We start from the raw sequence: 144,179 nt of genomic DNA, 5'->3' as shown, positions 1-144,179 counted from the left end.
GGGGGGCCTGTGCTGAGGGCTGTGGAGAACCTGTGCTGAGGGCTGTGGGGGGCCTGTGCTGAGGGCTGTGGAGAACCTGTGCTGAGGGCTGTGGGGGGCCTGTGCTGAGGGCTGTGGAGGGCATGTGCTGAGGGCTGTGGGGGGCCTGTGCTGAGGGCTGTGGAGAACCTGTGCTGAGGGCTGTGGGGGGCCTGTGCTGAGGGCTGTGGAGAACCTGTGCAGAGGGTTGTGGGGGGCCTGTGCTGAGGGCTGTGGAGAACCTGTGCTGAGGGCTGTGGGGGGCCTGTGCTGAGGGCTGTGGGGGGCCTGTGTTGAGGGCTGTGGGGGGCCTGTGCTGAGGGCTGTGGGAGGGCCTGTGCTGAGGGCTGTGGGGGCCTGTGCTGAGGGCTGTGGGGGGCCTGTTCTGAGGGCTGTGGAGAACCTGTGCAGAGGGCTGTGGGGGGCCTGTGCTGAGGGCTGTGGGGGGCCTGTGCTGAGGGCTGTGGGGGAGCCTGTGCTGAGGGCTGTGGGGGGCCTGTGCTGAGGGCTGTGGGGTGGCCTGTGCTGAGGGCTGTGGAGGGCATGTGCTGAGGGCTGTGGGGGGGCCTGTGCTGAGTGCTGTGGGGAACCTGTGCTGAGGGCTGTGGGGGGCCTGTGCTGAGGGCTGTGGGGTGGCCTGTGCTGAGGGCTGTGGGGAACCTGTGCTGAGGGCTGTGGGGAACCTGTGCTTAGGGCTGTGGGGGGCCTGTGCTGAGGGCTGTGGGGGACTGCGCTGAGGGCTGTGGGGAACCTGTGCTGAGGGCTGTGGGGGGGCCTGTGCTGAGGGCTGTGGGGGGTCCTGTGCTGAGGGCTGTGGGGGACCTGTGCAGAGGGCTGTGGGGAACCTGTGTGGAGGGCTGTGGGGGACTGCGCTGAGGCCTGTGGAGGGCCTGTGCTGCGGTAGGGGCCATCCCGAAAATGTTGGTGTTGTGGGTTTCAAATAATGGCGCCCTGATTCGGCGCGTGCGCAGACAGTGTCATGATTCATGCACGACTTTGCTGAGCCGGTTCATGGATCCTGCCTTCGGGAGAGGCTGGTTTGTTCTGGCCTCGTTCCGGGGGTCACGCTGCCATATCTTGGCGCCGCTGCATCCAGGACGCCGCCAGTGATATTTCCAGCTCTGCTGTGTGCTCCGTTCCTGTGAGATGTTCTCTGGTTCTTGCCCTGCTACCCGGTACTGTTTGTCCTGACCTCCGCTCCCATTGCCCGACCTGACTTCTATCCCCCTTGCCTTACCTCACCTGACCTCCATTTCCCTGACCTGTCCTTATCTTCGTTCCTCCTACCCGTCCTTTAGTCCATACCCCCCTGTCCTTTGGTCTCCTGTTCTGTGTTCCCCATGTCCTCCCCTGTTCTTACTTGCTCTCCGGGTAGCCGACCTCAGCTCTGTTCTTTGACTTTGGCTTGTTTTGTCCTCGGTACCAACGTGACATCTTAGACCCTGACTGATCGACTATCCCTGCTCTTGTTCGTGAGCTCTACTAAGCTTCTGTCTAAGTACACTGAGGAGATATTTTCCTACCTGAGTCCCTGCGCCCCCTAGTGGTAGCTTGACACAGAGCCCTCGGCTCCAGATCCCATCTGTGCACATGCTGCCTCCGAGCGCCATTTCTGTGAAGTCCACACTGCCGACAGTTTGTGGGTGTTGCCTGCCTCGCAGCAAGGATCTGGGACACCTGTCGCACCATTTGCAGCATCGCCCTACTCCACCACCGCCCCTGCCTCCTGTGACCCCACCACCACTGCCTCCCCCAGTAAGACGCCACTGGATTATAAGATGGACCCAATTTCTTTTTTACCTTTTTTTTCCTCTAAATTTGGGGTGTGTCTTATAATCCAGTGCTTCATATAAACCGAAAAATACAGTAATTTTCTATTTAAATCTGCAGACAAAATATTTCAGTGCCCCATCAGTGAGACGTCTGCCCCTATCCGCAGGTATTTTAGACGACTCTTCCTGAGCAGAAGACTCCTTGTGTCGCAGGTGTGAGGCGTCTTCTCCAGACTGCAGGTCTCAGCTCCTTCCCCAGATTTTCTATAGGATTTTGACCAGGGCTCATTTGCTTTCAGCTACTCTTGGATGTTTTTCGCAGTGTTTTAGGACATTATCCTCTTAGAGGAGCCATGACCTGCGATTCAGACCGAGATTTATGACATTGGGAAGCACATTTGGCTCTGGAATGCCTTCATAGTCTTGAGATTTCATTGCACCCTACACAGATTCAAGACACCCTTTGCCAGTTGCAGCAAAGCAGCCCCAGAACATTACCGAGCCTCCTCCATGTTTCACAGTAGGTGCAATATTCTTTTCCTTGTTGCTTCATTTTTGCGCCTATGAACATAGAGCTGATGTGACACCACAAAGCTCCAGTTTTATTTTATCTGTCTAAAGGACATTCTCCCAGAAGCTTCCTGGCTTCTCAGTTTGCATTTTGGCTAATTCCAGTCTCGCTTTTTTATGATTTGCTTTCAACATTGGTTTACTCCTTAGTCTTCTCTATGAAGTCCACTTTTTCCTAGACAGTGGCAAACGTGTGATGTGATGTTGATAGACCTTGACCTTGAGGTTCACCTCTATCCTCTTTGGAAGTTGCTCTTGGTTAGAATTTCATATTATCAGTCTCTTTGGTTTGACATCAGTGTTCCTCTTGTGGCCTCATCCATTAGAACTGAAAATACTGAATAATATGAGAAACTCTAGTAACAGGAAAGTCAAACTGTTTGGGGATGTTTTATAGCCTTTACCTTTAACATGCTTGTCTATAATTTTCTTTCTAATCTCCTGAGACAAATCTCACCTTAGCTTTCTTTGCTCCATGTTCATTGTGGTACACCATGATACCAAACAGTATGGTGACTACTTTTCACTCTTTCAATAGGTGACTAACTGATTACAAGTTTGTGTCCCTATGTCGGGGCCATTTTCATAAGTTGTTTTTTTTTTTTTTATGAAGCACAATTCAAAAGGAAAGTCTGATTGTCATTACTTCATATTATGTAAATTTAAATTTAAAATTACTTTTGTCAGTTTCAAGTTATTTCAGTGATCATTGTGGGTTCTTTTACTTTACCAGAAGGGTCCCAACAATTTTGTTTCCATGTGTATATATGATATATTCACACAATAAAGAATGGAGGTCCTGTGGACCAGTCCTGTCTGCGTGATCTCCATTAACTTCTATGGGTGTTTGAAAGCTGCCAGGGGCAGAACAATAAAGGTACCAATGGTTCTCTAGGTAAGGTACCATGGTTCAGAAGTAGGCTCAAGTGATGCAGATGGATGGATATGGGATGGATAGATAGATAGACAGCTGATATAAACAATATTCAACCTCCATTGCAAAGTTCTACATCAATAATGTAAACCTCTCAATACAACTAATATAAAAACTTGTTAATCTTCCAAGACGTGTTCTGAAATCAAGGCGTGGTGGATTGTGAGAAGCTGGGGATCATTGTCATGTTAGAAGGTTCAATGATACCCAAACCTCAGCTTCTCATAGATTACATGATGTTTTCTCTGAGGATTTCCTCATACATGATTGAATCCATCTTGGTCTGCACATGTTGCAGGTTTTTAGTGCAAAGAGGAAGCACAGCAGGTCCCAGAGCATAACGGAGTACTCACCATGCTTCATTGTAGGCATCACTAAGCCTCCACCATGCTTCATTGTAGATATTACTCAGCCCCCACCATGCTTCACTGTAGGCATCACCAAGTCTCTTCCATGCTTTACTGTAGGTGTCACTGAGTCTAAACCATGCATCAATATAGGCAACACCAAGCCTCCTCCATGCTTCATTGTAGACATCACTGAGCCTCCACCATGCTTTACTGCAAGTATCACTCAGCCTCAACCATGCTTCATTGTAGGCATCACTCAGCCTCCACCATATTTCACTGTAGGCATCACTCAGTCTCCACTATGATTCACTGTGGGTATCACTCAACCTCCACCATGCTTCACTGTAGACATCATGGAACCTCCACTATGGTTCACTGTAGACATCACTGAGCCTCCTCCTTGCTTCACTGTAGGCATCATAGAGCCACCGCCATGTTTCACTTTAGACATCACCGAGCATCCACCATGCTTCACAGTAGACATCACCGAGCCACTGCCATGCTTTACAGTTTTCATCTTTGATCCATGAGATGCTTCACTGTAGATATCACCAAGCCTCCGCTATACTGCACTGTTGGCATCAATGAGTCACTACCAAACTTCACTGTAGGTATCACTGAGCCTCCACCATGCTTCACTGTACAGTCATATGAAAAAGTTTGGGCACCCCTATTAATGTTAACCTTTTTTCTTTATAACAATTTGGGTTTTTGCAACAGCTATTTCAGTTTCATATATCTAATAACTGATGGACTGAGTAACATTTCTGGATTGAAATGAGGTTTATTGTACTAACAGAAAATGTGCAATCCGCATTTAAACAAAATTTGACCGGTGCAAAAGTATGGGCACCTCCACATAAAAGTGACATTAATATTTTGTAGATCCTCCTTTTGCAAAAATAACAGCCTCTAGTCGCTTCCTGTAGCTTTTAATGAGTTCCTGGATCCTGGATGAAGGTATTTTTGACCATTCCTGTTTACAAAACAATTCCAGTTCAGTTAAGTTTGATGGTCGCCAAGCATGGACAGCCGCTTCAAATCATCCCACAGATGTTCAATGATATTCAGGTCTGGGGACTGGGATGGCCATTCCAGAACATTGTAATTGTTCATCTGCATGAATGCCTGAGTAGATTTGGAGCGGTGTTTTGGATCATTGTCTTGCTGAAATATCCAGCCTTTGCGTAACTTCCACTTCGTCACTGATTCTTGCACATTATTGTCAAGAATCTGCTGGTACTAAGTTGAATCCATGCGACCCTCAACTTTAACAAGATTCCCGATGCCGGCATTGGCAACACAGATCCAAAGCATGATGGAACCTCCACCAAATTTTTCTGTGGGTAGCAAGTGCTTTTCTTGGAATGCCGTGTTTTTTTGCCTCCATGCATAACGCCTTTTTGTATGACCAAACAACTCAATCTTTGTTTCAGCAGTCCACAGGACCTTCTTCCAAAATGTAACTGGCTTGTCCAAATGTGCTTTTGCATACCTCAGGCGACTCTGTTTGTGACGTGCTTGCAGAAACGGCTTCTTTCACATCACTCTCCCATACAGCTTCTCCTTGTGCAACGTGCGCTGTATTGTTGACCGATGCACATTGACACCATCTGCAGCAAGATGATGCTGCAGGTCTTTGGAGGTGGTCTGTGGATTGTCCTTGACTGTTCTCACCATTCTTCTTCTCTGCCTTTCTGATATTTTTCTTGGCCTGCCACTTCTGGGCTTAACAAGAACTGTACCTGTGTTCTTCCATTTCCTTACTATGTTCCTCACAGTGGAAACTGACAGTTTCAATCTCTGAGACAACTTTTTGTATCCTTCCCCTGAACAACTATGTTGAATAATCTTTGTTTTCAGATCATTTGAGAGTTGTTTTGAGGAGCCCATGATGCCACTCTTCACAGGAGATTCAAATAGGAGAACAACTTGCAAGTGGCCACCTTAAATACCTTTTCTCATGATTGGATACACCTGCCTATGAATTTCAAAGCTCAATGAGTTTACAAAACCAATTTAGTGCTTTAGTAAATCAGTAAAAAGTAGTTAGGTGTGTTCAAATAAAAAAAATTAATAAGGGTGACCATACTTTTGCACCGGTCAAAGTTTGTTTAAATGCGGAATGCGCATTTTCTGTTAGTACAATAAACCTCAGTTCAATCCAGAAATATTACTCAGTCCATCAATTATTAGATATATGAAACAGAAATAGCTGCTGCAAAAACCCAAATTGTTATAAAGAAAAAAGGTTAACACTTAAAGGGGTGCCCAAACTTTTTCATATGACTGTAGCTAGTGTGTTCTTTTAGCATTTGCTTCATTCTGATTTCTAGACATACCGCTGATCTGACCAGTTGTTACATTGCAATTTTTATATTATTTTTGTTTCATTGGTTTATTGTAAACTGCAGAAAGTTTGTAAATGTTGCTAATGAATCAAATTTGTAATGGGGGGCATAAATAGTGTGGGCAAGAGGGCAGTGGGTGTGGCCTGAAAAAGAGGGAGTGGTTGTTTAAAAATATTTTCAATGGGGTACTTTGAGCCACCTAATCAATTATAAACAAAAGCTGGCAACTATGTCATGCCACTGATTTCTTTTGATGGGCTATCTGAAGAACAGACTTTAAAAGGTTGAATAGTCCCTAAAAATCATACAATTGTGCTTACAATTAGTCACCTCTAGGGGGAGTTCACTGTATACTGATTTATAAAGCTCTTATTGAATTGAAGCAGTGAGTTCCCCCTAGTGGTGGCTGATTGTGATCAGCATTTTAGGTTTTAACTTGACTCATGGTGCAGTGTCAGGAGGGCAGGTGAGCGGATTACAACTGGGCCCCCTCTCACCATGGGCCCTGTAGCAGCAGCATCATTTTTGTCTATGGTAAGTATACCATTGTACGTTTCACCTTCTGATAACCTGATGACCATACAGCCATGCATACATTTGTTAAAAAGAATAAAGCCTTTTGTTCTCTGGTATCAGCCATTTCAATGTGATCGGTGTCCAGGAATCTCTGCCTCTATCACTACTTTATCTTATGCACATAAGTATTCCAACACGCGTAAAAAGGAAATAAAGCCCATCTCATTGCAGCTGCACCCTACTGATTCCTGTACAGACTAGTATCCCTAGCTGCATAGCCCATAATGGATCCTGCACAGGCTGGAATATCCTTAGAAATCCACAACGCAGACCTGTGTACCTAAAAGGCCGTCGAGCTGTTTCTCGCACCTCAAGAGAAACCAGAGAGGAGGTTGTTAAGCACTGTCAACAAAGATAGGAGAAGTGTGCAGAGATAGGAAGGGACCCAAGGTGAGCAAATAAAACACGTGCACAAGCTGACAAAGGAGAAATAATTAATGCAAACAAGGGTAAACTCCTACCAACCTAAGAGAATACAAATGATAGGTGAAGGAAAGGCGAATGAGAAAACAAGACTAAATTTCCTTAGCGGCAGGGCTGGAATTCCTTAGCAGTAATTGGCATATAAATATAGCCAGCAAAGAAGGCTGGAATCAGGAGAGTATAAATATCCCCACCCGGGATGTGATAGGACACAGACAATGAGCAAGTGAGAACACCTGATAACTGCAAACCAAAGGAAGAGAAGAAAAGGTAAAAGCATCAGCAGCATTTGGACAGGGACTGACCAGGCTGTGGCTTAGCAGGGAAGGAAACCGACCACAGAGCGCGAGGCCACCGGATCGAGTCCTTAACCCGAGACGTAACACTTCATGTCACATATCTGCTGTTCTGTCTTTCTGTGACTTTTTTAAGTCTCACTATCTTAGGGCTGAAGTCACTTATCCTGCAATCTTTGTAGTAAATAATTGATATCTGAACGGCGGCTGAATGCTCCTGAGCGCTGCGTGAACATTACTTAGGCCAGAGATTCCCACTAGGTGGGCACCGAAACCCTGCTGTTCTCAGGATCGTGGTCCGGTAATCCGAAGAGACTGGTGATAAAAACTGTCAATTCATATTAAGGATGAAAGCCTGATCCCACAATGTAAGTGACCAAAATCCCATCCACAGCTCCAGGGTATAATACAATAGTAAAGTAATGCCAGCGAGTGCAGCTCTGGAGTATAAAACAGGGTATAACTCAGGATCACAAAGAAACATCCAACTCCCACAATCCAAATAAAACAATGGAAGGATTTATTGGATAATCCATAAAAAAATATGAACAAGATGCAAAATGTAGAAATGCTGTGTGTTTCAGAGCAATTAGGATCCTTCTTTATCCGAACTCAAGATCAGAACAGGATAAGTAATGTAATGTATGTACACAGTGACTGCTCCAGCAGAATAGTGAGTGCAGCTCTGAGGTAACTCAGGATCAGTAATGTAATGTCTGTACACAGTGACTGCACCAGCAGAATAGTGAGTGCAGCTCTGGAGTATAATACAGGAGGTAACTCAGGATAAGTAATGTAATGTATGTACACAGTGACTGCACCAGCAGAATAGTGAGTGCAGCTCTGGAGTATAATATAGGATGTAACTCAGGATCAGTAATGTAATGTAGGTACACACAGACTGTTCCAGCAGAATAGTGAGTGCAGCTCTGGAGTATAATACAGGAGATAACTCAGGATCAGTAATGTAATGTCTGTACACAGTGACTGCACCAGCAGAATAGTGAGTGCAGCTCTGGAGTATAATGCAGGAGGTAACTCATGATCAGTGCAGTATCAGTAACGTAATGTATGTACACAGTGACTGCACCAGCAGAATAGTGAGTGCAGCTCTGGAGTATAATACAGGAGGTAACTCAGGATCAGTACAGGATAAGTAAAGTAATGTACAGAATATCACAAAATTGAGTACTGACATTTTTGTTAATATTTTATTATATCTTTTCATGGGACAACTCTACATCCTGTATTATACTCCAGAGCTGCACTCACTATTCTGCTGGTGGAGTCACTGTGTACATACATTACTGATCCTGAGTTTCCTCCTGTATTATACTCCAGAGCTGCACTCACTATTCTGCTGGTGCAGTCACTGTGTACATACATTACATTACTGATCCTGAGTTACCTCCTGTATTATACTCCAGAGCTGCACTCACTGTTCTGCTGGTGCAGTCACTATGTACATACATTACATTACTGATCCTAAGTTACATCTTGTATTATACTCCAGAGCTGCCCTCACTATTCTGCTGGTGCAGTCACTGTGTACATACATTACTGATCCTGAGTTACATGCTGTACTATACTCCGGAGCTGCACTCACTATTCTGCTGGTGCAGTCACTGTGTACATACATTACTGATCCTGAGTTACCTCTTGTATTATACTCCAGAGCTGCACTCACTATTCTGCTGGTGCAGTCACTGTGTACATACATTACTGATCCTGAGTTACCTCCTATATTATACTCCAGAGCTGCACTCACTATTCTGCTGGTGCAGTCACTGTGTACATACATTACTGATCCTGAGTTACATGCTGTACTATACTCCAGAGCTGCACTCACTATTCTGCTGGTGCAGTTACTGTGTACATACATTACTGTAAAATTCTGGAGAGGGGCAGTCGTAGGGATGGGTCATGGCAGACCTCAACCCACCCCGGCACAGCAGAGTGGTGTGTGTGGTAGGTGTGGAGGTGGTACCTGCTGACTGCTGTGCTTCTGTATCTTCAGCTGGCTCCCATTCACTTCCATGGGCCCCGCACCCCATGCGCTCAGTAAGCAGACAAATACCAGGTAAAACTTGATCGATTTTACTGAACAGAGGCTTTACATTTACTTTCCATTTTCTTAGGACAGAGACGTCATCATCATTCTTCATATACATTTGTTTCTGCAACCAGCTCCACTCTACAGGGACGGCCATAATGGGGCGACTTATCCTCCCGCTTCGAGCCCACTCCCCCAGCATGATGGTGATTCGTTCAGCTCGGCTCACAGACGGATGGACCCTCTTGCCCTCCCGCTGCAACTGCTTTCCCGCAGGTACCGGCAGATGCCAGCCTAAGGTAGGGGCGCCCCAAATTCTCCTTTTACGTCTCCATGACACACTGGACTTACACTCCGCTGCAGATGAGCCCCTTGAAATATCTTTGCTGCTTTCTTCTTCTCCTTTCTGTCCTGTCTCTGTCCTGCTTCAGCCACCTCCACTCTGTTCACTCCACTCCCCTCTTCTGACCCTTCCGGTCCTTTCTTTCTTGTGCTCTACACACAACAGCATCTCCCTATCTGCCTTGTAACAGGAGGTTCCTTCTCCTATATCTTCTCCTGTGCTGGGGACCCCCCTCCCCTCACTTAGCTCCTGTCGCTCCCTCAACATTCCCTCACCTTAAAGGCCCTAGTGACGCCTAGTGGCAGAGCCGGATACATTACACAGGAGAACTCATGCATCAAATACAATGCAGCAAAACACATCAGAACAATACAGTACACTAATCACAGACATTAACAGTTGCAGTACTCCTGGCCACCACATCAGCCTGGGGGCGGTAGGGTCCTGGTCACCCTATTACATTACATTACTTATCCTGCAGTGATCCTCAGTTATCTCCAGTATTCTCTCACCCACCGCACTATTACATCCAGTTTTATGCCTCCTCATGTTGGATGGAAGGATTCTGCCAGTCATACATCCGGATCTGCTCTTCTGTGCGAGGCTCACAAAAGTCACCATTTGAAGACCCGCTCTTCATAGCCTGTTGTTGACAGCCACGAGCCACACATCGCAGGCCTGGGGGCCGCAGGTTGGAGCCCCCTGGTCTCCAGGAATAGTTAGGAGCGCAGGGAGCTTTCGTGCGGCCTCTTATTCTCAGCAGTGATGGGGATCGGGAGTTTGAGCCTCCTCCAGTTACACTTCTATGGATGATCTACCAGACAGGTAATGTTCACCATGAAGACCAGCCCTGCCCGTGTGTTACTGTGTAATATGGAGGTCATGCAGTACTCCTCCACTTCACACCTCCTAATACTGGAAGGACGTTGATAAGCGGAGCTCTCATGTGGTTTCTGTTCCATGTCTCCCTGTGATAAAGACTAATTCTAGGGGGATTTGTAGCAGAAACTCGGGGGGAAATCAATCTGCTTGTCTGATGGGATGAATCTGATTATTGTTATCAGGAGCCATCAACTCAAAGTCTGAGGGAAGAAAATCATGGCCGACCACAAAACCTGTGATCAGTATATACAATATATTATGTGGCATCTACGGTATATACAGATCTGTGTATGACAGCTGGGAACAAGCGGAGGGTAAATATATACAAGACAGTAACGCTATTACTATACTGCACCCCAAATATCCTGGGGTCACCACCTTCCATACTAAATATACAGTCAGGATGAAGGAGACTCGTACACACGGCCAGTTATATAATAACAGTGATATTTATTCACTCATATAGCGCCATTAATTCCGCAGCGCTTTACATCGTATCAGTAATGTCTTTGGAGTGTGGGAGGAAACCGGAGACCCCGGAGGAAACCCACGCAGACACGGGGAGAACATACAAACTCCTTGCAGATGTTGTCCTTGGTGGGATTTGAACCCAGGACCCCAGCTCTGCAAGACTGCAGTGCTAACCACTGAGCCGCCGTGCCGCCCATGTGCTGGATAATGGCAGCATGTGCCGTAGATGGCGGTGGACGCAGCAGAAGAGTCACTTACTCTGTGATTCCATCTGACTGCGGAAAGTAAAGAGAACAGAGACCGAGCCCGGAATCTGCCTCGTACTGAGGAGCGTCATCAGCTCCTGACATGGCGGCCGCCACATCATTGACTTGTCATAGTCGTCTTCCCCAGCCGTACCCCATCTTCATTGTGGGGGCACAGCGGACCCCCCGCTCTGGAGCAGTGATCTGTAGAAAGAGGAAACAGAACTGGTCATGGAGCAGCCGAATATTACACATCAGAGAGGGGCACACGATTTACCCCCGGTCACTACCACTTATTATATTCTTCTTACCTGGGATATATTTGGGTCCATGGGTCCCGCGTCTTGGGGGTCGTTCTTCTTCTGGTTCACACCCCTGTGTTCAAAATAACAGAAAACACGTTATAATTCTGCATTGATTAATCTCGTAGTATATATTTCGGAGCTGGAGCTCAGTTTTTCTGATACACAGCACCGAATTCTGTGTCACTGGTCATAAATCTGGGTACCACTAGGGGGAGCAGTGGAGCCTGTGCATTGTGGTGAATGGGAGCTCCCCCTAGTGGAGGCTGCAGGCAGATTACTAATGATCACTTCTCCTCTCGTCTTCCAGCAGAATCTTCACTATTCTGTGTCAGCACAATGTGGCGTCATGTCCGCGGTTATTATCAGCTCCTGTCATTAATCACATCACACACTGATGATCTTACCTTTTGTGAGGTTTTGTGGTCGCTCGATGTGACCTGTCTCTGGTCGGGAGTCACCGCTGAGACCAGGAGAGGGTCGGACTCTGCGCCTCGCTTTGTCCATTACAGACTCTGGTGAAACAGAAAACACATAAATATATTATACAAAAAGTGACAGAACATCAGTATACAATGAAGATACAAGGAGACAGACACTCCAACATATCTGACATGAAACCTGTCCTTACACATAGCAACCAATCAGAACACAGCTTTCCTTCTACCAGAGATGTTTAAGGTATGCAAGCTGAGCTCTGATTGGTTGCTATGGACAGTGTTGATAAATGAGGCCTACTGTCTTTTCATGGATGTGACCACAGTCCTCTCATTGTCCCTGATATGTTCCCAGCAATTTGGGACTGATTGAAAATAATGAAGGACTGTAGATCCCAGATTCATGTTGAATTTGGGATCTACTATTTTTCCCCAGTCTTTTTCCCCATTGCTATCATCTAGATCTATTCCTCCTATACTATATATGCTTTTTACATTTCTTTTTCCCAGATGTAGGACTTTGCACTTGTCCCTGGTAAACCCCATTCTGTTCTCCTCGGCCCATCGTTCAAGTGTCTAGATGCTTTTGAATCCGCTCTCTTTTCTCTCTAGTGTTGGCTGCTCCTCCTACTCACATTCCCTACCACTTATTATATTCTTCTTACCTGGAATATATTTGGGTCCATTGTGACACACCGACATTTATTATAGCCGCGTTATTCTCATACTATATGGTCGCATGATGTGACCCGTCTCTGGTCGGGAGTCACTGCTGAGATCAGGTGAGGGTTGGACTCTTTGCCTCGCTTTGTCCATTACACACTCTGGAGAAACAGAAAACACAAATATATTTATACAGAAAATGACAGAACATCAGTATACAATGAGGATACAATGAGACAGATGCTCCAACCTATCTGACAGGAAACCTGGCCAATACACATAGCAACCAATCAGAACGCAGCTTTCATTCTACCAGAGATGTGTAAGGTTTTTTCATGGATGTGACCCAGTGGCGTAACTACAGTTTGATGGACCCTGGTGCAAAATTTGGACCAGGGGCCCCCCATCCCCCCAGCTCTCCTATGCTTCATTATGTATCTTTCCCTCGGCATCTGGTTTTCCTATGCTGTGTTATACATCTTGCCTTTACAACCCAGGTTTCCCATGCTCTGTTATACATCTTTGTTATGAATGTCAGTTATGCTTTAGCTGCTGTGAGGCTCCCTCTTGTGGCCAGGAATGGTTTGGACAGAGACCAGGTGTGTTGGAGCAATGGGCGTTTCCATTGCTAACTCTCTGCCTATTTAAACCTTGGTCTGCTAGCAGACTGAGCCGGTTCTCATTTGTTCTTTAGTTTTCCAGCCTTCTCATCTTGCTCCAGACCACATCTACCCCAGATAAGTGCTTGGTTCTTTCTTATGTTGTTTTGTTCCTTTTTGTTCTTATCTGGGTTTGTCATTTACTGTGGTTGTTTTCAGTTTATTTGCATGCAGGAATCTTCCCTCTCTGTGCTTAGCTGGGAAGCTCCCTGCAGCTATGTTTGGAGTATTGCTCCTATTAGTCCATGTGTTTGTTGCTTCTTGAATTGTAATTGTTCCTGCTTTCTGTTCATTGGTTTGACAAGAGCACCTGATATAGGACGGAGTTCATGAGGGCTTTTTGTACTATCAGGCATTTGGATTTTTGTAGGGTTTTTCTCTGGCCACCATCAGCCCCTTTCCTATCCTTTCCTATTTAGTCAATGGGGCCTCACCTTTGCTAATCCTATCATCCATCTGTGTATTGTGTTTTCCTATATCACCGTTGTCTTTGAATGTGGGGGGCTTGCTATACCTTTGCGGTCTATTTCTGAGGCACAGAGTTATTCATCTTTTCTTCCTTTAGGAAAGCTAGTTCTCCGGCTGGGTCCGCGGTGCATAGGATGTTAGTTCACTCCTCAGCTACTTCTAGTGTTGATGGTTAGTAAGGGGATGGTGGCCAGATTAGTTGCCAATGCTCTTGTCACCTTTTTTGCCAATGATCTATGGTGATCTTCCATGGTTCCGGATCATAACACATCTTTCCCTCAGCACTCAGGTTTTCCATGCTCTGCTATACATCTTTCCCTCAGCACTCAGATTTTCCATGCTCTGCTATACATCTTTCCCTCAGCACCTAGCTTTCCCATGATATCAGAGTATGGGAAAGCTGGGTTCTGAGAGAAAGCTGTATAGCAGAGCATAGAAAGCTGGGTGATTAAGGAAAGACCCTCTTTCCCTCAGCAATCAGCTTTCCCATCCCATGCTTGTATCTTTGTCCCCCATCTTCGTATATGTGTTCACATCCTGTTATTACATTGCCCCCATCCTGGTATTGCATGGCCCCCATCCTGGTATTGCATGGCCCCCATCCTGGTATTGCATGGCCCCCATCCTGGTATTGCATGGCCCCATTCCTGATATTACATGGCCTCCCTCCTGGTATTACTTGGCCCCATCCTGGTATTATATGCCCCCCCCCAACCTAGTATTACGTGTCCCTATCCAGTTGTTTCATGGCCCCCATCCTGTTATTTCATGGCTCACATCCTGGTATTACATGGCCCCCATCCTGGTATTATATGGCCCCCATCCTGGTATTACATGGCCTCCATCCTGGTGTTATATAGTTCTGCCCCTGATGTGACCCCTCTCCTCTTATTGTCCCTGATATGTTCCCAGCAAAGGAATCTGGGCATGATTGTAAATAATGAAGGTAAAATCCCCTTTTACTGGAAAGTTATATATAATGAGAAGATATGAGACTACAAATTATTCATCCTGTAAGAAGGAACTTACGTGATTTAGGGTTTGCTGAGGGCGTCCATTGTGTTCCATATCTGGGCCTCCATGAAGGCGAATTTACTCGCGTTGTGCTCTTTTTCTAATAAAAAGTAAAAACAATAACGATCACACCCCCCAATAATGGCAGCACCCCTCCCCCCCAGCCACCATATTTCTACATTCACTATATTGAGGCATAATGGAAATTCCATGATTACTTACCTGTGCAGACTTGTCTCTAGGCCCAGGGTTGTGCCCGGTTGAAGGTCGGGGCGGTCTTTTGGACCGTCATAGACTCTACATGTCGTTTATAGACATGGAGTCACTTCTGATAGACTCTACATGTCGTTTATAGACATGGAGTCACTTCTGATAGACTCTACATGTCGTTTATAGACATGGAGTCATTTCCTGACCATTTTGGGAAATTCTCTGATCCTGCCGTTCTGCAGGCAGGATAGTAGATGAGCTCTCATCTTTTCATGCTGGAACCGAGCTGTGGGGTCACCGCCATCTGCCAAAAACTCGTAGGCAAACGCTGTAGCAAACACCCCACAGTCATAGCAGTTTTTCTGCTGGTCCACATTGAGAAAGCTCAGATGTTTCAGGGGCTCGTCGACCACAACACCGTACATGTTGATAATCTGCTGACGAATGGATGGAGACAGTTTTCTTCTATTGATACTGTCGGCCACCAAGATTTTGCCATCTTTGAAGCAGGTAGTCAGCCAGTGCACCCTTTCCTCATCATAGTGGATCTGTACGGCATTCTGCAGTACGCAGTACCCTGGCACTAAAAGAACCGCCGGGGGCTGCAGGCCATCAAAACCCTCAAACTGATGCTGCAGCAGCTCCTGGGCCATGCCAATGATGTCATCATCCAGCATGCCCTCCTCGCCTGTGCTCCTCAGGATGGATAAGTGCTCTGGAGACAGGTTGTCCCCATGACTCCAGAAATCAGGCATCTCCACTGGAGGGGTCTCCACTGGTGGGATATGCACTGGTGGGGTCTCCATTGGTGGGGTCTCCATTGTTGGGATCTCCATTGTTGGGGTCTCCACTGGTGGGGTCTCCATTGGTGGAGTCTCCACTGGTGGGGTGTCCAACTCTTGGGATCCTTTTCTACGTAGAACCGAAATGTTTTCTGTAGCGGCTCTTTTGGCCGGTGGCAGCATCTTGGACTGAATGTCCTCGGTGGTTGATGCTTTTCTCTTCAGACTGTCCCGGGGTCTTTCTTCTGGCAGTCTCTCGTGTGTATCTCCAGCACATTCTGGATGTGCAGGATTCGCTCCACTTTTTGCAATGCTGGAAGTGGATCCAGTATCACCTACTATGTAGGTTGGGCTCTTCTCACCTCGGTCTTGGCTGATGACGTCGTCTTGACGTCTTTTTCTTGCAACCAACCTGAAGCTCCTGATCGCTGGAACGGTGGCGGATTTCATGGCCAGGAAGACATTTCCCATCAGTGTTGTCCTCTTGCGATAGGATTTGTTAAGTCGGGTCACAATTTTGGAGCCAATTGACAAGCAGGATGAGAGAGCCTTGACCAGCAGCCGCTGGCCATAATGTGGACGCCTATGCATCCTCATGATCGCGTTGAAATCGCGTTGAAATTGCTTTGAAATCGCGCTGAAATAGCGTTGATTTATTTCTCCTTCGTATTCCTGTAGCTGTATGCAACCAACAACAGGGAGTCACGAAAAACAGCTCTGGCCTGCGCTCAGGCTTTACATAGAGCAACCCCATTGTGATGTCATAGAGCGGAAGGTGACATCAGAGTTCCATTAGATTGTGATATCACAGCCCCAGCCCCCGCTGCTAATGGCTGATGTATGTATGATGGTGAAGAGACCTCACATTTTTATTTTGTTAAACAATCCAAATCATTTTTCGAAACTGCGGCTTATAACAAGAAAATATATGGAAATGTTATGAAATATACAAAAATGACAATAATTATATTTTTTTATCGATTTCTACAACTTCCAATAAAATATGTATTTTTAGATAAACCTCTGGGAAAACTCCAGCTTTTTATTTGATTGGTACAATATCCTAATACATGTGTTTTTTGGATAGAATTTAATGATTGGATAGATTAAGTGGTTTAATTGTATGAAATTACATGAACAGTCTTCTTAAAGGGATAGCGACCTCAATATGCCACAATATGCGACTTTCCCTTTGCACAGATCTTATGCACTTAATATATTGAATATCTATTTTTTTGCGCATATTGCACTTTTAAAGGGAAAGTGACCCAAATCCTTTTTCCTTTTTAAACAGAATTTATTCATTAAATATTACTAAATAGTTTATGTAAGATTGCACTAATGGCCCTTATAAAGGGATAGCTACCCCAATAGAAAAATGTTGGCAGCTAATCTATAATTTTGACATATTTAACAGTTATAGGTTAAATTCCCTAAAACATTCAGTAATGTGAAAGGGATTGCTACCTGTGAGATATATTCAATATATTTAAACGATAAAGAGAATATATATATATATATATATATGTATATATATATATATATTTATTTATTTTTATATATATATATATATATATATATATATTAGTATTATTAAATTACTGATAAAATAAAAGAGACTATATATATATATTTATTATATATATTTATTATATATATATATATATATATATATATATATATATATATATATTGATATACACATACATACATACATATATATATATACACACACACACACATATATATATATATAATTAAGAAGTGACACTGTTAGAAAGTTTTTTAAAAACAACTCTTTATTAGTATTCAATTTAAAATTCATAAATAGACAGCAAGAAAAGGTGTTTTCACAGTGTTTTAGGACATTATCCTCTTAGAGGAGCCATGACCTGCGATACAGACCGAGATTCCTGATATTGGCTCTGGAATGCCTTCATAGTCTTGAGATTTCATTGCACCCTACACAGATTCAAGACACTCTGTAGCAGATACAGGAAAGCAGCCCCAGAACATTACTGAGCCTCCTCCATGTTTCACAGTAGGTGCAATATTCTTTTCCTTTTTGCTTCATTTTTGCGCCTATGAACATAGAGCTGATGTGACACCACAAACCTCCAGTTTTATTTCATCTGTCCAAAGGACATTCTCCCAGAAGCTTCCTGGCTTCTCAGTTTGCATTTTGGCTAATTCCAGTCTCGCTTTTTTATGATTTGCTTTCAACATTGGTTTACTTTTTAGTCTTCTCTATGAAGTCCACTTTTTCCTAGACAGTGGCAAACGTGTGATGTGACGTTCATAGACCTTGACCTTGAGATTCACCTCTAACCTCTTTGGAAGTTGTTCTTGGCAGTTTCTTTGGTTTGACATCAGTGTTCCTCTTGCGGCCTCATCCATTAGAACTGAAAATACTGAATAATATGAGAAACTGTAGTAACAGGAAAATCAAGCTGGTTAGGGATGTTTTATGGCCTTTACCATGTTTGTCTATAACTTTCAACTCTCTCTTTATATTTCTTTGCTCCTTGTTCAGTTACACCATGATACCAAACAGCACAGTGACTACTTTTCACTCCTTAAATAGGTGACTGACAGATTACAAGTTTGTGTCCACTCGTGATGCTAATTACAGGACACACATTACTTTCACATGTCCCTATGTCCAGGCTATTTTCGTAAGTTGTTTTTTTTTGTTTGTTTTTTTAAGCAAAATTCAAAACTAAAGTTTGATTGTCATTAGTTCATTTTCTGTAAATTTAAAATTACTTTTGTCAGTTTCAAGTTATTTCAGTGATCATTGTGGATCCTTTTACTTCACCAGAAGGGTCCCAACAATTTTGTTCCCATGTGTATATACAGTATGATATAGTCACACAATAAAGAATGGAGGGCCCGTGGACCCGTCCTGTCTGCGTGATCTCCATTAACTTCTATGGGTGTTTGAAAGCAGCCAAGGGCAGAACAATAAAGGTACCAATGGTTGTCTAGGTAAGGTACCATGGTTCAGAATTAGGCTCAAGTGATGCAGATGGATGGATATAAGATAGACAGATAAATAGATATCGCAATAAAAATTATTCAACCTCCATTGCAAAGTTCTGTATCAATAATGTAAACCTCTCAATACAACTAATATAAAAACTTGTTAATCTTCCAAGGCATGTTCTGAAATCAAGGCGTGGTTGATTGTGAGATGCTGGGGATCATTGTCGTGTTTGAAGGTTCAATGATGCCCAAACCTCATCTTCTCATAGATGACATGATGTTTTCTCTGAGGATTTCCTCATACATGATTGAATCCATCTTGGCCTGCACATGCTGTAGGTTTTTAGTGCAAAGAGGAAGCACAGCAGGTCCCAGAGCATAACGGAATGCTCACCATGCTTCGTTGTAGGCATCACTAAGCCTCCACCATGCATTATTGTAGATATCACCAAACCTCCTCCATGCTTCATTGTAGACATCACTGAGCCTCGACCATGCTTTTATGCAGGTATCACTCAGCCTCAACCATGCTTCATTGTAGGCATCACTCAGCCTCCACCATGCTTCACTGTAGGCATCACACAGTCGTCACCATGATTCACTGTGGGTATGAACTCAACCTGCATCATGCTTCACTGTAGACATCACTGAGCCTCCACCGTGCTTCACTATAGGCATCACTGAGACTCAACCTTGCTTCACTGTAGGCATCATAGAGCCATCGCCATGTTTCACTTCAGGCATCACCGAGCATCCACCATGCTTCACAGTAGACATCACCGAGCCACCGCCATGCTTCACAGTAGGCATCTTTGAGCTATGAGATGATTCACTGTAGATATCACCAAGCCTCCGCTATGCTTCATTGTAGGCATCAATACATCAATGTAAAATTTGCTTCATTCTGATTTCCAGACATACCGCTGATCTGACCACTTGTTACATTGCAATTTTTGTTTCATTGGTTTATTGTAAACTGCAGAAAGTTTGTAATGTTGCTAATTAACCGAATTTGTAATGGGAGGCATAAATAGTGTGGGCAGGAAGGAAGTGGGTGTGGCCTGAAAAAGAGGGCGTGGTTATTTAAAAATATTTTCAATGGGGTACTTTGAGCCACCCAATCATTTGTAAACAAAAGCTGCAACTATGTCAGACCTCCACTGATCTCTTTTGATGGGCTATCTGAAGAGAAGACTAAAAGGTTGAATAGTCCCTAAAAATCATACAATTGTTCTTACAATTAGTCACCTCTAGGGGGAGTTCACTGCATACTGATTTATAAAGATCTTATTGAATTGAAGCAGTGAGCTCCCCCTAGTGGTGGCTGATTGTGATCAGCATTTTAGGTTTTAACTCCACTCATGGTGCAGTGTCAGGAGGGCAGGTGAGCGGATTACAACTGGGCCCCCTCTCACCATGGGCCCTGTAGCAGCAGCATCGTTTTTGTCTATGGTAAGTATGGCATTGTACGTTTCACCTTCTGATATACCATACAGCCATGCATACATTTGCTAAAAAGAATAAAGTCTTTTGTTCTCTGGTATCAGCCATTTCAATGTGATCAGTGTCCAGGAATCTCTGCCTCTATCACTACTTTGTCTTATGCATATAAGTATTCCAACATGGGTAAAAGGGAAATAAAGCCCATCTCATTGCAGCTGCGCCCTACTGATTCCTGTACAGACTAGTATCCCTAGCTGCATAGCCCATAATGGATCCTGCACAGGCTGGAATATCCTTAGAAATACACAACGCAGACCTGTCTACCTAAAAGGCCGTCGAGCTGTTTCTCGCACCTCAAGAGGAACCAGAGAGGAGGTTGTTAAGCACTATCAACAAAGATAGGAGAAGTGCGCAGAGATAGGAAGGGACCCAAGGTGAGCAAATAAAACACGTGCACAAGCTGACAAAGGAGAAATAATTAATGCAAACAAGGGTAAACTCCTACCAACCTAAGAGAATACAAATGATAGGTGAAGGAAAGGCGAATGAGAAAACAAGACTAAATTTCCTTAGCGGCAGGGCTGGAATTCCTTAGCAGTAATTGGCATATAAATATAGCCAGCAAAGAAGTCTGGAATCAGGAGAGTATAAATATCCCCACCCGGGATGTGATAGGACACAGACAATGAGCAAGTGAGAACACCTGATAACTGCAAACCAAAGGAAGAGAAGAAAAGGTAAAAGCATCAGCAGCATTTGGACAGGGACTGACCAAGCTGTGGCTTAGCAGGGAAGGAAACCGACCACAGAGCGCAAGGCCACCGGATCGAGTCCTTAACCCGAGACATAACACTTCATGTCACATATCTGCACACATATCCGCTGTTCTGTCTTTCTGTGGCTTTTTTAAGTCTCACTATCTTAGGGCTGAAGTCACTTATCCTGCAATCATTGTAGTAAATAATTGATATCTGAACGGCGGCTGAATGCTCCTGAGCGCTGCGTGAACACTACTTAGGCCAGAGATTCACAATAGGTGGGCACCGAAACCCTGCTGTTCTCAGGATCGTGGTCCGGTAATCCGAAGAGACTGGTGATAAAAACTGTCCATTCATATTAAGGAAGAAAACCTGATCCCACAATGTAAGTGACCAAAATCCCATCCACAGCTCCAGGGTATAATACAATAGTAATGTAATGCCAGCGAGTGCAGCTCTGGAGTATAAAACAGGGTATGACTCAGGATCACAAAGAAACATCCAACTACCACAATCCAAATAAAACAATGGAAGGATTTATTGTATAATCCATAAAAAAAATATGAACAAGTCGCAAACTGTAGAAATGCTGTGTGTTTCAGAGCAATTAGGATCCTTCTTTATCCGATCTCAAGATCAGAACAGGATCAGTAATGTAATGTATATACACAGTGACTGCTCCAGCAGAATAGTGAGTGCAGCTCTGGAGTATAATACAGGAGGTAACTCAGGATCAGTAATGTAATGTATGTACATAGTGACTGCACCAGCAGAATAGTGAGTGCAGCTCTGGAGTATAATACAGGAGGTAACTCAGGATCAGTAATGTATGTACACAGTGACTGCCCCAGCAGAATAGTGAGTGCAGCTCTGGAGTATAATACAGGAGGTAACTCAGGATCAGTAATGTATGTACACAGTGACTGCTCCAGCAGAATAGTGAGTGCAGCTCTGGAGTATAATACAGGAGGTAACTCAGGATCAGTAATGTATGTACACAGTGACTGCACCAGCAGAATAGTGAGTGCAGCTCTGGAGTATAATACAGGAGGTAACTCAGGACCAGTAATGTATGTGCACAGTGACTGCACCAGCAGAATAGTGAGTGCAGCTCTGGAGTATAATACAGGAGGTAGCTCAGGATAAGTAATGTAATGTATGTACACAGTGACTGCACCAGCAGAATAGTGAGTGCAGCTCTGGAGTATAATACAGGATGTAACTCAGGATCAGTAATGTATGTACACAGTGACTGCACCAGCAGAATAGTGAGTGCAGCTCTGGAGTATAATACAGGAGGTAACTCAGGAACAGTAATGTATGTACACAGTGACTGCACCAGCAGAATAGTGAGTGCAGCTCTGGAGTATAATACAGGAGGTAACTCAGGATAAGTAATGTAATGTATGTACACAGTGACTGCACCAGCAGAATAGTGAGTGCAGCTCTGGAGTATAATATAGCATGTAACTCAGGATCAGTAATGTATGTACACAGTGACTGCACCAGCAGAATAGTGAGTGCAGCTCTGCAGTATAATACAGGAGGTAACTCAAGATCAGTACAGGATAAGTAAAGTTATGTACAGAATATCACAAAATTGAGTACACCCCTAACATTTTTGTAAATATATTATTATATGTTTTCATGGGACAACCCTACATCCTGTATTAAACTCCAGAGCTGCACTCACTATTCTGCTGGTGCAGTCACTGTGTACATACAGTACTGTAAAGTTCCGGAAAGGGGCAGTCGTAGGCATGGGTCATGGCAGACCTCAGCCCACCCCGGCACAGTACAGACAGGGGGGGGGGGGGCAGAGTGGTGTGTGTGGTGCGTCTCTGTATCTTCAGCTGGCTCCCATTCACTTCCATGGGCCCCGCACCCCATGCGCTCAGTAAGCAGACAAATACCGGGTAAAACTTGATCGATTTTACTGAACAGAGGCTTTACATTTACTTTCCATTTTCTTAGGACAGAGACGTCATCATCATCATTCTTCATATACATTTGTTTCTGCAACCAGCTCCACTCTACAGGGACGGCCATAATGGGGCGACTTATCCTCCCGCTTCGAGCCCACTCCCCCAGCATGTAAGTGATTTGTTCAGCTCGGCTCACAGACGGATGGACCCAGTTGCCCTCCCGCTGCAACTGCTTTCCCGCAGGTACCGGCAGATGCCAGCCTAAGGTAGGGGCGCCCCAAATTCTCCTGTTACGTCTCCATGACACACTGGACTTACACTTTGCTGCAGATGAGCCCCTTGAAATATCTTTGCTGCTTTCTTCTCCTTTTCCTTTCTGTCCTGTCTCTGTCCTGCTTCAGCCACCTCCACTCTGTTCACTCCACTCTCCTCTTCTGACCCTTCCGGTCCTTTCTTTCTTGTGCTCTACACACTACAACAGCATCTCCCTATCTGCCTTGTAACAGGAGGTTCCTTCTCCTATATCGTCTCCTGTGCTGGGGACCCCCCTCCCCTCACTTAGCTCCTGTCGCTCCCTCAACATTCCCTCACCTTAAAGGCCCTAGTGACGCCTAGTGGCAGAGCCGGATACATTACACAGGAGAACTCATGCATCAAATACAATGCAGCAAAACACATCAGAACAATACAGTACATTAATCACAAACTGTCATGATTGACTCCTGGCTCAGCTGGAGCTGAGCCTTTTTTTTAGTTTCACTTCTGATGCAGGTCACGTTAGGGGTTAATCCTTTCTGCCTCGTTCTGGAGGTCAGGCTGCTTTATTAGGGCACTGTTTCTCTTGGACTTCGCCAGTGATATTTCTGACTCTGCTGTGTTCTGCTCTTGAGTGACCTGTTGTCTGCCCTGCCCCCTCCTGACCTCCGTGTTCACCTGACCTGTTAACCTCCTCTGTTGTCTGTTTCCATCAGTGTCTCTCCCGCTGTCTCCCTGTTCGTTCCTTATCTGTTTACCTTAATTCTGTCTTGTCTTCCCACTCCCCCTCGCTTCTAGGCTCTGATTTCCCAGCTACTGACTATTTGCTTTCCTCTGACTACGTTTAGACTAAGGCCCCACTCACACTTGCGCTATTTTGCCGCAAACGGAATCCGTCAGTAATGTAGTACAGTTCATTTATTTACAGTGGAAGCGCGACATCGTGTGGACACAAGCGGGTACTGCATGACACACACGCGGCATATTAACGCGCTTCCACTGTAAATAAATGAACTGTACTACATTACTGATGGATTCCGTTTGCGTCAAAATAGCGCAAGTGTGAAACTAGCCTTAGCCCTTGTGTATTTACAAGACCTCATGTTGTGACACGGCTTTCTGACGATTCTACTGCCATCTGGTGGGCTTGACTAGTATTACCTCTGCTAGGGAATTCCCTGCTCATACGTTTCCTCCACTTTTACGCCCCCTAGTGGTTTACCAGCTAACTACCTTCTCAGATAGTTTCAGGAATCCTCTCAGTCCCACATTACTGCGCTGTACTGCTATTGTACATCTTAGAGTACAGCGTGACATTATCACTGGCCCTTTATATTTTTACCCCTATGGATCCGTTACGTATCCTTACGGATCAGATGTCTAATTTGACTCAAATGATCCAGGACTTATCCATTGAGCATAGAGCCCTAGCCTCTTCCCATACTCAACTCCAGGGGGAGCTTGCTGCTGCAGTAAAGGCTTTCCAGGGTTCCATGACTCAATCACAGCCCGGTCCCGTAGATGTATCATTCCATTCTCCAGAACCCACGGTCATGCTCCCGGATAAGTTTTCCAGAGAGAAGGAGAGGTTTCACACGTTTCGGGAGAGCTGTAAATTACTTTTTTCTCTTAGACCCCGTTCCTCTGGGGATGATAGTCAGCGGGTGGGGATAATAATTTCCTTGCTTAGGGAGGGACCTCAGACTTGGGCCTTTTCTTTACCTCCGACAGCCCCTGAGCGTATGTCTGTGGATAGGTTTTTTGACGCCCTATGACTTATTTATGATGAACCGGACCGGGTCATGGTAGCAGAGGACAGGATCATGGGTCTCTCTCAGGGTAGACGCACTGCAGAGTGGTATTGTTCTGAGTTCAGGCAGTGGTCTACGACAGTTTCCTGGAATGATTCTGCTCTGAGATGCCAGTTTAGGAGAGGACTCTCTGATCATCTCATGGACGCTCTGGCCCTTCATCCTCCACCCAGTTCTTTGGAGGAGGCCATGACCCAGGCAGTACGGATGGATCGGAGGTTGCGGGAGAGAGAAGTGACCCTGCGGGAAACCTCATTATGCCCGGTCAAAGCTGAGCTTGTTCCACTTGCAGAGCCCATGGAGGTCAGTGCCACAGATTCCAAGGAGAAGGAGAGGAGACGACGACGGGAGTGGAAATTGTGTTTCTACTGTGGAAGTCCGGGACATTGGAGGAAGGACTGTCCTACCTGTCCTCCTGCTACTAAACCGTCGGGAAACGCTTAGGTCTGGGTGATGTTCGTGGAGGTCACCCAGACCCTCAGGTATCCTTTTCCTCTTTCCAAAAAATTTTGCTTGAGGTGGAACTTGTAATAGGAGACTGTTGTATTCCAGCCTCTGCTTTCGTGGACTGTGGTTCCTCCATGAACTTCATTGACTCCAGTCTGGTTTCCAAAGCTAAGATAGGGACAGTTAGGCTAGAGACTCCGGTTCACATTTTTGCTATTGATAGGACACCATTGTCACGAAATGTGGTTGAATTTGTCTGTGAGGAATTTTTGCTTAAAGTGGGGTCCCTTCATCAGGAACTTATTTCATGTTATATCATGGATAATCTCCCTGCGGGACTGGTGCTGGGATTCCCCTGGTTGCACATGCATAATCCTGTAATTGACTGGGACTCTCGCGATATTGTTAAATGGGGTCCTAAATGTTCTAATGGTTGTCTTAAATAACCGCGCCAGAGATCCCAGATGTAAGCTTGATCAATGTACACTTTATTTCGGCAGACCTATGCCGAAATAAAGTGTACATTGATCAAGCTTACATCTGGGATCTCTGGCGCGGTTATTTAAAACCCATCTCCGCTATCTTTCTCTGTTATCTGCCAATCGGGTGACTGCTGCCGTTGATCCATACATGCGGTTACAGGAGTTGTGCCTTTCACAACTCTAATTGGTGAGTAGGATTACTCTTTAATACACTCCCTGTTTGTCAGGGTAAGACCCTATGCGCTTGTTTTCCACAGGTTTCTGCTTACTAATGGTTGTCTTATCACTGTTCAGGGGTCTTCAACTAATCTGGAGGGTATTCCGGAGTACCTGAAGGATTTTGGAGACGTGTTCTCTGAAAAAGAGGCTGAGGTCCTGCCACCACACCGTCCTTACGATTGTGCTATTAACCTGGTTCCAGGTGCCAAATTACCCAAGGCCCGTTTGTATAATCTTTCTGGCCCGGAACACACTGCCATGAAAAATTACATATCCGATGTGGAGACACGGGGCTCAGTGGGTGCTCTCGTGCACTAAAACCCGCCGCCTTTAGAAAGACAGCGTGGCTCAGGGCTCATCCCAACTGAACGCCGGCCTCCTTAACCATGGGCGTAACACTACTCAGACAACACAGGGTGAGGGAACCACAATAATTAGATTTTATTGGATCCCCAAACAATTAACGGCACATAACACATAACCAGCAAAACACACAAATGTAACAGGCAACAGAGTCTCACCCTTCCGCTGGCTCACCAGGGATTTAGAATGTCCATGCCTCAGAGGTTCCAGGGCCACTTACTCCAGTCCATCAGCACCCCGCTTTTGGCGGGCACCCACCGAGAAAGGAATAACGCCAGATTTAGGAAGCTGTGTGAGGTCTGCAAAGTCTGTAACAGGTGACTGAACTGTCCCAACCTGAGTGTCCTCCTTAGGTAGTCCTGGCATGATGTTACAATCCTGGCAGCCGGAGTTGAAATCCCTAGGCTGTGGATATGGTCTCCAACTGGATCTGGAGTCCCTAGATTGAAGCCATAAGATATCCTGATCCTCTAGTCAGCTCCAAAGAGCTTAGACTGGATCCATCAGCATCCATCAACTTTCATCAACCCTGGTGGCTTAAAGAAGTCCCTTTTAAAGCCATAACCTTCCCTTAGGATACACTGCGTCCTCATCGATTGGTTGGACAAGATTGCTTCTCCCATTGGATGAATTTCAAGCTGCATGGATAATGTTCATTTAAATGATGTGCATAGAAAGACACAGTATATCTACATGGAGTCGGCAAGTCACCGACTAGACAATGGCTACTAAGGTAATTACATTATCAATACACAACTACAATACAATGATTACTGAAAAAGTCTGGAGAACAATACGTCTGGCTTTCAGTGGCCAGCACAATTACATTGAGTCAACAAGAGTCTTGTAAAAACAATGAGGGACTTCTCCCCCGTCTATAGACAATCTATCATGCTGTCTGGCTGGATTTTAAGAAACTTTAACCCATGAGAGTCCATGTCGTCACATTCCTCCCCCTTCTTAATATTAGCCAGACATGATAGGCTTTCGATCATCCTTCTCCTCTTGACGGCATTGTCCTTTTTAATGGTGAGGTCAGCAACAGAGGCTCGCATCTATACACCTCCCCCTGATTACCTCCCCCAAGTTGAGCAGCCATACTGCAGACAAGCACTAAGGTGGGGTCCATGAGTTGGGCCTGCACAAATCTCCCACTATCAATCCTCCCCCAGTCAACAGCCACAGTGTGGTTAGGCTTACTCACGGTTCTTGGCTCAGAAGTGGATGATGGAGACCGGGAATGCAAACCATCTCTGGAAAAGATGTTAGAAAGATCCACATCAGGGTCCTGCTTGGCTTGGAGGTGGGTGACGGCTGCTTCAAACTGACTAGATAGTCCTTGTCCTAGGTCATTCTCCAAAATGACTGGTGTGAGCAGGTAATTCACAAGCCCCACTTTCCCTTCCCTTTGAGTGGTATCTAAAACAACAGGCTTGGTGGGGCCATCTATGATCCCCACTTCAACTTCCTCCTGGCTAGTCCCCGAAACAACAGGTGTGGGGAGGCTGTCCATAAACTCCATATGGACCTCTTCCTGGTCAGACCCCAAAGTAACTGGTGTGGGGACGGTGTCCATAAGCTCCACATCAGCCTTGCTCTGATTAGTCTCCACAATGACAGGTGTGGGGAGGCTGTTCACAAGTCTCACATCAACCTCTCCCTGGTCCTTTCCCGAAATAACTGGTGTGGGGACGGTGTCCATATGCTCCACATCAGCCTTGCTCCGGTTAGTCTCCACAATGACAGGTGTGGGGAGGCTGTTCACAAGTCTCACATCAACCTCTCCCTGGTCCTTTCCCGAAATAACTGGTGTGGGGACGGTGTCCATAAGCTCCACATCAGCCTTGCTCTGGTCAGTCTCCACAATGACAGGTATGGGGAGGCTGTTCACAATCCCCACATCGATCACTTCCTGGTTGGTCCCCAAAATACCAGGTGTGGGGAGGCTGTCCACAAGCTCCACCTCGACCTCTCCCTGGTCAGTCCTTAGGTCCAACTGCACACATGCCAGAGGAATGTCTGAGCGCTGGCCCTCAGCCAGGGAGATGGATAATTGGGAATCCGGTACAGGGTCTTCCGGGGAAACAATAACTGGGCTTACCAGAGTGATGGAAGATCCAATGTCTCGAAGTCCCTGAGCCTGTATATCACCGACCTTGACCGTCTGGATGTGGGGATGGAGGTTGGCTGGTGTACGTTGTCCGACCTCCCGTAGGGTGTGGACTGGATAAACCACTTCCTCAGCTATTGGTGTTTCTTGGGAGTAGCATTCCTCAGGTCTCGGTTCATCTCGGCATATGTTGACTGGTTGGACTGGCAGATGGGCTCCAAGCATGCGGCCTCTTTGTTTTGGTGCAGCTTCTGCTGGGTAGCGGAACCATCCTTCTCGACCGGCTGGTGCTAGCAGTACGGCAGCTGGAATCCCATAAACATATTCCATAACCCAAGCCCTCTCTTGAGGATCTAGGCCCCAATGCATCCAACAACGCTGTGGCTTGGGCCATTTTGGACAAAGTTGATTTCCGATTGTCACTAGATCCATGATGTGGCACATAGTTTAAATCCTCTGGGTCAATATCGACAGGATTCTCATCGTCCTCTGCATCATTCTGGGCATCCCAACGGACTAATTTCTGGATCAAGACTGACCGAGTCTCAGCGTTCCAGTAGATAATCTTTCGCCTCTGGCACAGATCCTGTAGCATCCATTTACTGCAGCGGTCGTAACTCCTCTCTTGTCCTTGTCCCATGGCTGAGCTGGTGGGGTTGGACATGGCAGCGTCCGAAACCTGAATGCCTCCCCTATGGCCTGCTGGGTATGCTTATGTGCCTCCCTGGTTGTTGAGCCCTGGACGGTGTCCGAAAACACCAGTCCGCTGCAGCTCCCCTGGGTAAACCAGGCTGAGTAGTATCCCACTGCTGCCACCAATTGTGGAGACACGGGGCTCAGTGGGTGCTCTCGTCCACTAAAATCCGCCGCCTTTAGAAAGACAGCGTGGCTCAGGGCTCATCCCAACTGAACGCTGGCCTCCTTAACCGTGGGCGTAACACTACTCAGGCAACACAGGGTGAGGGAACCACAATAATTAGACTTTATTGGATCCCCAAACAATTAACGGCACATAACACATAACCAGCAAAACACAAATGTAACAGGCAACAGAGTCTCACCCTTCCGCTGGCTCACCAGGGATTTAGAATGTCCATGCCTCAGAGGTTCCAGGGCCGCTTACTCCAGTCCAGCAGCACCCCGCTTTTGGCGGGCACCCACCGAGAAAGGAATAACGCCAGATTTAGGAAGCTGTGTGAGGTCTGCAAAGTCTGTAACAGGTGACTGAACTGTCCCAACCTGAGTGTCCTCCTTAGGTAGTCCTGGTATGATGTTACAATCCTGGCAGCCGGAGTCGAAATCCCTAGGCTGTGGATATGGTCTCCAACCGGATCCGGAGTCCCTAGATTGAAGCCAAAAGATATCCTGATCCTCTAGTCAGCTCCAAAGAGCTTAGACTGGATCCATCAGCATCCATCAACTTTCATCAACACTGGTGGCTTAAAGAAGTCCCTTTTATAGCCATAACCTTCCCTTAGGATACACTGCGTCCTCATCGATTGGTTGGACAAGATTGCTTCTCCCATTGGATGAATTTCAAGCTGCATGGATAATGTTCATTTAAATGATGTGCATAGAAAGACTCAGTATATCTACATGGAGTCGGCAAGTCACCGACTAGACAATGGCTACTAAGGTAATTACATTATCAATACACAACTACAATACAATGATTACTGAAAAAGTCTGGAGAACAATACGTCTGGCTTTCAGTGGCCAACACAATTACATTGAGTCAACAAGAGTCTTGTAAAAACAATGAGGGACTTCTCCCCCGTCTATAGACAATCTATCATGCTGTCTGGCTGGATTTTAAGAAACTTTAACCCATGAGAGTCCATGTCGTCACATCCGATAGTTTATGTAAGGGACACATCCGTCCTTCTGTCTCGCCTGTTGCTGCTGGGTTCTTTTTCGTTAAGAAGAAGGATGGTGGCCTACGCCCTTGCCTCGATTTTCGGGAACTTAATAAGATCACGGTGAGAAATACCTATCCACTTCCACTCATCCCGGACCTCTATAATCAGTTATCTGGAGCTAAATGGTTCTCCAAGCTTGATCTCAGGGGAGCCTATAACCTCATTCGCATTCAGGAAGGGGATGAGTGGAATACGGCATTCCTTACCTCAGAGGGCCTTTTTGAAAACTTGGTCATGCCTTTCGGCCTTACTAATGCTCCTGCAGTGTTTCAGAATTTTATGAACGATATTTTCTCTGAATTTATTGGCCGTTTTATGGTTGTGTACCTAGATGATATTCTTGTCTTCTCGTCCAACAAAGAGTCTCATATTGATCATGTACGTACAATACTTCATAGGTTACGGGAGAATTCCCTATTTGCTAAACCTGAAAAATGTACTTTTTGTGTCCAAGAAATTACCTTTCTAGGTTTTATTCTGTCTGCTGATGGTTTTCGGATGGATCCCAGAAAAGTACAAGCCATTTATAATTGGGTGCAACCCAGAGACCTCAAGGGTCTGCAGCGTTTTCTGGGTTTTGCCAATTATTACAGGAAATTTATTAAAGGGTTTTCTCAAGTGGTCAAACCACTCACGGATCTCACCCGCAAGGGGGCTGATCTTAGGGAGTGGTCACCGCAGGCAATAGAAGCATTTCTGAGGTTAAAGGAATGTTTTATAACTGCTCCTGTACTTGTTCAACCTGACCTCTCTCAGCCGTTTATTGTGGAGGTTGATGCTTCAGAGGTGAGTGTGGGGGCGGTGCTCTCCCAAGGACCCGCTACTTTAACTAATTTAAGACCGTGTGCCTTCTTCTCCAAAAAATTTTCTTCTGCTGAGAAGAATTATGATGTGGGGAATCGAGAGTTGTTGGCCATAAAGTTGGCCTTCGAAGAATGGAGGCATTTTTTGGAGGGGGCTGTTCATCGGATCACTGTTATTACGGACCATAAAAACCTGTCTAAAGGGGGCTTTACACGCTGCGACATCGCTAATGCGGAGTCGTTGGGGTCACGGAATTTGTGACGCACATCCGGCCGCATTAGCGATGCCGTTGCGTGTGACACTGATAAGCGATTTTGCATCGTTGCAAAAACGTGCAAAATCGCTAATCGGCGACATGGGGGTCCATTCTTAAAAATCGTTACTGCAGCAGTAACGAAGTTGTTCCTCATTCCTGCGGCAGCACACATCGCTGCGTGTGACACCGCAGGAACGAGGAAGCTCCCCTTACCTGCCTCCCGGCTGCTATGAGGAAGGAAGGAGGTGGGCGGGATGTTACGTCCCGCTCATCTCCGCCCCTCCGCTGTTATTGGGCGGCGGTTCAGTGACGCTTCAGTGACGTCGCTGTGACGCCGCACGGACCGCCCCCTTAGAAAGGAGGCGGTTCGCCCGTCACAGCGACGTCGCCGGACAGGTAAGTATGTGTGACGGCTGTTGTGCGGCACGGGCAGCGATTTGCCCGTGTCGCGCAACAGATGGGGGCGGGTACCCACACTAGCGATATCGGGACCGATATCGCAGTGTGTAAAGTAGCCTTAACATCGAGTCTGCTAAACGGTTGACTCCTAGACAGGCTAGGTGGTCGCTTTTTTTTTCCCGTTTTCACTTTCCCATTACTTTTCGGCCCGGTTCTAAGAATGTTAAGGTGGATACGTTATCTCGCAGTTTGGATCCGTTTTCGCCTCCCGAACCTCCTTACTCCATTCTTCCTCATGGGGTAGTCGTTGCTGTTTTATCCTCCGGATTGGAGGCTGAGATTCGTGTTGCACAGGCATTGGCCCCTCCTTCATTGCTAGATGCCAAATTGTTTGTTCCTGTCCAGTTTCGATTACGGGTTCTCCAGGAATTTCATGACTCTGTGCTTGGTGGTCATCCGGGGGTCTCAGCTACTCGTAAGGCTATTGCCAGGTTGTTTTGGTGGCCCTCTATGTACTCCGATGTCGCCGTGTTTGTGTCTGCTTGTGATGCGTGTGCACGTGCTAAAGTTCCCCATAACCGGCCGGCCGGGGAATTAGTGCCCTTACCAATTCCGGATAGGCCCTGGACTCATTTGTCCATGGATTTTATCACTAATTTACCTGTTTCCGCTGGCAAGACTGTTGTTTGGGTGGTGGTGGACAGATTCAGCAAACAGGCGCATTTTGTTCCCTTGTCGGGATTACCTAATGCTGAGACTCTGTCCAAATTGTTTATTGAACAGGTAGTTAGATTGCATGGCATCCCTATTAACATTGTGTCCGACAGGGGGGTTGAGTTCGTTTCCAAATTTTGGAGGGCATTTTGTAGACGGCTGGGTATTGAGTTGTCCTTTTCTTCATCTTACCATCCCGAGACCAATGGGCAGACTGAGAGAACTAATCAGTCATTGGAACAAATTCTGCGGTGTCTGGCTACATCTCAGCAGGACGATTGGTGTTCCTCACTGCCTATGGCTGAGTTTGCTTTCAATAACCGGGTCCATCAGTCCACGGGTACTACTCCATTTTTTTGTAACTATGGATACCATCCCCATTTCGGTGAATTTTCCAGACTTGATTCTGGGTGTCCTGGGGCTGATTCTGCAGTTCAGCAGTTGGAGGAGGTTTGGAGGGAGGTCCGGCATAATGTTGAGGTGGCTTTAGGGCGGCAAAAGCGCTCTGCTGACAAGAGACGATCGGTAGGATTTAATTTTCAGGTGGGGAATAAAGTTTGGTTGTCTACCAAAAACATTCGTCTGAGAATTCCTTCCACTACGTTGGGTCCAAAATGTATTGGTCCGTATGAGATCATCGAGATTGTCAACCCAGTGGCTTTTCGTCTGCGGTTACCGCAGTCCTTTCGCATTTCTAATGTGTTTCACAAATCTCTGCTCAAGCCTTTTGTTCCTTCTGTTTCCGAGTGTCCTCATCCCCCTCCTCCCGTTTTGGTGGATGGTCAGATGGAACACGAGATTGAGTGCATCATCGATTCTCGGCGGGTCCGTAGTTCGCTTCAGTACTTAGTACATTGGAGGGGTTACGGACCGGAGGAGCGATCCTGGGTTCCGGCACGATCTGTCCATGCTGACCGACTTACTCGTGCCTTTCATAGAAGGTTTCCTGGGAAACCTGGAGGTCCGGTGGCCCCACCTTGAGCAGGGGGTACGGTCATGATTGACTCCTGGCTCAGCTGGAGCTGAGCCTTTTTTTAGTTTCCCTTCTGATGCAGGTCACGTTAGGGGTTAATCCTTTCTGCCTCGTTCTGGAGGTCAGGCTGCTTTATTAGGGCACTGTTTCTCTTGGACTTCGCCAGTGATATTTCTGGCTCTGCTGTGTTCTGCTCTTGAGTGACCTGTTGTGTGCCCTGCCCCTCCTGACCTCTGTGTTCACCTGACCTGTTAACCTCCTCTGTTGTCTGTTTCCATCAGTGTCTCTCCCGCTGTCTCCCTGTTCGTTCCTTATCTGTTTACCTTAATTCTGTCTTGTCTTCCCCCTCGCTTCTAGGCTCTGATTTCCCGGCTACTGACTATTTGCTTCCCTCTGACCACGTTTAGACTTTGCCCTTGTGTATTTACAAGACCTCATGTTGTGACACGGCTTTCTGACGATTCTACTGCCATCTGGTGGGCTTGACTAGTATTAGCTCTGCTAGGGAATTCCCTGCTCATACGTTTCCTCCACTTTTACGCCCCCTAGTGGTTTATCAGCTAACTACCTTCTCAGATAGTTTCAGGAATCCTCTCAGTCCCACATTACTGCGCTGTACTGCTATTGTACATCTTAGAGTACAGCGTGACACAAATATTAACAGTTGCAGTACTCTTGGTCACCACATCAGCCTGGGGGCGGTAGGGTCCTGGTTACCCTATTACATTACATTACTTATCCTGCAGTGATCCTCAGTTTTCTCCAGTATTCTCTCACCCACCGCACTATTACATCCAGTTTTATGCCTCCTCATGTTGGATGGAAGGATTCTGCCAGTCATACATCCGGATCTGCTCTTCTGTGTGAGGCTGCTCACAAAAGTCACCATTTGAAGACCCGCTCTTCATAGCCTGTTGTTGACAGCCACGAGCCACACATCGCAGGCCTGGGGCCGCAGGTTGGAGCCCCCTGGTCTCCAGGAATAGTTAGGAGCGCAGGGAGCTTTCGTGCGGCCTCTTATTCTCAGCAGTGATGGGGATCGGGAATTTGAGCCTCCACCAGTTACACTTCTATGGATGATCTACCAGACAGGTAATGTTCACCATGAAGACCAGCCCTGCCCGTGTGTTACTGTGTAATATGGAGGTCATGCAGTACTCCACTTCACACCTCCTAATACTGGAAGGACGTTGATAAGCGGAGCTCTCATGTGGTTTCTGGCCATTTCTCCCTGTGATAAAGACTAATTCTAGGGGGATTTGTAGCAGAAACTCGGGGTGACATCAATCTGCTTGTCTGATGGGATGAATCTGATTATTGTTATCAGGAGCCATCAACTCAAAGTCTGAGGGAAGAAAATCATGGCCGACCACAAAACCTGTGATCAGTATATACAATATATTATGTGGCATCTACGGTATATACAGATCTGTGTATGACAGCTGGGAACAAGCAGAGGGTAAATATATACAAGACAGTAACACTATTACTATACTGCACCCCAAATATCCTGGGGTCACCACCTTCCATACTAAATATACAGTCAGGATGAAGGAGACTCGTACACACGGCCAGTAATATAATAACAGTGATATTTATTCACTCATATAGCGCCATTAACTCCGCAGCGCTTTACATCCTATCAGTAATGTCTTTGGAGTGTGGGAGGAAACCGGAGACCCCGGAGGAAACCCACGCAGACACGGGGAGAACATACAAACTCCTTGCAGATGTTGTCCTTGGTGGGATTTGAACCCAGGACCCCAGCTCTGTAAGACTGCAGTGCTAACCACTGAGCCGCCGTGCCGCCCATGTGCTGGATAATGGCAGCATGTGCCGTAGATGGCGGTGGACGCAGCAGAAGAGTCACTTACTCTGTGATTCCATCTGACTGCGGAAAGTAAAGAGAACAGAGACCGGAATCTGCCTCGTACTGAGGAGCGTCATCTGCTCCTGACATGGCGGCCGCCACATCATTGACTTGTCATAGTCGTCTTCCCCAGCCGTACCCCATCTTCATTGTGGGGGCGCAGCGGACCCCCCGCTCTGGAGCAGTGATCTGTAGAAAGAGGAAACAGAACTGGTCATGGAGCAGCCGAATATTACACATCAGAGAGGGGCACACGATTTACCCCCGGTCACTACCACTTATTATATTCTTCTTACCTGGGATATATTTGGGTCCATGGGTCCTGCGTCTTGGGGGTTGTGCTTGTTCTTGTTCACACCCCTGTGTTCAAAATAACAGAAAACACGTTATAATTCTGCATTGATTAATCTCGTAGTATATATTTCGGAGCTGGAGCTCAGTTTTTCTGATACACAGCACCGAATTCTGTGTCACTGGTCATAAATCTGGGTACCACTAGGGGGAGCAGTGGAGCCTGTGCATTGTGGTGAATGGGAGCTCCCCCTAGTGGAGGCTGCAGGCAGATTACTAATGATCACTTCTCCTCTCGTCTTCCAGCAGAATCTTCACTATTCTGTGTCAGCACAATGTGGCGTCATGGCCGCTGTTATTATCAGCTCCTGTCATTAATCACATCACTGCACTCTCTTCAGCATGAGGTAATAGTAAAAGAAACCCCTAACAGCTTCCTGTGCACCTGGGACGTAAGCAGTCTATATACTTCAATTTCCCATCACAAAGGCATTAGGGCAACCAAAATCGCGCTCAATAAGACTAATCTGAGCCAGGACTCGATTGACTTCACTATAGGCCTCCTCGAGATAGTCCTCAATGAAAATTATTTCCTTTTTAAGGACGATTTTTATATCCAGAAACACGGGACCGCGATGGGCTCGAATGTAGCCCCGGCGTATGCAAATTTGTTTATGGACTATTTTGAGGGGCGCTTTGTGTATTCATACCCAGCCTTTGATGAACTGGCGTTTCTATGGGCTCGCTACATAGATGATATATTCTGCATCTGGCAGGGAGATTTGGAAAGCCTGCTTTTATTTGATGACCATATTAATAAAGTGTGGCCTGAGCTCAAGTTTACGCTAAATCATCATCAGGAAGAAATTAGTTTCTTGGACACGTACATCAAAAAAGACACAATGGGCAATCTATCCTCAGACCTATTCCGTAAACCGACCGATCGGAATTGTATGCTCCTATACAGTAGCTGTCATCCTAAATCGACTAAGAATAGTCTACCTAGATCTCAATTTGCAAGAGTTACAAGGATAGTATCGGATGAGAACACAAGAGAGCAGAGACTTGAAGAAATGTCCAATCGGTTCATAGAACGTAATTACCCAATAACATTGCTTAAGACAGAAAGAGAAAGACTATCTTTCACCACCCCCTCAGGGATAGACACAGCAACAGTGGAAAGGATACCATTTGTTCATACGTATCACCCGTCTATGCCTAAGATTTACAATATTATCAATCGCCACTGGCCGCTTCTAAAAAAAGCATATCCAGAGATAGGGCCGTTTATACTTCCACCTATCATGTGTAAGAAAAGACCCCAAAACATAAAAGATTCCCTGGTCAAAGCGGATATTGGCAGCGACAAGAAAAATGTACAAACCTTGTTAGCACCAAAACGTACGGGTACCTTCCCTTGCTTGAATTGTCCATCGTGTTCGAACGTGATCAAAGGAGACCACTTTACGCACCCCAGATCTGGCAAAAGCTTCCCAATAAAAGAATACTTTACCTGCTTGAGCAATTTTGTGGTGTACATCATCAAATGCCCCTGTGGACTATTGTATGTCGGCGAAACAATCCAACATGTCGGTGACCGCATTGCAAGCCATAAATCCACCATTAGGTGTGGAAAATTATGGCTACCCATTCCACACCATTTTCACGAAGCTAAGCATAATGTAGCGCAGTTACGGTTCCAGGTTATTGATAAAGTATATAGGCCCAGGCGCGGAGGAAATCATATTGAGCTTCTCAAAAAAAGAGAGAGCTTTTGGATCCATAAGTTACAAACTCTAGCACCTAAAGGTCTTAATAGAGAGATAGATTGGCTAATATAATGATGGTACTATACCTTTGTATTTGCCCTAAACCGCACTAACTATGTTATGGTACATTTTTTACAGAAAACTTGAGAAATACCATCCTCACCTTTCCTTCTTCCATCGTACACTCACTATTAGACGGTAATGTATAAAATCAGCACTCTCTATTTTAGTCATGTATAGATGGTAATGCTAGTTCACTCTATTAGTATATTGGGACCCTTCCTTTGTTTATGTTTTTTTTCCTAGGTCATACCTTAAAATGATTGGATGTAAACTAATCACTATTGATCTTTGACAAAATGAGGAATTTATTATGTATATGCCTGTGTATTACATTGCAGTTGCCTTTATGTCCCCATACTTCCAAATGCTTCATACACTACTGCCTTATACATTGACTAGATAGATAATACCCCCTCTGGTATCATCAGTCGTTCACTACCAATAGACTGACATGTGCAGTATGTGCAGTGTCCCCCCCTATCCCTGCATTGATCTCGAACGACACACTGAGGATAAACATCCTCCCACGTCTATGTACGAGTTTAGCCCTACTGCACATGTGCGGGCACCTCTATTCAAGACTTAACGGTACCACCAATACACTAATAGCAGCGCAGGTCACCAATACGCAGGTGCCGGCGTCTCCGTGCACTTCCGGGTTCAGGAGTTAAATAGCTCCCAAACCTGTTAACTCACTGCTCTAAGCCACAGTCTGGGAAGACGGCTGCAAAGGTATGCGATAATCTTATCTGTCCCTAATCCTTTCAACCTCCAATCTGTTAACTCCATACTCCCCCTTCTGCTTTTCAGAGGACTCCATTACCCACTGCTACATTCCTATCCTAAAGCCTGCAGGTAATATGTGTCACTTCATTAACTTCCAAGTACAGCTGTATTTTCCTCTCACATGTAATGTTGTTACTAAGACTTATCCCTCGTGATTACAGATGCAAGTAAGCCCCCTATGCTTCTAGACAAAAGTGCATTATACGTGACCTTATCCACTTACTGTAAACCTAAGGTAATGGTATACAGGGGATCCACTACATGGGGGTGCTATATATCATGTGTTACCTGCTGACCACATACGTTCTCATCCTTCAGGGACCACGAGTTATTGAACTCTCCCAACTTAAAAGGACAAATTCCAATAGTTATTCATTTGCTAGCACGAGCAAGGTAATCAGTTATCCCCCCTCCCCCATAGTGCTACTCCCCTTATAGAAATACTACCCTTTCATAATCATGCCTTTATCTGCAGGGCTTGCGTTTTGCTACTACCACAATCCTTCTATCCTGGGTGGAGTGCCTCACCATTTCTATACCAAAAAACCCCCTAAAAAGGAGAGAGAAAAAAATTCCCTCTGTGATATTAGTTCATCTATGATTGGAGGTATGCAAATTTTTCATGTATTGTCAAATCTTGCCTTTCATCTTATTGTCATTGCACATATTGGCTGTGACGACTGGAGAGTTACTTCAACTGCTGATATGCTATTACTGTGCCTTTTACACCAACTAGGACATGATTTTCCATGTAATTATGTATATATGTATATGATCTGTTGATATTCTTGTGATATATGTAAATAGTTATTTCTTTTTCTTTACCCTTCCCCAGTGTGACTTGGTATGAAGAAGGCCCAGCTTGGGCCGAAACGTCCCTTAGTCCCTCCCACTAACTTTGTTCATAAATAAAGACACTTGGTTTGCACGATAAAAACGAATCTGTTGACTTTCTTTTACTATTACCTCATGCTGAAGAGAGTGCAGTGTTTTGAATTTACATTCTATAGTCCGGACCTTGGTCCTCTCACTAGCACCTCTATACCACCCTTAATAGAGCAGTGTTCACACCATATATACCTTTACTATAGCTTTTCTTGGTGATTGAACCTGCCCACTCATGTCATCCGATACTTTTGCTTACGATGACACTACCAGTAATAGCATTTTAGCACAAGTGACTAACTCTACTGAGTTTTTGAAAACTCCCATTAGAGAGGTTAGGACCAGGGACTGGGAGAAGGAGAACCGGACATTTATTTCCCTGGATCTCCACTGTACTACCCTAGCTGAATATTATCGGCAGAGCCGCATTCCAAGGGGCCTCAGGTGTAATTTAAGACCCACTCTCTTTTCGGGCAACGAGGAGTACTGTAAAAGATTTCAACAGATTCTGAATAAGTGCTCCCTGGATTTGATCGTACTCACAGTTGAACATCTACAAACAGCGATAAGGGAATCGAAAGAGAAAATTCTAACCATAGAAACACAACTGGCAGATGCGTTGACCCCTGCGGACTTAGCTGCCTATAAGAAAAAAGCTGAAGATTCTTTAAAAGAATTTAAAAGGAACTTGGAGGAGAAGAAAAGACAGAAGTTCCAGAGGGACACAGAGGACTATCTGTCAAACCGAGTGTACAGATGGAACGATTGGCAAACCAGCAATACAAGACAATGGAGAAGACCACCTACTCACAATCAATCCGCTTCCTCAGGAAGCGAGTCCAGTGGCAGCCATTCAACCTCTTTTTTAGGACCAATAAAAAGAAGAACAAACCAACGAGGAGGTCGAGGAGGAGGAGGAGACTGGGGGATGACGTTGCGCTCACAGGTAAGGGTCCCAATTTAGTTGTCAACATCTCTGACTATACTTTGTCACCTAATGAACTGTCCTTACTCAACAAAGGCTTGACCTTTTGCCCTACACCTAAATGGGATTCCTTTACCCTTGAAAATGACATGCAACGGTTCTATAGGTCAGTTAGGCTCAAAACTCACTTTGGTTCTACTACACTCCATAACATAGATCAACAACCAGTCCTTAAAGAAACCAACATTAAGACGTTGGGTCTTCACAATCCCAGTCACTTTATGCCACCTAAAACTCATCATGCTGTAGAAACATTTATAGCTTTAGTGGACCGTGACATTAAAGACAATATGCATGAACATGAATTGGGCTTTTACCCGACACGAAGTAATATTAATACTTCAGAAAAATTAGCTATATCTTCTTTAAGGGACAACAAGGCCATAACTATAAAACCCGCTGACAAAGGTGGAGCGATCGTGGTCCAAAATACACAGGACTACATCAATGAAATTAAGCGCCAACTTAATGATACTATGACATATCAGAAAATATCTTCAGACCCGATATTCAAAATTCAACAGAAAATCCAAAGCTTTCTATCTATTCACTTCGACAAAGGTACTATTGATCAAACCACCCGCACCTTTCTCACTAAACTACATCCCATAACACCGGTATTCTACTCATTACCTAAAATCCATAAATCTCTCATTAATCCTCCTGGCCGGCCCATAGTAGCATCGACAGAGTCCGTTCTTTCCCCTCTATCAATTTATCTAGAGAAAGTCCTTACCCCCTTGGCTAAAAATACCAAATCTTTTATCTTAGATACCAACAACTTTTTACAAAAGGTCAGAGATCTAAAACAGGTCCCCCCTAACAGCTTCCTGTGCACCTGGGACGTAAGCAGTCTATATACTTCAATTTCCCATCACAAAGGCATTAGGGCAACCAAAATCGCGCTCAATAAGACTAATCTGAGCCAGGACTCGATTGACTTCACTATAGGCCTCCTCGAGATAGTCCTCAATGAAAATTATTTCCTTTTTAAGGACGATTTTTATATCCAGAAACACGGGACCGCGATGGGCTCGAATGTAGCCCCGGCGTATGCAAATTTGTTTATGGACTATTTTGAGGGGCGCTTTGTGTATTCATACCCAGCCTTTGATGAACTGGCGTTTCTATGGGCTCGCTACATAGATGATATATTCTGCATCTGGCAGGGAGATTTGGAAAGCCTGCTTTTATTTGATGACCATATTAATAAAGTGTGGCCTGAGCTCAAGTTTACGCTAAATCATCATCAGGAAGAAATTAGTTTCTTGGACACGTACATCAAAAAAGACACAATGGGCAATCTATCCTCAGACCTATTCCGTAAACCGACCGATCGGAATTGTATGCTCCTATACAGTAGCTGTCATCCTAAATCGACTAAGAATAGTCTACCTAGATCTCAATTTGCAAGAGTTACAAGGATAGTATCGGATGAGAACACAAGAGAGCAGAGACTTGAAGAAATGTCCAATCGGTTCATAGAACGTAATTACCCAATAACATTGCTTAAGACAGAAAGAGAAAGACTATCTTTCACCACCCCCTCAGGGATAGACACAGCAACAGTGGAAAGGATACCATTTGTTCATACGTATCACCCGTCTATGCCTAAGATTTACAATATTATCAATCGCCACTGGCCGCTTCTAAAAAAAGCATATCCAGAGATAGGGCCGTTTATACTTCCACCTATCATGTGTAAGAAAAGACCCCAAAACATAAAAGATTCCCTGGTCAAAGCGGATATTGGCAGCGACAAGAAAAATGTACAAACCTTGTTAGCACCAAAACGTACGGGTACCTTCCCTTGCTTGAATTGTCCATCGTGTTCGAACGTGATCAAAGGAGACCACTTTACGCACCCCAGATCTGGCAAAAGCTTCCCAATAAAAGAATACTTTACCTGCTTGAGCAATTTTGTGGTGTACATCATCAAATGCCCCTGTGGACTATTGTATGTCGGCGAAACAATCCAACATGTTGGTGACCGCATTGCAAGCCATAAATCCACCATTAGGTGTGGAAAATTATGGCTACCCATTCCACACCATTTTCACGAAGCTAAGCATAATGTAGCGCAGTTACGGTTCCAGGTTATTGATAAAGTATATAGGCCCAGGCGCGGAGGAAATCATATTGAGCTTCTCAAAAAAAGAGAGAGCTTTTGGATCCATAAGTTACAAACTCTAGCACCTAAAGGTCTTAATAGAGAGATAGATTGGCTAATATAATGATGGTACTATACCTTTGTATTTGCCCTAAACCGCACTAACTATGTTATGGTACATTTTTTACAGAAAACTTGAGAAATACCATCCTCACCTTTCCTTCTTCCATCGTACACTCACTATTAGACGGTAATGTATAAAATCAGCACTCTCTATTTTAGTCATGTATAGATGGTAATGCTAGTTCACTCTATTAGTATATTGGGACCCTTCCTTTGTTTATGTTTTTTTTCCTAGGTCATACCTTAAAATGATTGGATGTAAACTAATCACTATTGATCTTTGACAAAATGAGGAATTTATTATGTATATGCCTGTGTATTACATTGCAGTTGCCTTTATGTCCCCATACTTCCAAATGCTTCATACACTACTGCCTTATACATTGACTAGATAGATAATACCCCCTCTGGTATCATCAGTCGTTCACTACCAATAGACTGACATGTGCAGTATGTGCAGTGTCCCCCCCTATCCCTGCATTGATCTCGAACGACACACTGAGGATAAACATCCTCCCACGTCTATGTACGAGTTTAGCCCTACTGCACATGTGCGGGCACCTCTATTCAAGACTTAACGGTACCACCAATACACTAATAGCAGCGCAGGTCACCAATACGCAGGTGCCGGCGTCTCCGTGCACTTCCGGGTTCAGGAGTTAAATAGCTCCCAAACCTGTTATCTCACTGCTCTAAGCCACAGTCTGGGAAGACGGCTGCAAAGGTATGCGATAATCTTATCTGTCCCTAATCCTTTCAACCTCCAATCTGTTAACTCCATACTCCCCCTTCTGCTTTTCAGAGGACTCCATTACCCACTGCTACATTCCTATCCTAAAGCCTGCAGGTAATATGTGTCACTTCATTAACTTCCAAGTACAGCTGTATTTTCCTCTCACATGTAATGTTGTTACTAAGACTTATCCCTCGTGATTACAGATGCAAGTAAGCCCCCTATGCTTCTAGACAAAAGTGCATTATACGTGACCTTATCCACTTACTGTAAACCTAAGGTAATGGTATACAGGGGATCCACTACATGGGGGTGCTATATATCATGTGTTACCTGCTGACCACATACGTTCTCATCCTTCAGGGACCACGAGTTATTGAACTCTCCCAACTTAAAAGGACAAATTCCAATAGTTATTCATTTGCTAGCACGAGCAAGGTAATCAGTTATCCCCCCTCCCCCATAGTGCTACTCCCCTTATAGAAATACTACCCTTTCATAATCATGCCTTTATCTGCAGGGCTTGCGTTTTGCTACTACCACAATCCTTCTATCCTGGGTGGAGTGCCTCACCATTTCTATACCAAAAAACCCCCTAAAAAGGAGAGAGAAAAAAATTCCCTCTGTGATATTAGTTCATCTATGATTGGAGGTATGCAAATTTTTCATGTATTGTCAAATCTTGCCTTTCATCTTATTGTCATTGCACATATTGGCTGTGACGACTGGAGAGTTACTTCAACTGCTGATATGCTATTACTGTGCCTTTTACACCAACTAGGACATGATTTTCCATGTAATTATGTATATATGTATATGATCTGTTGATATTCTTGTGATATATGTAAATAGTTATTTCTTTTTCTTTACCCTTCCCCAGTGTGACTTGGTATGAAGAAGGCCCAGCTTGGGCCGAAACGTCCCTTAGTCCCTCCCACTAACTTTGTTCATAAATAAAGACACTTGGTTTGCACGATAAAAACGAATCTGTTGACTTTCTTTTACTATTACCTCATGCTGAAGAGAGTGCAGTGTTTTGAATTTACATTCTATAGTCCGGACCTTGGTCCTCTCACTAGCACCTCTATACCACCCTTAATAGAGCAGTGTTCACACCATATATACCTTTATTAATCACATCACACACTGATGATCTTACCTTTTGTGAGGTTTTGTGGTCGCTCGATGTGACCTGTCTCTGGTCGGGAGTCACCGCTGAGACCAGGAGAGGGTCGGACTCTGCGCCTCGCTTTGTCCATTACAGACTCTGGTGAAACAGAAAACACATAAATATATTATACAAAAAGTGACAGAACATCAGTATACAATGAAGATACAAGGAGACAGACACTCCAACATATCTGACATGAAACCTGTCCTTACACATAGCAACCAATCAGAACACAGTTTTCCTTCTACCAGAGATGTTTAAGGTATGCAAGCTGAGCTCTGATTGGTTGCTATGGACAGTGTTGATAAATGAGGCCTACTGTCTTTTCATGGATGTGACCACAGTCCTCTCATTGTCCCTGATATGTTCCCAGCAATTTGGGACTGATTGAAAATAATGAAGGATTGTAGATCCCAGATTCATGTTGAATTTGGGATCTACTATTTTTCCCCAGTCTTTTTCCCCATTGCTATCATCTAGATCTATTCCTCCTATACTATATATGCTTTTTACATTTCTTTTTCCCAGATGTAGGACTTTGCACTTGTCCCTGGTAAACCCCATTCTGTTCTCCTCGGCCCATCGTTCAAGTGTCTAGATGCTTTTGAATCCGCTCTCTTTTCTCTCTAGTGTTGGCTGCTCCTCCTACTCACATTCCCTACCACTTATTATATTCTTCTTACCTGGAATATATTTGGGTCCATTGTGACACACCGACATTTATTATAGCCGCGTTATTCTCATACTATATGGTCGCATGATGTGACCCGTCTCTGGTCGGGAGTCACTGCTGAGATCAGGTGAGGGTTGGACTCTTTGCCTCGCTTTGTCCATTACACACTCTGGAGAAACAGAAAACACAAATATATTTATACAGAAAATGACAGAACATCAGTATACAATGAGGATACAATGAGACAGATGCTCCAACCTATCTGACAGGAAACCTGGCCAATACACATAGCAACCAATCAGAACGCAGCTTTCATTCTACCAGAGATGTGTAAGGTTTTTTCATGGATGTGACCCAGTGGCGTAACTACAGTTTGATGGACCCTGGTGCAAAATTTGGACCAGGGGCCCCCCATCCCCCCAGCTCTCCTATGCTTCATTATGTATCTTTCCCTCGGCATCTGGTTTTCCTATGCTGTGTTATACATCTTGCCTTTACAACCCAGGTTTCCCATGCTCTGTTATACATCTTTGTTATGAATGTCAGTTATGCTTTAGCTGCTGTGAGGCTCCCTCTTGTGGCCAGGAATGGTTTGGACAGAGACCAGGTGTGTTGGAGCAATGGGCGTTTCCATTGCTAACTCTCTGCCTATTTAAACCTTGGTCTGCTAGCAGACTGAGCCGGTTCTCATTTGTTCTTTAGTTTTCCAGCCTTCTCATCTTGCTCCAGACCACATCTACCCCAGATAAGTGCTTGGTTCTTTCTTATGTTGTTTTGTTCCTTTTTGTTCTTATCTGGGTTTGTCATTTACTGTGGTTGTTTTCAGTTTATTTGCATGCAGGAATCTTCCCTCTCTGTGCTTAGCTGGGAAGCTCCCTGCAGCTATGTTTGGAGTATTGCTCCTATTAGTCCATGTGTTTGTTGCTTCTTGAATTGTAATTGTTCCTGCTTTCTGTTCATTGGTTTGACAAGAGCACCTGATATAGGACGGAGTTCATGAGGGCTTTTTGTACTATCAGGCATTTGGATTTTTGTAGGGTTTTTCTCTGGCCACCATCAGCCCCTTTCCTATCCTTTCCTATTTAGTCAATGGGGCCTCACCTTTGCTAATCCTATCATCCATCTGTGTATTGTGTTTTCCTATATCACCGTTGTCTTTGAATGTGGGGGGCTTGCTATACCTTTGCGGTCTATTTCTGAGGCAGAGAGTTATTCATCTTTTCTTCCTTTAGGATAGCTAGTTCTCCGGCTGGGTCCGCGGTGCATAGGATGTTAGTTCACTCCTCAGCTACTTCTAGTGTTGATGGTTAGTAAGGGGATGGTGGCCAGATTAGTTGCCAATGCTCTTGTCACCTTTTTTGCCAATGATCTATGGTGATCTTCCATGGTTCCGGATCATAACACATCTTTCCCTCAGCACTCAGGTTTTCCATGCTCTGCTATACATCTTTCCCTCAGCACTCAGCTTTTCCATGCTCTGCTATACATCTTTCCCTCAGCACCTAGCTTTCCCATGATATCAGAGTATGGGAAAGCTGGGTTCTGAGAGAAAGCTGTATAGCAGAGCATAGAAAGCTGGGTGATTAAGGAAAGACCCTCTTTCCCTCAGCAATCAGCTTTCCCATCCCATGCTTGTATCTTTGTCCCCCATCTTCGTATATGTGTTCACATCCTGTTATTACATTGCCCCCATCCTGGTATTGCATGGCCCCCATCCTGGTATTGCATGGCCCCCATCCTGGTATTGCATGGCCCCCATCCTGGTATTGCATGGCCCCATTCCTGATATTACATGGCCTCCCTCCTGGTATTACTTGGCCCCATCCTGGTATTATATGCCCCCCCCCAACCTAGTATTACGTGTCCCTATCCAGTTGTTTCATGGCCCCCATCCTGTTATTTCATGGCTCACATCCTGGTATTACATGGCCCCCATCCTGGTATTATATGGCCCCCATCCTGGTATTACATGGCCTCCATCCTGGTGTTATATAGTTCTGCCCCTGATGTGACCCCTCTCCTCTTATTGTCCCTGATATGTTCCCAGCAAAGGAATCTGGGCATGATTGTAAATAATGAAGGTAAAATCCCCTTTTACTGGAAAGTTATATATAATGAGAAGATATGAGACTACAAATTATTCATCCTGTAAGAAGGAACTTACGTGATTTAGGGTTTGCTGAGGGCGTCCATTGTGTTCCATATCTGGGCCTCCATGAAGGCGAATTTACTCGCGTTGTGCTCTTTTTCTAATAAAAAGTAAAAACAATAACGATCACACCCCCCAATAATGGCAGCACCCCTCCCCCCCAGCCACCATATTTCTACATTCACTATATTGAGGCATAATGGAAATTCCATGATTACTTACCTGTGCAGACTTGTCTCTAGGCCCAGGGTTGTGCCCGGTTGAAGGTCGGGGCGGTCTTTTGGACCGTCATAGACTCTACATGTCGTTTATAGACATGGAGTCACTTCTGATAGACTCTACATGTCGTCTATAGACATGGAGTCACTTCTGATAGACTCTACATGTCGTTTATAGACATGGAGTCATTTCCTGACCATTTTGGGAAATTCTCTGATCCTGCCGTTCTGCAGGCAGGATAGTAGATGAGCTCTCATCTTTTCATGCTGGAACCGAGCTGTGGGGTCACCGCCATCTGCCAAAAACTCGTAGGCAAACGCTGTAGCAAACACCCCACAGTCATAGCAGTTTTTCTGCTGGTCCACATTGAGAAAGCTCAGATGTTTCAGGGGCTCGTCGACCACAACACCGTACATGTTGATAATCTGCTGACGAATGGATGGAGACAGTTTTCTTCTATTGATACTGTCGGCCACCAAGATTTTGCCATCTTTGAAGCAGGTAGTCAGCCAGTGCACCCTTTCCTCATCATAGTGGATCTGTACGGCATTCTGCAGTACGCAGTACCCTGGCACTAAAAGAACCGCCGGAGGCTGCAGGCCATCAAAACCCTCAAACTGATGCTGCAGCAGCTCCTGGGCCATGCCAATGATGTCATCATCCAGCATGCCCTCCTCGCCTGTGCTCCTCAGGATGGATAAGTGCTCTGGAGACAGGTTGTCCCCATGACTCCAGAAATCAGGCATCTCCACTGGAGGGGTCTCCACTGGTGGGATATGCACTGGTGGGGTCTCCATTGGTGGGGTCTCCATTGTTGGGATCTCCATTGTTGGGGTCTCCACTGGTGGGGTCTCCACTGGTGGGGTCTCCATTGGTGGAGTCTCCACTGGTGGGGTGTCCAACTCTTGGGATCCTTTTCTACGTAGAACCGAAATGTTTTCTGTAGCGGCTCTTTTGGCCGGTGGCAGCATCTTGGACTGAATGTCCTCGGTGGTTGATGCTTTTCTTTTCAGACTGTCCCGGGGTCTTTCTTCTGGCAGTCTCTCGTGTGTATCTCCAGCACATTCTGGATGTGCAGGATTCGCTCCACTTTTTGCAATGCTGGAAGTGGATCCAGTATCACCTACTATGTAGGTTGGGCTCTTCTCACCTCGGTCTTGGCTGATGACGTCGTCTTGACGTCTTTTTCTTGCAACCAACCTGAAGCTCCTGATCGCTGGAACGGTGGCGGATTTCATGGCCAGGAAGACATTTCCCATCAGTGTTGTCCTCTTGCGATAGGATTTGTTAAGTCGGGTCACAATTTTGGAGCCAATTGACAAGCAGGATGAGAGAGCCTTGACCAGCAGCCGCTGGCCATAATGTGGACGCCTATGCATCCTCATGATCGCGTTGAAATCGCGTTGAAATTGCTTTGAAATCGCGCTGAAATAGCGTTGATTTATTTCTCCTTCGTATTCCTGTAGCTGTATGCAACCAACAACAGGGAGTCACGAAAAACAGCTCTGGCCTGCGCTCAGGCTTTACATAGAGCAACCCCATTGTGATGTCATAGAGCGGAAGGTGACATCAGAGTTCCATTAGATTGTGACATCACAGCCCCAGCCCCCGCTGCTAATGGCTGATGTATGTATGATGGTGAAGAGACCTCACATTTTTATTTTGTTAAACAATCCAAATCATTTTTCGAAACTGCGGCTTATAACAAGAAAATATATGGAAATGTTATGAAATATACAAAAATGACAATAATTATATTTTTTTATCGATTTCTACAACTTCCAATAAAATATGTATTTTTAGATAAACCTTTGGGAAAACTCCAGCTTTTTATTTGATTGGTACAATATCCTAATACATGTGTTTTTTGGATAGAATTTAATGATTGGATAGATTAAGTGGTTTAATTGTATGAAATTACATGAACAGTCTTCTTAAAGGGATAGCGACCTCAATATGCCACAATATGCGACTTTCCCTTTGCACAGATCTTATGCACTTAATATATTGAATATCTATTTTTTTGCGCATATTGCACTTTTAAAGGGAAAGTGACCCAAATCCTTTTTCCTTTTTAAACAGAATTTATTCATTAAATATTACTAAATAGTTTATGTAAGATTGCACTAATGGCCCTTATAAAGGGATAGCTACCCCAATAGAAAAATGTTGGCAGCTAATCTATAATTTTGACATATTTAACAGTTATAGGTTAAATTCCCTAAAACATTCAGTAATGTGAAAGGGATTGCTACCTGTGAGATATATTCAATATATTTAAGCGATAAAGAGAATATATATATATATATATATATATGTATATATATATATATATATATATTTATTTATTTTCTTCGGCGCTCTATTGGGAGACCCAGACGATTGGGTGTATAGCTACTGCCTCCGGAGGCCACACAAAGCATTACACTAAAAAGTGTAAGGCCCCTCCCCTTCTGGCTATACACCCCCCGTGGGAACACGGGATGCTCAGTTTTCAAGCTTTGTGTGCGAAGGAGGTCATACATCCACGCATAGCTCCACTGTTTGTAGTCAGCAGTAGCTGCTGACTATATCGGATGGAAGAAAAGAGGGCCCATATAGGGCCCCCAGCATGCTCCCTTCTCACCCGTGGTGGTGCTTGTAAGGTTGAGGTACCTATTGCTGGTACAGAGGCTGGAGCCCACATGCTGTTTTCCTTCCACATCCCCTGGAGGGCTCTGTGGAAGTGGGATCTTGCCGGCCTTCAAGCCCTGAGGCCGGGCTCCATCCACAGACCCAGAGAACCTGCTGGATGCGGAGCACGAGTACAGTCAGGGACATGGCCCTGCATCTTTCAGGTACTCGGTGTCCCCGGCACGCACGGACACACTCAGGACTTGCTGAGTGTTGTAGTGCGCCGGGGACAGTAGCACTGTGCGCTGGGGTTAGGTCACTGCAGCTTTGCTGAGTGACGTTTTCATGGTGGGAACTACTGCGCCGACCGCTCCTGGAGCGGCGGCGCAGCTGCGACCTGTAGTGCGCCGGGGATTTCGCGCCGACCGCGCTTTTACGGCGGCGGCGCTTCTAACTATAGTCCCCGGCTTCTGCGGCCTAGCGCCGTTTCGTTCCCGCCCCCACCCTGTCAATCAGGGTAGGGGAGAGACGCTGCTCAATAGGCAGCGCCGAGGGCTGGAGCCTTATTTACATGCTCCAGCCCTCTCACTAGGCACAGGGGAACGCAGGCTTCCCGCTCTTTGTCTGTGCACGCCCAGGGCCCGCCCCCCTCCCTTCACAGAACGCCGGCAGCCATTACACGTGCGGTCTGGCTGGGGAAAGGCAGCAGGCTCTGGGAGACCCAGACTGGAGGGATTTCTGGCGACCACACACCCGCTCTTAAGCGGGCGGTAAGCAGCGCTTCAGCGCTGGCCCCACTAGTGCCTCAGTGATATATTAGTGTACTTGGTACCATATATATATATATATATATATATAATTATTATATAGTTGCACTGTAAGGTCGCTTCTTGGCTGGACACCCTGTATTGCTCTGAGGAGACAGCAACATGTCATCCACAAAACGCAAGGGTGCCAAGACACGGGCTGTGTACACTACTTGTACTGCATGTGGGGTTGATCTACCGGCAGGCTCCAACGACTCCCATTGTGTGCAATGTTCAGTCCCAGTGGCACTTCGTCAGCCAGAGCCTATGGTGGTAGTTGCCCAGGCAGAGCCGCCTGTGAACCCTGCCCCGTTGACAGGGACAGTCTTTGCAGTTTTTGCTGATAAGATGTCTGTGACTATGACAAAAATCCTGGAGACCTTGCAGTCCAGGCCAGTTATACAAGCCATAGACACTGCTATGCCCTTGCTCCCAGGTCCCCCTCAGTTGGAACTAATCCGTACTTCAAGGGGGTCCCAGGCATCACAGGCTGAAATCTCTGACTCAGATGACAGCCCCAGTCACCCTAAGCGAGCTCGCTGGGAAAGACCCTCGACGTCATCACACTGCTCAGGGTCTCAGCGAGGAGAGTCTCTCTGTGAGGAGTCTGAGGACGGGGATCAGGATTCTAACCCTGAAACCCCTCTCAATCTGGATGCCCCTGATGGGGACGCCATGGTTAATGACCTTATATCGGCCATCAATAGACTGTTGGATATTTCTCCCCCAGCTCCTTCAGCAGAGGAGGCAGCTGCCCAGCAGGAGAAATTCCATTTCCTATATCCCAAGCGTAAATTAAGTGCTTTTTTGGACCACTCTGACTTCAGAGAATCAATCCAGAAACACGACGCTCATCCAGACAAGCGTTTCTCTAAATGTTCTAAGGATACCCGTTATCCTTTTCCCCCTGACGTGGCCAAACGCTGGACCCACTGTCCAAAGGTGGATCCACCAATTTCCAAGCTGGCGGCTAGATCCATAGTCGCAGTAGAGGATGGCGCTTCACTTAAAGATGCCAACGACAGACAGATGGACCTTTGGTTGAAATCTGTCTATGAAGCTATTGGCGCGTCGTTTGCTCCAGCATTCGCGGCCGTGTGGGCACTCCAAGCTATTTCAGCTGGTTTAGCACAGGTGGATGCTATCATGCATCCAGCAGTGCCGCAAGTGGCGTCCCTAACTTCGCAAATGTCTGCGTTTGCAACCTATGCTATCAATGCTGTCCTTGAGTCTACAAGCCGTACCTCTATGGCGTCCGCCAACTCTGTGGTTTTGCGCAGAGCCTTGTGGTTAAAGGACTGGAAAGCAGATGCTGGTTCCAAAAAATGCTTAACCAGCTTGCCATTATCTAGAGATAGACTGTTTGGTGAGCCATTGGCTGAAATCATTAAACAGTCCAAGGGTAAGGACTCTTCCTTACCACAGTCCAGACCAAGCAAGCCACAGCAGAAAAGGTGGCAGTCGAGGTTTCGGTCCTTTCGGGGTTCCGGCAAGGCCCAATTCTCCTCTTCCAAAGGGACTCAGAAGGAACACAGGAACTCAGATTCCTGGCGGCCTCACGCACGCCCCAGAAAACCAAATGGAGGAACCGCTTCCAAAGCGGCTACCTCATGACTTTCAGCCTCCGCCCTCCGCATCCTCGGTCGGTGGCAGGCTCTCCCGCTTTTGCGACATTTGGCTGTCACAGGTCAAAGACCGATGGGTAACAGACATTTTGTCTCGCGGGTACAGAATCGAGTTCAACTCTCGGCCTCCACCTCGGTTCTTCAGAACCTCCCCACACCCCGACCGAGCAGATGCCCTACTGCAGGCGGTGGACTCTCTGAGAGCAGAAGGAGTGGTGATCCCGGTCCCCCCTCAGGAACGAGGGCAAGGATTTTACTCCCATCTGTTTGTGGTTCCAAAAAAGGACGGCTCTTTCCGTCCTGTTCTGGACCTAAAACTGCTCAACAAGCACGTGAACGCAAGGCGGTTCCGGATGGAATCCCTCCGCTCCGTCATTGCCTCAATGTCTCGAGGAGACTTCCTTGCCTCAATAGACATCAAAGATGCCTATCTTCACGTGCCGATTGCTACGGACCACCAACGTTTTCTACGTTTTGTGATAGGGGACGACCATCTTCAGTTCGTAGCTCTGCCATTCGGTCTGGCGACAGCCCCACGGGTTTTCACCAAGGTCATGGGTAGCGGTCTTGCACTCTCAGGGACACTCGGTGATCCCTTATCTAGACGATCTACTTGTCAAGGCACCCTCTCTCGAGGCATGCCAACTCAGCCTGAATATTACGCTGGAGACTCTCCAGACTTTCGGGTGGATCATCAATTTTGCCAAGTCAAATCTGTCACCGACCCAATCACTAACATTCCTTGGCATGGAGTTTCATACTCTATCAGCGATAGTGAAGCTTCCGCTGAACAAGCAGCGTTCCCTACAGACAGGGGTGCAGTCTCTCCTTCAAGGCCAGTCGCACTCCTTAAGGCGCCTCATGCATTTCCTAGGGAAGATGGTGGCAGCCATGGAAGCAGTTCCCTTTGCGCAGTTTCATCTGCGTCCACTTCAATGGGACATTCTCCGCCAATGGGACGGGAAGTCATCGTCACTAGACAGGAAAGTCTCCCTTTCCCAGACGGCCAGGGACTCTCTGCAATGGTGGCTTCTTCCCACCTCGTTGTCTCAGGGAAGATCCTTCCTACCCCCATCCTGGGCAGTAGTCACGACAGATGCGAGTCTATCAGGGTGGGGAGCAGTTTTTCTCCACCACAGGGCTCAGGGGACATGGTCTCAGCAGGAGTCCTCCCTTCAGATCAATGTCCTGGAACTCAGGGCAGTGTATCTTGCCCTCCTAGCCTTTCAGCAGTTGCTGGAAGGACGGCAAATCCGAGTCCAGTCGGACAACTCCACAGCGGTGGCTTACATCAACCACCAAGGAGGGACGCGCAGTCGGCAAGCCTTCCAGGAAGTCAGGCGGATTCTCACGTGGGTGGAGGACACAGCATCCACCATATCCGCGGTTCACATCCCAGGCGTAGAAAATTGGGAAGCGGACTTCCTCAGTCGCCAGGGTATGGACGCAGGAGAATGGTCCCTTCACCCGGAAGTGTTTCAGGAAATCTGTCGCCGCTGGGGGGTGCCGGACGTCGACCTAATGGCGTCCCGCCACAACAACAAGGTCACGGCATTCATAGCGCGGTCGCGCGATCAAAAAGCTCTGGCGGCAGACGCCTTAGTCCAAGATTGGTCGCGGTTCAGGCTCCCGTATGTATTCCCGCCTCTGGCACTCTTGCCCAGAGTTTTACGCAAGATCAGAGCCGATTGCAGCCGCGCCATACTCGTCGCCCCAGATTGGCCGAGGAGATCGTGGTACCCGGATCTGTGGCATCTCACGGTCGGCCGACCGTGGTCTCTCCCAGACCGGCCAGACTTACTGTCCCAAGGGCCGTTTTTCCATCGGAATTCTGCGGCCCTGAACCTGACTGTGTGGCCATTGAGTCCTGGATCCTAGCGTCTTCAGGATTATCCCAAGGAGTCGTTGCCACCATGAAACAGGCTAGGAAGCCCACCTCTGTTAAGATCTACCACAGAACGTGGAGGATTTTCTTATCCTGGTGCTCTGCACAAGGAGTATCCCCCTGGCCATTTGCATTGCCCACTTTTCTTTCTTTCCTGCAATCGGGGTTAGAAAAGGGCTTGTCGCTTGGCTCCCTTAAAGGGCAAGTCTCGGCGCTATCCGTGTTTTTTCAAAAGCGTCTGGCACGCCTTTCTAAGGTGCGCACGTTCCTGCAGGGGGTCTGTCATATCGTGCCCCCGTACAAGCGGCCGTTAGATCCATGGGATCTGAACAGAGTACTAGTTGCTCTCCAGAAGCCGCCTTTTGAGCCTCTGAAAGAGGTTTCCCTTTCTCGCCTGTCACAGAAAGTGGCCTTTCTGGTAGCGATCACGTCTCTTCGGAGAGTGTCTGAGCTGGCAGCGCTGTCATCCAAGGTTCCTTTCCTGGTGTTCCACCAGGACAAGGTAGTGTTGCGCCCCATTCAGGAGTTTCTCCCTAAGGTAGTATCCTCGTTTCATCTTAATCAGGATATCTCCTTACCTTCTTTTTGTCGTCATCCGGTTCACCGGTATGAAAAGGATTTACATTTGTTAGATCTGGTGAGAGCACTCAGAATCTACATTTCCCGCACGGCTCCACTGCGCCGTTCTGATGCACTCTTTGTCCTTGTCGCTGGTAAGCGCAAGGGGTCGCAGGCTTCTAAAGCCACCCTGGCTCGATGGATCAAAGAACCAATTCTGGAAGCCTACCGTTCTGCGGGGCTTCCGGTTCCTTCTGGGCTGAAAGCCCATTCAACCAGAGCTGTCGGTGCGTCTTGGGCATTACGACACCAGGCTACGGCTCAGCAAGTGTGCCAGGCAGCTACCTGGTCGAGCTTGCACACTTTCACCAAACATTATCAGGTGCATACCTATGCTTCGGCGGACGCCAGCCTAGGTAGAAGAGTCCTGCAGGCGGCAGTCACACCCCCGTAGGGGAGGGCTGTCTTGCAGCTCTAATATGAGGTATTTCTTTACCCACCCAGGGACTGCTTTTGGACGTCCCAATCGTCTGGGTCTCCCAATAGAGCGCCGAAGAAGAAGGGAATTTTGTTACTTACCGTAAATTCCTTTTCTTCTAGCTCTTATTGGGAGACCCAGCACCCGCCCTGTTGTCCTTCGGGATTTTTGGTTTGTTTGCGGGTACACATGTTGTTCATGTTAAACGGTTTTCAGTTCTCCGATGTTATTCGGAGTTAATTTGTTTAAACCAGTTATTGGCTTTCCTCCTTCTTGCTTTAGCACTAAAACTGAGCATCCCGTGTTCCCACGGGGGGTGTATAGCCAGAAGGGGAGGGGCCTTACACTTTTTAGTGTAATGCTTTGTGTGGCCTCCGGAGGCAGTAGCTATACACCCAATCGTCTGGGTCTCCCAATAAGAGCTAGAAGAAAAGGAATTTACGGTAAGTAACAAAATTCCCTTCTTTATATATATATATATATATATATATATATATATATATATATATATATATATATATATATATATTAGTATTATTAAATTACTGATAAAATAAAAGAGACTATATATATATATATTTATTATATATATTTATTATATATATATATATATATATATATATTGATATACACATACATACATACATATATATATATACACACACACACATATATATATATATATATATATATATATATATATATATATATATATATATATATATACATACATACATACATACATACATACATACATACATACATACATACATACATACATACATACATGCATGCATGCATGCATGCATGCATGCATGCATGCATACATATTATATATATATAATTTGCAACATATTGTCCAAAAAATAACATAACCGCACTTCAATGCAATATTTCAAACAACATTGAGCATGTGTACATGATCAATTAAGAAGTGACACTGTTAGAAAGTTTTTTAAAAACAACTCTTTATTAGTATTCAATTTAAAATTCATAAATAGACAGCAAGAAAAGGTGTTTTCACAGTGTTTTAGGACATTATCCTCTTAGAGGAGCCATGACCTGCGATACAGACCGAGATTCCTGATATTGGCTCTGGAATGCCTTCATAGTCTTGAGATTTCATTGCACCCTACACAGATTCAAGACACTCTGTAGCAGATACAGGAAAGCAGCCCCAGAACATTACTGAGCCTCCTCCATGTTTCACAGTAGGTGCAATATTCTTTTCCTTTTTGCTTCATTTTTGCGCCTATGAACATAGAGCTGATGTGACACCACAAACCTCCAGTTTTATTTCATCTGTCCAAAGGACATTCTCCCAGAAGCTTCCTGGCTTCTCAGTTTGCATTTTGGCTAATTCCAGTCTCGCTTTTTTATGATTTGCTTTCAACATTGGTTTACTTTTTAGTCTTCTCTATGAAGTCCACTTTTTCCTAGACAGTGGCAAACGTGTGATGTGACGTTCATAGACCTTGACCTTGAGATTCACCTCTAACCTCTTTGGAAGTTGTTCTTGGCAGTTTCTTTGGTTTGACATCAGTGTTCCTCTTGCGGCCTCATCCATTAGAACTGAAAATACTGAATAATATGAGAAACTGTAGTAACAGGAAAATCAAGCTGGTTAGGGATGTTTTATGGCCTTTACCATGTTTGTCTATAACTTTCAACTCTCTCTCTTTATATTTCTTTGCTCCTTGTTCAGTTACACCATGATACCAAACAGCACAGTGACTACTTTTCACTCCTTAAATAGGTGACTGACAGATTACAAGTTTGTGTCCACTCGTGATGCTAATTACAGGACACACATTACTTTCACATGTCCCTATGTCCAGGCTATTTTCGTAAGTTGTTTTTTTTTGTTTGTTTTTTTAAGCAAAATTCAAAACTAAAGTTTGATTGTCATTAGTTCATTTTCTGTAAATTTAAAATTACTTTTGTCAGTTTCAAGTTATTTCAGTGATCATTGTGGATCCTTTTACTTCACCAGAAGGGTCCCAACAATTTTGTTCCCATGTGTATATACAGTATGATATAGTCACACAATAAAGAATGGAGGGCCCGTGGACCCGTCCTGTCTGCGTGATCTCCATTAACTTCTATGGGTGTTTGAAAGCAGCCAAGGGCAGAACAATAAAGGTACCAATGGTTGTCTAGGTAAGGTACCATGGTTCAGAATTAGGCTCAAGTGATGCAGATGGATGGATATAAGATAGACAGATAAATAGATATCGCAATAAAAATTATTCAACCTCCATTGCAAAGTTCTGTATCAATAATGTAAACCTCTCAATACAACTAATATAAAAACTTGTTAATCTTCCAAGGCATGTTCTGAAATCAAGGCGTGGTTGATTGTGAGATGCTGGGGATCATTGTCGTGTTTGAAGGTTCAATGATGCCCAAACCTCATCTTCTCATAGATGACATGATGTTTTCTCTGAGGATTTCCTCATACATGATTGAATCCATCTTGGCCTGCACATGCTGTAGGTTTTTAGTGCAAAGAGGAAGCACAGCAGGTCCCAGAGCATAACGGAATGCTCACCATGCTTCGTTGTAGGCATCACTAAGCCTCCACCATGCATTATTGTAGATATCACCAAACCTCCTCCATGCTTCATTGTAGACATCACTGAGCCTCGACCATGCTTTTATGCAGGTATCACTCAGCCTCAACCATGCTTCATTGTAGGCATCACTCAGCCTCCACCATGCTTCACTGTAGGCATCACACAGTCGTCACCATGATTCACTGTGGGTATGAACTCAACCTGCATCATGCTTCACTGTAGACATCACTGAGCCTCCACCGTGCTTCACTATAGGCATCACTGAGACTCAACCTTGCTTCACTGTAGGCATCATAGAGCCATCGCCATGTTTCACTTCAGGCATCACCGAGCATCCACCATGCTTCACAGTAGACATCACCGAGCCACCGCCATGCTTCACAGTAGGCATCTTTGAGCTATGAGATGATTCACTGTAGATATCACCAAGCCTCCGCTATGCTTCATTGTAGGCATCAATACATCAATGTAAAATTTGCTTAATTCTGATTTCCAGACATACCGCTGATCTGACCACTTGTTACATTGCAATTTTTGTTTCATTGGTTTATTGTAAACTGCAGAAAGTTTGTAATGTTGCTAATTAACCGAATTTGTAATGGGAGGCATAAATAGTGTGGGCAGGAAGGAAGTGGGTGTGGCCTGAAAAAGAGGGCGTGGTTATTTAAAAATATTTTCAATGGGGTACTTTGAGCCACCCAATCATTTGTAAACAAAAGCTGCAACTATGTCAGACCTCCACTGATCTCTTTTGATGGGCTATCTGAAGAGAAGACTAAAAGGTTGAATAGTCCCTAAAAATCATACAATTGTTCTTACAATTAGTCACCTCTAGGGGGAGTTCACTGCATACTGATTTATAAAGATCTTATTGAATTGAAGCAGTGAGCTCCCCCTAGTGGTGGCTGATTGTGATCAGCATTTTAGGTTTTAACTCCACTCATGGTGCAGTGTCAGGAGGGCAGGTGAGCGGATTACAACTGGGCCCCCTCTCACCATGGGCCCTGTAGCAGCAGCATCGTTTTTGTCTATGGTAAGTATGCCATTGTACGTTTCACCTTCTGATATACCATACAGCCATGCATACATTTGCTAAAAAGAATAAAGTCTTTTGTTCTCTGGTATCAGCCATTTCAATGTGATCAGTGTCCAGGAATCTCTGCCTCTATCACTACTTTGTCTTATGCATATAAGTATTCCAACATGGGTAAAAGGGAAATAAAGCCCATCTCATTGCAGCTGCGCCCTACTGATTCCTGTACAGACTAGTATCCCTAGCTGCATAGCCCATAATGGATCCTGCACAGGCTGGAATATCCTTAGAAATACACAACGCAGACCTGTCTACCTAAAAGGCCGTCGAGCTGTTTCTCGCACCTCAAGAGGAACCAGAGAGGAGGTTGTTAAGCACTATCAACAAAGATAGGAGAAGTGCGCAGAGATAGGAAGGGACCCAAGGTGAGCAAATAAAACACGTGCACAAGCTGACAAAGGAGAAATAATTAATGCAAACAAGGGTAAACTCCTACCAACCTAAGAGAATACAAATGATAGGTGAAGGAAAGGCGAATGAGAAAACAAGACTAAATTTCCTTAGCGGCAGGGCTGGAATTCCTTAGCAGTAATTGGCATATAAATATAGCCAGCAAAGAAGTCTGGAATCAGGAGAGTATAAATATCCCCACCCGGGATGTGATAGGACACAGACAATGAGCAAGTGAGAACACCTGATAACTGCAAACCAAAGGAAGAGAAGAAAAGGTAAAAGCATCAGCAGCATTTGGACAGGGACTGACCAAGCTGTGGCTTAGCAGGGAAGGAAACCGACCACAGAGCGCAAGGCCACCGGATCGAGTCCTTAACCCGAGACGTAACACTTCATGTCACATATCTGCACACATATCTGCTGTTCTGTCTTTCTGTGACTTTTTTAAGTCTCACTGTCTTAGGGCTGAAGTCACTTATCCTGCAATCATTGTAGTAAATAATTGATATCTGAACGGCGGCTGAATGCTCCTGAGCGCTGCGTGAACACTACTTAGGCCAGAGATTCACAATAGGTGGGCACCGAAACCCTGCTGTTCTCAGGATCGTGGTCCGGTAATCCGAAGAGACTGGTGATAAAAACTGTCCATTCATATTAAGGAAGAAAACCTGATCCCACAATGTAAGTGACCAAAATCCCATCCACAGCTCCAGGGTATAATACAATAGTAATGTAATGCCAGCGAGTGCAGCTCTGGAGTATAAAACAGGGTATGACTCAGGATCACAAAGAAACATCCAACTACCACAATCCAAATAAAACAATGGAAGGATTTATTGTATAATCCATAAAAAAAATATGAACAAGTCGCAAACTGTAGAAATGCTGTGTGTTTCAGAGCAATTAGGATCCTTCTTTATCCGATCTCAAGATCAGAACAGGATCAGTAATGTAATGTATGTACACAGTGACTGCACCAGCAGAATAGTGAGTGCAGCTCTGGAGTATAATACAGGAGGTAACTCAGGACCAGTAATGTATGTGCACAGTGACTGCACCAGCAGAATAGTGAGTGCAGCTCTGGAGTATAATACAGGAGGTAGCTCAGGATAAGTAATGTAATGTATGTACACAGTGACTGCACCAGCAGAATAGTGAGTGCAGCTCTGGAGTATAATACAGGATGTAACTCAGGATCAGTAATGTATGTACACAGTGACTGCACCAGCAGAATAGTGAGTGCAGCTCTGGAGTATAATACAGGAGGTAACTCAGGAACAGTAATGTATGTACACAGTGACTGCACCAGCAGAATAGTGAGTGCAGCTCTGGAGTATAATACAGGAGGTAACTCAGGATCAGTAATGTATGTACACAGTGACTGCACCAGCAGAATAGTGAGTGCAGCTCTGGAGTATAATACAGGAGGTAACTCAGGATAAGTAATGTAATGTATGTACACAGTGACTGCACCAGCAGAATAGTGAGTGCAGCTCTGGAGTATAATATAGCATGTAACTCAGGATCAGTAATGTATGTACACAGTGACTGCACCAGCAGAATAGTGAGTGCAGCTCTGCAGTATAATACAGGAGGTAACTCAAGATCAGTACAGGATAAGTAAAGTGATGTACAGAATATCACAAAATTGAGTACACCCCTAACATTTTTGTAAATATATTATTATATGTTTTCATGGGACAACCCTACATCCTGTATTAAACTCCAGAGCTGCACTCACTATTCTGCTGGTGCAGTCACTGTGTACATACAGTACTGTAAAGTTCCGGAAAGGGGCAGTCGTAGGCATGGGTCATGGCAGACCTCAGCCCACCCCGGCACAGTACAGACAGGGGGGGGGGCAGAGTGGTGTGTGTGGTGCGTCTCTGTATCTTCAGCTGGCTCCCATTCACTTCCATGGGCCCCGCACCCCATGCGCTCAGTAAGCAGACAAATACCGGGTAAAACTTGATCGATTTTACTGAACAGAGGCTTTACATTTACTTTCCATTTTCTTAGGACAGAGACGTCATCATCATCATTCTTCATATACATTTGTTTCTGCAACCAGCTCCACTCTACAGGGACGGCCATAATGGGGCGACTTATCCTCCCGCTTCGAGCCCACTCCCCCAGCATGTAAGTGATTTGTTCAGCTCGGCTCACAGACGGATGGACCCAGTTGCCCTCCCGCTGCAACTGCTTTCCCGCAGGTACCGGCAGATGCCAGCCTAAGGTAGGGGCGCCCCAAATTCTCCTTTTATGTCTCCATGACACACTGGACTTACACTTTGCTGCAGATGAGCCCCTTGAAATATCTTTGCTGCTTTCTTCTCCTTTTCCTTTCTGTCCTGTCTCTGTCCTGCTTCAGCCACCTCCACCCTGTTCACTCCACTCTCCTCTTCTGACCCTTCCGGTCCTTTCTTTCTTGTGCTCTACACACAACAGCATCTCCCTATCTGCCTTGTAACAGGAGGTTCCTTCTCCTATATCTTTTCCTGTGCTGGGGACCCCCCTCCCCTCACTTAGCTCCTGTCGCTCCCTCAACATTCCCTCACCTTAAAGGCCCTAGTGACACCTAGTGGCAGAGCCGGATACATTACACAGGAGAACTCATGCATCAAATACAATGCAGCAAAACACAGAACAATACAGTACATTAATCACAAACTGTCATGATTGACTCCTGGCTCAGCTGGAGCTGAGCCTTTTTTTTAGTTTCACTTCTGATGCAGGTCACGTTAGGGGTTAATCCTTTCTGCCTCGTTCTGGAGGTCAGGCTGCTTTATTAGGGCACTGTTTCTCTTGGACTTCGCCAGTGATACTTCTGGCTCTGCTGTGTTCTGCTCTTGAGTGACCTGTTGTCTGCCCTGCCCCCTCCTGACCTCCGTGTTCACCTGACCTGTTAACCTCCTCTGTTGTCTGTTTCCATCAGTGTCTCTCCCGCTGTCTCCCTGTTCGTTCCTTATCTGTTTACCTTAATTCTGTCTTGTCTTCCCACTCCCCCTCGCTTCTAGGCTCTGATTTCCCGGCTACTGACTATTTGCTTTCCTCTGACTACGTTTAGACTAAGGCCCCACTCACACTTGCGCTATTTTGCCGCAAACGGAATCCGTCAGTAATGTAGTACAGTTCATTTATTTACAGTGGAAGCGCGACATCGTGTGGACACAAGCGGGTACTGCATGACACACACGCGGCATATTAACGCGCTTCCACTGTAAATAAATGAACTGTACTACATTACTGATGGATTCCGTTTGCGTCAAAATAGCGCAAGTGTGAAACTAGCCTTAGCCCTTGTGTATTTACAAGACCTCATGTTGTGACACGGCTTTCTGACGATTCTACTGCCATCTGGTGGGCTTGACTAGTATTACCTCTGCTAGGGAATTCCCTGCTCATACGTTTCCTCCACTTTTACGCCCCCTAGTGGTTTACCAGCTAACTACCTTCTCAGATAGTTTCAGGAATCCTCTCAGTCCCACATTACTGCGCTGTACTGCTATTGTACATCTTAGAGTACAGCGTGACATTATCACTGGCCCTTTATATTTTTACCCCTATGGATCCGTTACGTATCCTTACGGATCAGATGTCTAATTTGACTCAAATGATCCAGGACTTATCCATTGAGCATAGAGCCCTAGCCTCTTCCCATACTCAACTCCAGGGGGAGCTTGCTGCTGCAGTAAAGGCTTTCCAGGGTTCCATGACTCAATCACAGCCCGGTCCCGTAGATGTATCATTCCATTCTCCAGAACCCACGGTCATGCTCCCGGATAAGTTTTCCAGAGAGAAGGAGAGGTTTCACACGTTTCGGGAGAGCTGTAAATTACTTTTTTCTCTTAGACCCCGTTCCTCTGGGGATGATAGTCAGCGGGTGGGGATAATAATTTCCTTGCTTAGGGAGGGACCTCAGACTTGGGCCTTTTCTTTACCTCCGACAGCCCCTGAGCGTATGTCTGTGGATAGGGTTTTTGACGCCCTATGACTTATTTATGATGAACCGGACCGGGTCATGGTAGCAGAGGACAGGATCATGGGTCTCTCTCAGGGTAGACGCACTGCAGAGTGGTATTGTTCTGAGTTCAGGCAGTGGTCTACGACAGTTTCCTGGAATGATTCTGCTCTGAGATGCCAGTTTAGGAGAGGACTCTCTGATCATCTCATGGACGCTCTGGCCCTTCATCCTCCACCCAGTTCTTTGGAGGAGGCCATGACCCAGGCAGTACGGATGGATCGGAGGTTGCGGGAGAGAGAAGTGACCCTGCGGGAAACCTCATTATGCCCGGTCAAAGCTGAGCTTGTTCCACTTGTAGAGCCCATGGAGGTCAGTGCCACAGATTCCAAGGAGAAGGAGAGGAGACGACGACGGGAGTGGAAATTGTGTTTCTACTGTGGAAGTCCGGGACATTGGAGGAAGGACTGTCCTACCTGTCCTCCTGCTACTAAACCGTCGGGAAACGCTTAGGTCTGGGTGATGTTCGTGGAGGTCACCCAGACCCTCAGGTATCCTTTTCCTCTTTCCAAAAAATTTTGCTTGAGGTGGAACTTGTAATAGGAGACTGTTGTATTCCAGCCTCTGCTTTCGTGGACTGTGGTTCCTCCATGAACTTCATTGACTCCAGTCTGGTTTCCAAAGCTAAGATAGGGACAGTTAGGCTAGAGACTCCGGTTCACATTTTTGCTATTGATAGGACACCATTGTCACGAAATGTGGTTGAATTTGTCTGTGAGGAATTTTTGCTTAAAGTGGGGTCCCTTCATCAGGAACTTATTTCATGTTATATCATGGATAATCTCCCTGCGGGACTGGTGCTGGGATTCCCCTGGTTGCACATGCATAATCCTGTAATTGACTGGGACTCTCGCGATATTGTTAAATGGGGTCCTAAATGTTCTAATGGTTGTCTTAAATAACCGCGCCAGAGATCCCAGATGTAAGCTTGATCAATGTACACTTTATTTCGGCAGACCTATGCCGAAATAAAGTGTACATTGATCAAGCTTACATCTGGGATCTCTGGCGCGGTTATTTAAAACCCATCTCCGCTATCTTTCTCTGTTATCTGCCAATCGGGTGACTGCTGCCGTTGATCCATACATGCGGTTACAGGAGTTGTGCCTTTCACAACTCTAATTGGTGAGTAGGATTACTCTTTAATACACTCCCTGTTTGTCAGGGTAAGACCCTATGCGCTTGTTTTCCACAGGTTTCTGCTTACTAATGGTTGTCTTATCACTGTTCAGGGGTCTTCAACTAATCTGGAGGGTATTCCGGAGTACCTGAAGGATTTTGGAGACGTGTTCTCTGAAAAAGAGGCTGAGGTCCTGCCACCACACCGTCCTTACGATTGTGCTATTAACCTGGTTCCAGGTGCCAAATTACCCAAGGCCCGTTTGTATAATCTTTCTGGCCCGGAACACACTGCCATGAAAAATTACATATCCGATGTGGAGACACGGGGCTCAGTGGGTGCTCTCGTCCACTAAAACCCGCCGCCTTTAGAAAGACAGCGTGGCTCAGGGCTCATCCCAACTGAACGCCGGCCTCCTTAACCGTGGGCGTAACACTACTCAGACAACACAGGGTGAGGGAACCACAATAATTAGATTTTATTGGATCCCCAAACAATTAACGGCACATAACACATAACCAGCAAAACACACAAATGTAACAGGCAACAGAGTCTCACCCTTCCGCTGGCTCACCAGGGATTTAGAATGTCCATGCCTCAGAGGTTCCAGGGCCACTTACTCCAGTCCATCAGCACCCCGCTTTTGGCGGGCACCCACCGAGAAAGGAATAACGCCAGATTTAGGAAGCTGTGTGAGGTCTGCAAAGTCTGTAACAGGTGACTGAACTGTCCCAACCTGAGTGTCCTCCTTAGGTAGTCCTGGCATGATGTTACAATCCTGGCAGCCGGAGTTGAAATCCCTAGGCTGTGGATATGGTCTCCAACTGGATCTGGAGTCCCTAGATTGAAGCCATAAGATATCCTGATCCTCTAGTCAGCTCCAAAGAGCTTAGACTGGATCCATCAGCATCCATCAACTTTCATCAACCCTGGTGGCTTAAAGAAGTCCCTTTTAAAGCCATAACCTTCCCTTAGGATACACTGCGTCCTCATCGATTGGTTGGACAAGATTGCTTCTCCCATTGGATGAATTTCAAGCTGCATGGATAATGTTCATTTAAATGATGTGCATAGAAAGACACAGTATATCTACATGGAGTCGGCAAGTCACCGACTAGACAATGGCTACTAAGGTAATTACATTATCAATACACAACTACAATACAATGATTACTGAAAAAGTCTGGAGAACAATACGTCTGGCTTTCAGTGGCCAGCACAATTACATTGAGTCAACAAGAGTCTTGTAAAAACAATGAGGGACTTCTCCCCCGTCTATAGACAATCTATCATGCTGTCTGGCTGGATTTTAAGAAACTTTAACCCATGAGAGTCCATGTCGTCACATTCCTCCCCCTTCTTAATATTAGCCAGACATGATAGGCTTTCGATCATCCTTCTCCTCTTGACGGCATTGTCCTTTTTAATGGTGAGGTCAGCAACAGAGGCTCGCATCTATACACCTCCCCCTGATTACCTCCCCCAAGTTGAGCAGCCATATTGCAGACAAGCACTAAGGTGGGGTCCATGAGTTGGGCCTGCACAAATCTCCCACTATCAATCCTCCCCCAGTCAACAGCCACAGTGTGGTTAGGCTTACTCACGGTTCTTGGCTCAGAAGTGGATGATGGAGACCGGGAATGCAAACCATCTCTGGAAAAGATGTTAGAAAGATCCACATCAGGGTCCTGCTTGGCTTGGAGGTGGGTGACGGCTGCTTCAAACTGACTAGATAGTCCTTGTCCTAGGTCATTCTCCAAAATGACTGGTGTGAGCAGGTAATTCACAAGCCCCACTTTCCCTTCCCTTTGAGTGGTATCTAAAACAACAGGCTTGGTGGGGCCATCTATGATCCCCACTTCAACTTCCTCCTGGCTAGTCCCCGAAACAACAGGTGTGGGGAGGCTGTCCATAAACTCCATATGGACCTCTTCCTGGTCAGACCCCAAAGTAACTGGTGTGGGGACGGTGTCCATAAGCTCCACATCAGCCTTGCTCTGATTAGTCTCCACAATGACAGGTGTGGGGAGGCTGTTCACAAGTCTCACATCAACCTCTCCCTGGTCCTTTCCCGAAATAACTGGTGTGGGGACGGTGTCCATATGCTCCACATCAGCCTTGCTCCGGTTAGTCTCCACAATGACAGGTGTGGGGAGGCTGTTCACAAGTCTCACATCAACCTCTCCCTGGTCCTTTCCCGAAATAACTGGTGTGGGGACGGTGTCCATAAGCTCCACATCAGCCTTGCTCTGGTCAGTCTCCACAATGACAGGTATGGGGAGGCTGTTCACAATCCCCACATCGATCACTTCCTGGTTGGTCCCCAAAATACCAGGTGTGGGGAGGCTGTCCACAAGCTCCACCTCGACCTCTCCCTGGTCAGTCCTTAGGTCCAACTGCACACATGCCAGAGGAATGTCTGAGCGCTGGCCCTCAGCCAGGGAGATGGATAATTGGGAATCCGGTACAGGGTCTTCCGGGGAAACAATAACTGGGCTTACCAGAGTGATGGAAGATCCAATGTCTCGAAGTCCCTGAGCCTGTATATCACCGACCTTGACCGTCTGGATGTGGGGATGGAGGTTGGCTGGTGTACGTTGTCCGACCTCCCGTAGGGTGTGGACTGGATAAACCACTTCCTCAGCTATTGGTGTTTCTTGGGAGTAGCATTCCTCAGGTCTCGGTTCATCTCGGCATATGTTGACTGGTTGGACTGGCAGATGGGCTCCAAGCATGCGGCCTCTTTGTTTTGGTGCAGCTTCTGCTGGGTAGCGGAACCATCCTTCTCGACCGGCTGGTGCTAGCAGTACGGCAGCTGGAATCCCATAAACATATTCCATAACCCAAGCCCTCTCTTGAGGATCTAGGCCCCAATGCATCCAACAACGCTGTGGCTTGGGCCATTTTGGACAAAGTTGATTTCCGATTGTCACTAGATCCATGATGTGGCACATAGTTTAAATCCTCTGGGTCAATATCGACAGGATCCTCATCGTCCTCTGCATCATTCTGGGCATCCCAACGGACTAATTTCTGGATCAAGACTGACCGAGTCTCAGCGTTCCAGTAGATAATCTTTCGCCTCTGGCACAGATCCTGTAGCATCCATTTACTGCAGCGGTCGTAACTCCTCTCTTGTCCTTGTCCCATGGCTGAGCTGGTGGGGTTGGACATGGCAGCGTCCGAAACCTGAATGCCTCCCCTATGGCCTGCTGGGTATGCTTATGTGCCTCCCTGGTTGTTGAGCCCTGGACGGTGTCCGAAAACACCAGTCCGCTGCAGCTCCCCTGGGTAAACCAGGCTGAGTAGTATCCCACTGCTGCCACCAATTGTGGAGACACGGGGCTCAGTGGGTGCTCTCGTCCACTAAAATCCGCCGCCTTTAGAAAGACAGCGTGGCTCAGGGCTCATCCCAACTGAACGCTGGCCTCCTTAACCGTGGGCGTAACACTACTCAGGCAACACAGGGTGAGGGAACCACAATAATTAGACTTTATTGGATCCCCAAACAATTAACGGCACATAACACATAACCAGCAAAACACAAATGTAACAGGCAACAGAGTCTCACCCTTCCGCTGGCTCACCAGGGATTTAGAATGTCCATGCCTCAGAGGTTCCAGGGCCGCTTACTCCAGTCCAGCAGCACCCCGCTTTTGGCGGGCACCCACCGAGAAAGGAATAACGCCAGATTTAGGAAGCTGTGTGAGGTCTGCAAAGTCTGTAACAGGTGACTGAACTGTCCCAACCTGAGTGTCCTCCTTAGGTAGTCCTGGTATGATGTTACAATCCTGGCAGCCGGAGTCGAAATCCCTAGGCTGTGGATATGGTCTCCAACCGGATCCGGAGTCCCTAGATTGAAGCCAAAAGATATCCTGATCCTCTAGTCAGCTCCAAAGAGCTTAGACTGGATCCATCAGCATCCATCAACTTTCATCAACACTGGTGGCTTAAAGAAGTCCCTTTTATAGCCATAACCTTCCCTTAGGATACACTGCGTCCTCATCGATTGGTTGGACAAGATTGCTTCTCCCATTGGATGAATTTCAAGCTGCATGGATAATGTTCATTTAAATGATGTGCATAGAAAGACTCAGTATATCTACATGGAGTCGGCAAGTCACCGACTAGACAATGGCTACTAAGGTAATTACATTATCAATACACAACTACAATACAATGATTACTGAAAAAGTCTGGAGAACAATACGTCTGGCTTTCAGTGGCCAACACAATTACATTGAGTCAACAAGAGTCTTGTAAAAACAATGAGGGACTTCTCCCCCCGTCTATAGACAATCTATCATGCTGTCTGGCTGGATTTTAAGAAACTTTAACCCATGAGAGTCCATGTCGTCACATCCGATAGTTTATGTAAGGGACACATCCGTCCTTCTGTCTCGCCTGTTGCTGCTGGGTTCTTTTTCGTTAAGAAGAAGGATGGTGGCCTACGCCCTTGCCTCGATTTTCGGGAACTTAATAAGATCACGGTGAGAAATACCTATCCACTTCCACTCATCCCGGACCTCTATAATCAGTTATCTGGAGCTAAATGGTTCTCCAAGCTTGATCTCAGGGGAGCCTATAACCTCATTCGCATTCAGGAAGGGGATGAGTGGAATACGGCATTCCTTACCTCAGAGGGCCTTTTTGAAAACTTGGTCATGCCTTTCGGCCTTACTAATGCTCCTGCAGTGTTTCAGAATTTTATGAACGATATTTTCTCTGAATTTATTGGCCGTTTTATGGTTGTGTACCTAGATGATATTCTTGTCTTCTCGTCCAACAAAGAGTCTCATATTGATCATGTACGTACAATACTTCATAGGTTACGGGAGAATTCCCTATTTGCTAAACCTGAAAAATGTACTTTTTGTGTCCAAGAAATTACCTTTCTAGGTTTTATTCTGTCTGCTGATGGTTTTCGGATGGATCCCAGAAAAGTACAAGCCATTTATAATTGGGTGCAACCCAGAGACCTCAAGGGTCTGCAGCGTTTTCTGGGTTTTGCCAATTATTACAGGAAATTTATTAAAGGGTTTTCTCAAGTGGTCAAACCACTCACGGATCTCACCCGCAAGGGGGCTGATCTTAGGGAGTGGTCACCGCAGGCAATAGAAGCATTTCTGAGGTTAAAGGAATGTTTTATAACTGCTCCTGTACTTGTTCAACCTGACCTCTCTCAGCCGTTTATTGTGGAGGTTGATGCTTCAGAGGTGAGTGTGGGGGCGGTGCTCTCCCAAGGACCCGCTACTTTAACTAATTTAAGACCGTGTGCCTTCTTCTCCAAAAAATTTTCTTCTGCTGAGAAGAATTATGATGTGGGGAATCGAGAGTTGTTGGCCATAAAGTTGGCCTTCGAAGAATGGAGGCATTTTTTGGAGGGGGCTGTTCATCGGATCACTGTTATTACGGACCATAAAAACCTGTCTAAAGGGGGCTTTACACGCTGCGACATCGCTAATGCGGAGTCGTTGGGGTCACGGAATTTGTGACGCACATCCGGCCGCATTAGCGATGCCGTTGCGTGTGACACTGATAAGCGATTTTGCATCGTTGCAAAAACGTGCAAAATCGCTAATCGGCGACATGGGGGTCCATTCTTAAAAATCGTTACTGCAGCAGTAACGAAGTTGTTCCTCATTCCTGCGGCAGCACACATCGCTGAGTGTGACACCGCAGGAACGAGGAAGCTCCCCTTACCTGCCTCCCGGCCGCTATGAGGAAGGAAGGAGGTGAGCGGGATGTTACGTCCCGCTCATCTCCGCCCCTCCGCTGTTATTGGGCGGCGGTTCAGTGACGCTTCAGTGACGTCGCTGTGACGCCGCACGGACCGCCCCCTTAGAAAGGAGGCGGTTCGCCCGTCACAGCGACGTCGCCGGACAGGTAAGTATGTGTGACGGCTGTTGTGCGGCACGGGCAGCGATTTGCCCGTGTCGCGCAACAGATGGGGGCGGGTACCCACACTAGCGATATCGGGACCGATATCGCAGTGTGTAAAGTAGCCTTAACATCGAGTCTGCTAAACGGTTGACTCCTAGACAGGCTAGGTGGTCGCTTTTTTTTTCCCGTTTTCACTTTCCCATTACTTTTCGGCCCGGTTCTAAGAATGTTAAGGTGGATACGTTATCTCGCAGTTTGGATCCGTTTTCGCCTCCCGAACCTCCTTACTCCATTCTTCCTCATGGGGTAGTCGTTGCTGTTTTATCCTCCGGATTGGAGGCTGAGATTCGTGTTGCACAGGCATTGGCCCCTCCTTCATTGCTAGATGCCAAATTGTTTGTTCCTGTCCAGTTTCGATTACGGGTTCTCCAGGAATTTCATGACTCTGTGCTTGGTGGTCATCCGGGGGTCTCAGCTACTCGTAAGGCTATTGCCAGGTTGTTTTGGTGGCCCTCTATGTACTCCGATGTCGCCGTGTTTGTGTCTGCTTGTGATGCGTGTGCACGTGCTAAAGTTCCCCATAACCGGCCGGCCGGGGAATTAGTGCCCTTACCAATTCCGGATAGGCCCTGGACTCATTTGTCCATGGATTTTATCACTAATTTACCTGTTTCCGCTGTCAAGACTGTTGTTTGGGTGGTGGTGGACAGATTCAGCAAACAGGCGCATTTTGTTCCCTTGTCGGGATTACCTAATGCTGAGACTCTGTCCAAATTGTTTATTGAACAGGTAGTTAGATTGCATGGCATCCCTATTAACATTGTGTCCGACAGGGGGGTTGAGTTCGTTTCCAAATTTTGGAGGGCATTTTGTAGACGGCTGGGTATTGAGTTGTCCTTTTCTTCATCTTACCATCCCGAGACCAATGGGCAGACTGAGAGAACTAATCAGTCATTGGAACAAATTCTGCGGTGTCTGGCTACATCTCAGCAGGACGATTGGTGTTCCTCACTGCCTATGGCTGAGTTTGCTTTCAATAACCGGGTCCATCAGTCCACGGGTACTACTCCATTTTTTTGTAACTATGGATACCATCCCCATTTCGGTGAATTTTCCAGACTTGATTCTGGGTGTCCTGGGGCTGATTCTGCAGTTCAGCAGTTGGAGGAGGTTTGGAGGGAGGTCCGGCATAATGTTGAGGTGGCTTTAGGGCGGCAAAAGCGCTCTGCTGACAAGAGACGATCGGTAGGATTTAATTTTCAGGTGGGGAATAAAGTTTGGTTGTCTACCAAAAACATTCGTCTGAGAATTCCTTCCACTACGTTGGGTCCAAAATGTATTGGTCCGTATGAGATCATCGAGATTGTCAACCCAGTGGCTTTTCGTCTGCGGTTACCGCAGTCCTTTCGCATTTCTAATGTGTTTCACAAATCTCTGCTCAAGCCTTTTGTTCCTTCTGTTTCCGAGAGTCCTCATCCCCCTCCTCCCGTTTTGGTGGATGGTCAGATGGAACACAAGATTGAGTGCATCATCGATTCTCGGCGGGTCCGTAGTTCGCTTCAGTACTTAGTACATTGGAGGGGTTACGGACCGGAGGAGCGATCCTGGGTTCCGGCACGATCTGTCCATGCTGACCGACTTACTCGTGCCTTTCATAGAAGGTTTCCTGGGAAACCTGGAGGTCCGGTGGCCCCACCTTGAGCAGGGGGTACGGTCATGATTGACTCCTGGCTCAGCTGGAGCTGAGCCTTTTTTTAGTTTCCCTTCTGATGCAGGTCACGTTAGGGGTTAATCCTTTCTGCCTCGTTCTGGAGGTCAGGCTGCTTTATTAGGGCACTGTTTCTCTTGGACTTCGCCAGTGATATTTCTGGCTCTGCTGTGTTCTGCTCTTGAGTGACCTGTTGTGTGCCCTGCCCCTCCTGACCTCTGTGTTCACCTGACCTGTTAACCTCCTCTGTTGTCTGTTTCCATCAGTGTCTCTCCCGCTGTCTCCCTGTTCGTTCCTTATCTGTTTACCTTAATTCTGTCTTGTCTTCCCCCTCGCTTCTAGGCTCTGATTTCCCGGCTACTGACTATTTGCTTCCCTCTGACCACGTTTAGACTTTGCCCTTGTGTATTTACAAGACCTCATGTTGTGACACGGCTTTCTGACGATTCTACTGCCATCTGGTGGGCTTGACTAGTATTAGCTCTGCTAGGGAATTCCCTGCTCATACGTTTCCTCCACTTTTACGCCCCCTAGTGGTTTATCAGCTAACTACCTTCTCAGATAGTTTCAGGAATCCTCTCAGTCCCACATTACTGCGCTGTACTGCTATTGTACATCTTAGAGTACAGCGTGACACAAACATTAACAGTTGCAGTACTCTTGGTCACCACATCAGCCTGGGGGCTGTTGTTGACAGCCACGAGCCACACATCGCAGGCCTGGGGCCGCAGGTTGGAGCCCCCTGGTCTACAGGAATAGTTAGGAGCGCAGGGAGCTTTCGTGCGGCCTCTTATTCTCAGCAGTGATGGGGATCGGGAATTTGAGCCTCCACCAGTTACACTTCTATGGATGATCTACCAGACAGGTAATGTTCACCATGAAGACCAGCCCTGCCCGTGTGTTACTGTGTAATATGGAGGTCATGCAGTACTCCTCCACTTCACACCTCCTAATACTGGAAGGACGTTGATAAGCGGAGCTCTCATGTGGTTTCTGTTCCATGTCTCCCTGTGATAAAGACTAATTCTAGGGGGATTTGTAGCAGAAACTCGGGGTGAAATCAATCTGCTTATCTGATGGGATGAATCTGATTATTGTTATCAGGAGCCATCAACTCAAAGTCTGAGGGAAGAAAATCATGGCCGACCACAAAACCTGTGATCAGTATATACAATATATTATGTGGCATCTACGGTATATACAGATCTGTGTATGACAGCTGGGAACAAGCGGAGGGTAAATATATAAGACAGTAACACTAATACTATACTGCACCCCAAATATCCTGGGGTCACCACCTTCCATACTAAATATACAGTCAGGATGAAGGAGACTCGTACACACGGCCAGTTATATAATAACAATGATATTTATTCACTCATATAGCGCCATTAATTCCGCAGCGCTTTACATCCTATCTGTAATGTCTTTGGAGTGTGGGAGGAAACCGGAGACCCCGGAGGAAACCCACGCAGACACGGGGAGAACATACAAACTCCTTGCAGATGTTGTCCTTGGTGGGATTTGAACCCAGGACCCCAGCTCTGTAAGACTGCAGTGCTAACCACTGAGCCGCCGTGCCGCCCATGTGCTGGATAATGGCAGCATGTGCCGTAGATGGCGGTGGACGCAGCAGAAGAGTCACTTACTCTGTGATTCCATCTGACTGCGGAAAGTAAAGAGAACAGAGACCGGAATCTGCCTCGTACTGAGGAGCGTCATCTGCTCCTGACATGGCGGCCGCCACATCATTGACTTGTCATAGTCGTCTTCCCCAGCCGTACCCCATCTTCATTGTGGGGGCGCAGCGGACCCCCCGCTCTGGAGCAGTGATCTGTAGAAAGAGGAAACAGAACTGGTCATGGAGCAGCCGAATATTACACATCAGAGAGGGGCACACGATTTACCCCCGGTCACTACCACTTATTATATTCTTCTTACCTGGGATATATTTGGGTCCATGGGTCCCGCGTCTTGGGGGTTGTGCTTGTTCTTGTTCACACCCCTGTGTTCAAAATAACAGAAAACACGTTATAATTCTGCATTGATTAATCTCGTAGTATATATTTCGGAGCTGGAGCTCAGTTTTTCTGATACACAGCACCGAATTCTGTGTCACTGGTCATAAATCTGGGTACCACTAGGGGGAGCAGTGGAGCCTGTGCATTGTGGTGAATGGGAGCTCCCCCTAGTGGAGGCTGCAGGCAGATTACTAATGATCACTTCTCCTCTCGTCTTCCAGCAGAATCTTCACTATTCTGTGTCAGCACAATGTGGCGTCATGGCCGCTGTTATTATCAGCTCCTGTCATTAATCACATCACACACTGATGATCTTACCTTTTGTGAGGTTTTGTGGTCGCTCGATGTGACCTGTCTCTGGTCGGGAGTCACCGCTGAGACCAGGAGAGGGTCGGACTCTGCGCCTCGCTTTGTCCATTACAGACTCTGGTGAAACAGAAAACACATAAATATATTATACAAAAAGTGACAGAACATCAGTATACAATGAAGATACAAGGAGACAGACACTCCAACATATCTGACATGAAACCTGTCCTTACACATAGCAACCAATCAGAACACAGCTTTCCTTCTACCAGAGATGTTTAAGGTATGCAAGCTGAGCTCTGATTGGTTGCTATGGACAGTGTTGATAAATGAGGCCTACTGTCTTTTCATGGATGTGACCACAGTCCTCTCATTGTCCCTGATATGTTCCCAGCAATTTGGGACTGATTGAAAATAATGAAGGACTGTAGATCCCAGATTCATGTTGAATTTGGGATCTACTATTTTTCCCCAGTCCTTTTCCCTATTGCTATCATCTAGATCTATTCCTCCTATACTATATGTGCTTTTTACATTTCTTTTTCCCAGATGTAGGACTTTGCACTTGTCCCTGGTAAACCCCATTCTGTTCTCCTCGGCCCATCGTTCAAGTGTCTAGATGCTTTTGAATCCGCTCTCTTTTCTCTCTAGTGTTGGCTGCTCCTCCTACTCACATTCCCTACCACTTATTATATTCTTCTTACCTGGAATATATTTGGGTCCATTGTGACACACCGACATTTATTATAGCCGCGTTATTCTCATACTATATGGTCGCATGATGTGACCCGTCTCTGGTCGGGAGTCACTGCTGAGATCAGGTGAGGGTTGGACTCTTTGCCTCGCTTTGTCCATTACACACTCTGGAGAAACAGAAAACACAAATATATTTATACAGAAAATGACAGAACATCAGTATACAATGAGGATACAATGAGACAGATGCTCCAACCTATCTGACAGGAAACCTGGCCAATACACATAGCAACCAATCAGAACGCAGCTTTCATTCTACCAGAGATGTGTAAGGTTTTTTCATGGATGTGACCCAGTGGCGTAACTACAGTTTGATGGACCCTGGTGCAAAATTTGGACCAGGGGCCCCCCATCCCCCCAGCTCTCCTATGCTTCATTATGTATCTTTCCCTCGGCATCTGGTTTTCCTATGCTGTGTTATACATCTTGCCTTTACAACCCAGGTTTCCCATGCTCTGTTATACATCTTTGTTATGAATGTCAGTTATGCTTTAGCTGCTGTGAGGCTCCCTCTTGTGGCCAGGAATGGTTTGGACAGAGACCAGGTGTGTTGGAGCAATGGGCGTTTCCATTGCTAACTCTCTGCCTATTTAAACCTTGGTCTGCTAGCAGACTGAGCCGGTTCTCATTTGTTCTTTAGTTTTCCAGCCTTCTCATCTTGCTCCAGACCACATCTACCCCAGATAAGTGCTTGGTTCTTTCTTATGTTGTTTTGTTCCTTTTTGTTCTTATCTGGGTTTGTCATTTACTGTGGTTGTTTTCAGTTTATTTGCATGCAGGAATCTTCCCTCTCTGTGCTTAGCTGGGAAGCTCCCTGCAGCTATGTTTGGAGTATTGCTCCTATTAGTCCATGTGTTTGTTGCTTCTTGAATTGTAATTGTTCCTGCTTTCTGTTCATTGGTTTGACAAGAGCACCTGATATAGGACGGAGTTCATGAGGGCTTTTTGTACTATCAGGCATTTGGATTTTTGTAGGGTTTTTCTCTGGCCACCATCAGCCCCTTTCCTATCCTTTCCTATTTAGTCAATGGGGCCTCACCTTTGCTAATCCTATCATCCATCTGTGTATTGTGTTTTCCTATATCACCGTTGTCTTTGAATGTGGGGGGCTTGCTATACCTTTGCGGTCTATTTCTGAGGCAGAGAGTTATTCATCTTTTCTTCCTTTAGGATAGCTAGTTCTCCGGCTGGGTCCGCGGTGCATAGGATGTTAGTTCACTCCTCAGCTACTTCTAGTGTTGATGGTTAGTAAGGGGATGGTGGCCAGATTAGTTGCCAATTCTCTTGTCACCTTTTTTGCCAATGATCTATGGTGATCTTCCATGGTTCCGGATCATAACACATCTTTCCCTCAGCACTCAGGTTTTCCATGCTCTGCTATACATCTTTCCCTCAGCACTCAGCTTTTCCATGCTCTGCTATACATCTTTCCCTCAGCACCTAGCTTTCCCATGATATCAGAGTATGGGAAAGCTGGGTTCTGAGAGAAAGCTGTATAGCAGAGCATAGAAAGCTGGGTGATTAAGGAAAGACCCTCTTTCCCTCAGCAATCAGCTTTCCCATCCCATGCTTGTATCTTTGTCCCCCATCTTCGTATATGTGTTCACATCCTGTTATTACATTGCCCCCATCCTGGTATTGCATGGCCCCCATCCTGGTATTGCATGGCCCCCATCCTGGTATTGCGTGGCCCCATTCCTGATATTACATGGCCTCCCTCCTGGTATTACTTGGCCCCATCCTGGTATTATATGCCCCCCCCAACCTAGTATTACGTGTCCCTATCCAGTTGTTTCATGGCCCCCATCCTGTTATTTCATGGCTCACATCCTGGTATTACATGGCCCCCATCCTGGTATTATATGGCCCCCATCCTGGTATTACATGGCCTCCATCCTGGTGTTATATAGTTCTGCCCCTGATGTGACCCCTCTCCTCTTATTGTCCCTGATATGTTCCCAGCAAAGGAATCTGGGCATGATTGTAAATAATGAAGGTAAAATCCCCTTTTACTGGAAAGTTATATATAATGAGAAGATATGAGACTACAAATTATTCATCCTGTAAGAAGGAACTTACGTGATTTAGGGTTTGCTGAGGGCGTCCATTGTGTTCCATATCTGGGCCTCCATGAAGGCGAATTTACTCGCGTTGTGCTCTTTTTCTAATAAAAAGTAAAAACAATAACGATCACACCCCCCAATAATGGCAGCACCCCTCCCCCCCAGCCACCATATTTCTACATTCACTATATTGAGGCATAATGGAAATTCCATGATTACTTACCTGTGCAGACTTGTCTCTAGGCCCAGGGTTGTGCCCGGTTGAAGGTCGGGGCGGTCTTTTGGACCGTCATAGACTCTACATGTCGTTTATAGACATGGAGTCACTTCTGATAGACTCTACATGTCGTTTATAGACATGGAGTCATTTCCTGACCATTTTGGGAAATTCTCTGATCCTGCCGTTCTGCAGGCAGGATAGTAGATGAGCTCTCATCTTTTCATGCTGGAACCGAGCTGTGGGGTCACCGCCATCTGCCAAAAACTCGTAGGCAAACGCTGTAGCAAACACCCCACAGTCATAGCAGTTTTTCTGCTGGTCCACATTGAGAAAGCTCAGATGTTTCAGGGGCTCGTCGACCACAACACCGTACATGTTGATAATCTGCTGACGAATGGATGGAGACAGTTTTCTTCTATTGATACTGTCGGCCACCAAGATTTTGCCATCTTTGAAGCAGGTAGTCAGCCAGTGCACCCTTTCCTCATCATAGTGGATCTGTACGGCATTCTGCAGTACGCAGTACCCTGGCACTAAAAGAACCGCCGGAGGCTGCAGGCCATCAAAACCCTCAAACTGATGCTGCAGCAGCTCCTGGGCCATGCCAATGATGTCATCATCCAGCATGCCCTCCTCGCCTGTGCTCCTCAGGATGGATAAGTGCTCTGGAGACAGGTTGTCCCCATGACTCCAGAAATCAGGCATCTCCACTGGTGGGATCTCCACTGGTGGGATATGCACTGGTGGGGTCTCCATTGGTGGGGTCTCCATTGTTGGGATCTCCATTGTTGGGGTCTCCACTGGTGGGGTCTCCACTGGTGGGGTCTCCATTGGTGGAGTCTCCACTGGTGGGGTGTCCAACTCTTGGGATCCTTTTCTACGTAGAACCGAAACGTTTTCTGTAGCGGCTCTTTTGGCCGGTGGCAGCATCTTGGACTGAATGTCCTCGGTGGTTGATGCTTTTCTCTTCAGACTGTCCCGGGGTCTTTCTTCTGGCAGTCTCTCGTGTGTATCTCCAGCACATTCTGGATGTGCAGGATTCGCTCCACTTTTTGCAATGCTGGAAGTGGATCCAGTATCACCTACTATGTAGGTTGGGCTCTTCTCACCTCGGTCTTGGCTGATGACGTCGTCTTGACGTCTTTTTCTTGCAACCAACCTGAAGCTCCTGATCGCTGGAACGGTGGCGGATTTCATGGCCAGGAAGACATTTCCCATCAGTGTTGTCCTCTTGCGATAGGATTTGTTAAGTCGGGTCACAATTTTGGAGCCAATTGACAAGCAGGATGAGAGAGCCTTGACCAGCAGCCGCTGGCCATAATGTGGACGCCTATGCATCCTCATGATCGCGTTGAAATCGCGTTGAAATTGCTTTGAAATCGCGCTGAAATAGCGTTGATTTATTTCTCCTTCGTATTCCTGTAGCTGTATGCAACCAACAACAGGGAGTCACGAAAAACAGCTCTGGCCTGCGCTCAGGCTTTACATAGAGCAACCCCATTGTGATGTCATAGAGCGGAAGGTGACATCAGAGTTCCATTAGATTGTGACATCACAGCCCCAGCCCCGGCTGCTAATGGCTGATGTATGTATGATGGGGAAGAGACCTCACATTTTTATTTTGTTAAACAATCCAAATCATTTTTCGAAACTGCGGCTTATAACAAGAAAATATATGGAAATGTTATGAAATATACAAAAATGACAATAATTATATTTTTTTATCGATTTCTACAACTCCCAATAAAATATGTATTTTTAGATAAACCTCTGGGAAAACTCCAGCTTTTTATTTGATTGGTACAATATCCTAATACATGTGTTTTTTGGATAGAATTTAATGATTGGATAGATTAAGTGGTTTAATTGTATGAAATTACATGAACAGTCTTCTTAAAGGGATAGCGACCTCAATATGCCACAATATGCGACTTTCCCTTTGCACAGATCTTATGCACTTAATATACTGAATATCTATTTTTTTTGTGCATATTGCACTTTTAAAGGGAAAGTGACCCAAATCCTTTTTCCTTTTTAAACAGAATTTATTAATTAAATATTACTAAATAGTTTATGTAAGATTGCACTAATGGCCCTTATAAAGGGATAGCTACCCCAATAGAAAAATTTTGGCAGCTAATCTATAATTTTGACATATTTAACAGTTATAGGTTAAATTCCCTAAAACATTCAGTAATGTGAAAGGGATTGCTACCTGTGAGATATATTCAATATATTTAAGCGATAGACTATATATATATATATATATATATATATATATATATATATACGGTATATATATATATATATATTTTTTATATATATATATATATATATATATATATATATATATATATATTAGTATTATTAAATTACTGATAAAATAAAAGAGACTATACATATATATTTATTATATATATTTATTATATATATATTCATTTTATATATATATACATATATATATATATATATTGATATACACGTACATACATACATATATATATATACATATATATATATATATATATATATATATATATATATATATATATATATACACACACACACATATACCGTATATATTCAATTTAAAATTCATAAATAGACAGCAAGAAAAGGTGCTAAGTGATAGGTATAACGTACAGGGTCACAAACAGAATAGCGTTTTATACAGTCCCCCTGTACCAATTTTATGGGGACTAGAGTAATTACCACCCAGATCTATATTTTTTTTGTGCCAAAGTAAACCAAAAGCCTCATAAGTAATTGCTATAGTGGCAATGCCGCTTTGTCTCAAGTGCTGGAATCCATAGATTTTCAAAGATATATAAATACTAAAAGTATATAAGGTAATTAAACAATAAATATCTCAAGTTTAAAATCCTTCCTCAAAATAAATAGACTATACGACATTTAAATAATTCATAGAATTTCCGGATTCAGCCCCAATGGGCAAGTCGGCATGGCACATAATCATAAGCATATATAAGAGGCAGGATAAACATATAGCACGTGATTATTAGCTAGTATATTTACCAATATTCAGGGTGGTAGGAAAACTGTCCGTGGCCCCTCACTCCGACACGTGTTTCGCTCTGTTGCTTTCTCAAGGAGCGTAGATATTTTTACGTATCACCTTGTAACCCCTGTGTATTTCTTGTCGCTAATAAAACTTTTTTTATATGCATGAAATATGATTTGGACTCTATTTATTATGGTATGTGGCACTCTAAGTAACTTTTTTCTTAAGCTTTCATACCCCCATCCTGGTATAGCCCCCATCCTGCTATATACCCCCATCCTGGTATAGCCCCCATCCTGCTATATACCCCCATCCTGGTATAGCCCCCATCCTGGTATATACCCCCATCCTGGTATAGCCCCCATCCTGCTTTATACCCCCATCCTGGTGTATGGCATGCATCTTGTGGCACACAAAAAAAATTAAACGTTTATACTCACCTTTTCTCACTCCAGGCAGCATTGCTCGTCCTTCTGTCTGTATCAGTAGCAGCGCCGCTGACCTGTGTGGAGCTGGTCACCGTTCCTTGCAGCATCACGATTGACGCACCCCAGGGCTATGGGATGCTCGGTCCTGGGTCTTGGTGGCAAAAATTTATGTAAAGGAAAACTGAGCTTTTTTGTTGCAGAAATTTTTCTAATAAATCTGTAACAATTGTAAATATAAAATGTTCATGTTTCTCTTCCACTTTCAGTTGATTTTGGTAGAATTATTTTATGTTTAATAACATTTTGTATTTTTTAGGAATTTATATTTTTTATTACCAGTCTATCGGTGATCTCGCTTCTCCTGAACCTATGGAGGTTCTTGGATTTCCACCTCCTGCACTGAGTACACAACATGATTGACAACACACAGCCATTAATGTCTAAACTCATGGCCACAAAAGTGAGTACACCCCTAAGTGAAAATGGCCAAATTGTGCCCATTTTTCCTCTCCGATGTCATGTGACTCATTAGTGTTACAAGGTTCCAGGTGTGAATGGGGGGGCAGGGGTGTTACATTCGGTGTTATCTCTCACACACTCTCTCATACTGGTCACTGGAGGACAACATGGCTCCTCATGGCAAAGAAATCTCTGAGGATCTGAAAATAAGAATTGCTGCTCTACATAAAGATGGCCGAGGCTATAAGAAGATGTCACCACCCTGACACCGAGCTGCAGCACGGTGGCCAAGACCATACAGCGGTATAACAAGACAGGCCTCGTCATGGTCGACCACAGAAGTTGAGTGACGCACCCCAGGGCAATGGGATACTCTGTCTCGGGCCTTGGTTCACAGGGAGAAGTCACGGTTAATGGCCGATGCCCAGTTCCGTGACCCTGGGTGTCACTTAAAAAGGGATATTTACAGGGAAAATATAAATAAAATGTTTTTAAGAGATGCCAAGTTGTGGGTTGCGGCTAGATAGGGAAGCCACCGCTGCAAAGTCTCTCGCTGCTGGGGCTGATAGTATGGAGCAGCTTTGATGTTATGGCCCTCCGCAAGTAGGGCTAGGCCCCAGTGGGTAAATGATGGTGGTTGTAGTAGGATGAGAGTCTGTGGTGCAGGGGTGCAGGAAGAATTCAGACGACACAGGGGCTGCGGTTTAACTGGTACTTTACTTGCTGGTTCCGCAAAGCTGTAACCCGGTTGGTGCTGGTTTCTACCAATCTGGACCTCAGGTAATCCGGTATTCCTTTTTCCCAGTGCCGGTGTTGTAACCTGGTGAACTTTATTTCCATGCACCCGTCTGTAGTTGGTGGATTTCCGTAGCCTGAAGCGTTATGGGGTCCCTTTCTGTTGTCACAGTCCTCTCCTCTCCTGGGTAGGACCACTGTCCCTGTTCCCGGGCTCTCTATTTGCTGCTGTGCTCCGGACTCTAACGTGGTGAGGAACCTTGATGATTCCCTCACCGGGCAGAATTATCAGGTGAGCTTGAAGCGTTTTCCTGAACTAGGGATCTGCACCCCGCCGGTGCTCGGTCCCGTGAGTACTCACACCGTACTCTCCAGGGCAACCGTCCACCTATAGCCCCACAGGTCACTTCACACTGTCTGTCCGTCGACTTAATTGTCTTCCAAGATGTAACCAACTGACTGGCCCCTCCCCTTCCCAGGTTTCTGACTAGTGGATTGGATGAGCCCCAACCAATAGGTGGCCATCCATCAGGTTCATCCTTAGCCTGTTACCCAGTCTGGGGGAAAGGGGAATTGTGTGTGTGTGTGTTTATTTGGTGTTTTACGGGCACTGGTCTTCCAGGAATCCGAGGTTAGCACTGCATCTATTACTGGATACAATACCCTGTGGCACCGGAAGCTTCAGGGGTGCCACACTGAGTGCATGTGCTCAGCGATATAGCAAGAGGTCGTCTTTTCAGAAAAGACGTATGAGTGCTGCCAGCATTGCTGCAGAGGTTACAGGGGTGGGGTTCTGCCTGTCAGTGCTCAGACCATATGCTGCATACTGCAGAGGTTACAGGGGTGGGGGGTCCGCCTGTCAGCGCACAGACCATACACCGCACACTGCAGAGGTTACAGAGGTTATAAGGAGGCCCCACAACTGCTCTATAGGTTTTAGATCTGGAGACAGTCGGCCGGTCCAGCACCTTTACCCTCAGTTTCTTTAGTGAGGCAGTGGTCGTCTTGGAGGTGTTTGGGGTCGTTATTATGATGGAATATGAAGGGAGGGGATCATGCTCTGCTTCAGTATGTCACAGGACATGTTGGCATTCATGGCTCCCTCAATGATCTGTCTCCCCCCACAGCCGGCAGCACTCGTGCAGCCCCAAACCATGACACTTCTCCACCATACCTGACTGTAGGCAGGAGACACTTGTCTTTGCAGGGGTGGATGTGTCATTGGGGCAGCATGTGTGGCCTCACTGGGTCTCAAGAGGAAAGGGGGCCAATTTCTACCTCCATAGCATGTGGAATTGTCCATTATAATGAGCTCTTGCACTGCTAAGGGCCCATATATTGTTCTGGCACAGGTGCACTTTTCTGTCTGTGTTCACAAATGTGTTTTTGTGCTCCTCACCTGGTTGCCGCCACACATACATGACACCATCTGAACCAAATAAGTTTATTTTGGTTTCATCAGACCACAGGACAGTTCCAGTAATCCATCTCCTTAGTCTGCTTGTCTTCAGTAAACTGTAGCTTTCTTGTACATCATATTTAGAAGAAGCTTCCTTCTGGGACAACAGCCATGCAGAGCAATGTGATGCAGTGTGTGGGGCATGGTATGAGCACTGACAGGCGGACCCCACACCCCTGTAACCTCTGCAGTGTGCGGTGTATGGTATGAGCACTGACAGGCGGACCCCCCCAACCCTGTAACCTCTGCAGTGTGCGGTGTATGGTCTGAGCACTGACAGGCGAACCCTTCACCCATGTAACCTCTGCAGTGTACAGCATATGGTCTGAGCACTGACAGGCGGACCCCCCACCCCTGCAACCTCTGCAGAGGCGCATTGCTGGCAGCACTCATACGTCTATTCTGAACAGACAACCTCTAGATATGACGCTGAGCTTGTGCACTCAGCTTCTGTGGTCGACCATGACGAGGCCTTTTCTGAGTGAACCCTGTCTTGTTATCCGCTGTATGGTCTTGAACACCGTCTGCAGCTCAGTATCAGGGTGGGGGCAATCTTCTTATAGCCTCGGCCATCTTTATGTAGAGCAACAATTCTTATTTTCAGATCCTCAGAGAATTCTTTACCATGAGGATCCATGTTGTCCTCCAGTGACCAGTATGAGAGAGTGTGTGAGGGATAACACCAAATATAACACCCCTGCCCCTCCCATTCACACCTGACACCTTGTAACACTAATGAGTCACTTGACATCGGGGAGGAAAAATGGCTAATTGGGAACAACTTGGCCATTTTCACTTAGGGGTGTACTCACTTTTGTGGCCAGCAGTTTAGACATTAATGGCTGTGTGTTGTCAGTCATGCTGTGTTCTCAGTGCAGGAGGTGGAAATCCAACAACCTACATAGGTTCAGGAGAAGCGAGATCACCGATAGGCTGGTAATAAAAATCTATAAATTCCTAAAAAATACAAAATGTTATTAAACATAAAATAATTCTACCAAAATCAACTGAAAGTGGAAGAAAAACATGAACATTTTATATTTACAATTGTTACAGATTTATTAGAAAAATTCTGCAACAAAAAAGCTCAGTTTTCCTTTACGAAAATTCTTACCATCTGTCTCGTGTCTTCTCTCCATCAATATCGTTCTTTGCTGCTGGAAATAAAACTTCCATGTGAAGCAAAGAAAAGAGTGAAAACCGTCAGGAGGATGGCGCCTTACCGTATTTTTCGGACTATAAGACGCACTTTTTTCCCCCCAAATGTTGGGGGAAAGTGGGGGGTACGTCTTATAGTCTGAATGTAGAGCATGGCTGCAGGGAATGAAGGTGCTGTGGTGCAGGGCGTCATCGGTAGCATGAGCAGGCTGTAGCAGTGCCTACCATGACCACGTGGGCCCGCTCATTTCATATGCACGCCCATCATCCCACGGGGGTGCGCACATACTAAACAGCCGGCCCGCGGGATCATCCCTGGCAACTACAGCCTGGAGTGATCAGCACGGGACGCAGTGAATAAGTATCCTCACCGGTCACTGATCCCTGCAGCATCGCGATGTCCTCCTGTCTGCCGGCCCGCTAATGTGTGTGGAGAGCGGTGTGCACAGCGATGACGTCATCACTGTGTGCACAGCTCCACACACATCAGCGGGCAGGCAGACAGGAGGACATACCAGGATGGTGGAATATAGCAGGATGGGGGCTATACAAGGATGGCGGTATATAGAAGGATGGGAGCACATACTAGGATGGCGGTATATAGCAGGATGGGAGCACATACCAGGATGGCGGTATATAGCAGGATGGGGGCTATACCAGGATGGCGGTATATAGAAGGATGGGAGCACATACCAGGATGGCGGTATATAGCAGGATGAGGAACATATATATATAAGGATCGGGATCATATAAAAGGCAGGAGGATCATTACTACGATGGGGTGCCTTAATAGAGAATTTGGGGACATTACCCCCATAACAGTGTCAGCAGCAGATCCTCGCCCCATAACTATGTGTCATGACCACATTTTTTGCTTAAAATTTTATTTTCCTATTTTCCTCCTGTAACACCAGGGTGTGTCTTATGGTCCGAAAAATACGGTATATTGTCAGATAGATCCTATAATCTGCCTTTAGGCTGCGTTCCCGCAATGAGTTTTGCTCTGTTTTTGATGTTGCAGATTTTCTGCACCTTTTAGCTAAATTAGGCGACTTGTGTTTTTTCATTGCATTTTTTTTAGTGTATTTTTATTATCTTTTTTTGGTGTTTTTGCTGTTGCGGTTTGTTTTTTTTTATCTCTTTTCCGTCTGTCATATTCTAAGTATAATTGCTTTGGTTTTTTTTTTTATTATTCCTCGCATTTGACACTAACAAAATGTTATTAACAGAGTCCCGTACAAAATCTATTCATTTTTTGTACTTTTCAGCAGTGGAAACTCAGTAAAAAACACATCTGTGGGTTTTTTCCCTGCGGATTGTCTGCATTTTATGCAATTCTATGGCGGAAAATCTGCAGATAAAACTCAGTGTATACACATGAGATCTCCCATCAATAGTTATATATGGTATTTCAATTAATACCACAAATTTCTCACAAGACTATATTATACCGGTGAAAAAAAATATTTTTACCAAATAAATAATTAAAAGAAATATATTTTGTTCAAAAAGCATATAGTGACATATTTACAGGCTAATGCAATTGCAGGGAGGTCCTCACCGCTACATTACATTAACTACATGTGCCAACGCTTAATGGGAATATTTATAATATTATTATATATTTTTATAATGATATTGACCATTCTTATCAATAATTTAATAATACTAATATATATATATATATATATATATATATATATATATATATATATATATATATATATATATACATACAGTACAGACCAAAGGTTTGGACACACCTTCTCATTCAAAGAGTTTTCTTTATTTTCATGAGATTATATATATATACATACATATATATTGTCTCTTTATAGCTTAAATGTATTGAATATATCTCATAGGTATCAATCCCTTTCACAATACTGAATGTTTTAGGGAATTTATGCTATAACTGTTAAATATGTCAAAATTATCAATTAGCTGCAAAAAAAGGGCCATTAGTGCAATCTTACACAAGATATTTAGTAATATTTAATGAATAAATTCTGTGCAAAGAGAAAAAAGGATTTGGGTCACTTTCCCTTTAAAAGTGCAAATCTGCACAAAAAAATAAATATTCCATATATTAAGTGCATAAGATCTGTGCAAAGGGAAAGTCGCATATTGTGGCATATTGAGGTCGCTATCCCTTTAAGAAGACTGTTCATGTAATTTCATACAATTAAACCACTTAATCTAACCAATAATTAAATTATATCCAAAAAAAACACATGTATTAGGATATTGTACCAATCAAATAAAAAGCTGGAATTTTCCCAGAGGTTTATCTAAAAATACATATTTTATTGGGAGTTGTAGAAATTGATAAAAAAAATATAATTATTGTCATTTTTGTATATTTCATAACATTTCCATATATTTTCTTGTTATAAGCCGCAGTTTCGAAAAATGATTTGGATTGTTTAACAAAATAAAAATGTGAGGTCTCTTCCCCATCATACATACATCAGCCATTAGCAGCCGGGGCTGGGGCTGTGATGTCACAATCTAATGGAACTCTGATGTCACCTTCCGCTCTATGACATCACAATGGGGTTGCTCTATGTAAAGCCTGAGCGCAGGCCAGAGCTGTTTTTCGTGACTCCCTGTTGTTGGTTGCACACAGCTACAGGAATACGAAGGAGAAATAAATCAACGCTATTTCAGCGCGATTTCAAAGCGATTTCAACGCGATTTCAACGCGATCATGAGGATGCATAGGCGTCCACATTATGGCCAGCGGCTGCTGGTCAAGGCTCTCTCATCCTGCTTGTCAATTGGCTCCAAAATTGTGACCCGACTTAAGAAATCCTATCGCAAGAGGACAACACTGATGGGAAATGTCTTCCTGGCCATGAAATCCGCCACCGTTCCAGCGATCAGGAGCTTCAGGCTGGTTGCAAGAAAAAGACGTGAAGACGACGTCATCAGCCAAGACCGAGGTGAGAAGAGCCCAACCTACATAGTAGGTGATACTGGATCCACTTCCAGCATTGCAAAAAGTGGAGCGAATCCTGCACATCCAGAATGTGCTGGAGATACACACGAGAGACTGCCAGAAGAAAGACCCCGGGACAGTCTGAAGAGAAAAGCATCAACCACCGAGGACATTCAGTCCAAGATGCTGCCACCGGCCAAAAGAGCCGCTACAGAAAACTTTTCGGATCTATGTAGAGGAGGATCCCCGGAACGGGAGACTCCACCAGTCGAGATGACTGATTTCAGGAGTCAGGAGGACAACCTGTCTCCAGAGCAATTATCCATCCTGAGGAGCAAAGGCCCGGCGGGCATGCTGGACGACGAAATCATCAGCATGGCCCAGGAGCTGCTGCAGAATCAGTTTGAGGGTTTTGATGGCCTGCAGCCCCCGGCGGTTCTTTTAGTGCCAGGGTACTGCGTACTGAAGAATGCCGTACAAATCCACTACGATGAGGAAAGGGTGCACTGGCTGACTACCTGCTTCAAAGATGGCAAAATCTTGGTGGCCGACAGTATCAATAGAAGAAAACTGTCTCCATCCATCCGTCAGCAGATTATCAACTTGTACAATGAAGTGGTTGACGAGCCCCTGAAACATCTGAGCTTTCTCAATGTGGATCAGCAGAAAAACGGCTATGACTGTGGGGTGTTTGCTACAGCGTTTGCCTACGAGTTTTTGGCAGATGGCGGTGACCCCACAGCTCGGTTCCAGCATGAGAAGATGAGAGCTCATCTACTATCCTGCCTGCAGAACGGCAGGATCAGAGAATTTCCCAAAATGGTCAGGAAATGACTCCATGTCTATAAACGACATGTAGAGTCTATCAGAAGTGACTCCATGTCTATAAACGACATGTAGAGTCTATGACGGTCCAAAAGACCGCCCCGACCTTCAACCGGGCACAACCCTGGGCCTAGAGACAAGTCTGCACCGGTAAGTAACCATGGAATTTCCATTATGCCTCAATATAGTGAATGTAGAAATATGGTGGCTGGGGGGGGGTGCTGCCATTATTGGGGGTGTGATCGTTATTGTTTTTACTTTTTATTAGAATAAGAGCACAAAGCGAGTAAATTCGCCATCTTGGAGGCCCAGAGCTGGATCACAATGGACGCCCTCAGCAAACCCTAAATCACGTAAGTTCCTTCTTACAGGATTAATCATTTATATAACTTTCCATTCAAAAGGGATTTTTCCTTCATTATTTACAATCATTCCCAGATTCCTTTGCTGGGAACATATCAGGGACAATCAGAGGGCAGGGGTCACATCAGGGGCAGAACTATATAACACTAGGATGGGGGCTATGCAATACCAGGATGGGGGCCACATAATACCAGGATGGGGGCCATGTAATACCAGGATGCGGGCCATGTAATACCAGGATGGGGGCCATATAATACCAGGATGGGGACCATGTAATAGCAGGATGGGGGCCATGTCATAGCAGGATGGGGGCCATGTCATAGCAGGATGGGGGCCATGTCATACCAGGATGGGGGCCATGTCATACCAGGATGGGAGCCATGAAAAATTAGGATGGGGGCCTTGAAACAACCGAATAGGGCCACGTAATACTAGGATGGAGGGGCCATATAATACCAACATGGGGGCCATATCATACTAGGATGTGGCCAAGTAATACCAGGAGGGAAGCCATGTAATATCAGGATTCGGGCCATACAATACCAGGATGGGGGCTATGCAATACCAGGATGGGGGCCATGTAATAATAGGATGTGGACACATATACGAAAATGAGGGATATAGATACAAGCATTGGATGGGAAAGCTGATTGCTGAGGGAAAGAGGGTCTTTCCTTCCTCACCCAGCTTTCTATGCTCTGCTATACTTCTTTCTCTCAGAACCCAGCTTTCCCATACTCTGATATCATGGGAAAGCTGGGTGCTGAGGGAAAAATGCATAGCAGAGCATGGAAAAGCTGGCTGATGAGGTAAAGATGTATAGCAGAGCATGGGAAAGCTGGGTTGTGAGTGTACGATGTATAACAGCATAGGAAAACCAGGTGCTGAGGGAAAGATGCATAGTGGAACACAGGTAAGCTGGAGGGGGGGGGGCGCCCAGGTCCAAATTTTGCATCAGGGTCCATCAAACTCTCGTTACGCCACTGGGTCACATCCATGAAAAGACCTTAAACATCTCTGGTAGAATGAAAGCTGCATTCTGATTGGTTGCTATGTGTATGGCCAGGTTTCCTGACAGATATGTTGGAGCGTTTGTCTCATTGTATCCTCATTGTATACTGATGTTCTGTCACTTTCTGTATAAATATATTTGTGTTTTCTGTTTCACCAGAGTGTGTAATGAACAAAGCGAGGCGCAGAGTCCGACCCTCACCTAATCTCAACAGTGACTCCCGACCAGAGACGGGTCACATCGTTCGACCACAAAACCTTATATAAGGTAAGATCATCAGTGCGCAATATAATTAATGACAGGAGCTGATAATAACAGCGACCATGACGCCACATTGTGCTGACACAGAAGAGTGAAGATTCTCCTGGAAGACGAGAGAAGTGATCATTAGTGTCCATTAATAACCTGCCTGCAGCCACCACTAGGGGGAGCTCCCATTCACCACAATGCACAGGCTCCACTGCTCCCCCTAGTTGCACTCAGATTTATGACCAGTGACAGAGAGCAGAGAATTCGGAGCTGTATATCAGAAAAACTGAGCTCCAGTTCCGAAAAATATAGCATGAGATTAATCAATGCAGAATTATAAAGTGATGTCTTTTATTTTGTAGACAGGGGTGTGAACAAGAACAACCCCCAGGACACGGCTATAATAAATGTCGGTGTGTCGCCATGGACCCAAATATATTCCAGGTAAGAAGAATATAATAACTGGTAGAGAATGGGAGCAGGAGGAGCAGCCAACACTGTCCATAGCAACCAATCAGAGATCAGCTTGCAGACCTTAAACATCTCTGGTAGAATGAAAGCTGCGTTTTGATTGGTTGCTATGTGATAGGGGTACTTTGCACGTTGCGACATCGCTAGCCGATGCTAGCGATGTCCAGCGCGATAGCCTACGCCCACGTTGCACATGCGATATGTGGTGAATGCTGCCGTAGCGAACATTATCGCTATGGCAGCTTCACATGCACATACCTGCTCGGCGACGTCGCTGTGACTGCCGAACTATCCCTCCTTCAAAGGGGAGGTGCGTTCGGCGTCACAGTGACGTCACCGCAACGTCACTAATCGGCCGGCCAATAGAAGCGGAGGGGCGCAGATGAGCGGGACATAACATCCCGCGCACCTTCTTCTTTCCGCATTGCCGGTGGACGCAGGTAAGGAGATGTTTGTCGCTCCTTCAGCTTCACACACAGCGATGTGTGGAGCTGCAGGAGCGACAAACAACATCGTACCGGCAGGTGTAACGACATTATGGAAATGAACGACGTGACATAGATCAGCGAGATTGTACGCTTCTATGCTCGTTCATTGTTCCACCTAGGATTTACATGTTGCGATGTCGCTACCGGCGCCGTTACTAACGACGTGACCCCGACGATATAGTGGTAGCGATGTTGCAACGTGCAAAGTACCCCTAAGGACAGGTTTCCTGTCAGATATGTTGGAGTGTCTGTCTCCTTGTATCCTCATTGTATACTGAGGTTCTGTCACTTTCTGTATAATATATTTATGTGTTTTCTGTTTCACCAGAGTGTGTAATGGAGAAAGCGAGGCGCAGAGTCCGACCCTCTCCTGGTTTCAGCGGTGACTCCCGACCAGAGACGGGTCACATCGAGCGACCACAAAACCTCACATAAGGTAAGATCATCAGTGTGTGATGTGATTAATGACAGGAGCTGATAATAACAGCGGCCATGACGCCACATTGTGCTGACACAGAAGAGTTAAGATTCTCCTGGAATATGAGAGAAGTGATCATTAGTGTCCATTAATAACCTGCCTGCAGCCACCACTAGGGGGAGCTCCCATTCACTGCAATGCACAGGCTCCACTACTCCCTCTAGTGGCACCCAGATTTATAACCAGTGACAGAGAGCAGAGAATTCAGAGCTGTATATGAGAAAAACGGAGCTCCAGCTCCGAAAAATATAGTATGAGATTGATCAATGCAGAATTATAAAGCGTATTCTGTTATTTTGAACACAGGGGCGTGAACAAGAACAAGCACAACCCCCAAGACGCGGGACCCATGGACCCAAATATATCCCAGGTAAGAAGAATATAATAAGTGGTAGTGACCGGGGGTAAATCGTGTGCCCCTCTCTGATGTGTAATATTCGGCTGCTCCATGACCAGTTCTGTTTCCTCTTTCTACAGATCACTGCTCCAGAGCGGGGGGTCCGCTGTGCCCCCACAATGAAGACGGGGTACGGCTGGGGAAGACGACTATGACAAGTCAATGATGTGGCGGCCGCCATGTCAGGAGCAGATGACGCTCCTCAGTACGAGGCAGATTCCGGGCTCGGTCTCTGTTCTCTTTACTTTCCGCAGTCAGATGCAATCACAGAGTAAGTGACTCTTCTGCTGCGTCCACCGCCATCTACGGCACATGCTGCCATTATCCAGCACATGGGCGGCACGGCGGCTCAGTGGTTAGCACTGCAGTCTTGCAGAGCTGGGGTTCTGGGTTCAAATCCCACCAAGGACAACATCTGCAAGGAGTTTGTATGTTCTCCCCGTGTCTGCGTGGGTTTCCTCCGGGGTCTCCGGTTTCCTCCCACACTCCAAAGACATTACTGATAGGATGTAAAGCGCTGCGGAATTAATGGCGCTATATGAGTGAATAAATATCACTGTTATTATATAACTGGCCGTGTGTACGAGTCTCCTTCATCCTGACTGTATATTTAGTATGGAAGGTGGTGACCCCAGGATATTTGGGGTGCAGTATAGTAATAGTGTTACTGTCTTGTATATATTTACCCTCCGCTTGTTCCCAGCTGTCATACACAGATCTGTATATACCGTAGATGCCACATAATATATTGTATATACTGATCACAGGTTTTGTGGTCGGCCATGATTTTCTTCCCTCAGACTTTGAGTTGATGGCTCCTGATAACAATAATCAGATTCATCCCATCAGACAAGCAGATTGATGTCACCCCCAGTTTCTGCTACAAATCCCCCTAGAATTAGTCTTTATCACAGGCAGAAATGGCCAGAAACCATATAACAGCTCCGCTTATCAATGTCCTTCCAGTATTAGGAGGTGTGAAGTGGAGGAGTACTGCATGACCTCCATATTACACAGTAACACACGGGCAGGGCTGGTCTTCATGGTGAACATTACCTGTCTGGTAGATCATCCATAGAAGTGTAACTGGTGGAGGCTCAAACTCCCGATCCCCATCACTGCTGAGAATAAGAGGCCGCACGAAAGCTCCCTGCGCTCCTAACTATTCCTGTAGACCAGGGGTCTCCAACCTGCGGCCCCCAGGCCTGCGATGTGTGGCTCGTGGCTGTCAACAACAGGCTATGAAGAGCGGGTCTTCAAATGGTGACCTTTGTGAGCAGCGTCGCACAGAAGAGCAGATCCGGATGTATAACTGGCAGAATCCTTCCATCCAACATGAGGAGGCATAAAACTGGATGTAATAGTGCGGTGGGTGAGAGAACACTGGAGATAACTGAGGATCACTGCAGGATAAGTAATGTAATGTAATAGGGTGACCAGGACCCTACCGCCCCCAGGCTGATGTGGTGGCCAGGAGTACTGCAACTGTCTGTGATTAGTGTACTGTATTGTTCTGTGTTTTGCTGCATTGTATTTGATGCATGAGTTCTCCTGTGTAATGTATCCGGCTCTGCCACTAGGTGCCACTAGGGCCTTTAAGGTGAGGGAATGTTGAGGGAGCGACAGGAGCTAAGTGAGGGGAGGAGGGTCCCCAGCACAGGAAAAGATATAGGAGAAGGAACGTCCTGTTACAAGGCAGATAGGGAGATGCTGTTGTGTGTAGAGCACAAGAAAGAAAGGACCGGAAGGGTCAGAAGAGGAGAGTGGAGTGAACAGAGTGGAGGTGGCTGAAGCAGGACAGAGACAGGACAGAAAGGAGAAGGAGAAGAAAGTCTGGCGCCCCTGACCTGGTCAGGCGCCACTGAGTACTGCACCCATGCTGGGTCACTACTTTCAGGTAATCCAAAGGCTGGAATAGGGCGTGTACGCACAGACACATAGCAACCAGGTCTCCCACACCTTAGAGGGGACCCTTGGGCAGACCCAAGATGGGGTGTTCCTCCACATCTCATCTAAGGGTGTAGGGGAGGGGCTGGAAGCTAGGTTGCAGCGGCTGTAAGGAAAGTAGGAGGAGTTCTGTAAGGAAAGTAGGAGGAGTTAGCCAGTCTCATAGTAGAGAAGCGAAAAAGGTGGCAAGAGAGAGGGACGTGCGCGGACACGCTAGTCAGACCCTGCACATGTAGTAGCCGTTAGCGGGGGAGAACGGTCACCAGCAAGTCAGTCAGAAAGACGCTGAGGAAGTCAGCTGGTCGAGTACGGGGACTCCTGGTAACTAGGCACGCACGGGGAACAGGTCCCTAGAGTAGACGTCCATTTAATGATCTGCTAAACCTGCCGGTGAAGGGAACCACAAGTCCCTCACCAACCAACTAGAGTCCGAGCCTCAGCAGCAACGAGGGGACCCATAAGGGGGATTGAGCCTGAAGCTATCCACCTTGGTCCACGCTGCCAGCAAACGGACCAAAAAGGGGAGAAAAGGCAGTAGCGACTTCCCACGGAATTTCAAGTCAGGGGTTATCTGAAACAAGAAGTGCTAGGAAGGCGAGTTAACGGTTACCCTTAGACCAGCCTAGAGGATACCTGGTTCCACCTGGTTTATCTCAGCATCGCCCGGGTTACCTCACAAAAACATCTGAAAGTGAGTAAACAAGTTGAAAGACATTTTGGACTGTGACTGAGTTATTCTGGGACCTGTTGTTTCACACACCTGAGCCCCTGGGGCGCGCCTCACTCACAGGAGGCCACAACATCCAGCTGCTGACCCCATCAGCCCCAGAAGCTCGTTAAACCAGCAGCGGTGGCCATCTATAACCCTGACCGCAAACCGTGAGCGGCGTCACGACTCCTACGTAAATAAACCTGACTTACCCGTCACCAGAAGTATCAAAAAGTGGAGACCCCGCAGGTGGAAGCCGACACAAAAGCAGCAAAAATATTTCAAGGGGCTCATCTGCAGCGGAGTGTAAGTCCAGTGTGTCATGGAGACGTAACAGGAGAATTTGGGGCGCCCCTACCTTAGGCTGGCATCTGCCGGTACCTGCGGGAAAGCAGTTGCAGCGGGAGGGCAAGTGGGTCCATCCGTCTGTGAGCCGAGCTGAATGAATCACCTTCATGCTGGGGGAGGGGGCTCGAAGCGGGAGGATAAGTCGCCCCATTATGGCCGTCCCTGTAGAGTGGAGCTGGTTGCAGAAACAAATGTATATGAAGAATGATGATGACGTCTCTGTCCTAAGAAAATGAAAGTAAATGTAAAGCCTCTGTTCAGTAAAATCGATCAAGTTTTACCTGGTATTTGTCTGCTTACTGAGCGCATGGGGTGCGGGGCCCATGGAAGTGAATGGGAGCCAGCTGAAGATACAGAAGCACAGCAGTCAGCAGGTACCACCTCCACACCTACCACACACACCACTCTGCCATGACCCATCCCTACGAATGCCCTTCTCCGGAACTTTACAGTAATGTATGTACACAGTGACTGCACCAGCAGAATAGTGAGTGCAGCTCTGGAGTATAATACAGGATGTAACTCAGGATTAGTATAGGATCAGTAATGTAATGTATGGACACAGTGACTGCACCAGCAGAATAGTGAGTGCAGCTCTGGAGTATAATACAGCATGTAACTCTAGATTAGTATAGGATCAGTAATGTAATGTATGGACACAGTGACTGCACCAGCAGAATAGTGAGTGCAGCTCTGGAGTATAATACAGCATGTAACTCAGGATTAGTATAGGATCAGTAATGTAATGTATGGACACAGTGACTGCACCAGCAGAATAGTGAGTGCAGCTCTGGAGTATAATACAGCATGTAACTCAGGATTAGTATAGGATCAATAATGTAATGTATGGACACAGTGACTGCACCAGCAGAATAGTGAGTGCAGCTCTGGAGTATAATACAGCATGTAACTCAGGATTAGTATAGGATCAGTAATGTAATGTATGTACACAGTGACTGCACCAGCAGAATAGTGAGTGCAGCTCTGGAGTATAATACAGCATGTAACTCAGGATTAGTATAGGATCAGTAATGTAATGTATGGACACAGTGACTGCACCAGCAGAATAGTGAGTGCAGCTCTGGAGTATAATACAGCATGTAACTCAGGATTAGTATAGGATCAGTAATGTAATGTATGTACACAGTGACTGCACCAGCAGAATAGTGAGTGCAGCTCTGGAGTATAATACAGCATGTAACTCAGGATTAGTATAGGATCAGTAATGTAATGTATGTACACAGTGACTGCACCAGCAGAATAGTGAGTGCAGCTCTGGAGTATAATACAGCATGTAACTCAGGATTAGTATAGGATCAGTAATGTAATGTATGTACACAGTGACTGCACCAGCAGAATAGTGAGTGCAGGTCTGGAGTATAATATAGCATGTAACTCAGGATCAGTATAGGATCAGTAATGTAATAAAGCCAAAAGAAAAAGGAAAAACCAGCTCACCTGCAAGACATGCACGGATAAAAAAAAAGAAAAAAAAGCTCAAAAGAGAACAAACAAAAAGGGAAAGGATCCAGCACTGAAAATTAACTTCTTTAATGCGTATTAAAAATACAAATTTGAACATGGAGGAGACAGACAAAAAACACCTAAATCTGGTTTACAAGTTTCGAGGAACAACCTATTAATCATAACCAATGATTAGGTTATGATTAAGAGGTTGTGCTGGATCCTTTCCCTTTTGATCAGTAATGTAATGTATGTATACAGTGACTGCAACAGCAGAATAGTGAGTGCAGCTCTGGAGTATAATACAGGAGGTAACTCAGGATCTGTAATGTAATGTATGTACACAGTGACTGCAACAGCAGAATAGTGAGTGCAGCTCTGGAGTATAATACAGGAGGTAACTCAGGATCAGTACAGGATCAGTAATGTAATGTATGTACACAGTGACTGCACGAGCAGAATAGTGAGTGCAGCTCTGGAGTATAATACAGGAGGTAACTCAGGATCAGTAATGTAATGTATGTACACAGTGACTGCACCAGCAGAATAGTGAGTGCAGCTCTGGGGTATAATACAGGAGGTAACTCAGGATCAGTAATGTAATGTAATGTATGTACACAGTGACTACAGCATCAGAATAGTGAGTGCAGCTCTGGAGTATAATACAGGAGGTAGCTCAGGATCAGTACAGGATCAGTAATGTAATGTATGTACACATTGACTGCACCAGCAGAATAGTGAGTGCAGCTCTGGGGTATAATACAGGAGGTAACTCAGGATCAGTAATGTAATGTATATACACAGTCACTGCAGCAGCAGAATAGTGAGTGCAGCTCTGGAGTATAATACAGGAGGTAACTCAGGATTAGTACAGGATCAGTAATGTAATGTATATACACAGTGACTGCAGCAGCAGAATAGTGAGTGCAGCTCTGGAGTATAATACAGGAGGTAACTCAGGATCAGTACAGGATCAGTAATGTATGTACACAGTGACTGCACCAGCAGAATAGTGAGTGCAGCTCTGGGGTATAATACAGGAGGTAACTCAGGATCAGTACAGGATCAGTAATGTAATGTATGTACACAGTGACTGCACCAGCAGAATTGTGAGTGCAGCTCCGGGGTATAATACAGGAGGTAACTCAGGATCAGTACAGGATCAGTAATGTATGTACACAGTGACTGCACCAGCAGAATTGTGAGTGCAGCTCCGGGGTATAATACAGGAGGTAACTCAGGATCAGTACAGGATCAGTAATGTATGTACACAGTGACTGCACCAGCAGAATAGTGAGTGCAGCTCTGGGGTATAATACAGGAGGTAACTCCCATCCTATTTTTCTCTTAATTCTTGCTCATTCCTTAATATACCACAGTCACTGGTAGCAGCAACAATTTAGTGGTTTGACAGAGTGAGGTTTTATGGAGTAATTCCTGCTTGATATCTTGGTATTACAGAATAAAGCTAACATGTTATTTATAAAACCTAATTCAGGGCATAGAAATCTTCCATTATTGCCTCTGCTGCACAGTTATGTTTAATAAGTATTTACCCCAAGTGCCTCTAAAATGAAATATAATTATCTCAGAAGATGTAGAGTGTGCGGATATTTTGGGGTAATGACCCGGGCAGGAGCGCAGGGTACAACGGGGCTCAGATCCCCTCATAGAGCCTACATTGGGGTCCCTTCTCTCCAGGAAGCCCAAGACTCTGCTGCCATCTAGTGATGGTTTGTTATAATGCAGCAGACTGCTTCATTGCATTAAAATATTATGTGGTTTAGTTTTGTCCATTTATATTTACCATCTGTACAGGGGGTCTGCATGTGACTAAGGCTACTTTCACACATCAGTTTTCTGTATTCAGGCACAGTCCTTTTTTTTCCTGATCCAACGGATCCTGAAAAAAAAGTGAAAACCGTATCCATCGGATCCGTTTTTTAACGGATCCGTTATGCCGGATCCGTTAAAAAACGGATCCGGTGGATACGGTTTGCATCCGTTTTTGCATCCTTTTCGTCCGTTTTTTGGCTGGATCCGTTTTGTTAATTACATTGGAGCATGCTCAGTTTAGAAAAACGGATCCGGCGGCCGCATCCGTTTTTTACCGCATTACGCCGGATCCGGCGTCCATAGGCTTCTATTGTAAAACACGCCGTATCGCGCCGGATCCGGCGCGATGCGTTTTTTTTGCCGGACAAAAAAACGTTGCAAGCTACGTTGCCTCCGGCCGCCGCATTAACTAATTTTGCCGCATCCGGAAAAAAACGGATGCAACGCAAAGCCATCCGGTACAATCCGGTAACAATGCAAGTCTATGGGGAAAAAACGGATGCGGTACCGGATCCGTTTTACCCGTTTTTTTCCGGATTGAACCTGATGGCAAAAAACTGATGTGTGAAAGTAGCCTAAGGGTCTGTATTTATTTAAAGGGTCCTGGCTGAGGTTTGGATTTATTTAAGGGGTATAATCTGGGGGTATTCCCTCCAAAGCCGGGGGCGTATTGTGAATTATGAGGAGCTATTAGAATGAAAGGGCCCATATATAATTCATGGCCAGGGAACCTCTTTGGTCTTGGTCCGCCCCTGGCTGGTCACAGCGCACGACACTGACACTTCTCAGAGAGGAGGCTGTTCTCCTTCACAGTAAATCACAAGTATAAGAAGCGCCACAAGTTCTCAGTAGGGTTTAGGTCCGGTAAGAAAGGAGCCGGGTCATTATTCTTTCATCCTTAAGGCCTTTTCTCGCACCGAACTTTGGAGACTTTGATGCTGCGATGGATCCTTGTTGTGCCGGAAAACCAGGGTTTTCTTGAGAAACGGAGACTTTCTGCACCGCTGCTGGAAGAAAGTGTCTTCTAACACTGGCAGTAGGCTTGAGAGTTGATTTTGAGTCCATCTTCAACCCAAAAAGGTCCAATGATCTCATCTTTACTAATCCCAGCCCATAGCTGGACTCCACCGCCACCTCACTGGTATCTAACGGAAACAGGAGGTCTGTGCTGGTTACTGATCCAGCCACGGGACCATCCATCTGCGCCATCAGGATTCAATCTAATCTGATCAGTCTATAAAGCCTGGGAAGTTGGTCTTCATATATTTTTTCGCACCGTCTTGATACTTCTACTTTTGTGCCTTGCTCAGTGGTGGTTGGGTTCAGCCACTTCACCTCGGTCATGTGTCTGAGCACTGAACACATTGTACTCCTGTATCTTGCTCAGTGGTGATTGGGTTCATTCTCCTCACCTCGGCCGTGTCTCTGAGCACTGAATACCTTGAACTTCTGTGTCTTGCTCAGTGCTAATCGGGTTCAGCCTTCTCACCTTGGTCATGTCTCTAAGCACTGATCACCTTGTACTCCTGTGTCTTGCTCAGTGGTGGACGGGTTCAGCCTCATCACCTTTGCCATGTCTCTGAGCACTGAACACATTGTACTTCTATGTCTTGCTCAGTGGTGGTCAGGTTCACCCATCTCACTTCAGACATGTCTCTGAGCACTGAATATCTCGTACTTCTGTGTCTTGCTCAGTGGTGGTCAGGTTCAGCCTCCTCACCTCGGTCATGTCTCTGAGCACTGATCACCTTGTACTTCTGTGTCTTGCTCAGTGGTGGTCGGGTTCAGCCTCATCACCTCGGCCATGTCTCTGAGCACTGAACACCTTGTACTTCCATGTCTTGCTCAGTGGTGGTCAGGTTCACCCATCTCACATCAGCCATGTCTCTGAGCACTGAACACCATGTACTTCTGGGTGTTGCTCAGTGGTGGTCAGGTTCACCCATCTCACATCAGCCATGTCTCTGAGCACTGAACACCATGTACTTCTGGGTGTTGCTCAGTGGTGGTCAGGTTCACCCATCTCACATCAGCCATGTCTCTGAGCACTGATCGCCTTGTACTCCTGTGTCTTGCTCAGTGGTGGACGGGTTCAGCCTTCTCACCTTGGTCATGTCTCTAAGCACTGATCACCTTGTACTCCTGTCTCTTGCTCAGTGGTGGACGGGTTCAGCCTCATCACCTTTGCCATGTCTCTGAGCACTGAACACATTGTACTTCTATGTCTTGCTCAGTGGTGGTCAAGTTCACCCATCTCACTTCAGACATGTCTCTGAGCACTGAATATCTCGTACTTCTGTGTCTTGCTCAGTGGTGATTGGGTTCATTCTCCTCACCTTGGCCGTGTCTCTGAGCACTGAACACCTTGTACTTCTGTGTCTTGCTCAGTGGTGGTCGGGTTCAGCCTCATCACCTCGGCCATGTCTCTGAGCACTGAACACCTTGTACTTCTGTGTCTTGCTCAGTGGTGGCAAGTTCACCCATCTCACATCAGCCATGTCTCTGAGCACTGAACACCATGTACTTCTGGGTGTTGCTCAGTGGTGGTCAGGTTCACCCATCTCACATCAGCCATGTCTCTGAGCACTGAACACCATGTACTTCTGGGTGTTGCTCAGTGGTGGTCAGGTTCACCCATCTCACATCAGCCATGTCTCTGAGCCCTGAACACCATGTACTTCTGGGTCTTGCTCAGTGGTGGTCAGGTTCACCCATCTCACATCAGCCATGTCTCTGAGCACTGGTCGCCTTGTAATTCTGTGTCTTGCTCAGTGGTGGTCGGTCCAGTTTGGAATTTACAATTCCTTAGGCCAGTTTCACACATCCAGCATTTCTCCGGATCCGGAACACTCCAGAACAGTGTAATACAGTACAATGGAATCGCGGCAGGCTCTGGTCACATGCTGTCATGTGACCGGAGCATGTGACCCGGAAGTTGCCGTGCTGCCATTGTACTGTATCACACTGTACTGGAATGTGCCAGATCCAGCGAAATGCCGAATGTGTGAAACTAGCCTTAGAGGTCTAAGGTCTGTATCCTCTAGATTTCTGGTCTGGGGTCTTTTCTTTGGTCTGTATTTATCTAGGGGGTCTGGGATTTTTAATAAATTTGGAATAAACTTATTGGATTTTTATACCTTTGTATGCTGGATACTCTCCTTTTTCTTGATTTCCTATTGGATTTCACACAAGAATCTTCTGGAACATCCTCCGCAGTGAAGAGTGGTGAGCCGACCTTCCTTTTTAGTTTTGTTCCTTACACACGTGCTTTGTCCTCCCCAACCCAGGAAATGTGGCATGATCAGACCATGTTCCTGTACTGTCAGACACGTCCATTACACAGTACACAGCAGGGACACATACAGTGTGTCCACCCATATCCTCTCCACCGCCATTTACTTGAGAACGGTGGCAGCTATAGGCATAGAAGTGGTGTCTAGGTATAGTAAAGTAGCCATGCGCTACGCAATTAAACCACCTATAGCGCCACCTGGTGGAAAACAACGGAGTTAGCATTTTTATCTCAAAAACGGAACGAGAAAGAGAAAAAAAAGTGAATTACAAAGTTGTAGGGCATCATCAATTCAGTATGAATCCACACCTTGCATACAGAAATGCTCTGATTAGAACGTGTAAAACTCACAAGGCTGCAGACGTGAAGCGATTCCTCACGGAGACCTTCCTACAAGTCATTGGGTATGGTGGCTGTGTGGAGTGGCCTCCGCTCACCTGACCTGACCCCATTGGACTTCTTTCTGTGAGGTCACATCAAACAGCAGGTGTATGCGACCCCTCCACCAACATTGCAGGACCTACGACCACGTATCACAGATGCTTGTGCCAACGTGTCACCTACCATATTGCACAACGTGCAGCAAGATACAGTATGCTGTGCAGAGCCCAGATGTGCATTGCAGCTGACGGGGGCCACTAGTTAAATGAGCGCCATATGCGTGACCAGCATTCAATGGTTTTGGGGGGGGGGGGGGGTCATGGGTTTCATATAGTATTTCTGTATGCAAGGTGTCGATTCGTATTGAATTGATGATGCAATACAACTTTGTAATTCACTTTTTTTCTCTATCTCGTTCCGTTTTCGAGATAAAAATGCTAACTCCGTTGTTTTCCACCAGGTGGCGCTATAGGTGGTTTCATTGCGTAGCGCATGGCTATTTTACTATACCTAGACACCACTTCTATGTCTATAGCTGCCGCCGTTCTCAATTTACTGGCGGTGGACAGGATATGGGTGAACATACGGAATATAAGATTATCTCAGCACAGGAGCGGTGGTATGATCAGACCGTGTTCCTGTACGGTCAGACACGGCCATTACACAGTACACAGCAGGGACACATATATAAGATTATCTCAGCACAGAAACATTTTGATAAACGCATCCAATTGTGGAAATTATTAATTTTTCCATGAGCTACTGATTAAAATTAACTTTGTTCATGGAAAAATCCTTTTAAAGGTGTAATTTAGTATTGGATATTAGTTATTAGTAGTCAAAGCTGACATGATTAATATGGAGTTCCCCTTTCCCATGTTGGTGATCCAGCCAGTGTAATTATTGAAATATTACTTATCGTTGAAGCACACATCAAAAATTAATATTGGAGTTAACTCCCTTTAGCAACAAACAACCCCGAGCTGCTACAAAGACGTATTCCTCCTCTTGTAGACTTAATCTGACCAAGTATTACATGGCTGCCCGGCATTTGAACAGATGAAAGCAATACTGTGTATCCCACCATGCAACAGTACTACAAAAAGGTCCATTTAAAAGGGGTCCCCTTTTAGATAAATCTTTTTTGATGGAGGGGATCCATGTAAATCAGCCCCTGGTGTTTTTCTGCTACTGGGAACACCCAATGATCCGCTACAACCTGTGTTGGGAATCTGTCAGCAAGTGTTTAATTTTCCTACAGTGCCCCTACAGGAGAAGAAAAGTATTACATCTCATGTAGTGCAGTAAAATCATCGGTCAATCCATGTACACAGGGCCATGCCAAGCCCTCAAGACACAGACAAGAGCCAGCAGGATTTCGAGAGACCGAAAGATCCAGAGGCTTTGTCATTTCTCGGGCTACGTAACGGACCGACCCCTAAATTCTCAAAGTCCTCTGTTTTTTTTTTTTTAAAAGATTTTTTTTATTTTCCAAATCCATAAATAAGTCAATGACTTGTCCAAGTAAAGCAAAAAGCAAAAAAAAAAAGATGGCACTCACTGGCTGCCGTATCCAAGAAATCCAGTTTAGTATAACACAAGGTGGTACATAAAAATAGCAAGAGCACAGCACAGCAGACGACGCCCGTTTCGTGCAAAAGTGCTTTTGCATGAAACGGCCGTCGTCTGTTGTGCTGTGTATTCCCAACTCCCTCTTGCTATTTTTATGTACCACCTTGTGTTGAAATAAGCTGGATTTCTTGGATACGGCAGTAAGTGAGTGCCCTCCTTTGCTCTTTTTTTGCTTTCCTTGGATGGGACTTTTGGCTGGAAGGAGCCCCACTGTTATTTCTATTAGCCGCATCTCTGCCAGTGAAAGTTGTACCGGACCTTGTATGGTAATACGCCCTTGCTGAAAAGCTGGTCGTCAGCCGATTTGTGGCCGGTGTTTTGCTCTTTCTGAATTCCCGAAGTCAATGACTTGTCCCCCAAATAAGAAATCTCGGACACAAGCGTCTGAATTTTACCAGTTTTTATTATGAATACGAAAAAGAAATCTAAAAAGATATTCGCAAAAAAATTATTTCAGAATACACAAAATCAGCAAACGTATAATAGTGATTATAAGGCATTCTGTCACCGGAAAATGTAGGAGTTCTGGAAAAAAAAACAAAATATTTTTTTTATACCGTTTCAATGAAATGGAATGTGAGAGGGGAAGGCGACACTTCATGGAAACTCATTTCCAATATCACAAAGATCTGGGATTAATGTAGCATTTCTACTGCCATCGTCTAATACGTGGGAAAGTAGAAGAAACTTAGTAGTCGGCGCTCTGCAGTGTAGGATTGGTCCACAGGGAGCTGCAATACCACAGAGTACGAGGAATGTCCATACGTTCCCTGAAGAAGCTGACTTCATATTGTCGCGAAACGTGCGTTGGAGGATTTTTATTTTCCTTGCAAGGGATTTGAATATTACCTTGATCTATGGGTAAGCTTTTGGGCGGGGAAAAAAAAACAACTTATCGTTTGACTACTTTGATCCCTTAGTGTTAGATTGATTGAGCCATTAAAGGGGGATCATATACATCCAGAGCACTGGCTTATGGCCTCATGTGGGTTCTTTAATATTTTTTTCCCTACTATAGCTATATTTACTAATCTATAGGGCTACACATTGTTATTTTGAGGGATACTGTGCCCACTTAGACATCCTATACTTAACCTTCAATTTTTCCTTTGCAAGTGTATACGTGGTCATCATGTTTTTGTCATCTAGCACTTTTTTCACTATTTCTATGTATGAGGATGTGAATTTTTTAATCCCTTTTTTTGATTAATAAAGAAATATTTTCATATTTTGCCTTTAATGCTCCCATTTATTCTCCTTATATGCAGAGTACGACCAATGTGTTGTAATTATCGAAAGTCACCAGTAGAGGGCGCACACTCCTCTATAGAATGTGATGCAGGATCAGACTCGTCTGACTTTAATGAATGGACACAATGTCAGTAACGGGAAACTAAATATTTGGAAACAGAGGCAGCATAACCCCCAACATGGCTTGAAATCCTCTAAAAGCTTCCGTTGGGGGTTATAGTCTGATGCTCCTTGCACGTGTACTAGGTAGGGGTGTGTCTGTCTGTCTGTCTGTCTGTCTGTCGCCACATGCCCCATCATACCAACTTTCAACCACATCACATACCTGCCCCAGCAGACGATGCATGCCTCTTGCCACAGTGCAGATTTATGTATACACACACGTAAAATTGCACAGTGTACGGCGGACATCGTAGCGGAAGGGGCAAATATATAAAATGCATCATGTGTATGTAGAGGCTAGAAGTTGATATGGTATCGTATTTGGTTTGCCCTATATTGAAGTGCACAGGGTGGCATCCTGCTGGCAATTTGTAAGGCAGGGCATGTAATGTAATCTGTCTGCAAAATCACCACCTCCGAATTTCCAGACTCTGCATGTGCAGATAAGCAGGCCATTTTCAAGACTTCTTTTCCAGGATCATTAAAACAATTACTCAAAAATAATCAAAATACATTTTCTATAAATTTCTACAAAGCACAGACTTCTCTATGTGCTATAAAGGAACAAGCTGAGAGTTATGATCTGTGCCTGATGCACAGCTGAGGGTTATGATCTGTGCTTGATGCACAGCTGAGGGTTATGATCTGTGCCTGATGCACAGCTGAGGGTTATGATCTGTGCCTGATGCACAGCTGAGGGTTATGATCTGTGCCTGATGCACAGCTGAGGGTTATGATCTGTGCCTGATGCACAGCTGAGGGTTATGATCTGTGCCTGATGCACAGCTGAGGGTTATGATCTGTGCCTGATGCACAGCTGAGGGTTATGATCTGTGCCTGATGCACAGCTGAGGGTTATGATTGTGCCTGATGCACAGCTGAGGGTTATGATCTGTGCCTGATGCACAGCTGAGGGTTATGATCTGTGCCTGATGCACAGCTGAGGGTTATGATCTGTGCCTGATGCACAGCTGAGGGTTATGATCTGTGCCTGATGCACAGCTGAGGGTTATGATCTGTGCCTGATGCACAGCTGAGGGTTATGATCTGCGCCTGATGCACAGCTGAGGGTTATGATCTGCGCCTGATGCACAGCTGAGGGTTATGATCTGCGCCTGATGCACAGCTGAGGGTTATGATCTGCGCTTGATGCACAGCTGAGGGTTATGATCTGCGCTTGATGCACAGCTGAGGGTTATGATCTGCGCTTGATGCACAGCTGAGGGTTATGATCTGCGCTTGATGCACAGCTGAGGGTTATGATCTGCGCTTGATGCACAGCTGAGGGTTATGATCTGCGCTTGATGCACAGCTGAGGGTTATGATCTGCACTTGATGCACAGCTGAGGGTTATGATCTGCGCTTGATGCACAGCTGAGGGTTATGATCTGCGCTTGATGCACAGCTGAGGGTTATGATCTGCGCCTGATGCACAGCTGAGGGTTATGATCTGTGCCTGATGCACAGCTGAGGGTTATGATCTGTGCCTGATGCACAGCTGAGGGTTATGATCTGTGCCTGATGCACAGCTGAGGGTTATGATCTGTGCCTGATGCACAGCTGAGGGTTATGATCTGTGCCTGATGCACAGCTGAGGGTTATGATCTGTGCCTGATGCACAGCTGAGGGTTATGATCTGTGCTTGATGCACAGCTGAGGGTTATGATCTGTGCTTGATGCACAGCTGAGGGTTATGATCTGCGCTTGATGCACAGCAGACGATAGCAGTAACTGTGCAGACACTCAGTCTCCGCCATCGGTCACCGAGGACGCAGTTACTTCTGTTCCACTTTCCCTACAAACTGCTGTATGTCTTTAGCCAGAATCTCCGGCTCCTCAAAGGCTCCGAAATGTCCCCCACGGGGCATGTAACTGAAGGAGACGATGTCCAGGTATTTCTGCTTAGCCCAGAGGAGGGGACAATGCACCAGCTCATTGGGGAAAGAAGCAATTCCAGTTGGTACCTTGACGGGTAACCTGGAAGATATTAAAAGGGAGATGGTCAATACAGTGGACAGGAGAGTGGATAGAGATTTTAGTAAACAAAATTAACAATTTCAGGCAAAATTCACTCCCTTGTAATCTGGACATGAAGCTAAAGAGGAGATGAGAAGGATGGTGGCCGGAAGGTGCCCCTGGTTCAGGGTCTAGAGGAGCGAACTGCCGACAATAAAAAAATCTACCCGATTACTAAACAAAATCCATCAATGAATGGAAAACAGGGAGGAGAGGTGAGGTAGGGGGGAGAGGAGGGGGATGCAGCAGCAGTCTCTAATTCAGGAAATAAGACCTTCTGGATAATGTACGCAGTGAGGACACAGGGGGTACATACTTGTCATGTTTGGCATTGCCCATTCCTTTGCCTACGTTTTCCTTGTAAAACCTCATGGAGGAGACAATGGAGCCGCTCAGCCAGTAGATCATGATGTTGGTTAGAAGATCATCCAAGGTGAATTTTCTGGAAGAGACCAAGAATTTAGCGTTACTGATGCCTCAAAAGACAACAATATAATGTACAAAATATGGAAGCAGACAGCAAGAATAAAAAGTGGGACTGCTGCTATTTCCGGAGCTACTATCCCAGTCCACCCAGTTCCTTAACGCTGATTTTTTCATTCCAAAGTTTGCTTTGTGTTGTCATTAATCTTTTTTTTTTTTTGCGCACCGAGTGGTCCGCTTTATTAGTAGCAGTTTGTGGCACATGCGATCTGTTGATCACTTCTTTTTACATTTTTAGGGCGATGCGGTGAGAATTCATCCTGGGTTTTATTGGCCTTGGCAGCAGCCGCCTGACGCTGGTCACTAAGTTTATGCTTCGCTAGTTTATTATTTCACTGTGTGATGAGTTCATCTGTCCCCTCGTGTTTCTAGCACCGCGCCACATTGCCCTGCCCCCTCCCCACACAGGGACAATCGCTACCCTACAGAAAACGCTCCCCGTACCTCTCCAGGCCTCCATCCTCGTAATCACGGAAGTCAGGGTCGGTCCATGTGGAAAACTTCTCCATGATATAAGCGCAAAGTCCCACAGGAGAGTTGTTTAAGCCACAACCTGCAAGATGGGGACGAGTTGAAAGAGTTAACTCCGGTATCTCAGTATAGTGTGTGTAAATGTGTTATTGGTTGTGGGGTATGAAAGGGTTAAAGTACATTGATAATCTGACTCTAAAGGGCAATTAACTCCTCTATATCCCAAAGGTCTCAACAGTAATAAAATAAAAAAAAAAAAAAAAAAGGATGAGGATGCAGCTTCTCTGTGTTAGTGAATCAGCATATTGAGGGAGGAGGGGGATGCAGCTGCAGCTTCTCTGTGTGTTATGCCTGTTCCACACGTCAGTGAAAAACACAGGTGTTCTTCACTGACGTGTAAAACGCTCACATGTTCCTGTGTTCCGTGATTCACGGCACACGTGGGTTGTCCATGTGCAATCCGTGATATGTGATCCGTACTCCATGATTGCATATGGACGTATGCTCACCTGTCCCATTCCTGCTGTCCATGGTGCTGAACTCCTCGGCTCTGCAGCGTCCGGCCACCGCTCTCTGCAGCTACTTCAGGGTCGGCTCTGGCTGCATTCATGAATATTCATGAGCCGGCCCGGAAGCTGCAGAGAGCGGGGGCTGCACAGAGCGTCGCTGGAAAGGTGAGTTGAAAATGTTTATTATTTTAAATGTCCGTGTTTTTCTGGTATGTGTTTCACTGATCAGACCATAGTGTGGTCCGTGGGACATCAGTGATGCCAGAAAAAAATGGACATGTCTCCGTGAGGCAATCATGGACACGCGTGTACACCGCCTGGAGACACTGTCAGTGAAAAATCACCGATGTGTGTGCAGACCCATTGATAATGGGCCTGCGTATGTCCGTGATTCTAATACGTATATTACAAAAAAAAAAAAAAAAAAAAAAAAAAAAAGAAGAAGAAGCACATACACACCAGAATCACTGACGTGTGAATCAGCATGGTGAGGGAGGAGGGGGATGCTGCTGCAGCTTCTCTGTGTGTTAGTGAATCAGTGTAGTGAGGGAGGAGGGGGATGCAGCTGCAGCTTCTATGTGTGTTAGTGAATCAGTGTAGTGAGGTAGGAGGGGGATGCAGCTGCAGCTTCTATGTGTGTTAGTGAATCAGTGTAGTGAGGTAGGAGGGGGATGCAGCTGCACCTTCTTTGTTACTGAAGCAGTATGGTGAGGGAGGAGGTGGCTGCAGCTGCTTGGTGTCTTAGGCTATGTGCCCATGTTGCGCATTTGCATGCAGTTACGCTGCGTATTGCACTGCAGTGTAACTGCATGCCTCCTGCGTCCCCAGGACAATCTATTAGATGAGCATAATCCATGCGCACGTTGCGTTTTAGAACGCAGCGATTTGCATGCTGCCAAAACGCTGCGTTCTAAAAAGCAACATGTCACTCATTCCGTGCGCTTTGGATGCAGCCCCCGCTCTGTCTATGGGACAGGCTGCATCCAGAGCGCATGAAATTGGCTTTTTCACTGCATTCATTATGCAGTGTTTCTGCAGCGATTTGAAGCGCACATGTGCTGTCAAATCGCTGCAGAAATTTCTGCAGGGACACAACGCAATGTGGGCACATAGCCTTCCACAGCATGCTGAGAGGGGTATGTGAATCAACATGATGGGGGGAGAGGGAAGGGGGAAAAAAAAAAGGGAAGGGGGATGCAGCTGCAGCTTCTCTCTCTGATTGTGACTCAGCATTATGAGAGAGGAGGGAGCTGCATCTTCTCTCTACCTCCGAGTCTGTTCTGTCTGAATCAGCAGTGAGGGGGAGGAGGGGGATGCAGCTGCAGGTTGTGATGGTTAGTCAGCATTCCGAGAGCGTTTCAGAAGGCGATGCATGTGCGGTTCCTGTAGGTCTGTGACACAGCGTGTTGTGAGAGGGCTGGGAGGGAGATACTGCTGCAGCTTGCAAGCGAGTTAAGCAAGCTGGAAGGAGTGGAGTAGGGGTGTGAAGCTGCAGTTTCTCTGAGTCAGCAAGTGGGAGAGGGTGACCGGGGTGCACAGACATTTCATTAGTTTGCAGTACACCAGGAAGTGCCCCCCAATAGGCTGTGGTGGGGGGGGATGAAGAATGACCCCCTATGGGAATACAGTCAGCCATTGTATGATCGGTGGAGGTCTCATGGAGAACACGTCGTCATCTTTGCGGTGATTTGTGCGCAGATTATGGATAGGCACGCGCAGCACATTAAGGCTGCAGATACACGGGCGGCGGTGGGCAGTGAGGGACTTGGCTCCGCGCCCGGTTATTTCATTAATAATTGCCTTTAAAACAGAAGCAGATGCCGTTTGAGAAACAGATCAAAGTCTCATCCAGCGACAGATCTGCAATTAGGTGAAAGAGCCGCGGCTGAGATCCCAGATCAATGGCCTTCATTCATGAAAGTGACAACCGGAGACGTGACTGGGTATGTACGGCGCCGGCGTCACTGTGCGAGAGGGTCTGCTGCCGGCCATGGAGGGGGAAACAAGCAAAACAGCCACTGCTTAACGTGAACCCGTCACTGACTGTCTGCAGCGCTGTGGTCACCATTACATGTCTCTCCAGTCATCGCAGAACAACAACTCCCAGCAAATCCTGCACGGCTACAAACACTACAACTCCCAGTATGGCCAGCCGGCTGACCGTAATCTGTGGAGTATTCTACTCAGTCAAAACTACAACTCCCAGCATGCCTTGCCAGCTGCAATATGTGACTCACACGCTACAAAAACTACAACTCCCAGTGGGCTGCCAGACAGCTATAACATTTGCAGTAGTCTCCAAGATGTGGCCTTGATTGCTGCACCCTGTTATGACACTACAAATCCCAGCATGCCCTAACAGGTACTCCCTGTGACCGTCAGCTTGTTGTGGAACTAGAATTCCCTGTAATCAGTGATAATTGCACCCTGTGCTCTCCAACTGCTGCAAAACCTACAACTCCCATGATAGAATTGCCTATTATTTAAAGTAGGATGTGTAAACTAATTAGGAGCTGCTGTCACTGGTAGGGGACCCCTGCTAGTGTGTGACGATCACCTCTATACAAAACGTGTATATAATATATAGAGGATGTGTCCTGTGTGTGGTGTAGTATATAGAGGATGTGTCCTGTGTGTGGTGTAGTATATAGAGGATATGTCCTGTGTGTGGTGTAGTATATAGAGGATGTGTCCTGTGTGTGGTGTAGTATATAGAGGATGTGTCCTGTGTGTGGTGTAGTATATAGAGGATATGTCCTGTGTGTGGTGTAGTATATAGAGGATATGTCCTGTGTGTGGTGTAGTATATAGAGGATGTGTCCTGTGTGTGGTGTAGTATATAGAGGATGTGTCCTGTGTGTGGTGTAGTATATAGAGGATGTGTCCTGTGTGTGGTGTAGTATATAGAGGAGGTGTCCCGGGTGGTGCAGTATATAGAGGATGTGTCCCGGGTGGTGCAGTATATAGAGGATGTGTCCCGGGTGGTGCAGTATATAGAGGATGTGTCCTGTGTGTGGTGTAGTATATAGAGGATGTGTCCCGGGTGGTGTAGTATATAGAGGATGTGTCCTGTGTGTGGTGTAGTATATAGAGGATGTGTCCTGTGTGTGGTGCAGTATATAGAGGATGTGTCCTGTGTGTGGTGTAGTATATAGAGGATGTGTCCTGTGTGTGGTGTAGTATATAGAGGATGTGTCCTGAGCGGTGCAGTATATAGAGGATGTGTCCTGTGTGGTGTAGTATATAGAGGATGTGTCCTGTGTGGTGTAGTATATAGAGGAGGTGTCCTGTGTGTGGTGTAGTATATAGAGGATGTGTCCTGTGTGTGGTGTAGTATATAGAGGATGTGTCCTGTGTGTGGTGTAGTATAGAGAGGATGTGTCCTGTGTGTGGTGCAGTATATAGAGGATGTGTCCTGAGCGGTGCAGTATATAGAGGATGTGTCCTGAGCGGTGCAGTATATAGAGGATGTGTCCTGAGCGGTGCAGTATATAGAGGATGTGTCCTGAGCGGTGCAGTATATAGAGGATGTGTCCTGAGCGGTGCAGTATATAGAGGATGTGTCCTGTGTGTGGTGTAGTATATAGAGGATGTGTCCTGAGCGGTGCAGTATATAGAGGATGTGTCCTGAGCGGTGCAGTATATAGAGGAGGTGTCCTGTGTGTGGTGTAGTATATAGAGGATGTGTCCTGTGTGTGGTGTAGTATATAGAGGATGTGTCCTGTGTGTGGTGCAGTATATAGAGGATGTGTCCTGTGTGTGGTGTAGTATATAGAGGATGTGTCCTGTGTGTGGTGCAGTATATAGAGGATGTGTCCTGTGTGTGGTGTAGTATATAGAGGATGTGTCCTGTGTGTGGTGCAGTATATAGAGGATGTGTCCTGTGTGTGGTGCAGTATATAGAGGATGTGTCCTGTGTGTGGTGCAGTATATAGAGGATGTGTCCTGTGTGTGGTGCAGTATATAGAGGATGTGTCCTGAGCGGTGCAGTATATAGAGGATGTGTCCTGAGCGGTGCAGTATATATTCTCCTGGTAGAGAATGTGGAAAAGAAACCAAAAGCACAAAAAGAAAAAAAAAAATTTGCGCCAAAAGAAAAATAAAGTTATCCCGTGTGAGGCTGGTGATCTGCAGGTGAATAGAGAATCTTAGCAACCAATCACAGCACAGCTTACAATTCTTATTCCGCTGTGGTAAAATGAAAGCTGTGCTGTGATTGGTTGCCATGGGCAACAGTCTCATTTACACCACATGTGCAACCTCTTAGGCCTAAAATATACGTGTGGCCTATAAACTGATCTATAAAGGTCACATCCCTCCCGTACACTGTGATAACTGAGAATTATCTTTCCAGGCCGTCATTATTTCATCTCCCCTCTCCCTTAATAAATGATATTTTACATTCGGACAGTTCACAGCACCATTATGTTAAATTATAAATATTACAGTCCAGAAACTCCTTACATTACGTATACCCCACTTACTGTACTTGGATGCTATAATGAGGGGGGTTATAGGAATAGATAACCTCAAACAGCACCACTCTTGTCCTCAGGCTGCAGGTGGTATTGCACGTAGAAGGAACTGAGCTGCAATACCAAATGTAGCCTATGGACTGAAGTGGCGCTATTTCAGGAAGACAAACAGCTATCAATTTATAATCCCATACACCCTGTTTAATAAGTAACCCCTTCAGAACATATACGTCACATGTCAGGTGTATGGACGGGCTCTGGAGCGGAGCACACATCATAATCAATGGGTGCAGCCTGTGTTATACAGTCGGCACCTGCCTCTAACAACAGGTACCAAAGCTACCTCCGATTACGGGTGATTAACCACTTAAATGGCGCTGTCAATCTCAGACAACAATCCCCAGGAAGCATCTGTTACGATGCCCATCGCCCAAAGCCAATGTATCCCCACCATCATAATCTCTTCTATATGCTGTAAAGACCATTAACACAAGACCCTTCACAGACGACGCCATGCCCGGCAGACACTCGATGATTGATTTGTATGACTAAGAAGATGGCGGCGCGCCTCACCTGCGGTGTCGGGCTTGGTGGCCTGGATGTGCATGTAGCCGCTCTCCTTCATAACATGGTAGAAATACTTCTTCACGATTGGAAACATCCTCCTGACGTCCTCCTCCTGGAAGCCAAAAAGCCCCGGGAACCGCTGACCAAGAAACACAGACAGCAGCACCGGCAGCTTAGCCGTCATCACAGCCACCATGTTGAGATGCAATCCCTTAACATTGCTAAAGAAAAGGAAAAGGAAAAAAAAAAAAAACAAAACATTTTTTATTTTTTTCATATTGATTGATTTTTCAGTAAAGATATTCTCGACACGCATTAATAAAATGTCAGATTTTTCAGCTGAGCCGTAAGGAATTTCATCAAGTCACATGAGAGCGGATTCACTGCATAATTCGTGCCTACACATTACAATGGCTGAATATTAATTTTTAGCCCTGTATAGTGCACAGAGCTCGGAGCGGATTTATTTAATATATCTTTATAACGATCAGGACGCCATTTGATACAGAATTGCAAAGTCCCTATAAAAAAAATAAATCTTGTTACTTCTATCCACCAGTAGAGGGAGCTTTCTGCATACAGAGATGGAGTTAACAGGGGTGATCCAATACCTATAATGCACTTATGTTTAAAAGGGAACCTGTCAGGTCCAAAATGCACCCAGCACCACGAGCAGTTCTGGGTGTATATTGCTAATCTCTGCCTAACCGTCCCATAGATAAAGAGATCTTTAGAAAAAGTATTTCTAAAGATCCCATATGATATGCTAATGAGTACGGTGACTAGTCCTCTGGGTGTTAGTTCCCCTGGCTAGTCGGCTCCATTAGCATGTTAGTAGACTCCTTTGGGTGTGCCAACATGCTAATGAATGTGCAGCGTCAGAGGCATGGTCACTCTCCCCTCTCCGCTGCCATTGCGTCTGATGCTGGATTTCGGCTCAGTGCACATGACCCCGGAGTTTGCGTCATGCGCACTATGAAGCCGGGTGTACGCGTCCGGGCTTCAAACTGAAGTAGTGCACATGACCCAAACTCCGGGGTCATGTGCACTGAGCCGAAATCCAGCGTCGGACGCAATGGCAGCGAAGAGGGGAGAGTGACCATGCCTCAGACGCTGCGCATTCATTAGCATATTAGCACACCCACAGGGATGTACTAACATGGTAATGGAGCCGACTAGCAAGAGAAGGAAGGAGGAGAAGTTGATACAAGGGAGAAATGACTGCAGGGCCGTCCTCCTGTGACATCCTATTTTGTGGGGCAGAGAAGATTATATAATGGAGACATGATTGCAGGACCATCCTCCTGTGATGTCCTGTTTCGGGGGCAGAGAAGATTATAGAAGGGAGACATGATTGCAGGACCATCCTCCTGTGATGTCCTGTTTCGGGGGCAGAGAAGATTATAGAAGGGAGACATGATTGCAGGACCATCCTCCTGTGATGTCCTGTTTCGGGGGCAGAGAAGATTATAGAAGGGAGACATGATTGCAGGGACATCCTCCTGTGACGTCCTGCTTTGTGGGGCAGAGAAGATTATAGAAGGGAGAAATGACTGCAGGGCCATCCTCCTGTGACGTCCTGTTTTTTAGGGTAAAGAAGATAATAGAAAAGAAAAACGACTGTAGGGCCATCCTCCTGTGACGTCCTGTTTTGTGGGGCAGAGAAGATTATAGAAGGGAGAAATGACTGCAGGGACATCCTCCTGTGTCGTCCTGTTTTGTGGGGAAGAGAAGATTATAGAAGGGAGAATTGACTGCAGGGCCATCCTCCTGTGACGTCCTGTTTCGGGGGCAGAGAAGATTATAGAAGGGAGAAATGACTGCAGGGCCATCCTCCTGTGACGTCCTGTTTGTGATTCACCTCAAATGAAACGTCACAAGAAGTAAGATGACAGATATAGGGATTAGTTGTTGGGAGAACAGTAGGGAATTGTATTTGAAAGCAAATTACAAAAGTGGCTAGAGCTTGAAGATATTTATAAAGGGTGTTATAGGTATCGGATCACCCCTTCAATGTGGAAACTAAATGCGATGAGCTCCCCTAGTGGTGGCTACAGGCAGAATTTATATATGGTGATCCAGGGGATTTCTCTGTATAACTACGAGAGCAGGATTTTTTTAAGATTAAAAAAAATGTTATTTAAATGGTTCCTTCACCTGGGAGCGAGCTGTGCAAGGATGGTGCAGATCATTGATCCCCAGTCTCCTCCTTGAGCGTAGAATTCCCGGAAACCCAATCTCCGCATTAACTTGTAAAAGATGCGAGCGGCAGCCACAGAGTCACATCCTATAACAACGAGACGTGACGACATTTATACGGATCACTGGAGAGCATGGAAAGGGTTACATGGGATGTCTGCTCTCCATGATCAACTTAATAAATATGAAGTTTGGTAATTTTTTTTTCTTCAATTGGGGGGGGGGGCATAGCATGGTGTGTTCCCCAATGAACGTTTCATACACAGATCATTTTGTGTATAGTTGATTGGTGCTTGTATATGGCCACAAAACATCCTTAAGAAAAGTCCTAGAGTCCTGTGATTACAGCAGCCTCTGCACATGTTCAACTATCGATGCAAATCAAGAGGGATCCCGAATGTTGGCCGGGGGGGGGGATGATGGAGGGAGGTTATATAGACATTACATTGCACCTGATATACACTGTACCTTGCTTGTGCGAGGCCTCTGAGAATCCATATCCGGGAATGGATGGACAGATCACCTCAAAGATGTGGTCATCGCTGAGCCCGTGGCTGGCGGGATCCGTCAGCAGAGGGATGATTTTGTAGAATTCATAGAAAGATCCCGGCCAGCCGTGAACCATGATGATTGGCGTGGCTTTGCGGCCTGCGGGGAGGTTTTTGGGCTTCGCATGGAGAAAGTGGATATCAAGGCCTGGAGAAAACATGCAAGAAAAATTCCAGTATTGGTGAAATAAAACATTTGGGGCGCCAGCGGGCCCCGGACCTTTTTTGGCGCCAGCGGGCCCCAGACCTTTTTTGGCGCCAGCGGGCCCCGGACCTTTTTTGGCGCCAGCAGTCATTTATAAAAGTGTCAAGTGATTGGCAATATGAATAATTTAAACATCATTGCTGCAGGACCGGCGGGCATGAAAAAAATCCTTTGAATTTCAAACTCCAATAAAAACCCCTCAAAAAAAACAAAGTTGCCTTTCCAGGCATTACCCTTTGATTTTCCAAACAGTAAGTGACAAATATACACATCAAAGGAGGCGACAGGGAAATGTGCCCGTTCTAATCTTAATTAAGTCTTATTTCTAGGAGTCGAGTCCTTCTCTAATTCTGGAGAAATCATATTTAATTAAAAATCTACACATTTCCCACGTGTGATATTCCCGATGGATGAAGGGAAGAAAGTAGGGCAGAAATGACAGATAATTAAGGAGCGGACTGATTACGCGGTTGTGAAAGACGAGATGAGACATAATGGATCTGTTGCAAGACAGACCACGTATAGGTTCGCACAGCTTAACCCCTTCACCTCCGGGCGATTTTCCGTTTTGCATTTTTTTCCTCCCCTTCTTCCGAGAGCTGTAACTTTATTTTTCCGTCAATTTTTGGGGCTTGTTTTTTTGCAGGACGAGATGTATTTTTTAATGAAGCCATGAGTTTTACCATATAGTGTACAGGAAAACTGCAAAAAAATTCTAAGTGCGGAAAAATTGCAAAACAAGTGCGATCGCATTATTGTTTTTGGGATATTTTATTCACCTTGCTCACTATATGGTAAAACTGATGTGACATGGTGATGCCTCAGGTCGGTACGAATTCATAGATTCCAAACATGTATACGTTTACTTTTATCTAAGGGGATAAAAAAAAAAATTCAGAAATTTGTCCGAAAGAAGGGAATTTTGTTACTTACCGTAAATTCCTTTTCTTCTAGCTCCTATTGGGAGACCCAGACGATTGGGTGTATAGCACTGCCTCCGGAGGCCACACAAAGCAATTACACTAAAAAGTGTAAGGCCCCTCCCCTTCTGGCTATACACCCCCAGTGGGATCACTGGCTCACCAGTTTTAGTGCAAAAGCAAGAAGGAGGAAAGCCAATAACTGGTTTAAACAAATTCACTCCGAAGTAACGTCGGAGAACTGAAAACCATTCAACATGAACAACATGTGTACCCGAAAAACAACCAAAAATCCCGAAGGACAACAGGGCGGGTGCTGGGTCTCCCAATAGGAGCTAGAAGAAAAGGAATTTACGGTAAGTAACAAAATTCCCTTCTTCGGCGCTCCATTGGGAGACCCAGACGATTGGGACGTCCAAAAGCTGTCCCTGGGTGGGTAAAGAAATACCTCATGTTAGAGCTGCAAAGACAGCCCTCCCCTATATGGAGGCAACTGCCGCCTGCAGGACTCTTCTACCTAGGCTGGCGTCCGCCGAAGCATAGGTATGCACCTGATAATGTTTGGTGAAAGTGTGCAGACTCAACCAGGTAGCTGCCTGGCACACCTGTTGAGCCGTAGCCTGGTGTCGTAATGCCCAGGACGCACCCACGGCTCTGGTAGAATGGGCCTTCAGCCCTGATGGAACCGGAAGCCCAGCAGAACGGTAGGCTTCAAGAATTGGTTCTTTGATCCATCGAGCCAGGGTGGCTTTGGAAGCCTGCGACCCTTTGCGCTTACCAGCGACAAGGACAAAGAGTGCATCCGAGCGGCGCAGGGGCGCCGTGCGGGAAATGTAGATTCTGAGTGCTCTCACCAGATCCAACAAATGCAAATCCTTTTCATACCGATGAACTGCATGCGGATAAAAGGAAGGCAAGGAGATATCCTGATTAAGATGAAAAGAGGATACCACCTTAGGGAGAAACTCCTGAATGGGACGCAGCACTACCTTGTCCTGGTGGAACACCAGGAAAGGAGCCTTGGATGACAGCGCTGCTAGTTCGGACACTCTCCGAAGAGACGTGACCGCTACCAGAAAGGCCACTTTCTGTGAGAATCGAGAAAGTGACACATCCCTCAGAGGCTCGAAGGGCGGCTTCTGGAGAGCAACAAGGACCTTGTTTAGATCCCACGGATCTAACGGCCGCCTGTACGGAGGTACGATATGACAAACCCCCTGCAGGAACGTGCGCACCTGAGAAAGTCGTGCTAGACGCTTCTGAAAAAACACGGATAGTGCCGAGACTTGCCCTTTAAGGGAGCCGAGCGACAAGCCCTTTTCCAACCCAGATTGCAGGAAGGAAAGAAAGACAGGTAACGCGAATGGCCAGGGAGATACTCCTTGTGCAGAGCACCAGGATAAGAAAATCTTCCACGTTCTGTGGTAGATCTTAGCAGAAGTGGACTTCCTAGCCTGTCTCATGGTGGCCACGACCCCTTGGGATAATCCTGAAGACGCTAGGATCCAGGACTCAATGGCCACACAGTCAGGTTCAGGGCCGCAGAATTCCGATGGAAAAACGGCCCTTGGGACAGTAAGTCTGGACGGTCTGGTAGTGCCCACGGTTGGCCGACCGTGAGATGCCACAGATCCGGGTACCACGACCTCCTCGGCCAGTCTGGGGCGACGAGTATGACGCGGCCGCAATCGGATCTGATCTTGCGTAACACTCTGGGCAAGAGTGCCAGAGGTGGAAACACATAAGGGAGCCGGAACTGCGACCAATCTCCTGAAACACGTCCGGGTGAAGGGACCATTCCCCTGCGTCCATGCCCTGGCGACTGAGGAAGTCTGCTTCCCAGTTTTCTACGCCCGGGATGTGGACTGCTGATATGGTGGATGCTCTTTCCTCTACCCACATCAGAATCCGCCTGACTTCCTGGAAGGCTTGCCGACTGCGTGTCCCTCCTTGGTGGTTGATGTATGCCACCGCTGTGGAGTTGTCCGACTGAATTCGGATCTGCTTTCCTTCCAGCCACTGCTGGAAGGCTAATAGGGCAAGATACACCGCCCTGATCTCCAGAACATTGATCTGAAGGGTGGACTCCTGCTGAGTCCACGTCCCTTGAGCCCTGTGGTGGAGAAAAACTGCTCCCCACCCTGACAGACTCGCGTCTGTCGTGACCACTGCCCAGGATGGGGGCAGGAATGATCTTCCCTGCGATAATGAGGTGGGAAGAAGCCACCATAGCAGAGAATCCTTGGCCGTCTGAGAAAGGGAGACTTTCCTGTCTAGGGAAGTTGTCTTCCCGTCCCATTGGCGGAGAATGTCCCATTGAAGTGGGCGCAGATGAAACTGCGCGAACGGGACTGCCTCCATTGCTGCCACCATCTTCCCTAGGAAGTGCATGAGGCGCCTTAAGGGGTGCGACTGACCCTGAAGGAGAGACTGCACCCCTGTCTGTAGAGACCGCTGCTTGTCCAGCGGAAGCTTCACTATCGCTGAGAGAGTATGAAACTCCATGCCAAGATACGTTAGTGATTGAGTCGGTGCCAGGTTTGACTTTGAAAAGTTGATGATCCACCCGAAAGTCTGGAGAGTCTCCAGCGCAACATTCAGGCTGTGTTGGCATGCCTCTTGAGAGGGTGCTTTGACAAGTAGATCGTCCAAGTAAGGGATCACAGAGTGTCCCTGAGAATGCAAGACTGCTACCACTGCCGCCATGACCTTGGTGAAAACCCGTGGGGCTGTCGCCAGACCAAATGGCAGAGCTACGAACTGGAGATGGTCGTCTCCTATCACGAAACGTAGAAAACGTTGGTGCTCTGTAGCAATCGGCACGTGGAGATAAGCATCTTTGATGTCTATTGATGCAAGGAAATCTCCTTGAGACATTGAGGCAATGACAGAGCGGAGGGATTCCATCCGGAACCGCCTGGCGTTCACATGCTTGTTGAGCAGCTTTAGGTCCAGAACAGGACGGAACGAGCCGTCCTTTTTTGGAACCACGAAGAGATTGGAGTAAAAACCTTGCCCTTGTTCCTGCAGAGGAACAGGGATCACCACTCCTTCTGCTCTTAGTGAGCACACCGCCTGCAGAAGGGCATTCGCTCGGTCGGGATGTGGGGAGGTTCTGAAGAACCGAGGGGGAGGATGAGAACTGAATTCTATCCTGTACCCGTGAGACAAAATGTCTGCTACCCACCGGTCTTTGACCTGTGGCAGCCAAATGTCGCAAAAGCGGGAGAGCCTGCCACCGACCGAGGATGCGGAGGGATGAGGCCGAAAGTCATGAGGCAGCCGCCTTGGAAGCGGTTCCTCCGGTTGTTTTCTTGGGGCGTGAATGAGCCCGCCAGGAATCTGAGTTCCTTTGCTCCTTCTGAGTCCCTTTGGACGAGGAGAATTGGGTCTTGCTGGAGCCTCGAAAGGACCGAAACCTCGACTGCCACTTCCTCCGTTGAGGTTTGCTCGATCTGGGCTGGGGTAAGGAGGAGTCCTTACCCTTGGACTGTTTAATGATCTCAGCCAATTGCTCACCAAACAGTCTGTCTCCAGATAGTGGCAAGCTGGTTAAACATTTCTTGGAAGCAGAATCTGCTTTCCATTCCTTTAACCACAAGGCTCTGCGCAAAACCACAGAGTTGGCAGACGCCATTGAGGTACGGCTCGTAGAGTCCAGGACAGCGTTGATAGCGTAAGTCGCAAACGCAGACATTTGCGAGGTTAGGGACGCTACTCGCGGCACTGCTGGACGCATGATAGAGTCCACCTGTGCCAGGCCAGCTGAAATAGCTTGGAGTGCCCACACGGCCGCGAATGCTGGAGCAAACGACGCGCCGATAGCTTCATAGACAGACTTTAACCAAAGGTCCATCTGTCTGTCATTGGCATCTTTAAGTGAAGCCCCATCTTCCACTGCAACTATGGATCTAGCCGCAAGCCTGGAGATTGGGGGGTCCACCTTTGGACACTGGGTCCAGCGTTTGACCACGTCAGGGGGAAAGGGATAACGTGTATCCTTAAGACGTTTGGAAAAACGCTTATCTGGATAAGCATGATGTTTCTGGACTGATTCTCTGAAGTCAGAGTGGTCCAGAAAAGTACTCAATTTACGCTTAGGATACCGGAAATGGAACTTCTCCTGCTGTGCAGCTGCCTCCTCTGCAGAAGGGGCTGGGGGAGAAATATCCAACAGTCTATTGATGGCCGCTATAAGGTCATTTACCATAGCGTCACCCTCAGGGGTATCTAGATTGAGAGCGGTGTCAGGATTAGATTCCTGATCACCCACCTCTGTCTCCTCATACAGAGCCTCGTCTCGCTGAGACCCTGACCAGTGTGATGACGGCGAGGGTCTTTCCCAGCGAGCCCGCTTAGGCTGCCTGGGACTGTCATCCGAGTCAGAGTCTTCAGCCTGTGATGCCTGGGACCCCCTTGAAGTACGGATTAGTTCCAACTGAGGGGGACCGGGGAGCATAGACACAGCAGTGTCCATGGTCTGAGAAACTGGCCTGGACTGCAAGGTTTCCAGGATTTTTGTCATAGTCACAGACATCTTATCAGCAAAAACTGCAAATTCTGTCCCCGTCACCGGGGCAGGGTTCACAGGCGTCTCTGCCTGGGCCACTACTACCATAGACTCTGGCTGACGAAGTGGCACAGGGATTGAACATTACACACAATGGGGGTCATTGGAACCTGCCGGTAGATTAGCCCCACATGCGGCACAAGCAGTGCGTACCGCCTGTGCCTTGGCACCCTTGCGTTTTGCGGATGACATGTTGTTGTCTCCTCAGAGCAATGAGGGTATAAGCCAAGAAGCGACTGTACAGTGCAATATAAATATATATGGTACAGGGAAAAAATGCACCAAATAACACTGTGGCACTAGTGGGGCCAGCACTTATGTGCAGCTTACCGCCCGCATAAACGCGGGTGTGTGGTCGCCAGAGTCCCTTGTCTGAGTCCCCCAGAGCCTGTGTCCGTTCTCCAGCCAGACTGCATGCAGGAATGGCTGCCGGCGTCCTGTGGAGAGGGGCGGGCCCTGGGCGTGTTGAGACCAAGAGCGGGAAACTTGCGTCCCCACTGTGCCCAGTGAGAGGGCTGGAGCATGTAAATAAGGCTCCAGCCCTCGGCGCTGAATAAACGTACAGCGTCTCTCCCTTGCCCTGATTGACAGGGTGGGGGCGGGAACGAAGCAGAGCTAGGCCGCAAAAGCCGGGGACTAGATTTATGAGCGCTGCCGCCGTAAAAGCGCGGGCAGCGCGAGTCCCCGGCGCACTACAAGTCCCAGCGGCGCCGCCGCTCCCGGAGTGGCCGGCGCGGTAGTTCCCAAGACATAAAATCACTCAGCTACGCTGCAGTGACTCTAACCCAAGCGCGCAGCGCTAGTGCCCCCGGCGCACTAGCACACCCAGCAAGCCTGGAGTGTGCGTGGCCTGTCTGTGCGGGGACACAGAGTACCTGAACGTTGCAGGGCCTTGTCCCTGACTGTACTCAGCTCCTCCAGCAGGGTCTCTGGGTCTGTGGATGGAGCTCGGCCTCAGGGTTTGGGGGCCGGTAAGATCCCACTTCCACAGAGCCCCTCAGGGGGATGGGGAAGGAAAGCAGCATGTGGGCTCCAGCCTCCGTACCCGCAATGGGTACCTCAACCTTACAAACCGCAAGTGGGGTGAGAAGGGAGCATGCTGGGGGCCCTATATGGGCACTCTTTTCTTCCATCCGATAGAGTCAGCAGCTACTGCTGACTAAACAGTGGAGCTATGCGTGGATGTCTGACCTCCTTCGCACAAAGCAGAAAACTGGTGAGCCAGTGATCCCACTGGGGGTGTATAGCCAGAAGGGGAGGGGCCTTACACTTTTTAGTGTAATTGTTTTGTGTGGCCTCCGGAGGCAGTGCTATACACCCAATCGTCTGGGTCTCCCAATGGAGCGCCGAAGAAAAAGTGGTGTAGTTTTTGCGCCATTTTCCACGACTCGTAGCGCTCTCATTTTTTGGGATATGGGGCTCAGTGATGGCTTAGTTTTTGCTTCTCCATCTGATGTTTTTAATGGTACCATTTTTGCGCAGATTGTACATTTTGATCGCCTGTTATTGCATTTTGCGCAAAGATGGACTAAAAAACCCCCCCCCAATTTTGACAGTTGTGTTGCCGCTACGCAGTTTACCTATCATATTGATTTTATATTTTGATAGATCGTGCATTTCTGCACGCGGTGATACCAAATGTGTGTATATTTTTTTAACCGTTTAATTTTCAATGGGGCGAATGGGAGGGGGTGATTTGAACTTTTAGTTTTTTTTTTTTTTACTAGTCCCTCTAGGGGTCTATAAGGATTAGCAGTCTGATCGCTGATTAATTTCTGTTGATCAGAGCTGCACAGCTCTGATCAGCAGAACTGCTGCTCTCCTATTACAGCCGGCGCTCTGTTGGCTGTAAGGGTATGTGCACACGTTGCTTTTTTTTCAGCGCGGAAAAAAACGCACCCTCTGGCAGAGGGGAGAATTGTAAACAATGCTTTTTTGAGAAAAAGGCATCGAAAACGCATGCGTTTTTCATGCGTTTTTCATGCGTTTTTTTAGGTGCGTTTTTTAAGACTTGTCAGTGTTAATAAAGTTGGTTGAACACAGACCTTTGGAAAAAAAAACCTGTGATGTCATTTCCTTCTCCACATTCTGTTTGGATAAATGGGAGGGCTTGGAATGGAAGGAGCACCATTTGAATTTTGGAAAAGTTGAAATAAACTTAGCGCACCATGTCACATTAGCAAAGCCCCTTGGGTACCTATACGTCAGAAAACCCCCACAAGTGACCCCATTTTGGAATCTGCACCCCTCAAGGATTTTATTCAGGAGTATATTAAGCATTTTGAATCTACAGCTACTTCACCCAAAATGTTGCTGTAGCAACAATATTCTCACTTTTAGGCCCGTTTCACACGTCAGTGAAAAACAGTGACGTTTTTCACTGGCGTGTAAAACATGCACATGTCCCTCCGTGTGCCGTGAATCACGGCACACGTGGGTTGTCTAAGTGCAATCCGGGCTCCGTTCTCCGTGGCCCGTGATTGCACTTAGAGATTAACTCACCTGTGCCCGCTCCCGCTCTCCATGGTGCTGATCGCTCACGCGGTGCAGCATCCGGCTGGCGCTGACCCCCGCAGCAGCTGCTTCCGGGTCGGCTGTGTCGCACATCATGAATATGCGCGACAATAATGAGCCGGCTCAGAAGCAGCAAGCAGAACGGGCTGCAGAGGACATCGCTGGACGCCGGGAGAGTAAAAATGATTTTTATTTTAAAAGCACTTTTTTTCTGGCACGTGTTTCACGGACCACAACACTGCGTGGTCCGTGGAACATCAGTAATGCCAGAAAAAAATGGACATGTCTCCGTGCGGCAATCACGCACACGCAGGTACGCCGCACGGAGACACGTGCAGTGAAAAATCACTGACGTGTGAGCAGACCCATTCATTAGAATGGGTCTGCGTATGTCAGTGATTCTGGTACGTTTAAAAAAAAAGCACAAACGTCCCAGAATCACTGACGTGTGAAACAGGCCTAAGGCTATGTGGCCATGATCCAGCGACACGGCGTCCAGTACACAGTGTCAGCCTCCTGCAGAGATGTGAGTGTTGTCCACGGGAGAACGCAGCTGGCCATGCCCACGATTTGGGTTCAGGCTGCTGTGGAGCTCTATGCTACCTGCAGAGAACACTCTCGTCTCCGCAGCATAAATTGACATGCTGAGGCTCGGGAAGCTGCGCCACAGGTCGGTTTATGCTGCGGAGAAAAGAAGCACAGTGGGCATGAGATTTCTAAAAATCCTTCCACTGTGCTTCTACTGCACAACGCAGCGTCATGGACGCAGGGAAAACAATCTGCGCCCAAAACGCTGCAAACCCAGATTGTGGGCATCCAGCCTAAAAAGCGTCAATGGAGGTCAAATATATATACAACGTCCCACCCCCCCCTGCATATTCTAAGCTGGCACCTTTAGTACCTTTCATGTGGCACTAAAGGGTGCCTAGCCTAGTTTTTATCACAAAAACAAAAAAAAAAATGGCGTGGGGTCCCCCCTATTTTTGATAGCCAGTCAGGGTAAAGCAGACAGCTGTAGCCTGCAAACCACAGCTGGCAGCTTCATCTTGTCTGGTGATCAATTTGGAGGGCTCCCCAGGTTTTTTTTTTTATTTATAAATAAAAATAATAAAAAAAAAATAACATGGGGTCCCCCCAAATTAGATCACCAGCCAAGGTGAAGCTGACAGCTGAGGTCTGGTATTCTCAGGGTGGGAAGAGCCATGGTTATTGGACTCTTCCCAGCCTAAAAATAGCAGGCCACAGCCGCCCCAGAAGTGGCGCATCCATTAGATGCGCCAATCCTGGCGCTTCGCCCCAACTCATCCCGCGCCCTGGTGCGTTGGCTAACGGGGTAATAAATGGGGTTGATACCAGATGTGTAATGTCACCTGGCATCAAGCCCAGCAATTAGTGATGTCACGGCGTCTATCAGACACCCGACATAACTAATTGACAGTAAACAAAAGCAAAAAAAGACAACAAAATTTTTTTATTAGAAAAAAACACTCCCCAAATCATTCCCTTGTTCTCCAATTTAATAAAAAAAATGGGTCCGCAGAAATCCATTTGGATGTCCCACGTCGGCTCTGGACCTTCTAGAATATGGGGGCACGTTCAGGGAACGTATCCCCCATTTTCTAGGAGGGCAGACCCTCCATTTGAGGAGAGTGGGTGCCAAAAATCTGCACCCACTCTCCCCGGGTCACAGCTGCAGAGTGCCGAGCAGCCAGCACAGCTCTCTGAACACAGTGCTGGCTGTCAGCTGCTCTGCACATGTGACCGGCCGGCGTGCACTGTGAAGGAGGAGGGGGCCGCGGGGGGATCAGCGCTGCGACCGGACAGGTATGTATGACACCGGGGGGAATTGGGGTGAACGGGCAGGGCCTGGGTGCATTTTTCTGTCGCATGTCTCAAGGCACATGCGACAGATAACATAGGAGCAGGGCGGTCGGTGCGCTACTGTGCGCGCGGCCATGTTGGATTTTCGGGAGGGGGGTCGGGGGTCGGGGCGGGCACTTTGGCGACACCGGGGGCTTTGCCAGGAAGTGAGGTCAACAGGAAACCTCTTGACCTCACTTCCAGGTAAATGCCTGCGTTCTGGCGTGCCGACAAAGGCCGCGGACCGCAACAAAATAGCAGGTCCATGCGGTGTAGCTGCGTTCAGACCCCACATCATTGATTTCAATGGGGGAGAGAACGCAGCCACAACGCACAAAAGAAGTGACATGCTGCTTTTCTTTCCGCACCGATTTTTGGCATCCAAAACGCTGCGGAAAGAAACGCAGCGTGTGCACTGATTTTTCAGCTTTCCCATACACTTTGCTGGGAAAGCTGAACGCATGCAATTTGCCACTGAAACGCTGCGGTTCAAAACGCAGCGTTTCCGCGGTAAAAAACGCAACGTGTGCACACAGCCTAACAGGGACTACGTCATGATCGCAACAGGAGACATCACATGACCCTTCACTACAATGGCAACCTTTGGCTCCCCATGATCGCGGCGGGGAAAGGCGATTTCGCTGCCGTGGCCATTTAAGTCGTGCTGTCACATTTTAACAGCGCATTTTTAGGGATTAAAAGGCGCGGGTACATTGAAGATCGAAAGCCACACATGTCTGCTGTTCAAATCAGCAGACATGTGCAGGGATCAGAGTAGCCAGTAGTGATTAGCCAGTCATGATTTAGAACGTACCGGCATGAACGGTTAAACCGTTCGGCCGCACTTCCCTGGTGCACAGAACAATTGGTAACACAATCGTTCTGTGTGTGCAGAATATCATCATCACACAGGATGATATGCTACTGAGAAGAGAACATTTGGGGGTTTTTTTAGGCAACAAATGAGCGTTTGGCCGGCCCATTTAGACTGGCAGATTATTGGAAATCTTCGTTCCCGATTATCCATACCTTCAATTTTGGTCTTGAAATGCGGGTACTGGTTCAGGATTTCCAGTTGCTTCTTCCAGCTGAAGCCTTCCTTCCAGTAGGACACCACTTTCCGGAGATGTTTGGAGTTGAAGCCATAGTTAAAGCGGCTGCCCTCAAGCGGCTCCGAATAACGGCTTTCATCGATCCGGTGGAATAAATCCTGCAATGAAAGAAAAGGAATTAAAAGAAGGTGTAAACGGTTGTTTATGCATTTTGTAAAATCCCAATATGAAATTCCACGTTGCTTTCATCAAACAGCATAAACCTTCTGCCCGTAAGTGTAAGGGTGTACTAAGACGGCAGACCTGTGGACCAACTCATTTCCCGACTCCCTTTATCTAACCGTTTAGATGCTATGGTTGCTACTGACAGCGGCATGGAAGGGGTAAGAAATCAGGATTGGATTTATCCCTCATCCCAGATGTGGCCACAACTGAATATTATACACTCGCTGCTGATGGAAGACAGAGTGGGGGGGAGGTCTTGCGTCAGGAACGGGTTATCTGAAACTAAACGATAGGAGACAATCCAACATCTGCCCCTTACCTTCAACTCTTCTTCAGAGGTTTCGATTTTGAAGGGGCGGATTTCTTCATTCTCGTCATCCGGTCTCTGCCCCGCGCCCCACCAGCCGTCTTCCATGGCCAAGGTCTCATCTTTTCCTTTAAACAGAAAATGATAAAGGAGCGCCCCGACTACGAGGGCCACCAGGATCTCAAGGAACATTATCACTGCAAAAGAATAGATCAGACAAGATGTGGATTATCACAAAGGGGAAAAAGAATGATCTTCACGAGACAACTCATTAAAATGTTACTTTGGCCTCTCATCCTTCAAAATGTTGTAGTGCCGGCACTATGACCTATTCTTGTGACGTGTTACAGAGACTTTTTGTAAGTAGCGATGACATAGAAGGCCGACTGGTGACCACCTGATGGCCCATCGGGGAGAGTCCTAATGGGACAGTAACGCATCCTGACCTCAAAGATGACCATACACCTTCAAAAGCTGTCATCGTGTAATCAATAGGTATTCTCTCCACCGTACGACACACAAAAACTTGGTTCTGTCGAGAGTGCACGTGTTTTCACTCAGGAGATGAGATAAAGCTACTGCCACATATTCCTGAGAAAATAGGATTGGGCATATTGCAATTCAACATGTCCAATCCTACATCATATCTCATATCATATGAGCCTCTTCCTCAAAGCACCGTACACACAAGTCATCACGTTTCTCTGTCATACTCTTTGAGACCAATTCAAACGTCCTCGAGTGATGAATCAGGACGCTCACTTCCCCACGTTCAGTTTCGTCCTTGGACTTCGCTCAATAACACATGAAGATAACGTTCTAGACATATGGGATATGAGATATGGGAACAGAGAGACCCTTGTATGGTCAGTGATGATTTGTTTCTATCACTCGTTATATTACAGTCCTGTTATCACCAGGGACTCACTCCTGTATCTCCGCCATACTCCTCTGCTTCTTACGGTACAATGAGTTAGAGAGACCAACTAAGGGGTTAAGTAAGACCGGTCTTTTATATTCCGCTCCTAAACTCAAGACGCTGGAGAAAAATATTAGGATTTATTAGGAGGTGCAAGCCTAAATAGATTTTAGGGCGTCTGGAAGTAGAACTATCCCATCTTTGGAAAAAAACAAAAAACAGAATTTTGAAGAAAAAAAAAAAAAAACCTAAAAAACAAAAATAATCCTGTAATTGTAAGGTTTTTTTTAAAATTTGTTCCATTTTGAGGTATACGCAACGTTTTGATCTTTTTTTTTCTCTCTTTTTTTGGAGATATGCATAGACTATCCAAAAGTTAAAATTCTGGTATTCGTGCCCCCCCATTTACAGTTTAGGTTTATTTTAATTTACATATATTGAAACCATAGATTGTCAAATAAAAACCCATTAAATCTACCTGGAAGCCATGATACAAAGATGAAAAAGCCCAAAGTGAATTCTCACTCTGCTAATGTAGAAATCTGACTGAAAAATTGAATTCATTCGTTTGCATGGAGTTGTTTGATACTGATGACCTACACTATTTAACATAGCGGGAGTCACTGGCACCGCCATCGAGGTATAGCTCCATACGCCAATGTAGTGGCCGTTCTCGGTACTGCAGCTCAGCTCCTATTAAAGTAATATGGTCGGAGCTACAGTACCTAAGAACTGCCACTAGACTCTGTACAGAGCTTTGAATACTATTTATCCTGGTCCGCTAACACAAGAGCCCCTATCCTTTCTTACCCTCATATATCATATAGTAATTGTGTACCCCTTTGTGCCTCCATATAGTAATAATACCTTTCTGTAAGGGCCCGAGGTTGTTGAGCGAGGTGCCCCGCCATGAGGAAAAAGGGCGCCCCGCCATGAGGAAAAAGGGCGCCCCGCCATGAGGAAAAAGGGCGCCCCGCCATAAGGAAAAAGGGCGCCCCGCCATAAATAAAAAGGGCGCCCCGCCATAAGTAAAAAGGGCGCCCCGCCATAAGGAAAAAGGGCGCCCCGCCATAAGGAAAAAGGGCGCCCCGCCATAAGGAAAAAGGGCGCCCCGCCATAAGGAAAAAGGGCGCCCCGCCATAAGGAAAAAGGGCGCCCCGCCATAAGGAAAAAGGGCGCCCCGCCATAAGGAAAAAGGGCGCCCCGCCATAAGGAAAAAGGGCGCCCCGCCATAAGGAAAAAGGGCGCCCCGCCATAAGGAAAAGGGCGCCCCACCACAATGCACCCCACCCAGTATAGTAATAATGCCCCACAAGTAACAATACCCTCTCTGTGCCACCACATAGTGATAGTGCCCCCTCCAACTCAGAGAAGGTCGGAGCCATGTTCTATGCAAATTAAGTCATAGAAGGTCCCATGGTCTCCTCTGCAGACTATAATTCCCCGAGTGCTCCTTTATAAAGTAATAGTACCACCTAATTAAGTAGTATTGCCCTGAGTGACCCTTACAAAGTAATAATCATTCTTCAGGACCTCCTTAAAAAGTAATATTGCTCAGAGGGCCCCAGGATAAGGTTATACAACCTCAATATGCCATTTAATAGTAATGCTCCTTATCGCTCCCCTTATAAAATAGCAATTTCACAGCTGCCCCGAGTATCCCCATGACAATAATGTCTCAGGTACCCCCCTCAACGATTTATTGTCCTGATTGCCCCTCAAAATTCTTAAGTGTCCTATGGACACCAATACAGTTGACAGCGCGGCCAATGTGAAGCCGCAAGCCATGGCTGATCAGTGGGGTGTCATGTGCCGCCCCCGACAATCTGATTTTATAGCTAGAGCCTAAAGATAGACCCTCAATATCAGAGTCCTGGACAATCCCTCTAATACACAGAATCAGACAGGCCATCCATATCTGTCAGTTGTGCAGCCACAGGCTTTGGGCCTGTAACTTGCAGCACGATATTTCCATTTATTGTGGCATTGCTCACAGTGATGTACTGCCGGCGTCATAGTAACATAATACCAACATGGCGGCTGCTAATTCAGTGTACAGAAAATGCCCAGGAAATACCAGTCCCAACACAAAGCAAGGAAATCAGAAGAAAGAATAAATGATGAAACACGGCTCAGACAATAGTGGAAAAACATCAGAGCTGGGGCAGCCATGCTCCATAGCAACCAATCACATTTCAGCTCTCATTTCTCAGAAGCCCTTTTGAAAATTAAAGCAGTGATTTGATTGGTTGCCAGGGGCAACTACTCCATTTTACCCTTACACCAGTTTAAACAACAATAACCCATAATTTCCACTTCCACTGCCAGCGTCCCGCCCGGAGGTCAATCAGGGGTGGGAAGCAGCTCCACGCAACAATATGCTGGGAGTTAAGCTGGAATTATATTTTTGACTTGCTAACAAATGTAATCCAGGCAAAACCGGAAAAACCAGGCAAAAAAGTAAGGGCCTGATGGGTCGTTGCATAACTGGCGCTCGCTCTCTGGCCCGTCTCATCCTCCATTCTGACAAACTAGGGCACAGTTTATCAGGATCCGGCTTATCTCCAATCTGGACGCGAGCCCGGACATTGTCCCACCGCCGGAGAACTGTAAACACAGTGGACGTTGAACCTGGCCGAGGAGGAGAAAAAAAAGAAAACGACAATAACGCCGCCATAAATGCATAAAATGAAGGGTGAGGATCCCACGTCTGACTATTTTTAATTTCTAAAATCCCCCCCTCCACTCACAAAAAAAACAGAAAAGGAAAATGGAGAAGAAATGATGGCTAGCTGTGGCGATGTGTTGATCAGTCACATTCTCCCCCCCCCAAAGGGTGAAGAAATGATAGCGAGGTGTGGATCAGTCACATTCTCGCCCCCCCCCCAAAGGGTGAAGAAATGATAGCGAGGTGTTGATCAGTCACATTCTCCCCCCCCCCCAAAAGGGTGAAGAAATGATAGCGAGGTGTGGATCAGTCACATTCCCCCCCCCCCCCCCCAAAGGGTGAAGAAATGATAGCGAGGTGTGGATCAGTCACATTCCCCCCACCCCCTCCAAAGGGTGAAGAAATGATAGCGAGGTGTTGATCAGTCACATTCCCCCCCCTCCAAAGGGTGAAGAAATGATAGCGAGGTGTGGATCAGTCACATTCTCCCACCCCCAAAAAAAGGGTGAAGGAATAATGGCGAGGTGTGGATCAGGCACATCACCCCCTCCCAAAAGAAAGAATTGAGAAGAAATGATGGCGAGGTGTGGATCAGTCACATCCCCCCTTAATAAAAAAAAAAAAATAAATAAATAAATAATAATATGTAAAAAAATGAAGCAGTGGCCGTATGATCCTGGGCTGTTGTGGGGGGATTATTCTGTGTTGTAAAGGCGCCTGCACTTATCTGGAAAATCTGGGCAACTGCCCTGGTCCACAGCGCCTGGGGAGCCCACTGTGCTCAGGTTTCAATTTGCAGCATCCGCCATTGTCCAGCTGCGCAACACAGCTGGCACCGGGAGCTCCAATTGTAGCAGTTTAACCCCTTAAATACTGTCGTCAGTCATGACAGAGGCATTTAATAGGGTTGAAATAATAAGGGGGGGGGTATTATCTCGTTTTAGTAGCCAGGGGTCTACTGAAGGGCCAGATATCTGCCATGTTTGTAAACCTGTATTAGGGTATCTGCGTACAACTAGTATCTGCAGCAGAAAAATCTGCTACAAATATGAATGTGCTAACGGGAAAACTGCAGCAGCAAATACATGCGTTTTTTCAACACTCATTAGTATGGGTGAAATCTGCAGCAAAACCACTAAGGCCTTGCACGCATGGTGCAGTTTTTGATGGACATTTTTATGCGTTTTTTTCGAGAAATATTCACCAAAATCTTCATGCCTATCCTGAAGCCAGCAAAGTCTGAGATTGCTGAAATGCTGAGTGCACTTTTTTTTTTACCTTGCAGATTTTGGTGCAGAAATCTACAGCATGTCAATTGTTGGGGCGTTTTTTACCGCTATAGCCATTGACTTCATTAAATAATGCACCAAAAAAGCATGCAGTTTTTGGAGCGTTTTTTTTCTGCCACAAGGTGCGTTTTTTGGTGCAGAACATTTCTCAGCGCGTGCACACTGCAATTTTGTTTTAACAAGGGCACACATTTGGTTATACGCCAAACGATGAGAAAGCGGGGTGGGGTGCAGCAATAAATGTACTATAATACACAGCAGGAATTGGTGTAAGTAAAATGACGCGGTCACATGACACCAAGGGCCCACACAGCATTACTTGCACATATATATATATATATATAAATAAAAAATCTTTATTTTTATATAGCGCAGCACTTTTACATCAGGAACACTGTCCCCATTGGGGCTCACAATCTAAATTCCCTATCTGTATGTCTTTTGGATTGTGGGAGGAAACCCACACAAACACGGGGAGAACATACAAACTCCTTGCAGATGTTGTCCTTGGTGGGATTCGCACCCAGGACCCCAGCGCTGCAAGACTGCAGTGCTAACCACTGAGCCACCGTAATTTGTGTATATATATATATATATATATATATATATATATATATATATATATATTACACACACACACACACACTGCACTATGGCTGGTGTCCTGTATACAGTCTATCAGATATTCATCGGCCGATATCTATCGTCTAGGGAGCACAGTTATTCCCCACAAACAAGGGTCGGGCATATCAGTTCCTAGCAGCTGCCGATCTCCTCTCCTATACTGCGATACACGATCAGATCTGGCACGATTACTTAGAGGATCGCAGGTGCAATGTGCACAGTCAGACACAAGTGCGTTACATTACATGCGGATGATCGGGGTGTATTCACCTGTAGAGCGGGGTGCAGACGGTCAGTTCTGGAAGGTGATCGCTCTTCTTGCAGGCTGCAGACGGTCAACTCCGGCGGGGAATCCTCCTGCAGCGCCGCAGATCAGATCACTCCTCTGTATCTGCTGAGTCCAGCAGACAGCGCGCGGGCAGCAGGCGGAAGCGAGGCATGTCGGGACATGTAGTCCAGGAAGGGTCAGATTAGTTAGGTGTGTACAAAGGTGACAGACGGCAGAGCGCAGGCGCCGGAGCTCAGGGGCCCAGGGGCATAGAGGGCCAGAGGACTCGGCCATGTCCACACTGCACAGATACTGCACCTCCACACAGAGAAATACCGCAGCGTGTTACTGATGAAAACTACAAGTCCCAGCACGGCAGCGTGCTCGTTATATACACAGGATACATAGGGGAGAGCTGAGTCACTGAAGTTATTTTCTGATCTTTTATCAATTTGTCTCTAAGATCTCTGCTCCCTGTCAGTGAATGGAAAGAAGCTCAGGAGCCTGGTCTGCAGCCTCTGGAAGGGATAACACAGGGGTAGTGATGGGCCAAACCGAACTGTAAAGTTCTGGACCCAAACCGATCACATAGTGTTCATGCACACGGTCCCGAACACGGATTTTCCTGAGAAGCCTGTGTTACAGTTCGGGTCCAGAAGTTGTATTATTATTAACAAAAAACAAAACATTATTAAAAACCATTATGATTATACTTACCGGTCCAGCGACGCGTCCTGTAGACTCGCTATCTCCCGGCCGCTTCTGCTTCTGGGTCTGATCATTAACTTTTGGTGGTATTCACTGCACTGCTCATCACTCAGCCGTCTTCGGCTCTTTTCGGCTGTGTTCACAGTGATGTCAGGGTGCACCTGAGTCCATGGACTCGATTGAACTTTGTCAATGTCAGCCTGCTTCTCGCTCTGTAGAGACGCTTGTTTGTACAGAGAGATGAAGCTGAGCTGACATTGCTCTACCTGCTTCTCGCTCTGTATAGACTCTTGTCTGTACAGAGCGATGAAGCAGAGCTGACATGGCTCTCTACTTCTCGCTCTGTAGAGACACTTGTCTGTACAGAGTGTTGAAGCAGAGTTGACATGGCTCTCCGTGAACTACGTCATACTAAGGATTTTTTTTATACTAAAGATGGAGTCTAAATTTTTTTGTTTTATTTCTAATAAAAAATGTTGTGTTGTGTTTTATTTTTACTGTTTACTAGAAATTTACGGTGACCATGTCTAATTTGGCATGACACCATGAATTTCGGGCATAGTATCAGCTGATAATGAACTCACTGCTTCACCACCATGCAGAGCTGCCTCCCCACCACCGTGCGGAGCTGCCGCCCAACCTACACCCCACCTACTGTCTCCTCCCCAAAATCCTTTAGAATGTAAGCCCGCAAGGGCAGGGCCCTCTTCCCTCTGTACTAGTCTGTCTATTGTAACTTGTATATGTATTCTGTATGTAACCCCCTCTCATGTACAGCACCATGGAATCAATGGTGCTCTATAAATAAATAAATAAATAATAATAATAATAATACAAAGCTGGCCCTAACTCCATTATTACCCAGCATGCCATCGCCATCAAGGCCCCTGGACGAACCGGGGAAAAAGTCAGAAAATAGCGCTTCTATGAATGCGCCATTTTCTGGCCCAGCTGGGGCTGCAATTCACAGTGCGGGAGGCCCAGACAGCTTGGGCCACCCTGTGCTGAGGATTTCAGCCCCCACTGCCTGGTTTTACCTGTCTGGCCATCAAAATATGGCGGGAGCCCACGCAAATTTTAAAAAAAAATTATTTAAACTTAAAAAAAAAAAATATCGGGCTTCTCTGAATTTTGATTGCCAGCCAAGGTAAAGCCAGGCAGCGGGGGAGGGGGGTGGACAGCCCATAGACGTCCACTTTATCTGTGCTGAGAATCAAAAATACTGCGGAGCGCTACGTCATTTTTTTTTTTAAATGATTTATTTTTACAGTACTGTGATGTCAGGTAATCACAGACCCGGCACAGAGAATGGGCGTCTGTGATTGCCTGTTGGACTAACCTAAAACCAGCCCATACATTCGTATGTGGCAGGACCTGCACCCAGATATAAAGCTTATAGAGGAGGGGACAGCCATGTAGTCTTGCTCAGCTGGTCACATCCACTAACCCGGAGGCAGATCATACACTCTGGGCTTGAGCAAAGCAAGATGCCAGAATGTATGGTCTCTTTCCAGGTATGATGTCATTTCCCTCATGTGATAGGGGAGTGTGCAAAATGCTGTGCATAGCAACCAATCAGAGCGCAGCGCTTTTTTTTAATTAAAAGCCTCAGGTAAAATGAAATCTGCGCTCTAATTGGTTGCTAGGGGCAACTACAATGTGTTCCTGCCAGGCCGCCCCGTGTGATCGAGGCCTCACAAAAACCGCTGCGGACAAATGTGATCAGCGCGAGACAGCGGGGAAATAGGAGACGCCATGATACAAATGCCGGGGTGGGGGACATTTCTATTTTTACGCTTTTGAGCCACTAAAGCAGCAGGTGAAGACTCCAGTTAAAAAAAACAAAACAAAAAAAAAAAAAAAACACAAATTAAATAAAAATCCTGTAGAATGGGAAAGAAAAAAAAACAACGGCAGATTTACTGTAATACATACAATCACACTTTCTGACGTTTCGTTTGGACTGTTTTTTACCCCCCCATAACGGCACATTTTAGCACATCTGGCCCCGATTGCGGCAGTTTACACTCTTGGATGCATCTGACAACTGTGACAGCGGCATTTTAAAATGTTAGAGATAGGGGAGCGGTCGTGAAACCTATGGGCTCCCCGCAAATGGGATTGTGGGGGGGGGGGGGGGGGGGCAGCTGGTTCCTGATAAAAAGACCTATAAGCTGCCATCTTGGTACTCCGGAGAGGCCTGCCCACGGACATACGAGACTGAGGTTTACTATATACTGTATAGTAGAAGTTATCAAACAATAAAATATCCAATTCCCCTGATGAGATTAAAAATGAAGAGAAAACTAGTGATGAGCGGGCACTACCATGCTCGGGTGCTCTGTACTAGTGATGAGCGGGCACTACCATGCTCGGGTGCTCTGAACTAGTGATGAGCGGACACTACCATGCTCGGGTGCTCAGTACTCGTAACTAGTGATGAGCGGGCACTACCATGCTCGGGTGCTCAGTACTCGTAACTAGTGATGAGCGAGCACTACCATGCTCGGGTGCTCAGTACTCGTAACTAGTGATGAGCGGGCACTACCATGCTCAGGTGCTCAGTACTGGTAACTAGTGATGAGTGGGCACTACCATGCTCGGGTGCTCAGTACTCGTAACTAGTGATGAGCGGGCACTACCATGCTCAGGTGCTCAGTACTTGTAACTAGTGATGAGCGGGCACTACCATGCTCAGGTGCTCAGTACTTGTAACTAGTGATGAGCGGGCACTACCATGCTCAGGTGCTCAGTACTCGTAACTAGTGATGAGCGAGCACTACCATGCTCAGGTGCTCAGTACTCGTAACTAGTGATGAGCTGGCACTACCATGCTCAGGTGCTCAGTACTGGTAACTAGTGATGAGCGGGCACTACCATGCTCAGGTGCTCAGTACTGGTAACTAGTGATGAGCGGGCACTACCATGCTCGGGTGCTCAGTACTCGTAACTAGTGATGAGCGAGCACTACCATGCTCGGGTGCTCAGTACTGGTAACTAGTGATGAGCGGGCACTACCATGCTCGGGTGCTCAGTACTGGTAACTAGTGATGAGCGGGCACTACCATGCTCGGGTGCTCAGTACTCGTAACTAGTGATGAGTGGGCACTACCATGCTCAGGTGCTCAGTACTCGTAACTAGTGATGAGCGGGCACTACCATGCTCGGGTGCTCAGTACTGGTAACTAGTGATGAGCGGGCACTACCATGCTTGGGTGCTCAGTACTCATAGCGAGCAGTTGGAAGCGCTAATGAGCGTGACTATCACACAAGTATAATGGAAGTCAATGGGGAACGTGAGCATTTATCTGGCAAATCTTCAGGAAAAATGCTCAAGTCCCCCAATGACGTCCAGTATACGCATGTGCTCGAGTCACGCCCATCTGTGCGTGCAACTGCTCATCACAAGTACTCACTACTGTAGTTCTCACTCATCACTAGTGAAAAGTTATCCTTTTTTTTTTGGTGGGTGGGGGGGGAATTTAAAGTTTTGATAACTTTTCATTTTTTTTTTTCTTATAAGTGACTGAACGGCAGATTTTTTATTTTTTTTTTATATTTAACTTGTGGCCTGGTTAACCAATGCAATATTGCTGGTTGGTGAGAACGAAAATGTTTGTTTTTTTTGCTTTCAAAATGGGGAGATTTGGTTTTATAAAACTTTTATAAAATTTTTTTTCTCTTTTATATATAAAATATAAAAAAAGTCATAAAAACAAATCTCTCCATTTTGAAAACAAAAACCATTTTCATTATCACCAACTTATAATATTGAACAAGAAGATAAGGTGACAGATGGAAAATCAATGCAAGATAGAGGGCCACTCAAAATAGCAATGAATAAATATAGAGAACTGAGTTTTATATGGCCAAGCATAATTCCAGAAGGAAAATTAATAACTAGTACACCCATATAGATAAACAGGTATTTATTACAAAATTCCACATACAAAGCAGGGGTACTGTTAATAAAAAACAGGTTATCAAATATAAGAAGGTGAAGGGTTAAAGAACAATCAGAGATCACCCTTCCAAGGGCCCGGACAGCGTTAATCAAGTATTCTGCATAGGTGAATGTACCGCACACCCCAAAGGGAAAAGTCACATTGTGTGGCCTACCAATTATGTCTAGAGGCACAGGGAAAAGCCCATGGGTTGTGCAGGGGTTAGAGCAACAGCTTACCCATATCAGGTTCCTATGCAGTAGCCGTGTCCAGGGTCCAGTAAAGAGGGGGAGAAATGCATTTCTCCCCCTCTTTACTGGACCCTGGACACGGCTACTGCATAGGAACCTGATATGGGTAAGCTGTTGCTCTAACCCCTGCACAACCCATGGGCTTTTCCCTGTGCCTCTAGACATAATTGGTAGGCCACACAATGTGACTTTTCCCTTTGGGGTGTGCGGTACATTCACCTATGCAGAATACTTGATTAACGCTGTCCGGGCCCTTGGAAGGGTGATCTCTGATTGTTCTTTAACCCTTCACCTTCTTATATTTGATAACCTGTTTTTTATTAACAGTACCCCTGCTTTGTATGTGGAATTTTGTAATAAATACCTGTTTATCTATATGGGTGTACTAGTTATTAATTTTCCTTCTGGAATTATGCTTGGCCATATAAAACTCAGTTCTCTATATTTATTCAACTTATAATATTGCATTGCTTAACCAGGCCACAAGTTAAACATCAAAAGAAAAAAAAAAATCTGCCGTTCCGTCACATAAGAAAAAAAAAAAAAAATGAAAAAAAGTTATCAAAACTTTAAATTCCCACCCCTTCCCCCCCCCCCCAAAAAAAAATAATTTAGAAAAGACACTCCTCCTCCCCCCACTTACAAGCAATTTTTTATATTTCTTTTTCAATACAAGAATAAAAGTCATGAACGGAAAAAAAACAAAAAAAAAACAAAATCAAGTTTGTATAGCTGTACCGATTTATAGAATCATATGTCCGGGTTATTTGGCAGAACAAATCCAAAAATAAATGGCGGAATTGTGTTTATTTTTTTCACCATTTCACTGCAGGTGTAATTTTTCGTTGCCGTGCATTATATAGTAAAGTTAATGGTATAATAATATAAAAAAAAAAAAAAAAAAAAAATTCAACTTGTCGTGAAAAACGCCTCTTACAGAAAGTTAGACAAAAATAAAAAAAAGTTTGAAGAGTAGAAAATAAATAGTTTTTCCCAGGCTTGTCCTCTTTGCAGGCTCATGATTTTCAGTGCGGAGATTAATCATTTCCCCGTATCACATTTTGGCTCCAGATCCCAGCGCTGCGCCTGAAAAGGTGTCACTTACCCCCTTGATCATCTTATTGCCAAAATCCAGGTGACCCCTCCCCCCCCCCCCCCGGTCCCAAGTCTCATTGTGGAGAAAAGAAAAGCCGCGGTGTCTCAAGTTACACACGGCCGGATTATAGAGGCGCTTCGGTGGCAGATCACACGCACCAACATTACTGCAAATGGACTGCTGTGTGGGAAACGTGAACGTAAAACCGACACCAGCGAATTCCAGAGAGGATATTATCACCTGGCAGTCAGTGAATAGAGCGGGCGAAATCTATCAGGGCTGCGAATCGCCTCTTCCCAGGGATCCAACACTACGCCAGCTCATTGCGCTGTATGGAAGGGTTCACAGAAGCTGGAGGTGAACTACAAGACCCAGATAACCATGTACAGCCGGTAAAATAAGTATTGAACACGTTTATTTTCAAAATAAATATATTTCTAAAAGGTGAAATTGATATGAATTTCTCACCAGATGTCAGTAATAATCCATCCAATACACACAGGAAAAAAAGAAAAAAAAAACCATAGATTTCTACAAAATTATGTGTAATAATGAAAAATGACCCAGGAAAAAGTTTTAAACACAAAGTAAAAAAAAAAAAAAAAAAAGGTACAAAAACCCATGGAAAGTCATGACTCCGACTGAAATATATCAGTAAATAGACAGCAAGCATGCAACTTAGTGAAAAATAATAGCAGCTGGTTCAACTCATGGGCTATCAAAAGATGTCTGATTGCACAAGAAACATCACATGATGGGTCAAACAAGTGAGCTGTCTCAAGATCTCCACAACCTTATTGTTGCAAAACATACTAATGGTATTAGTTGAAGAATTTCTAAACTATTGAAGGTTCCAATGAGCACTGATGGGGCCATAATCCGGAAGAGGAAAGAACATAATTTCACCACAAACAGGTGGTTACCACAAGATTTCAGACAGAGGAGAGAAAGGAATTATCAGAGGAGTTGTCCAAGAGCCAAGGAGACCTGTGGAAAACTACAGAAAGACCTGGAACAATTGTTTAATAGAAAACAATAAGTAATGCACGCTCACTCCATGGCCTGTATGCATGCTCACTATGCAAGACTCCATTGCTGAACAAAAGCAGAGGGAGACCCTTATGGCCGTTGCCCATGGGAGCAACATAATTGTCTATAAGGAATGGTCTGAGAAATATGACAAAGATAAAGGCGATGACTTGTCTCCATACCGTCAGAGCACACTCACAGACGTTAAAAAGGTTTTACACCCACAAAAGAGGTCTTTTATATATATAAAAAAAAAAATCTATATCTATAATTATATATATATATATATATATATATATATATATATATAAATAAAAATAAAGGGGGTTTGGTGTAGTACCTCATTCCACAGGCAGGTGTCAGTGTTGCTTCTAAAAAAAGGTTTGATTGACATTTATAGCCGTCCCCCTGAACATGCAATACCCTATAATTACACACCTGCTTATTATAGTTTTATTTACATGCAGCCTGAGCGAAAAATGTATATGGGATATTGTACAGAACCCAGGAAGGAAAGGGGATTTTTGTTGATTTTTCTGTTTTGTTTTTTTTTAACTAAGTCTGTTTTGCATTGGTACTTATAGTTTTTAGATTGCAGCTGGAAGGGGACTGGACACCTCCCTATATACAGTGGATGTTGTCCATTACCATGAAAAGGGTCAGATTCAGTGGAGAAGGGGGGGGGGGGGGGTTTCGGTGAAAAAATAACCTTGCTTAATCTCTGTGGTGGACAATGGAGGAAATGGGCAGGGGGTGGGATTGATCTGACCCTAAACCCAGTCCCTTACCTTGCTTCCGCCGACACATAAAATCATCAAGTATGAATATTCACATTTATTGAAAATGATAAAAATATTCCAAATCAACATCCAATGGAAAAAACAAAAACAAAAAAATAAAAAAAAAACAAAACAAAAATAAGAATTATTCTTACCGATAATTCGCTTTCTAGGACCTTCCACGACAGCATAGGAGGTTGTCTCTCCACGCCCTAATTGGGACAGGAAGTTCAAGAGGTTTAAAAGGACCCTCCCACCTCCCATAGCCAGTGTCTTACAAAGAATCCATAGCATATGAGAAGTACTACACATTCAGGAATACATGAATACATAGGGGAGGGAATTACCTGCTGTCGTGGAAGGTCCTAGAAAGCGAATTATCGGTAAGAATAATTCTTATTTCTCTAGTCCCTTCCACGACAGCATAGGAGGAATACCAAAGAATTGATACCTAGGGGGGGACCACAGCCTGCAGGACTTTCCTGCCAAAGGCCAAATCCCTGTTGGAATCCAGATCCAGACGATAATGCTTCGTGAAGGTATGGAGCGAAGACCACGTAGCCGCCTTGCAGATCTGCTCAGGGGAGGCCCCTGCCCGTTCGGCCCAGGAGGCAGAGGTAGCCCTGGTGGAGTGCGCCGTGAATCCAGTAGGTGGAGAGAGATGCTGAGCGAGGTATGCATCTCTAATTGCTCGCACAATCCAGTTGGCGACTGTACTCTTAGCCACCTTCTTGCCCTTATTGCGGCCAAAGGGCTGGATGAACAGGTTAGAATCAAGGCGCCAAGAAGCAGTAACCTCTAGGTAGTGCAACACTATCCGACGGACATCCAAAGAATGAAACACTTCCTCACCCGGAGTCCGAGGATTCTGACAGAATGAAGGCAGGACGATGGACTGCGAACGGTGAAAATCCGAAACCACCTTGGGAAGGAAGGAAGGGTCCAGCTGAAAAACAATGCTGTCATCTCTGATGGTCAGATAAGGTTCCCTAACAGACAAAGCCTGAAGTTCGCCGACTCTGCGAGCAGATGTAATAGCCACAAGAAAAGCAGTCTTGTGAGAAAGGGAACGAATGTTACAAGAGCACAGAGGTTCAAACGGAGATTGAGATAGTCCTGTAAGGACCACATTGAGATCCCAGCGAGGCGTCAGGACCCTCCGACGTGGACAGAGTCTACTAGCGGACACAAAGAACCGACGGATCCAACGATGATCTGCCAGAGCCGTGTCAAAGACTGCACTGAGTGCTGACACCTGAACTTTCAGGGAGCTGGGCCTAAGACCTAAGTCTAAACCACTTTGGAGAAAGTCCAGAATCTGCGCAATATTAGGCCGAAAAGGGTCAGGAGGCCGAGAACCACACCAGGAGGAAAATCTCTTCCAGATTTTGTTGTATATACTATTAGTCACAGGTTTACGGTTCTTCTGCAGCGTAGCCACAACTTTGTCAGAAAGCCCTTGAGCCTTCAGTGCCCGGGCCTCAGAAGCCAGGCAGCCAAGTTGAGTTTCTGAGGAGCCGGATGGAAAATCGGACCCTGTGACAGTAAGCTGGGGTCCGAACCTAAGAGGACTGGGCCGTCGATTCCTAGCGTCATGACCAAGCTGTACCAACTCCTCCGGGGCCACAGAGGGGCTACCAGTATAGTTGGGACCCCCTCGTCTCTGATCTTCCTCAGGGCCCGTGCGAGAAGAGGAAGAGGGGGGAACGCGTAAGCGAGGCGAAAGGACCAACTGTGGCAGAAAGCGTCTACCCCTAAAGCCTCGTCCCTTGGGTTCAGGGAGAAATATGTTGCGACCTTGCGATTCTCTGCTGAGGCAAAGAGGTCCACCTCTGGTGCACCCCACCTTGCCACTAGAGAGCAGAACACTGCCTGATCCAGGCTCCATTCCCCTGGATGAACATCCCGACGACTCAGGAAATCCGCCTGAAGATTGAGGGAGCCCTTCAGATGGACCGCAGAAAGGGAGAGCAGAGATTGTTCTGCCCATTGAAAGATTCGGGAGGATACCGACTTCAGGGCGCCTGAGCGTGTACTGCCCTGATGGCGGAGATGTGCCACTGTTGTGACATTGTCTGAATATACCAGGACGTGAGAGTCCCGGACGAGGTCCTGAGCCGCAAGGAGGGCTTCCCTGACTGCCCTGAGCTCCCGGTAGTTGGAGGATTGGGAGCTGACGTAAGGACTCCAGACCCCTTGAAATGGGGAATTTGCCACCATTGCCCCCCATCCACGTAGGCTGGCATCTGTGGTCAGTGTAACCAGGGGTTTCTGAGTCCAGGCAACCCCCACCTGCAGGTTGGCGGGACTCAGCCACCAGAAAAGGGATGAGGAGACGGACTCCGAGAGGCGAAACCTTCTGTTTAGGGATGACGGGAGTCTGTCCCAGTGTGTCAGGATATGATCCTGGAGACACCGAGAATGGGCCTGAGCCCACCTGACCGAGGGGATGCAGGATGTCATGGAACCCAGGGCCGACATAGCCGCTCGAAGCGTTGGGCGAGCCTGCCTGCGGAGCTTCGAGATTTTGGATAACAGA

General features: G+C 46.2%; 5 protein-coding genes across 13 annotated transcripts; 1 reads left to right on the top strand and 4 right to left on the bottom strand.

The window, feature by feature from the left end:
* Nucleotides 1-11,065: 11,065 nt before the first annotated feature.
* Nucleotides 11,066-16,525, bottom strand: LOC142294902 (uncharacterized). The gene is made up of 6 exons (XM_075337966.1): nt 15,050-16,525; nt 14,843-14,927; nt 12,689-12,847; nt 11,994-12,101; nt 11,596-11,659; nt 11,066-11,488 (listed from the first exon to the last, which is right to left on the bottom strand). The coding sequence occupies exon 1, from the start codon at nt 16,414-16,416 to the stop codon at nt 15,232-15,234; it is 1,185 nt and encodes a 394-aa protein (XP_075194081.1). The 5' UTR covers nt 16,417-16,525; the 3' UTR covers nt 11,066-11,488; nt 11,596-11,659; nt 11,994-12,101; nt 12,689-12,847; nt 14,843-14,927; nt 15,050-15,231.
* Nucleotides 16,526-35,311: 18,786 nt separating this feature from the next.
* Nucleotides 35,312-49,003, bottom strand: LOC142295951 (uncharacterized). The gene is made up of 6 exons (XM_075339089.1): nt 47,513-49,003; nt 47,306-47,390; nt 45,152-45,310; nt 44,457-44,564; nt 35,849-35,912; nt 35,312-35,741 (listed from the first exon to the last, which is right to left on the bottom strand). The coding sequence occupies exon 1, from the start codon at nt 48,892-48,894 to the stop codon at nt 47,695-47,697; it is 1,200 nt and encodes a 399-aa protein (XP_075195204.1). The 5' UTR covers nt 48,895-49,003; the 3' UTR covers nt 35,312-35,741; nt 35,849-35,912; nt 44,457-44,564; nt 45,152-45,310; nt 47,306-47,390; nt 47,513-47,694.
* On the top strand, nt 36,294-92,662 carry LOC142295950 (uncharacterized). 9 transcript variants are annotated; one of them, XR_012751571.1, is made up of 15 exons: nt 37,817-38,407; nt 38,486-38,530; nt 38,623-38,696; nt 38,780-38,854; nt 38,937-40,292; nt 42,632-42,691; nt 43,367-43,411; nt 43,504-43,577; nt 43,661-43,735; nt 43,818-43,949; nt 61,556-61,772; nt 90,651-90,732; nt 91,576-91,683; nt 92,032-92,095; nt 92,203-92,658. XR_012751571.1 is itself a non-coding variant. In XM_075339087.1 (11 exons), the coding sequence occupies exons 5-10, from the start codon at nt 40,103-40,105 to the stop codon at nt 43,941-43,943; spliced, it is 570 nt and encodes a 189-aa protein (XP_075195202.1). In that variant the 5' UTR covers nt 37,817-38,407; nt 38,486-38,530; nt 38,623-38,696; nt 38,780-38,854; nt 38,937-40,102; the 3' UTR covers nt 43,944-43,949; nt 44,178-44,279. The 9 variants fall into 9 exon arrangements, 3 of the variants coding, with proteins under 3 accessions (XP_075195202.1, XP_075195201.1, XP_075195203.1); XR_012751572.1 differs by lacking the exon at nt 61,556-61,772 and having other exon boundaries at nt 92,203-92,656; XM_075339087.1 differs by lacking the exons at nt 61,556-61,772; nt 90,651-90,732; nt 91,576-91,683; nt 92,032-92,095; nt 92,203-92,658 and adding an exon at nt 44,178-44,279.
* LOC142294901 (uncharacterized) lies at nt 73,685-79,090 on the bottom strand. Its single transcript, XM_075337965.1, has 6 exons — nt 77,641-79,090; nt 77,434-77,518; nt 75,303-75,461; nt 74,608-74,715; nt 74,210-74,273; nt 73,685-74,102 (listed from the first exon to the last, which is right to left on the bottom strand). Exon 1 carries the CDS (start codon nt 78,979-78,981, stop codon nt 77,782-77,784), a length of 1,200 nt encoding a protein of 399 aa, XP_075194080.1. The 5' UTR covers nt 78,982-79,090; the 3' UTR covers nt 73,685-74,102; nt 74,210-74,273; nt 74,608-74,715; nt 75,303-75,461; nt 77,434-77,518; nt 77,641-77,781.
* Nucleotides 92,663-104,116: 11,454 nt separating the features above from the next.
* EPHX1 (epoxide hydrolase 1) lies at nt 104,117-133,987 on the bottom strand. The gene is made up of 9 exons (XM_075339085.1): nt 133,836-133,987; nt 128,078-128,262; nt 127,511-127,691; nt 116,333-116,560; nt 115,823-115,952; nt 113,672-113,886; nt 108,088-108,196; nt 107,477-107,602; nt 104,117-107,121 (listed from the first exon to the last, which is right to left on the bottom strand). The coding sequence occupies exons 2-9, from the start codon at nt 128,255-128,257 to the stop codon at nt 106,920-106,922; spliced, it is 1,371 nt and encodes a 456-aa protein (XP_075195200.1). The 5' UTR covers nt 128,258-128,262; nt 133,836-133,987; the 3' UTR covers nt 104,117-106,919.
* Between the last annotated feature and the right edge of the window lie 10,192 nt (nt 133,988-144,179).

This window comes from Anomaloglossus baeobatrachus, chromosome 3, assembly GCF_048569485.1.
Source record: "Anomaloglossus baeobatrachus isolate aAnoBae1 chromosome 3, aAnoBae1.hap1, whole genome shotgun sequence".
Classification (NCBI taxonomy): Eukaryota; Metazoa; Chordata; class Amphibia; order Anura; family Aromobatidae; genus Anomaloglossus; species Anomaloglossus baeobatrachus.
This window is presented reverse-complemented; position numbering and strand designations above follow the sequence as displayed.

Bases quoted from the DNA above. Each gene is read 5' to 3' on its own strand.
- EPHX1 (XM_075339085.1), bottom strand. From the start codon at position 128,257: ATGTTCCTTGAGATCCTGGTGGCCCTCGTAGTCGGGGCGCTCCTTTAT. The intron at 113,887-115,822 runs GTGAAGGAACCA...CCTTTTCTTTAG, and splicing joins CTTGCACAGCTCGCTCCCAG to CAATGTTAAGGGATTGCATC. The intron at 107,603-108,087 runs GTACGGGGAGCG...GGTCTCTTCCAG, and splicing joins GAGGATGGAGGCCTGGAGAG to AAAATTCACCTTGGATGATC.
- LOC142294901 (XM_075337965.1), bottom strand. From the start codon at position 78,981: ATGAGGATGCATAGGCGTCCACATTATGGCCAGCGGCTGCTGGTCAAG.
- LOC142295951 (XM_075339089.1), bottom strand. From the start codon at position 48,894: ATGAGGATGCATAGGCGTCCACATTATGGCCAGCGGCTGCTGGTCAAG.
- LOC142295950 (XM_075339088.1), top strand. From the start codon at position 40,103: ATGGAACGATTGGCAAACCAGCAATACAAGACAATGGAGAAGACCACC. The intron at 40,293-42,631 runs GTAAGGGTCCCA...CATTTTTTACAG, and splicing joins GGATGACGTTGCGCTCACAG to AAAACTTGAGAAATACCATC. The intron at 43,578-43,660 runs GTAATGGTATAC...CTCATCCTTCAG, and splicing joins CCACTTACTGTAAACCTAAG to GGACCACGAGTTATTGAACT.
- LOC142294902 (XM_075337966.1), bottom strand. From the start codon at position 16,416: ATGAGGATGCATAGGCGTCCACATTATGGCCAGCGGCTGCTGGTCAAG.